Here is a 127,793-nt window from a genome sequence, read left to right on the forward strand (position 1 = left end):
GCATTCCGTGGAGTTGATTAAAACACTGCCGTGATGAGTTGTTCTCTTTTGTGATCTCGCGATCGTCTCAGCATTCGGAAAAGAAAGGAAGGCTTCCCAGGGAATCAAGCTACCTTTGATTTCGACCAGAAGAATGCTGCGGGAGGCGTAATCAATTCGATTGAATCACCTGCGGTTTGGATGTGTTAGTGTGGGCGCCCACAAAGTCAACCTGCGATCGCACGTAGTAGCGTTCGGCGGTGCGCTGGTGTATGTGGCGTCACGACAAACCTTACGCGTGCGGACCCGAGAGGTGTGGGGGATTGGGAAATACAACAAGATAATTGTAAATCCACTTGTTACTCATGTGCTGTGGGTGCGTTATATTCATAAATTCGGGAAGCGAGTTCTGTGCAGGCAAACGATAAAATTCCGAATGCAAGAGGCAGGCGTCCAAGCAGTGATCTGCACTTGTGTTGGTGTAAGTCGCGAAGAATGACGGGCTCTCGCGAGGCGCAGATAAAAAAACGCAACCAACTAACAACTGGCACCAGAGCAGAGCCAATGTAACATACGAATACCTGTGCACCTGTGTGACGTCACGGTCCTATGGGCACTGGTGGTAACCTGAAGCAGCAACCCACCAACCCTTAAGCACAGGCGATGAAAGTGAGAAGGTGCTTCAAACCACGAACAAAAGGCAACATAAGGAAGGGGAAGAAATAAAAAAAAAATGCGTCACACAAAGCCCAAGCGCGTGCGATGAGAGAAGAAAACAAGTGTGCGTTGTAGCGTTTGCTTCGGTTGATCGATTTATTTGCCGACCGTTTGGTTGATCGACAAATTTAAACGCGCGTACGATGTGAAACGTGTTATTTAAAATGTATATTTTTTAAATGGGTGTTTCGTTTAGTTTTTATTTATCATTTAAAGCATTTTGCGTTATTTTTTTCTATAATACTAAATACAGGTTTTGCTCATAATTTCAGTGCTTGCGTGTGTAAAAATGTTTAATTGATGCAGAACATCACTAAGTGAATAGTGTATTATCGATTTTCCCACCAACAACACAGTGAAAACAAGTGTGAAAGATTGTAAAAATCCCTTCGTTGGGGTGTTTCGCTGGGTGATCGTGTGCACAGTCGTCGACGATCGTGATCACGCAAGATCGCGCTATACAGAAAGGCTTCTTCCTGACGCGTCGAAAAAGGAAACAAGATGGCAGCTCAATATGGTCGTAGCAGCAGCTCAGCGGCCGTGATGATGCTGCTCGTTTGGATTACGCTTACAGGTAAGAAATACAACAGCAAAAACAAAAATTAACTCCTCCATTAAATTATTGCCCCTTAAAAGATTGGTGCCAAGGATGTGGTACGCAATTGTGGTGCCAATTTATTATATTTTACCCCCACAGTATGTTCCATTTCGGTATTGGAATTTTGCGATGATGGTTAATAAAACAACCATCGAAACTCATTCGAATTCTTTGGTGTTAGAACCCACCTGAAGGGGTAGTTGTTTGGGCAAACATTGCCCAACCACACAGGTGGTCATCGAGCGTGGGGAACCATTCTGTGGTACGAAGAAGACGCACTCGCATCGAATGTCTAGGTAATTCTACCGGTTGCAGCCGTTTTTTTGCATCGTTCCATGCGGGAACCCGCTTTTGACAGTAAATAAACAACGAGCACAAAACCACCCTGCCGCGTTCGCTCGCTGTGTCCGTGTGATGATGGTGGAAGGTGTTTTGCATGCGATCAGACCTTTCGTCGACGGTCGAAAAAAGCGATACGAAATTTGAACCATCTGCACGAGCGTATAACGACGGCAACAACACAACACTCCGGCCGTCCTCTGTGTGCGCTTCGTTTGGTTTGGGTCTGGGGTAATTAAGTGAACAATTTGTAATCTTACTTTGCACCCCGCACCAGGGTAATAATAGGGAATACATAAATGCGATCGGAAGGGGCACAGTGTGAAGAAAATGCTCGTTTCCTTTCGCAGTTTTACAGCGTCATACGCCTCGCGGTTTGTTGTCTAGACGGGCAGAGGATGTGTTATTGTAGCGTGTGGGGATATTGCTCCAAATATTGGCCCACGAAAAGCAGAGTGAGAGAGTGACATATCAATTGATTTTAACGACCCTTTGGCGAATGCTTTGCCAAAAAAAGGGGTTTAAAACACTTTGGCGAAATTGTCTGAGCGAAAGACGCTGTGATGATGCAGAGTTCTAATGGGAAATTGGGAATCTTCTTAATGAGATGAACCGGCATCCAATTATAACTTTTGTTGATGGAAATGGAATGTCTGCCACACGGCAGTAGACATCAAATTGAAGACATTTGTACTGGAAACTCTTAAGGCTTTAGACAAAAATGTATAGACAAAGTGTGTCGTTGATTATCTATGAATTCTTCATTATTGTTAATCGTGAAATGTTATTTGTTTGCATACTTTGGGGTGACAACAAACACCTTATTGTTTTCGCCATTTTTATTACTTTGATTTAAACATTAACATTTGACTGATCGTTGATCGTCATTTTGAAAAAATGGTGTCCTAATCATATTCCCCATGACACCGATCAAGAGAAATACAGCAAACATTTATTCGTCTCGATTGTCCTTTAACGAAGACATGAGACTGTAATACTGTTCGAAGGTAAAATAACTTCCTCCCAAGGTTAGCTCATCCCACATCCAACTCGCGATTCTACTGTTTCGCTTACGTCCCTGGACTAAACCAATCGATTTAATGTCGCAATGCCGTCCCTCGCACAAGCACGGGTCGCATAACATGGTGGAAAAGTCCCCGCATATTTTCAGGGACATTTCTCGCAGCTGGTCTGGATACTGTTTGCTGGTCGGACGACAAAATGAATAAACGTTTACTACACCAATAGAAGTGCTGTTGGGAAAATACACGCCACGCACATACACTGTCCTCTCGCTAACCACTTGCATCTGTAACTCCTGCACCATATAACCGTTTTTTTTTTGGTAAAAATTGTAGTGCACGACGGTCCGGTTACGGTTTAGACAAGAAGGCAAAAACCACAAAATGGCATTTCAACAGAGGAAGCGAGGGTTTTCTTTTTTTTTTTTGGATGGTGGAAAAGGCACCAGAAAACACACGAGGACAGGAATCATAAGGCGAAGGAAATTGCGTCGAGAAAACGACGGTCGTTTGTATGACACCGCGACGAGAAACGCACACCTCCCCGGATCCGTGCCGGGGGGCCCGGGGTTGTACGCCGCATGACAGAAATAGAAAATTCCATCAGGTCACCTCACCGAGTTTCGTCGCGAATACCAAAAGCACTAACGGAGAGCAGCTAGTTACACACAGCCGAATGGGAAACGGGGGAAGTGCCATTCCATTTCCAACCACGGGTTTAAGGCAGGGTTAGGACACACACGAAAAAAATCATCCATCGCAAACGCTTCAACTTGACCGCCTGCCAAAACATTAGCCAATGACCGGGAACGAGTGTGTGTGTTTGTATGTGGGTGGAAGATTGTGTGGCGTAAAATTGGAACGAAAGTGTTAGAAAAGTGTTCAAACACGGCGAGAACCGAACGGCGAGCTGTAAGACGTGTGAAAGATGGCAAACGTTTTCTGCTTTGAAACTGGTAACTCCATCGGTTCGATCAATGTATCCAATCTCGATGACCGTTCTGTGTGGCCCGATCGGAGATGTTTCCAAACACCCGCCGACACAGGGCAACACTGGGTAAAGCACACTGCACCTTACGTAAATTCTTCCGCTTGTCCACTCAACGTCCGTGGAGGAACGGTCAGTGGATTAGTCGAAGACACTGCTATTCTCCACATCGCGGACAGCGGAACGAAACCACGAAACGAGCGAAAAAATAGTTGGCAGTTGGCTGACACCAACCAAAAAAAAAACTCCCATATCGATTCGATAATGTCGGATCGACATCCGATCGATGGGCCTTTGGGCTTGTGATGAACTCGAACTTTCTGGTGCAAGCAACTGTATCGACACTCGCATAACGTACCGGTCTCATTGGCTATGGGACTATTTTTAGGTGTTATATGTTCGTTATGTTCGCTGCCCTTTTAGTCGTCGGCAGCGGCGGATTGACTGACGACGGGGTCGGACTGACCTGACATTTCATGGAAAATTCGATCCGCACGCTATTGTTTTGCCGAAAGGGACCAGTATTATTAATCAACCAGAACAACAACACCAGTCCAGGTTCTTTATCATCATCATACGGTACCGATACGGGAAACCAAATTTAATTGGGTTGTGATGGACAGCCTTCGTCTGCACCGCGAAACGTCCGACACATGGTTTTGACGTAGGATGTCATGAATATTGCAATGAAGCACGGCTTCAAATCACACAAGTGCGCTGTTTCGTACGAGAGGAATTACAGTTTTCCATTAAACCTTGTAGAATTGTTAACAAATAAACCTGAATATTTGTAGAATGACGAGTAAATTTGTGCTAAGCATGTCTTGTTGTAAAAGATTGGTACATTCCGTTGGTCTAAGTTTATTACACCGAAGACCGTGGATCAAATCTCACAAGTATCATCGGCGCTAAGAAAAGCAATGGGCTCTGCGATAGAAATAAGGTGTGTAAATCATAATGCGGCAGACGAAAGAACGTAATGTCTTCAATATTGTTATAACTACATCACATAAAAAATCATTACATTCTTATCATTACATCATTATTTCTTTCGATCCTTATTTTCGTCGAGCTCTTTCCAATAATTCCCCAAGACATATACGTAATTCTATCTCGTGGGTTTTTTTATGACTCCTTAGCGTGGAGGGCTCTTTCCTCCAGCTGGTCTATATTTGTTCCAAGAATAAAAAAAGCAGTTCTCCCTGTAGAATCAGCTTTTGCAATACGTAAGTCAGTCACGTCGCCATCGCTTCTTTCACTTATTACCTCCCTTAATGCGTGACAGACCGATGACATTTGATCCTCCAACACATGGTGGCTTTACTATTTGCCGCATTTTAAACAGACACCTTGACAGGAAACTACGTAATACAAGAGGTGCACCTGATTAGTGCACCTATTGGACAAAACTGAGGCAAGCAGTTGCGATGCAACTGTCCCTTACTGTCTCTCACCCGTGTCCAGTCTTTCCGGGGCCAGTTTTATGTGGGTTTGTAGACGACAACGAAAATCAATAACCACGCTGACTTCCGATAACAAGCTCGGGCATATCCACATCAATAATGTTAGCGCCCATCGTTCGTATCTAGTTACCAAAGCCACACACAAAAAAAAACTCCACCAAACAGCTGAAGGTCATCCCCAAAGGGAGCGCTGTCTTGGTTCCACCAGCCCGGATGGGATTCCTGGATAGGGCTCTGGAGGATTCAGCTTAACGCTTAGCTTTTATGACCGCAGTGTGCCTCGGAACGACCGGTGGCTTATTTTTTTCTCATTAGTTCTTAATGTGAGAAGCCTTTCCGCTTCGGCTTGAAGCCGTGGCTCATGAAACTCACACTGCCAATACGTCGGTTAGACACGATCATGCCCCCGGTTCCGGTGTGTATGCTTATGCTGCCTTCTTATGCGCCGACCATATGCGTCGTGCTTATGTCACCGGTTAATGATGGCGATGGGGAATGGTGATGACATCGGTCGCATATCGATTAGCTAAAAATTCTGTTAGCGACTTCCGGCAGAAAACGTCTGGTTTATTGCCTCTTACCTGGTTGGTTTCGTTTAGGAACGCAACGTCAAGCAGTGTTATCTTAATGGTTTGAATATAATGAGCACTAATTGAAAGAATGTTATCATTGCGAATGACCAATGTAGCATTATGAAACTCGTTAGCAGTATAATGGCTTTGCTAGAAGCCTTGTTAAGCTGTCCAATAGTTAAGCAGTCTCCGCACAACAGAACCGCTACCAAAACACTTCTTCGGAGACTGCTCGCGGTATTGACTCTCTTCTATTGGAAGTCAGAATATATTCCCAGGATAATGTAAATGTGTTTTTCGTGACTCAATAATTACATCAACGTAATGCTCTTGCCGCAATAACCAAGCAGCATCACACAGTACACGCTCCTTCCATTCACAATATTTACCCGCTCATGATACGCATGGAATTAAGCTAACGATCCTCATCGCGATTAGCGCACAGATCCTCCGACACAAATTTGCACATGCGGATGATATTTTTCCAGCGTTAAAAATACACCCATTGCAATGTGCTCTCCTCAGCAGCGGTAGCAGTTCTCGTAAGTGATGCTATCGTACGGTGCATACGGTGCATCTCACGCCCTGCACGCCCGACCCTGAAGTGTGAGAACCGTACAGCAAGCAAGCGGGTTCTATTTTTGTGGCCTTGACTTGTGTTGTGATGCATCGCTTCCCAACCGGAGTCCGCAAGTCACGGTACCGAAATAAACCTGCAAGAACATTGCGGTGTGTGCGTTGTGAGGTTTGCAATGATGCGGTGCAGAATAATTCACCCAAGGCATTGGGTTGGGCCTCCCAACGTCGAAGAGGGGGTAGGTTCGAAACATAAATAAACTCATCTGTACTTCCATTTCCCTGTTTAATGAAGGAAGGAACTTGGCTGGGGGTAAAATATTTGCAGCAAGGCATTTCTCTAAGTGGTGCATTTTGGGTGTATTTTATGTCCATAACACGAGATCCTCGTTTTAAATGCAGGTAATCTGAGATCTGCGAGAGATATAGTATTAAAATGGAGATTCACGGAGATGTCTAATTTCCGCGAATGTCAAATGAGGATGTTTATAGTTGAAAGTCATAGAGTCGACTTCTTTATACGAGTCTGTATAATACCAAGGTCTGTATAGAGGTCGAGTAATATAGAGCAAATTGACAAGTATCCAAAAGTTCGTTACACGTGATTTGACGTTTGGACGCCTTTTTTCCATTCAAATGTTTTGTTGTGTTGTGTTGATTAATCGGGCCGGTCATAGCAACAAGATTTTTATTGTTTTAGATTTGGTTATAAATTTGTGTCGCTGTTTTTCGATTTTAGTCCGGAATATGATCTGCAGATCTTATTGGCGATTGGTGTTAGGGTCACTGATAGGTGATGACCGCACACCACTTTATAAAATCATCAACAGTTTGCTGTTTTAAATAAAGGTATTCAAAACAAAGGAAACATTTAACGACCAAGCTAATTGTGAAACTTTGCGATATAGTAAACAAGTAGGCTAGACGCAAGGAATCTTACACGGGCGATCAAACGTCAAATGAAATCCAAAATGGCGAACCTCTATCTTGGCTATTACTCGACCTCTATCCTACACAGACCTTGGTATAACACCAATCGTTTGAATTGGTTAATTGGTTTGTTGGTTAAGTTAATGCATAACTTTGATCAACCTATTCTATAATACCAACTCAAAAACAATAAAAAATGTTACCCAGCTCTTAGAATTGCGTTTATAAACAGAGTCGAGTTTTAAAATTTCCTTAAACATTGCCATCGATATGTTCCAACAAAATCAGATCAGATTCAGCGAGTACACGTCAGATTTCTATTTGCAGTTCACATTTTCATATGTTCCAATTTTTTGCCACCGTTCCATCCGCTGTTGGTCTCATTTAAAACGGCAAGCATAATTCGTTTTGCGGTAAATAGCAACGGATCGGTAACAGTGCTTCGGAATGCAAAGCAGAACCGTTCCATACGACTCAGGTGACGTGCAGGAAGTAGCGGATGTGGCCAGTGAAATGGTATGTTGCAACCACGATGGAAAACCCGGTACAGAGGGGTGTTAGGTGATGGTGACTGCGAAAGGTGCAACGCGTTGCATCGGACCAAACTGTTCAACCAAATCGTAACCGTCGCTGGTTGGTGTGCCATCATTGTCACTTTGCTCGCGCGCACACCCCCTGTGGTCGTGTACCGTCGGACACGACGGATCAAACGTCTCATTCATCGCCATTGACACACGGGATGCGAGAATCGCTCATCCTATGCTTCAGCGACTCTTTTGTGTGGTATGTTTTCTACTGTCTGAGCGTTCGGTTGCTTTTGCATACACCCGCCGCCGGAAGTAGTCACTTCTTGCGGGCGACATTTCGATGAGGGGGCGAGGAAAAACGCGTTTCCCATGTGAGAAGAAACAGAACGGTGCACAATGCAGAAGAATGTGATAGCCCACCATCTTCAAACACACATCCGTTGCACTCCGTTTTGATCCAACGTGTAACTTGTGATCTTTTCCTTGCAGCATAAGCGGAAATTTTTCCGTATGTTCCGTTCGATCCCATAGTCCTCCCTCTGTGCCGGAGAAACATTTATTCAGCGGTGTAACAATCAACATCATTGCCGCATTTCAAGTTTGTGCGGAAAAATATGCCATCGATTTCTCGCTTTAGCAAAAAGGCGAACCACAACCGGTGGGGGGGGGGGGGGGGGGGGAGTTGGAAAATCGCGAATTGTTCGCGGCACGAACGTGCAAACACGTTGGAATGACATTCTCACGGTGGAAATCTCATTCGCCACGCCATGGTTCGTCTGTGTTCGTCCTCTTTTGCTTGCTCTTTCTCTTTCCAAGCGGGCATATTTTCAAACGTTGGTGGTGTGTTTTACGATTGCAGCATTATTATTATTTGCAGTCGGAAATACCTTGATGTGAAGGAAACGTGACGTGCACTCCTTCAAATCCCTCCGTGCTGGGCACTCACAGAGAGGAGGCCTGTCAAAAGAGTTGGAATTGCTTTCATGCCTGAAAACCACATACACACACACACAAGAGGCCATGTTCGGGCATTTGGGCACACAAGCGAGAGCATAATGAGGTGCAAACCGACCCACCATCAGCAAACTGCACCCATCCATGACGAGATCAGCTCCAATCGCCCCACAGCACAAGCGCCACCGTCGTCGTGGCTGGGATTGTTTCTGTCCTTTCACCTGAGAAAATGGGAATGGATGGAACATATAATGGAAGTTCACGATTTGTTTTTTTTTCTTAACGTATAACCGTCAAGTGTATGGCACAATCTTCTTGACATTTTGGTTAGATGAATGTCGAACTCAATGCGTTGGAGAGCTGAAGAATATTGTAGTATTGAAGAATCCAACCATAGTACCAACGACAGCCAACTGTCAAACTGTGAGCAAAATGCAAGTATCAATTTAATTTATGTTTCCAAAAAAAAGGGTTTCCCATGAACAGCTTTTTTTTCGCATGTATTCCCGAAATTAGGATATCCGTTAAATTGATTACAGACTTGTTACTTTGTCCCAAAATTCAAACAATACCGATAACCGCCAACGGTGCAACTGCTAATTCAGGTTTACTCAAAATTGGCACTCCACCATGTGGACTGTTGCTCGTTTTTTGTTAACGTTGTCAATTGCATCTAGCAACCGTTGGCTGGAATGTTGCGCGCATCCTACGAAAACCGCAGTCTCGATGCACACAGCAGGCGTGTGTTACAGCATTTCGGTAACACACCTGACCTTTCGTACATGCAAACCGCTTGCAATGCGATGCTGCGATGCATTCGGTGCATCACGGGTGGTTTTGTGCAATCCCTTATCCTTCCCGTCCTGTCCCATCTCGAAACACACCTCAGAACATTTGTACTGTTACAAGCGTTAGCGAACGTCCAACAGTCGAAACATGCATCCGATTCCGATATACTTCCACTGGCTCGGCAGAGAATTACGTTTTGCATCCGGTTTCATATCCAGAATGCATTCCGAGCGTGTAGTGTAGGCTCTATTCATCGTTCGCTGTAAAGGAAACATGTGTTCCAGGCTCAATTCGAGCCAGAGTGGTCTTGATGTTCGCTATGATCCTAACAAATTTCATTAGCTTGTTTGAACAGTGCTCAATCCGGGGAATCGACAGAAAAGTTTAAATTAATTAAATTGCATCGTGTTCTGTGCGCTAACGCAATGACTTAATTTTAGATATAGGAAAGTTGTAATTTAAGCTCTAATTTTATGGTTAATTATTTTATAAGCTCTCTATAAGTGTGGTGTAGTAAAACAAAAGTACATAAATTAGTACAAACAGCTCTAACTAACGAGACACCATTCTGGAGCAGGTGAAAGTCGAGGTGAATATTTCACAATCTACCACTCTTTATGACCGGGCTCTGACCCTCGGTGACACATGGGTCCAACAAACCGTTAGAGAAAGGAAAGGAAGACGGACACGGCATGTAATGTGTCCCGTACAAACAAATATCGGTACGCTACATCTGGAACAGCCGCCGTGTTCAGCGTACGGAACAAGAAAAGCTTTATGGAAACGTGAGAACTTTCCATTTGTACAACCCCAAACGGTGTGGGGTAATTAAAAAGCATGAAGCAATTAAAAACACGACAAAACGAACACTCCGTGTGGGTACCGATAGTGGGTACTGCCGTGGTCACTCTTCTAACCCCCCCATTGAGGGTCAAACAGATCATCAAAGAGAGGGGGGTCCAAAAGACGGCTGTGAGTGTTCGTGCTTTTTTTTAATGTAATACAATCGATTTACTTTTCATTTTTCCCAACCTCAGCTCGATTTACCCCCTCACGGAAAGGCGGTGCACCGGGCCAGTGCTGGAAAAGTTTTGTGCCGGTTTTTGGTAAAAAAAAAAACACAACTATGCTGTTACTGTTCTACTTTCACACGAACTATAGCACCAGCGCAGCCGAACTGCAAAACAATAAAACCATCATGGGGCTCGGCCTGTGGAACAAATTGCCACCCATTCGGAAGGGAACGACCCGAAATGAGCCTAAATTTTCCAAAGCTGCGGTTTTGATTTGTTACTAACGCGCGGCAGCTTTGGGATGAAGCTATAAAACAGTCTCTACTCCACAACCATATTCACTCACACCGGAAGCCGAATTCCTTTTGACAGCGTGGAGTTTTGGGGGTGAAAAATTGTTCGTACCGCTGGCCAACCCGGAAAATTCAACTGGATAGGCTTTCTTCAGTAAAACATAAAAACGATTGCAAATTTTTAGCCGATACGAATTACCGACGAGAGTTTACAAAAATACTTAAATGATGAACAAATTCTTTTAGCATAACGTTGTTTAGCTTCAGTAAAAGTATGTGTACCGAAGCAACTAGCACCCTATCTATTGTGGCGGTATTTGTTTCACGATAGCAAAGTGGAGCCATAAGAGAAGAGTAACTATAATTTTCGCACGATAGTTTAGAAGTTGTAGTGTGGAATGTTAGGTGCAGTATGTTGGCAAAATTGAAGCCAGCCAGCACCGCCACCCGCTGATAGGTATTTCGTTTCAATTTTCCTCTTGGGTTTTGTTGGGATGAGCTTAGAGTTGGTAGAATTTGCCACAAATTCTCCCCACGAAATAATCCATCCATGCACGATGTGTAGCACATAAGCAACTATACAGGCTAGAATATTTTAGCCTCATGATAAGGACAGCGCATGTTCTGCAGAACAGTAGTTGTTTTAGATAAAATTTTTGGAATTAATATGGTTGCTCGACCATACTCGAACTGGCTGGCGTCCTATTTCTTGATTAATATTCAACTTTTCAATTGATTAGAATTTGTAGGTAGTAAAAGGAACACAATAGAATTGATTATCCGCATGATTTACTAAACTTTTGCAATAAATATATTGTGAAGGCTGTAGCGTTTAAACTCCAGCAACCAAACATAGCATCTAAACGTAAACGTAACATAACTGTCAGTCAAGCTAAAATTTGACAGTTCAGTGACAGACGGAAATAAATCAGAGTGTGGACACACAGCGACATCAACGACAGGCAAAATCACGTGTTCTTTTATTTAATGCGCAAGAAATTAGAGAGTATCGCATTAAGGCATTTATTAGCCACTTATGTTGAAGGTGAACCAATGCCGTCGTGCTTTAGCTTTTAGTTTATTGCAACGAAATTTTTAGATTTAACTCAACATAGACTTTCCGTAGCCGAGAATTGTTTCTCTCTCCTCAATAATTAGTGTGTCTAGCAGTTAGGTTACATAGTCCCCAAGGCACAGGAGATCTCTGATATGCTTGAACACAGACATATCACAGCTCAGTTAGTTCCGTGTACAATATTCATTGAAATAAGGCTTAAAGTATCTAATTTCATCGTATAAATATGCGTTCAACAAACTATCCCTGGAGCTACGATGATATTGTTTTTTGCAATCCTGGCTAGCGCTTTGGTATATTTTAATCAAAAAATAGCTTATTGACATTCAATACAACGCAACAACAAAACAGCATCATCTTCAGAATCTTTCCTAGCTACCGCGTAATAAAACACGCTATCAATTTGCGTAAAAAGTGCGTTCTCGGTCTACTGAGATTTGCCATTGTGTAAGCTCACTCCTTTAGGCTGTACTCCACCTTCCCCGGCACTTTGTGCGCTACTCGACTCACGTTCATCATCGTTCGGGATGGATGAAATCGCGAGCTTCCTTGTCTGTAGCTTTCATACGTACATTATGATGTGGTTTCAGTAATTTCCGGCCCCGTTCGCGTTGCAGAGAGGCCGAAAGTCGGTAAACAAAACCACCGTCAGGATATGGCGTACTAATTGAAAGCCCAACCTCAGCAGATGGCTGGAACGCTCTGCTGTCTATTATGAAGAATATAGTCACACAGGGGCAAGCGAATGAATATAGGCAGCAGCAGGATGGATGGAGCTGTGTCCTTTCCAGGTGCGCCATGGCTTTGGGGATCATATTGAAAGTATGGCCTTGCTCCTCCCCCATTCCCGCGTTGCTCGAGGTTGAACACTAATTAAAACACGAATAGATGACGCTTGTCCTCACCGGCAAAACACGAGCCGCGCCGTTTCCCTGCGGATCGGTCGTGTTTTGTGTCGGCCGCTTTTTTCTGCTGACATAGTTTCCTGTTTTAACTCACCCGCGGTGGTCCGAATGTTTTCCATTTTCTCATGGAACAACAGTGCGTGCTGCGTGCGTTGCTTGCGTTTCGGCACCATCATCATCAACATCATCATCATCATGGTCGTTGATGAAAGGGATCCACATTCTGTGGCGACCTTCAAGCGGACGGAAACGGAAATCTGTGGCTTTTGAATGACACACACACACACAGGAAGTTTGGTTGTTTCCGTTTTGTTAGAATTGTTGCCGAGCGTTGTTCTGGGTGACGTGTTGGGTGTACTCATACCCGAGGACAGGATAGGCATTTTTGGATTTAGCGCAGTGTGGAGGTAGGGAGAATAATGTCAGCCGAAGTACAAGAAAGGGTTCTCTTAATTCGTCATGTTGGCCGTTGTTCATCGGTCAAAGTCAAAGGGTAAAGTTAAGCTGTCAGCAGTCACAAAATGTTTGTTTTTTTTTATACTTTACTTCATGATGTTATGCCGTTTACATAATTCATAGTTTCATTAACGAAAGATATTGATTTTTTTTAATTCCTGACACTTTTACTTTACGATGTCTTAAAAGTTGTTAAAACATTAATTATCTTCAGTTGGTACGAGTCTTTATCTAGATTGCGAGATTATATTTGTATAAAACTTGCTCTCCAAATCATTCTTCTACTTCTAAGCCTCCACATGAGAGCGCATCATTACGATGAAACACAAATAATTACGAGCGTCAGATTTCCACCTAGAGATTGCTTCCCCCCTTCCCAACTGTTCAATTTTGGACCGTGAAACAATCTCAAGTGCGTTATGTGGGTTGCTTTACAAACTTAAGTTCCATTTTCCACGATCCGCTCCACCTCTCAAGTGTTGCATTTAAATGACGCACCAAAAGAGGGAGAGATCCGTATTCTTTTCGGTCTAATTTCAAGTTGCTCAATAGCATTAACTCTAGCGGGTAATGATTTAGTTAAGGAGTAGTTCATAATCCCACTTTTAATGATCTCTTTTTCGCATTTTTTTTTCTATTTCTATTCACAGGTAAAGCATGGATAAAGTCATTGACGGAGACAGATGGTCCTACTAGAAAGCTCTTACCAACCCCCCCACCACGTAGAAGGCCGAGCGAACCTAAAGTCGGTCGAGGTTACGTACCCACTTCGGGATGGTTTCTATTGCGAATTTCTTTAACATCTAAGAAGAACACAGGAACGGCCACACTTAACGCCGCTGTAAAGCAGCACACGTTTGATGCACTAGTTAGCGAGCTCTCAGGGGAGGGCATCTTAATCGTGCGACGACGACGGCACGATAGCAGAAAGCTGAAGGGATAATTTCAGTCTTTGACAGTCGAAGCGCGCGCGGGGGCTGATGCCCCAATTTGCCAGATGCCTTTAATTCGTGCGCCATTCAGCATAACACCATGGCCGCCGGCTCGTACTGGTGGAAATTTTGATGCGCAAACATGCCAGATGCTCGCTTTAATCACATTATGTGCAGTAGGCCGCGGTAGTAGGCCGCGTGTCGTCGTCTAGCGTGATATGATGGCTGCAATGAAGAGGCGGCTGTTGATTCGCATTTGCCAACGATCATCAAATTATATGACGCCTGTGCTGCAATCATTTGCCCACAGCGTCGAGTGAGTCTCTCCACTTTTGCTGGCGATGCAAAACCCGTGAACCTATCAAGCTTGTTGATATGCTGTGCGATCGTTTGCGATATGGCCGAAAACCCGGATTGCTGAACGGAAGTCTAGTGGAGACTTGACGCAATTTGTAATGGCAATCTCTGGCACAAAATAGTCATACTTCCAGGAATATAATATTTCTCCTGGATGGAAAATTTCAAATAGCTGTAAAACGCATTGCAAAACTTCAACGATGTTTTTTTTTTTGAGGGTCTTTATGCGCTATCAAACAAACGACCACAGCCTCCGGGAATGTGTAATTGGCGGTATTGAAATACTTCCACCCACCGAGCATTAAAATACCGCTTGTTGTGTCATCAACTTTACTACAATAATGCGCTCATCAATAAAACAGAAATGTACAATTCGTTCCCTTTTGACGTGCCGCGATAAACATTGGCTCTCAAAAGGCGAGGTGGACGCAAAGCCACACACACATCCGTGCGGCGGGTCCCCTTTTTGATGCTTCTGTCCCATACCATTCGACGTGGCATTCGACCGCGAACAGGGCCGGGAGTGTTATTTTATTAATGCCAGTTCGACTATTCATACATGCATTTTCTTCCTGGCTCTCACACGCTTAACATTACTTTCGCACGAAACTGACACTTGGGCCTCCCACCCGGGTGGGTGGTTCGGTAGGAAGCTGCGAATGTGCCGACGCGTACTCAATTAAAACAAATGATAGCCTCACATTCATTCATTCATAAACGATGATGATGCAGTCGCGGTCACACAATGAAGTAGCGCTACTCCAGCGTTTTTTGTCCCCCCCTTCCCCCATTCCCTTGCTCCGGTGACCGGCCGGACGCACTCGATCGTGCCAGAGATAAAAGTCCGTTGATCGTTTAAATTTTTCCAGTGCATCAACTTCCATTTTATATCGCGCTTTGGACGTTCGGTGAACCACACACACACCGCGCGGGTGGGAGCGCGCGGGTGGAAAAAGATTAAATTCTTCCTATCATCTTTCAACCCGCCCGGGGGCTTATGGTGGCCCGTATTGACACGTTGCTGTCAGCATCACCATAACCGACCAACACCACCATTTGGCTCATTAATAAACACGCCATGATGTGATCGTGCATACATCGGCCCCAGGACTGGGGTTGGTCAGTCAGCAAAAAAACGTAAAACCTTAACGCTTCTTCGTGTACTGTATCGATGTGATTAGACAGTGTGCACATCATCTGTCCACGTGCAGAAACAGTCACAACACATTTCCGAACTCAATTCGATACACCTCCAGTCTGCGCGAAGATTCGCGCTGTCACGAGACTCGCTGCTGCTTGAATGACAGCCTGTAACCGTTTATAATTGACGTAAGGGAAAGGAAAAATTAGTGAAAAGCGAAATCCACATGCTGTTTAATGGGACGATGAAAGCGCACGAAACGACGATGACATTTCCTGTTTCCGGTACCGTTAGCATGTTATGCTGCCGCGGTGAGCGATAGTGTGTGTGGCCAAACGCCAAATATTGGAACGTATTCCAATCGTGTCACATTCGTCCCGTTCTGGTGGACTCTGACTTGTAGCTGACTTGTCATTTGTAACCGTTTTTGGCGTGAGATAAGTTAAGCTGTGTGTGTGTGTTTTTTTTGTCTATGTCTCTTGGCAGGATAAAATATGATGATTGATTTCACCAATCCACGATCACGCGGCGGCGTTTTAGTGAGGAGAAACTTCCACTCGTGTGTGAGAGGCTTTCTGAGTGGTTGATTATTAGCAATCAGCACCACCCAAGCCCCGCGCCTGATGACACAAATAAACCGATCATAGTTGAAACAGTTTATTTTCCCACCCTCTGGTAAGCCTGGATGGATATACTGCCCAAAGCTGTTGACAAATAGTTAACCGTTCCAAATAGTCTTCGGGGCCCGATGGTGGCGAATCGTTCAATCATTTGAAACTGACAGCCTGGTTCTAGCCACACTTTCCACTCCGAGACCTAATTCCCTGTTTTTTTTTTGGATTTGAACACCCTGGGATGTGTTGGACAAAGCAGCTCGATGTCTACATTTTTTCCCCCACTAACTTTCCATTTTCTCGGTGTTCTGTGTGGTTCAGTTTATTCTCGCTCATCTTAGCAGGCATCGACGTAAGAAACTGCAAAGTAATTGAAACATTTCCCTAGCATCATCTTAATCACGTCCCTGAAACGTGCCATTTTCACGATGACCTTGTCGAATCTTTCCTCTTTTTGTTTCGCTCTTTGATTTACTTGCCGCTTTAGTTTGTGGTGCTTTGGTGCTTTTATGATTAGCAGCTTGGAGACGAAGTTCTTCCTCTTAAAGCATTCTTAAAGATTTTCCCCCCAACCAAAGCGTTGAATGCAGATTTTTGCTGGAGATATAGGAGATTCTGATGATGGAAAAGTCATCAACAAACTATTGTTTTTAGTTGGATAACACATTAAAACATTTTCATTTGGTGTACAAACGGTTGCTCACTCTGGAAAATTATTTGAAAGTAACTTAATGTTGCTAAGCTCGAACGATATTTATTTTTGAAATTTTCATCAAACACGTCGTCACAGTTTCACATCAAATATCGATTATGTGCACCGATGAACAGCACGTTTAAAATAATCCTGCGATATAAACATGCAAATGAGCGTAAAATTTATGCGCCATTTATCTTGATGTTGCCTTTCAACTTTTCCAAAGATAAGCCGTGACGTATTTTTTTTTTGTTTTTCTTTGACTTTTCCACTGTTGGTGTATTTGTGTGTTTACGTTTGCTCTCCGAATACTTGAAAGCTAGCTGACTGCAGACAGCATGGTTCTAGCATAAAAAATAAACTATTCAAGCGTGAGATGCCTAGAAGACAAAGCAGTCAGTAATAATGAATGATTTCTTTTCGTGTGTTTTTGCTTTTTTTTGCTTCCCTCAAATACCAGAACATCTCTCAGCATCATCGTGCCGTGTCGTGCCCATAACTCATATATTTCATAACACACACACGCACCTACACTGGTAGAGCACCGCCCGGGACACAGAATTGGATCCCGGGCTCTTTGTTCTCGCGTTTGAAATTCTCAAAATCCACCCATTAACGAATGGAAGCTAATGCTAAAGGGCAAACATTCTTGAAAGACAAGAATAATGCATTTCATAATTGGATAGTTTGGCCAGCGATATTTTGGGGTCTTCTTCTGGCTGTGGTGGCTCGGTGAGGAACGAATAAAAAGGAAGCAAGATGCTGGAAAATACAAAACATAAATCACTTATCACAAGTGGTGGCGTCAGCCGCCTTCTGGTTAGGGTGCTGCAACATAGTCTCGTTTTTTTATTTATGTTGGATGTTGGATTAAGCATTCTTTTATCAAGTCATTTTTTATCAATAAGATAGAAATGTTTTTATTTTTGTTTTTAAAAAGCGCCATATTTTCACTTAATTAACTATTATCTTAAGGGGAAAAAACATTCCAGTGAGCTGTCGAAATTGTTTTGCATAAATGTGTCGATATTTACATTTGCTTCCAATTTCAAAAATCGGTAAAAAAAACCTCAACCCGAACACTAAAGCGATTTCCATTTCCATTTCTGTTGCGACGTTTCATTTGCGCTTTCCACGTTCCGATGCTCGGTTCGATAAGTCTTCCCACTGGCGAAGGAAATTCGAACCCAAACACCCTCTCTTGCACAAGCCGAAATACCAACGCCACCCCTACCTACCCTAGGGCAGCCGGCCCTCATTGCCTCGTTGCCATTGTGCACAAGGGAATAGCTACACAAATGGTATGATAATTAACTTTTTATTATTATGCTATGTTTATGTGTAGCGCGTTCTCTCTGCCGTTTGCTACACCACACACAGTCCTGTGGCCGTTCCCTGCTGTGCTGTGTGAACGAGATCGGAATCGAGGGATTGCGTACGTTTGATAATAATGTGCTGAAGGTGTTGAAAAGTGCGTAGTGTGTTTGCTGGACCTGCAGCATTACTGTGCGCCTCAGACGACAAGACGTCTACAGACACAAAGCGCACGGGAAGGGACTTTTGTTGCTGTTGCAGACCGCCGCCACGCCATCGTCATCATTGTCGCGGATCGTTTCGGCCTTGGAACGATCGCCTTGGGAGTCATTCTGAGAGTTTTCGTCGAAAGGCATAGATTCTCTGCTGACATGCTGACGTGTGTGGGGAAGGATATTTCCACGCTGGACGTTGTTGCGCTTGCCAAAGTTTTCCATGTTTATCGTTTATGGATGCGGGGCGTTTTTTTTCATCTTCCGGGAATTATGAAACGAGTAAGAGAGAGAGAGAGAGAGGTATGCTAGCGGGGGTGGTATGGTGAAATGTGTGGTGTTGATAGCAATAGAAATAAATACAGGGTTTACCAGTCCTGAAAACAACTGTCCACATGATTATAACAACCGTCTCTTTGATTAGTCACCACTGTCTACCACTTGTACACACGTCACACGGCGTAAGCTACTCTGTCCAAATGATTAACACAATTGTCAATTTCAATTGAACAACTGTCATTCTTGCTATTCAAGCTATATCTTTATGATGTACATGCACCTAGCATTTCTATATTACCTAAATTATTTTGTAGAGTTAAGTTAGGCAAAAAATAAAAAGAACGTCTTCATCTTTAGAAATAAAAAGGATAATTGGTATTTTAAGGACTAGAAAAAAGTGATTATCCTTTCGCAGATCTCATCTTTACACAATAATTTAAGCAATCTAGAAAAGCAGGTATACATGTGCATGTACATCATAAAGGTATAGCTTGAATAGCAAGAATGACAGTTGTTCAATTGAAATTGACAATTGTGTTAATCATTTGGACAGAGTAGCTTACGCCGTGTGACGTGTGTACAAGTGGTAGACAGTGGTGACTAATCAAAGAGACGGTTGTTATAATCAAGTGGACAGTTGTTTTCAGGACTGTTAAACCCTGTAAACCATTTATGATAGGCACCACCACCACCGACGGTAATGGTGTGGTTGCAAAATTTTGATTATTACGATATCGAAGTGCGAAAATAAATATTGCAGTAAGAAAAGAACACCCCAAGACCCTTGAAGTTATCGTATATTGAGCGATTTAAAAAAAGAATCATAAAGCATGAAGCATAAAGAGCATAAAACACATGAAAAATATCGTTTGTGTGACTTTAAATCTCCTTCTTTTGCCTCATACCCAACAATAGAGTGACATTAATATTAAAAAAAAATTAGAAAACCCTGCACACAGACTCGTTTGTGGTGCAGTCATTAGCCAAAGCTAAGCAAACGTAAACGAGACGACAAATTCATTTGCGGTGAAACCGCAAAGCAATTCCGCGCAACCGTCTGTGGGGCCCGGGTTTGGGTCGATGAATCATTTATGAACGACTTCAACCGCGAAACAATCATCCGATAAACACACGCCATCCGTCGCATGGTGCAACCACTCCACCATCACCACCCCCCACAGCATTTCATTCGTGAACCCTTTCCCCGAGCGGTCAGAGCCCTGACCACCCTCCCGGTTGGAATGCGGGATTTAAATTGTATCGCCGTGTGTTCTGTTCGTACGTTGCTGGAATGTTGTGTTTCATTTAAGCGAGTCAACGCGAACTCTGGGGGGGGGAATCTTGTTCTATGCGAGGTAAGAGCGAGCATAACGAAGGTGTACTTCGTTTATGGTACGACTGGCAACCACACATTCATAGCAACCATTGGGAGTATGTTGGTTGCTATGTACTGCATCTGCGAGAGCATCATTCACCAGGTGCACCAGGTGTGAGTCAGTCATAGAATAATTGCCTCTTTTAAAATTCTTACATTTGCTTGCTTTGCATCGTTGCTAGGGCTTTCGGGATTTTATTTTGGGGAGGTACTTAACAATTGTCTCAAATTTATTGGACTCTCCTGCCTAGAACGACACTAAACGAGACAGATTTTATGTTATGTTGTAAATTATGGCGAAGATTGTTCTGATGCCTGATAAAAACGATACTATAACGAGTGCTCCGTAGCACCCCTTTATGTTGGTTGCTTTCTTGGCTAATTCAGACACATTCAGAAATTTGCATTGCTAGTCACGTCACCATTGCTTTTTTTTCCAAATGTCACCGTCCTTTGACACCGCTTCGTGTACAAACGAATCGATCGTTGTGAAAAATATACGACCTCTTAATCGTCTACAATCTTAACGAAAACGGTCGGTCCGGGTGGCAGGACGCATTAAAAAAGCAAAATAGCACCGTTCGTCATGAATTTTCTTTACAAATTTTATCGTGTTCGCTAGCGGCACAAAAAAGAAGGAGAACTCCCAAACAAAACAACCAACACCACCCGCGCGCCAGAAGTCAATATGCTGATGGTATAAATATTTCATATTGACGACCGTCCGTCCGTCCGTCCGTCGCTGTTCATGAAATATTTATGAATAAGTGAATAAAAATCCGAATATACATTCACAATCTGCGTTCCCCGGGGGCACTAAAAGCTTGGGCACTGGAAATGGGATGCAAATGCAGCCGCCACGAATCGCGAGAACTTCGTTAAGTTTCTCGCGCCCGGGCAACGGTCTCGGCGTTTCGTGGCCTTTTGGCGCCCTTCCCGCTGCACGTGACGCGTGGCGTCACTGTTAAGAACATTCCGTGGATATGGTTGCTCGATTGTTTAACTGTTGTGTGGTGTGCCCTGCTAGCTCAAGATCAAGAAATGATTAAGAAAGTCATTGCTTTTCCTCTTGCTGTTGTGTGCGGATGTCCTGAGGTGCGCACATTATGAATGGGACACAATTTGCAATTCTAGCTAGGCCAACATTCATATTCATTATTTGGCTTTTTATGTTTAATTTGCTCTCAGCGTTGATTGCGGTTTATGGATTGCGAATGTGAAACTATGTAACCTTACGATAGTCACTCATTGATGGTGAGCTGCCAGATATTACTAACCCTGGCTAAGTAATTGTGTAGAGTAGATTGCAATTGCCGTACAGGTGAACTCTTCAGAACGTGTGCTCACCTGTGCTCGAACTTATTGGAAATGAATTCCAACAATATTCAGTTTCAATATGACCCCTTCCTACACTGCAAGCTCTATTCGACTCAATGTGCTCACTGCACATTTATGAAAATGTGCATTCAACCAGTGCAGTGCAGACGTTGCGGTATTATATCCCGGGGACTTAAATAAACTGAGCTCGTCGATCCTTATGCTGGTAGAATTTTTTTTTAAATCAAGAATCAAACACGCAACACATGTGCGCTCTATATGCTCGCCAATAGACTGGTTTTTGGGCGAGAAAACTGTAAAACCAAGCGGAAGGGAAAGAAAAGGCTAAAGAGAGCACAAAGTGAAAATATTATCCAGCATTCGCAAATGTGTGAAATAACTGTGGGGAATAAGAATGTGTATCTATACCATCCGCCGGTTTTTTTTTTGTTTGATGAAGAGAAGGCAAAGTTTTAGCTCTGCTCTCGGAAAAACGTTACGAGTTTCTTATTTGGTCGTTTGATTGGTTTTTATGCGACGAAAAATGTATGATCTCTACGATATGAATTACGAAAAAAAAAATTCGAAAGATCTGTGGATGGGAATGCAAAAAAATAGGAGAGAGCGAGAATTGAAACTCAAAAAAACAAACTGGAATATTTCCACGAAAAATTTCATCCAAACGGTATGTGGCACACTGTTGAAACTAGTTGCGGGGCACCATCGCACACCCGAGAGTGGACGTATTGATCGTAAGAGATTCTTTTTTTCTTCATACCATTCAAATTGGTCGTCCAATAAGAATCTTCGCCCCAGCTGGTGTTCTCATGTGTTCCCACGGGAATGGGGGGGTTTTCTGGAACATATGGATTCCATGATTTGATTATGCTCCTAATGCATATAGAGTTTTATTTTTTCCGTTCGATAAACGGAACCAAAACGGTTATTAAACTGACATAAACTTCTTGCTAAAATGAGTCGACTTTTGATAAGTGATTAGGCCAGGTTTTTCCGGTTTTCATTCTAATTGCAAAATGATTTGCCCAAAAGAAAGCGAGCAGCATCAAAATGCCTTTAATTAATTCATTCCAAAAAGATCGCTCGGAAGCAACCAACTTGCCTTTAAGTTATATTACAAACCAAACCCTTTTGCGTATGCGTTCCCCTCCCGTGAAGGTTCTACGGCATAATTCAGACGATCACAAAACAGCTCCCATCTCAATCTGCACTTTGTCTGGATTTGATGTATTTATGTATGGCTTACGATAACACGAACATGCTGCAACGGAGCTGTGCAACAGAAGCAATCCTACCCACAACAAGCCACCGATGTTAATCCACTTATCCGAGATAATTACTTTGATCCAGTGGTCTGGATATGTGTGTAAGTGGTCTCGGATGTGATGGAATGGAAAGCGGAACCGAATTCGACTGCAAAAGAAAGAGATCCTTTGTGGAACTCCCATCCCAAATCGGCTGGAATGTGCCCAAGTCGGGGGTGATGCCTCCGATACGCTACACATGGCAGTATCTGTCCATCTTAAGAGGCGCACTGCCGCCAGTGCTTTGACCCGGGAACGGTAGCCGAACCTTGTTTTCCCCCTCCTCGTTCGCCTATCGATAACATCACTCATGATGATGTTTGTTGTATTGGAAAAACTGGGGGGATGGGAACCTCATTGCTACCATCCCGAATTCGTCGGTTCCGAAAGCTCCAGCACAGCGAGCACACGGGAAGCGCAAGAAAATTGAACCCCGCGTATCATTACGGGTTTCATTTGCTCTGTAGTTTTTGGGGGCAAATGAACGAGCGTGCCCTTGAAAGTAACCCCGCCGGCAGCAGCCGGAGCGGCGCACGGTTTTAGGTTTTTAATTTTATCTAACAACGGTTTTAGAGCCCGACTATCATTCCAATTGTGAACGATTGATTTATTCTCGTTTGTTTTGTTATTCTCCAACGGAAGTGATGTTGTACATCGCGAGATAGATGATACACGGTGAGCGATATATTTTCATTAATGTTTTCTTAATATAGGCTCTACCATTCGTTTCGTTCGGCATCACCACCTTCCCTGCTGGGGCAAGGTCCCAAGACGATGAACCGTATTATTCCACCCTCGCGGATGCGCCCGGAGCGCTGGCAACAAAACCACAGGGCGTATTGTTCTGGTGTGTAGAGGCCTATGGAGCAATTCGGGAAAGGCTCGATTGCGCGTTAATACACACCGATCGCTGGAGGAGAAGGTGCTGAAAATCTATCAGCCAAGTGTGCTGGAAAACTTGAACCCAACACCCAACAAGGAAGAAAGAGGGGGAGACTCCCGTTGCGACGTCTTTGGGTGTCGTATTACGGGTGCTTTTATCCCGGCCAACCCGGCGATCGACCCAGCATCCATTCCGTCGTCTTGCTGTGGTGCACTCCCTTTTGGTAAGGGATGATACTGCTGCTGGTGGTGGTGGTGCATTTTAATGTGCACAGAATCGAGAAACGAGTGGCATCAACAACGGGGTTTCGTCGAGAGAGGCAATCTTGCAGTGAAATTGAGACTACATTAATTCGTGCCAAGTCTAACAAAACCACCCCCTCGACTAACCGTTATATGATGGAGAGAGAAGAAGCGGTATTTATTACACCATCCAATTGAAAATGCCTCGTTTCTATTTGTATTGTCGTTGCGTGGGCCCACTTCAGGAGTGTCTAATTAATATCGTTAATATCGTAGCGGGGAGTGTGCTGTTCAGTGTCTTTTTGTGTCTCATATGGCCTATATGGTATGAAGTGTTTTTATAGTAGTGTATATAGGAAGTCTTAACATGTAGAAAAGCTTAGCTGAAAGAGCTGGCAATTATTAAACATATTGTTTTTTTTTGTTTTTAAATTAAACATTCATATTCATATAAATTAAATTCATCTAATTTCAAACATTTCATCGTTTATTGCTCGTAAATAAACATTATCATCTGTAACTGTTTGCACAATAAGCCAGCTTCCGTAAAAAAAGCGATCAGCACGGTGCGCGGATTAGCATGTCGTGAGAGAATCCCACATTTTGAATATAGATAGGGCATGGCCTATCCATCACCTAAGTTGCCATTATGGGAACAACTAAGTGCAGTTTAGTTGTTAGCCTAAACGACTAGTTTACAGCATTGAAAAGAAAGCAGCTAGCATTCTGCACGCGAGCAGAATCTGCCAGCTTGCCACCAGAGCAAATGTTTACTAGCGGATTAAATTATTCGTTCCTAATTGACTGATCCACTTAAAGCATATTAAGATTTCTGTTTCACGGGTGGTTTCCGTTATATTATTTGCTGCACAGCATTCAATTCTGCTCCCATCACTGTGCTTTACGTGCTGTTAGCTTCATCTTCCATCTGTAATAGTCTTGTTTGCGAAAGTGTTTTTCCTACCAACGGTTTTCGCATTGTTGCCTCAATTGAACTACGTCCGTTCGTTCGGGTGGCTTTTCAAAAGCATCCAAGTAGCATGCACCCGAGCAAGGAAGCGCTCCGAGATAAATGACTTTTCTTATGGGCTATTGATTTTTTACCTATTTTTATGTGCCACTTCACGCTTCTTTGGAATTGTTCGTGTCCCCGACTTTGACCCCGACCCGTAGCGATGATGAGAGGCGATCATTATGGAAATGATTCCCTCGGCACCAGATGTGACCGGGGACAGTTCGTTCTTTACTTTTCATGACGGTGATTGCGAGCGAGAGAATGGAAAGTTCTATCACATAAACGCGATAGAACGGATAACGAGAGGAAAACATAAACAGAAGTGGCAGGAATGATGAAATGGTGAAGAGGAACAATAAAAAAAAACAATTTAGTTAAATTAATATAATACTAAAGATAGAAGGTCCACAAAAAGTAAAAAAAAAACAAAAACATAAGAAATAAACATGAACAAAGAAAATTAAAAACAGACATGTAAAAAAAGATGATGAAACAGTAAAATAAACTAGAGATCAAGTGAAAACAGTGTTGGTTAGCGAGAACATCAAAAGAATTAACTGAAAAAAATGAAAAAAAGAAGAAAAAGCAAGAATGAAAGAGAAAGACGACGCTTGATATTATCAAATCGATGAATTTATAATCTTTCATAATAACAGCATTAATACTATTATCATAAACGTTCTGATCCGTGTGCTATATAAAATCGAAGTAAGAATGCGAACTCATTGTGTGGATGCTCGTAACCTTTCTCAAGTTCGAGTGGCACTTCGAATTTATAACAACGGTCCGTCGGTCCGTAAGCGTCCTCCTGCAATGGACAAGAAAAATTCCATTGTGAAGCTTTCTTTAGTACAAAAAAAAATCAATCACGATTTTCTACTCTTTTGTACCGTTTTTATGTGTACGGCTCCACAGAGAGATGCTTTGTGTGCTTCTAAAACCATCCCGCTAGTGACGGTCATCTTTTCGTATTAATCCACCCCTGGGTGACAAGGGTTTGTTGACGTCATTCGGATGATGATTAAAATTTATCATGTTCACAATCAATAGGAAGTTTGTTTTTTGTGTGCGAAAGTTATCTTATCAAACAACAGCAAAGAATATTTTTAGAACATTTGTTTTTGGGGTTTTGTTAGAATGCTTTTGATGTGCGGTTCAAACCTGTGCCTTAAAGATGTGAAGCTGTAATGAATTCTTCTCAGCAATCTTTTGTCCCCATGGTAATCAACCTACATTTAAAGGCACATCTCTTCAACCTTTGGCAGATGCGTATCGCTACATTTTCTTTTTCCTGAGAAATGCTTTAAAACATTCCAAATTCCATGACAGCCATTTCGTGTGTTCCGTGACTTTCACTGGCTACCCCAAATTGATAACCATCGCCGTCAGCATCTGTTCCATAGGTACTCAATTGCTACACGGTCGTCACCACCCGCAATGGGTCGGGAATATTCTGTCACGGCGTTTCGTCTAAATTCTTCACCTCAAATATTCCACCGAGAAGGGCACGTTGACGACCACCACCACCGCTACCACCGAGATACCCTCATCTCACGCCTAGGTGTAAAGATCTGAAGCAGTTTGCACCGTACTTGGTGTGACCTCACGAGGGAAAGGCAACTATTATTCACCTTTTTCACTCTCTCTTTCTCTACTTCCGTAAGGCCAAAGAATTGCCACCAGAAATCTTGATGAAGCGCGGGAATCAGGCTTGGGAAAATTGTCTTTACCATCGTCCGCGCGCCCTATCCACCGTTTCGTTTTTACCCCGGTAATTCAGCATCATTTTCTTCTGGGGGTTTTGGTCGGCTTTCTTGGCTTCGGCTTGACAGACTGTGCTGTCCGTTGCAATGAAATTAACTTTCTCCATCTGCATCTCCATCTGCCGGCGGAGGAATTGAAGCAGGGAACCCCGAAATTCCCACTGGAACCGTCAATCTTTCAATCCCAGCCAGCACCGATACGGGAAAGGTTTCGTCCATCAATCGCTCCCATTTCTTCGGTGAACTCTGCCTGTGGCTCGTACTGAAGGTCCCTTTACGGCACGGACGCCCGATAAATGCCCGAACCCAAACGTTCAGCAAACGAACGAAACGACCATCAAATATGTCTTCCACTGGCAGATGATGGCAAATGAAGCACCGAAATAGAGCGAGCGCGGCCTATAGATAGATCTTCCTGTGGCAATACACATTTCCTCCAAAAAGGCAGAGCGAGAGAGGGAGAGAGGTTCCGGCAACCACTTCACCAATCCGACGCGTCACGTAAAATGACTTTGTCGGAAAATCGGAAAAACCAAAATCATTCCGTTTTTTTGTCGATTCTTGAAGATAAGGAAGACGACTTCAAACGCGGGCGAATGGTCACTTTCGGTAGTTCAAAACCACCGTCAGCAATTGAGTTATCATTAGTAGCGTTATCTTTGCCGTCACGCAGTTGATGTCCATTGGCCTTTGCGGAAAAGAATCTTTGGCTGTGCCGTGCGCGCTGGGCTTTTGGGGGGTTTTCCGTTTGGAAGGAAATTTACGATGTGGTCACTGATCGATTGTTCTGCTACTGGTTGTATTTATTTTCCCCATCATGTACCCCCTCGGTAAACTGGCCTGGCAAAATTCTTAAACCCATAAATTACTCACTCAAACTCGTGTTCTCGTATGGACATTGCACTTTACTACTGCCTCATGTTTGTGTGCGCTGTGATGGTTATTATTTTTATAGCTCTCTAATGAATGGAACTCATGCCAATCGCATATGCCTTCTGCAGGTGGAGTTATTCCAGCGTACGGAAAGCGTAATACCTGCCGGAAAGCATAAACGGTTGCTGATATGCGCTAATTCATTACACAATTCTTCGCATAATGCTTTAATCCTGAGAATAAATAGCCAACCCTGTGGAGCCTTGGTTCGCCCACACACAGCGTCGTGCCATCGTTGAGCGTATGCTCTACCCGATCACCACTAATGTGGCACGGGGTAAGAGGCATCCTCGGTCGATGAGATCGGATCGTTTGAAACGACCATCATGCTTATGCTTTGAGCACGTTCATTAGTCCGGAAGGATGCACAGCCACGGCGGTGCTGCTGCTGCTGCTCTGGGTACGGCTCGTTCTCGATAAAAAGATTTCCCGCATTATCGGTCGTTGAGCTGCGGTGAATCTCAGAAAATAACTCCGAAGAAAGCACTACGCACGTATCCATTCAATACACACGCACACCAGGAATGCCAAGCCCTTTGATGATGTGGCTGAATAGGGATCGATGGTGAGTAGAAGGTAGACCGTCGTGCAGGAAATTGAGTCAACGAAACACGAACAGCGTGTTACCGTGCCGACTACTGACTACTGGTGAATGGCCGATAGAACGACCATTTCCTAAGCACCTTCTTTATGACGATAAAAGCTCATTGCTCGCACATAGACGGACGGTGGCACAGTGGCACAAAAATAGTTCCTCCTAATCCTGCCTGATACCTCTACCGGGCGAGCGAATGAAAGAACTTAACCAGACAATTGGTGGCAATGTAGGTGTGCATCAGTGTGTTCTTGTACGTTTTAGGAAGGCATTTCTGAGCCATGTCGTGTGTGTATTTGCCACCGTCTCCTCTTACGCAATTCAATTTTCCACACCCCGCCGTGCTCGGAAAAGAAGCCACTGAAATGGTAAGCAATATTCGTACCGTGTGCTTGCGGATATGCACTTGCGGCGTTGCACATTGCAGAACAAAGCAAGCCATGGCAAGCCAAATAAAGTGTTTCAGTTCGACAGGTTGTGCCGAGAGCTGGTGGGTGATTGCAATCATTGTTCCGTTTCCACTTGATTTAACGACAAGTTGCAGCAGTACGCTACAGTGATGTTGCTGCAAGTGTGTACTGTAAGCCATCACCTCCACGATCTGTTTCCTTTCGGGATGGTTTCCACGGGCAACAACACAATTTCGAAGGATTTTACCACTTGCCAGCATTTGCTTACTGCATTCGAATTTATTCGCTGTTTATCTTCGGATCAGGCAAGATAATCGCTTCCAACTTCTTGGATAATTGATATTTTATTCACTTCCACAGTTCCGCAATGCAGGGCGCGCAATAAGAAGGTGGAAGCGAATGTGAACCGTCGCAAACACACATCACCATTAAGTCACTTTCTCGAAGAGAGTTTTCGGCACACACACACACACGCTGCCATTAATCATTTGTGCGTTTAATTGATTGCGTCATGATTGATTGTAGAAGGTGCAGTATTTGAGCAAGTGTTTCAAAATTAATTTTACCACCGGCATCGCTTTGGCGCTTGACGAAATTGATTTCGGGCAGGGGGGGCAAAGTTGTCTAGTTCTATAATTGATTTAGCATTTCAAACTGACAAAAGCACTTTCGATTGGCATAATTAACTTCTTGAGGAACGGCAACTATGGCTGATAAATATTGTTAAATTATCTGCATTCGTATATCTGTACAGGCAGTCCCCGAAATACGCGGTTCCTCTTGTATGCTGTTTTTGGAAATTTGACAGCTGAGCTAGTTTATAACACAAAATCTAAGCAAAAGAACGAACATTGGTCGAAAATACCTTTTTTTGTCACATAAATCATTTCTTTCTAACTTATTTTAATGTATTCTTTCTTAAAATCGTCTGATTCGGTGAAAAAATTAAGTCCAGAGAAGGAAGTCGACTCTGTGACTTTGAAGTATAAACGAAATTGCACCAGGATTCGACTTACGCGGATTTTTCTCGGGTCATCTCAGGGACTGCCTGTACACAACAATCGATCTAAAATTGAGTAACAGCTATAGACAAAGCGTGTTCACCTAATTAATCTCAGTTATCTTTAGAAGTACCAAAAATAAATCTAACATTCTCTCTCTACCGCTCTCTCTCCCAGAAAATATTCAAAATCTTCGAAATGAAACCATTCCCAACCATAAAGTTTAAGTTGCGTGATTTATGGCTGATTTACTAGAAAACTACTAGTGCAGCTTACGTTAGTGGGGAATAAATTGTACACCAAGACACACTAATGACTGATTTAGGGCAATTGATTGTTATGCCGTGATTTATTATGTGGTGAAATCTGGCGCCTAATAAAACTGCTTCAGCGCATCATTCGGACCACATGGGTTTGTGTTTAAACACTGCACTAAAGCCCCTTTCTGAATGGAGTTAGCAAAAGATTTTTTCTGCTCCACAAGAAAAAAAAATGGTGGCCGAAAGATTGCGCCATTCCCAATTCCACGTTCCCAGCGTTCACTTCATTTCGTTCTGTTTATCCCTTTTGTCTTGTGGCTGTCAGATTGTCTTCCCCCGCAACGAAGGTTTTGAACTGTCACTTGATATAAACTGCAACCTCGCTCAGGATTTACTGAAGTATGAAATAATGTCCCGCAATATGTCAGCACCATTAGAGGGGAGAAGCTTTCCGGTGTGTTTGTCTGTGCATTCGCTTCCTGGTGCTATCATTCTTTCTTTCCTTTTTTTTTGGTTTATTTTCCACCAATCAACCAACACATAATCCTGCATCCTCCTCTGTTGGTGCCGGGCAACAAATCGGTAGCAACAAATCCATCATTATTACCCGTCATCGATCAACATCAAAATTAATACACTTCCATTTTGTGCACTGTTTTCGTGGTGCTTGCTTTTCACGATGATGATGGTGTATTCTACGGTACGGCGCTATTCTTTTTGCTTGTAACATACTTACTGGCCCAGAATTCCAGCTTTATACAAACCAGATAATCCCCCTTCCCATCCATTTCGACGCTTTGTCAATGTCGACTGACCGGAAGCGTCCTTTCCTTATTGGAAACTTTCGAAAGCTTGATTGATCACACAAATCCACCATCACCTCCATTACCATTTGGCTAAAATTTAATTTTACACATGTCATTTCGATCCCTCCAGCATGTGATGTGCCAGCAAATGGACAAATGTCAATAAGATTCTTACATTCGCCTGAATGATTTACAATAAAACAATCCGGTGGTGTGCGGTGGAACGCAAGCGAGCGGCTTAACTGGTTCAGTGCGCTCAGCCACAATGTGCCGAAAGTTCACATCGATTCACTCACTCGTTGGTGCCATGTCCCGCACCGAAGCTCAGCATGATTTCTTTCCAACCCCCGTCCTCACGCTTCTACACATGATGTGAAGGATTTGGAAAGGAAGCTAGTACGAAGCTTTTGGATCGATGTTTGGATTTCTTTTCAATCGTTTCCCATTCGCTGCTCTCGTATGGGTATGCTTGCTGTTCAGACTAGAACACACGTTTCCTTCAAATAGCCAGAACGGAAGTTGGATAAAAAAGACACACAACTACTTGTTTCGACCATTCGACATTGACTGCTGTGGACGGACATTGCAGAACTAGGTACTCCGTCCGTGATAAAACAGAAGAGCCAGAAGGATAATTTGATGCACTTTTGCTCCTTTTTTGCGTCTGGCTCGTTACTAGCTTCGGACGCTCGGATATGAATTGTATGACAGAAGTACCGTGATGGCTGCTGCTGCTGCTGTTCACTGCAGGTTGCCCCAATTTCCTCGTCGCTGATTTTTGGCTATTTTTTGTCGTCCTGGTGGTGATGAGGAGAAGCAAGAGCGATGGTGTTTTGCCCTTCAACTCTACGCTAGAAATGTGATCTATAAATCAAGCACGACGCACACACACACACAGCGAAAGAGCACCGATGATCGGACCAACGGTGTACGTCACCGATGTCGCTCTAGCTATTTTCATTTTCGCAGAACATTTAGACGAACTCACCGAACGTCGTCGTCCCTCTGGCTGCTTCATGATAGTGATGACGCGTACCTTCTTTTTTTCTGTGTGCCAAAAACGGCTTGGACCTGCATTCGCGTTATAACGGGTGGCGTCCATAATGTTTAGCTATTCATAATCTGTGTACGGTTCAGTGGTCTCACATGACATTTGCGACATGGACCCTGCGGGATCAAAACCAGACCCCAGACACGCACGGTGTAGAAACGCAGTTGTGTAAACCAATCGGAAGATGAGCTGTGATGGGTATATGAATAGGGAACTATTTTTTATTTCGCAAAACTCCAATACGTCAGCTGCATCATCAGCGAAAATGGACTGTCGAGGAGAAAAAAAATCAATCACATACCAGAGAGCTACGGCAGACGATGGAAATTGCTATTTCCACTATTTCAACATTAAATTTGTTTTTTTTCTGTTTTGTTTTTTAGTTTACTTCCAACTTCCAACATTATTAATGTGCCAAATGTGTGATTGACGATCGTAAAAGTTTGTCACCTCAGACTCTATCCCTCGAATGATTCCTAACTCAACGTGGCAAAGAGTCATTGTTTATTGCACTTCAGGGTGGAATATAAAAATAATGCTCCCCCCGTCCCGATTTAATGTGTGTTCGGAAAATCTCCATTTAATTGTCACACTAAATACATCCCTCCGAGGGGCATCCGAGCGATCCAAATCCTCGTAAAATAAATCCTCCGTCGGGAAAATTGTCGATTAACGATTACAAAATGCCTCGTGGAGTCGGACGTTTTTTTGTCACCGGTCCGGTCTCGATGCGCCAGCAACAGCAAGATTTTATGTAAAACCATAAATTTCTCTACCATACCTCCTCTTACCTTTTGTTGTAAACTCGTCTAGTAATACAGCACAGCAGTCGAAACGTCGTGTACGGTTTAACACGATCGTTAGACATCTCGATCGTCGATACATATGTTACACTGTTCACTGTGTTGCTTCCCAGAACGTGACTTTACCACTGTGCGGAAAATGCATCTTACTCTGGTGCAAACCAAAAAGTGAAACAATGTTCTGCAACTTTACGATGTTCTTATGTGTTTCAAAATTGTTTTTGCCTGACTATCGTTTGTGCAACAACATTCACCATAAAAAGGCTGGCTGGCCCGAAGAAATGTCAACGCTGGGGGGAGAAAAAGCTTCATTAAAAAAGCAATATGTACCTATGCGGGGCAATGGGGGTTCCAATGCGCAACGTTATTGCTATTTTACAGGGTCCCCTCATTTTGGCGCATAGTAAATGGCAGTGTAAACAGTGCTACGAGTATTCCGGAGCACCGATGTGTCATCTATACACGGTTATGGCGCTTTGGTGGAATGTGCAATATGGTGCAGCCGTTTCGTAAGTGGAACCTTATCCCGAAAATACATCAAAGCCGTAATTAATTGACGCGGAAAGTTGTAACGATTTTTGGGGCTGTAATGATGGTTCTGCCAAATGTTGCACTTGGTCGTAATCGCTTAACTGCTCCAAGGGTAGTAAAACAACACGATGTTGCTAGTAGCGTGGTACTACTACTTTGCGCAAGCTTTTCTACATTCTACATTTTTTTTGTGGATTTTCAATGTTATTATTTTTTTTAAATAATCGGCTCTTAGTTAGACAAATAAAAAATAATTTATTCAAACATTAAATGAAATTAAAAAAAAAAATCTTAAATTGCTATTTGAGTTTTAGCTACAAAACATAACATAACAGCAGTGTACTCTCATTCTCATATGATGCATAAGATGTAAGCCAGATACCATGAACCAAATGCTTCTGAACATGCCAGGAATTTGCATCGGTTTGTAGTGCAGCTCTCGTTCGTTTGCTGAGAGAGGATTAGTTCGGTGTCCTCGTTACCAACAGACCTACACCTCGTCACGCTCGTCTTCGGCAAAGACATGCTATACGCTGGGCAAAAATAGGAAGCAACAGCAAACAAAGCCACCGTGCATTAAACAAATGGGAGGTACCATGACCCACGCCCTCCGACGCTGAATGCATTTCACATTCCAAAGACACATGCGAGTGTCATAAACCGAACACCGCATAAAACCATCAGATCATATTGTGCTGTTGAAGAACGGTTCCACCGGTACCACCTAGACAGCAGCATCATTATTTGAGGCTTTACGGGCAAAGCCTTCTCCGTACCGAGGTGAATTAGAGTTGAGTTTGGTTTGCTTGCTGTTGTAAGCTTTGTCTGAGGGAGCGGGACACACGCAAAACACTTTAACTACGCCAATCTGCCAATAAAGTAGGTGCCACGGATCAGCACTACTACTACTACTACTACTACTACAACTACAACTGCTGCAAGGTGTTGTAATGGAGTAGTAGTAGCCATGGCGATATGTTGCAGCTGATGTTGTTGAATCATAATTTCGCCTTTCGGTTGCGGTTTCCATGGGAATGGAGTTGGGAGGCGAAAAGTTGAAAAGCCCCTTTTTACCGTAGAACCCTGTAACACTTCGTTCTGCCCTCGCAGAGAAAAGTTTAACATGAGCACGATGAACCGTGTAGTGCAAATGAAGGAAGTGGTTGATGTTATCCTTTCGTGGAAGAAAGTTCCAATGCACAAGCACCACTCGTCAGAGCGTCAGACTAACTTAACGATTTGAACACGCATTCCAGCATTTCCTAGCGAGCTCGGCACACATGATGTGGAAATGTTAATTGAGTACAATCTGTGATAATAAACCTACGTATAAGTAAATAGTTTCGCTTATGAAAACCCCCGCCTCTTCGACGGATGGATAATTTATAACCGTTGTTTTTTATTTCGTTTCTCTTGTTGTTTCCCCAGGAGTGGCACATTCTCAGAACCAACCGAGACTGAAAATTTTGCCCGCATCGTCCATACAGCGGAAACCGGTTGGACACTCACTGCTGCTGACCTGTCGACCGGAAGTACCGGACACTAATCTGATCTCGGATCTCAGATGGAACGACAACCGCAACATGACCATCCTGCCGAAACCGTAAGTACCCGGGAGAAAACCAGGGTGGACTTAATATTTGCAGCTGGTTCCCTCTCTGGCTGGTTGTTGTAGGTGGTAAACGTTGTTGTAACAGCAGTAGGTAGTACGTCTTCGTCGTGAAGTGCAAAAATCCCTTTTGTTCTGGTTTATTATTTTTCTTTTCTTTTTTTGAGGGTTTACAGTGTCAAGCTTAATCTGGGTTTCAAAAGCGGATTACAGTTTATGTAGTGAGGAGAAGTAGTTTTTAGTGTTCGTAAAGATTCCGCGTGGATAAACTACTGCCAGAGTAATTTATAGTTTTCTAACATCACAACTAACGATTTTAATGTTTAACAAGGACGTGTTACGTTGCGTTACAGTGCGTTACGTTGCGTCATTGAAATTGTTACAGTGGCTTCTTTAGAACAGAGGTTAGGATTCTGATCGTGTAGATGAGTATTAATTTAATATTCCTTTCTTTCTGTAACGATGGTATAGTTGGTAATAGTTGATTTCTGCTCTATCTTTACTACTCCCGATCGCGCTGCCCCCGTCTCCATGTGCTTTTGGTTTAACTTTTGTTTTTTTTTCTTAATGATTTATTCCCGGTGTAGGATGAACTATTACTATCCTCTGTACGATTCGAAAGGTCGTAAGCTTCCAATGAAGTAAGTCCAAGTTTTGCCATAGCCTAGGAATGGTCGAACCCTCCTGTTGCTGTTTTCTTTCCATGCATTGTTTTTTTTTATTAGTTGGTTTGAGTTTATTTCCTCCCCGTTAACAAACAAAGCTCTTTTTCTCTTCTTCATCACTCAGTACATCTTACGTTTTGTGTATAATATGTTCCCATGCAAGTATATTTAGGACAAGCGTATTTAAATTTGCATCGTATACCCCACTAGTACCGATTCGTATTCGTATACCTTCTCACCAGACACTCACACATACCGAACATAGCGTTATTAATTTCGCCATTTAGTTGATCTCATCTCGTAATTAAATTGTGCTTTCTAACACTGTTTTGTGTTTTAACTGAAGTGTAGTTACGCTGTAGCAAACGCACTTTTCGCAATGCTGTACATTTGCCTTATCGTTTGTCACGTGGCGGTATCTCGCTCACCTTCCCGCGGACCCAGAACGGTCCAATGCGTACTCCTTCTGCTAGATGTGTGTGAGCGCTTCAGATTTTGCTGCATCCTTGTTTATAATGGCAACAAAGCAAAGCAGCTATCTGATGCAATATATGGGAAGTGTATGATCGCAACGTGCCCGTACGCTTGTGCGCCAAACTTAATTATAACTTTCCATTGTACAAAACGTGCGGCTTTGGAGCGGAATTATTCAACCACTCGAAAAGGAGAAGTACCCGAGCATCGAGAGTAAACCTAATTTACCCCCGAAATTCATCTCGCACCCAATTCCCTTCTCGGCAAACTAATTTTCGGTCCCCAGCCTAGGCATTGCGCGTCGTCCACTGGAGTGCTGTGGTGTGCTGTATATGACCACCGTCCGGTTATTCATTCACAAAAAGCTCAAATTCGATTGCATTTTATCGTAGCTGCAGCAACCATTTACGGAACACCCGTTGCACTCGTCGGTGCAATTGACCGTCTAAATGGCCAACGTTGTAGCTAAGTACAGCAACGACACCGAGCGGATGGGGGCCAGTGTTTCGCAACGAATGGGATTGCGCTTCGAAATGTTGTGTGATGCACATTTGTGGACAGTGGCTTCAGTCAGGGTAGGTGCGCGACTGTCCCGCCCAGACGCACATAATTTGACGCTGAAGGCAATTTCTAATAGATGCTGATGCTCAAGTTTACATTGCTATATACTACACCCTTAAGAAGTTAATCATCGACAGGCGTGGGGCCGGCTGGGCAAATATGCGTCTCCACGAGGTCACTCTCAACAACACAAGCATCTAAAGTTGTGTTCTCAAAATTACATTACGTTGTACATAGATCTCAGATTTTGCTTCAGGAAAACCAGCAATATGATGATGCATTAGCTTATCAATCAAGGATACTACTGAGTACTGGTCCGTACCCCAGTTACCCCGCAGTTGCAAAGTCCTCGGCAGACAGACGGCCCCAGTGCAGGATGTTCTAAATTTGTTCAAACAACGGTATGTCGTGTTCAAACAAGAATCTCGCGATGTCGTGTTGTTGCCCCTGAACTTACCGTTTTGTAATGGAATTGCTTTCCGGCCTTAGCGTCCTTAGCATACCGCCCTTGGTTTGCCGATTGGTGTTTATTGATTTTCTGGACATATTCAGGCCCTTCCCAAGGAAATTTGCATACTTTTGAAGCGATGGATATGTTTGCTTTATGCGGCTACTGGTTGTTTACTTGCCGTACTCGCGCTCCGCTCACTTAAAGAGATGTTCCCTGTACTACTACTACTTGCCTTAATCGTGAAGCTACGCATCGCCTGGAGATTGTAATCCACAAACTCCATTACAGCCACGGTCAGCTCATCAACTGAAGGCGTGTGTATGTGTGTGTCTGTGTGTTAGTGTGAATGAATGTTTGCTATATTATGTGTCCTGCCAGTTGCAGCCTCGAAAGCATTCTAACACCAATCGATAGTGGAAGAAGCATAAAGCTCACGGTACTGTACACTACTGAAGTCGAGCAAAACAACTATTTTCCCGTCATCGTTCTTCATTTTGGGACTCGCTCTCTCTCTCTCCCTCTCTTTCTCTCTCTCTGCACTACCAGTTACAATCTCCCACATCCACCTACTCACACACTTCATCTACTACGTTCAGATCTCATACGTGCTAACCGACGATGGCCAAACTTGACCGATGGACCGGACGAACTCTCTGCTATTTCAGGGGGGAGGAGGGAGGAGGAGGGTTGTTGATGTTGTGTGTTCTAATAACGCGTCCACCAAATTCAATTTCTCTCCGCACCATTTTCAGAGCGGGCCAGTCGTCGCCGATGATCTACACGGAATCGATAGCGGGCGGTACGGCGTTAGCGCTAATCTTTAACTCGCTGCAGGAGTCGATGGCCGGGACGTACTTCTGTGCCGCTTCGTACTCCGTCACGGAAAAGCTGAACGCGGCCGTCGTGGTGGAAACTTACGGTAAGTGGTTTTTGGCGTGCCTGCCTGTCGTCGGGTCGTCAAGCCGTGGGTGGGTCTTGCCGTCACTGTATGTAGCTTATTAGTGGATCAATGCGAATGGTTCTCCAACTTCTGCAGCAAGAAGTAAAGCAAGGAACATTTTACGAGGTGCTCGAAAACCACCAAGGGAAGAACTGTGGTTCAGCCTTGCTACACGCTTAGCTCTCAATCAACAACTTGTTCGTTTTGCTGTAAACTTTTGTACAAATAAATTAATTCCTTGCTTCATTTAGCTGTGGCACGACGCTTTAGGGGTGACTGGGGTGCAAGAATTTGGTCACAAGGGGACAAGGTCAAATCGATTACATTGTTGCCATTCTTAGCAACAGTTCCTTTTATCAGCTTTTATTTGTTCGAGAATAATTTCCATTCTTCTACCATTTTCTACCTAAAGTTGCCATCACCTGGAAGGATGCACCCACGGACCAGCGTCCACTGATGGGTACGGACTACATCGTACGCTGCGAAGTAACCGCCAATCCACCGGCAACTGTCGATTGGCTTCGCAACGGTGATCAGGTAAGCTGCGCGTATGAGAACCACTCCTTTCACGTCCCCGGTACAATGAGTCTCACCCAATGCCGTTGTCGTTCGTTCTATATCAAGATTAAGTCCAGCGGACGGTATGTGATCGAAAACCGGGGTTTGCTGATCAAAAACATTACCGAGGCGGATGATGGTGTTTACACGTGCCGGGCTGCCGTTATGTCGACGGGTGAGCTAAAGAACCGTGAGATAAGGGTCGAGGTGCAGATCATGCCGGAAGTGCGGGCCCTGCCACTGGTAATGGATGCCGTCGAGGGCCAATCGTTTTCGGTGATGTGTAATGCAACCGGCAAACCGGTACCCGAATTCCAGTGGGTTAAGACGGGAACCCAACAGAATGCGGCCGACTTGGATAGGTGGGTGTTGCGAAGTGTTCATTTCAAAATTATGCTGGAATTTGTGTTAAATATGATTACATTTAATCTCAATTTTAAAATTTTATCAATATTTCATCCCACAAAATGACAGATTTTCCGTCAACGCCATCACTGGACAGCTCGATATCAGCACCGTGGCACAGCAGGACCATGACAAGTACGCCTGTATCGCGCGCAATCCTGCCGGCCATTCTGAGTCGGTGATGCAGCTTAACGTGTTGATTCGACCGAAAATAATCGAGTTTATCAACATTACCGTGTCGGAAAACGAAGACGCAATCTTTGAGTGCCGAGCATTCGGTCGACCTGCGCCAGAAATCACGTTCCGTCGCTACGGTACGGTCGAAGAGTACACGCTAGGTTTGCAGGTTAACGACGATCGCATCATCTTGGAGCAGACGTCCGACAAGGACAAGAGCGAAACGATCGGCACGTTACGCATTTCGAAGCTCGCCACCACCGACGATGGGCTGTACGAATGTATTGCGCGAAACCGTGGCGATGTGGCATTCAAAGTTGGACACATTACCGTCGAGTATCGGCCAATCTTCGACCACATGAAGGCCCTGCCGCCAGTATACACCTGGGAGGAGCGTACGGCTAACCTGAGCTGCTTTGCACAAGCCATTCCCAACGCAACGATCGAGTGGCGTTTCAATGATCGGCGCGTGCAGGATCTGTACGATCAAAACCTGCGCATCGAAAACGAAGGTCTGCGCAGTGATCTGTTGGTAACGCCGCGCGATCGCCGCTACTACACCGCCTACAAGTGTGTCGCCCATAACCGGCTGGGCAGTGCGGAGCATCTGATGGAGCTGCGCGAAGCCCGCATACCGGAATCGGTTCCGCAATCGAAACCGCGCGTCGTCAGTGCGACCTCGATCACGTTCGACATTATGGCACCTCCGGTCGAGCCAGGTTTGCCGCTGACGGCGTTTTCCGTGCAGTGGAAGGAACAGATCCAGAACGATTGGAACTTTGCGTTCAACCGTACCTGGTCACCGGACAGCCCGTACATAGTGGAAGGGTTGCGACCACAGACGGCCTATTCGTTCCGCTTTGCCGCACGGAACGTCGTCGGGCTTAGCCAGTGGGGTGCGTACGTGCAGCAGTCGACACCGCGTCGTTCGGAGCCGGAAACGCCACGCATCCTGCACACACCGATCCAGGATGAGGAGGAAGACAGTGATCCGATCGTTACCTCACCGTACGCGGACCATTTCGACATGCGGTGGAGCATACCGGTGGACAACGGTGAGCCGATCGATATGTACCGCATCAAGTACTGTCCGGTAAGTCTCTGAACTAGAATAATGGAACGAATGAATGAACGATTGCTGTTAAACTGCGCTCTAACGCGACACTGTTCGACGCTCTTGCCAATCGCATTTAGGGCACCAAGGTGAACGGCTACTGGACCGAGATGGAGGAGCACTGCCTCGAGCAGGACATAGCGCGCATGACCAACTTCGAAATGCGCAACCTGCAGGCCGATACCTACTACCGGATAGAGCTGACCGCGCACAATGCGATCGGCTTCTCGAAGCCGGCCCACGTACTGATGAAGACGGCACGAGGTGAGTCCGACCATTCCCTAGGCACTACCTATGACGTGTATCCGGCCGGTTTCGGTGGCTTTTCGACGGCCAGCAGAGGTCCCTTCTCTGCCCGTGCTGGGTCGCCTCAGGACGTTACTTTGCTGTTGTTAACTGTTTACTTTGTGTGTAGATTTGTGTTCGTTTAATCGCTTCGATACTACTACTACTACCTTGGCTCGTTACGCAAACTTATCATTCTTTACGCCTGGTTTACGTCGCGCTACCCAGTGACGTCGGTTGAACGACAAACCGATCCAAACACTGCGCGACGTTCCACAATCATTGATATCAGCTGCATTGAAACGGAATGTCGCTTAAGGAAAAACCTTTTTTTAGAATGGAAGCGCAATGTTTTGTTTTAACCGTCTAAATTACTCAGTAATACGTTGTAAGAGTATTTTTTTTAATTTGTAGATTAAATGGTCATTTTAATTGAAACTTTTAACGAATTTTGTTTCGCAAACTTACGAATATTACAGCTGGTTTTTATTGTATCTGTGGTAGCGAGAGTGGATTTACGTTTTATCTTAACTTTAAGCCGTTTCAAACGCGAACTGACTTGCCGTCATTACTGCTTACAAGCCCGTAGTATTTAAGCGATTAGCAAACCGTTAGCATATTCTTACTTTTTTTACCAAATGTGTAATATATTTCGTACGGTGAGCGAACGACAACAACGACCATAACAACCAATTCGGTTACACATAAATTAAACACACGATTCAACGCTCGTCGTCTCTACTCTTGCTATTTTCATACTCATTATGTTGGTAGATTTGCTTTAGACCACTTTTACAAAAACTTTGTGAATGCGTGAATCTCTTTTATTTCTCTTTGTTTTTGTTTTTCTTTGAAGTTTAATACGCTTACTTCAGTTAGCGCTGAACTCAATACATGATTGTATGAACTTACCGGTTTTTTTACATTGCATTATCATTTGTTTGTTTGTCTTCTCTCTCTCACACTCGTCTGCGTTGCAAATGAACGTTTCTTTGTGTGAAATATTATTCGGAAATGAAACGAAACAAATTGTGCGAAAATGCTACTCACCAAATGACAAATTTGGCTACATTCTTATCGATCGGGTAGATCAAACGGAGTACGAATTTAGCATTAACAGTTGGCATTTTACGGATGCCGCTATACATAAGAGCTTAATAATATACAGGGCCCATCAATGGATCACAGTTGATAAAGGCAGAATCGTTTAAGTGTAAAATAAATAGGCAAACGCTTCCGAGACACGTTTGCTGCAATGAGCGCGAGATATATAGTAAGACCAAAATTGGATCATTTTCCCACAAATTCCATTACACATTATCGCTGTCGCTAGATTATCACACTCTCACACACACATAAACATTGGATTGTACTTTGTAAAAGCATAAACACTAGAAAAATGAAATGGAAAATGATTCTGTTCAAGTTTTAGACTCACTCAACTAGCAATTCTAGTATTGGCAAGTTTATGTAAAATGTAAGAAATGTAAAGAACTGTTCAAAATTCCAATTGGAAAACAAAACGAAAGGAATACACTTCTATGGACACACGAAGATGAAATACCACAAGCATAAATATGTGTTGTGTATGGATAGTGGCACACGTCCGACAGGGATGCCGCCAAACATTCAAAACCACGCGTCTCATGGCATACTCTGATGATGATGATGATGACTGTTTGTCGGTTTACATATGCTGTTATCTTTAAGGCGATCTATTCTCATTTTCCCTACACTCTCTTTGCTTGCTTTGCTCTTTGTTTTCACTTTGATTGTTTCCAAGGTTAGTTTCTCACTTCCTCTTTTTCGTTTTAATATTGTTTATAAAGATTTTCATTACCGTTCGCATATCTAACGCAGCATTTTGCTACGCCGGCGCTTCACTTGTATTGATGCTGCTGATGTTTTATTCTTTTTTTTCACAAGTTTTTCTTCTTGTGTTCTTTGCGTTGCATCTATGGTCTGAGCTTCATTGCAATAAATTTTATATTTGTTTTTTTTTTTTTGTTTTTCGTTCTCTCTTTCGCCATATTCTGCACCCCGGGCTTTGGCGAAACTTTTCCTATAACTGCAAAACTCTCGGTAGCGTGTTATTTTGATGATGAGTTCCTCATCGTACCAGTATGGCGCGCTTAGCTTTTCTTCGTTTTACAAAATGAAAAATTCCCATCCAGGATGCTTTCAGCATTTCCCATTCCGTGACCTTTTGCCCGAAAGCACCTAGCAATAAAACATTATTGCCGCGCGTATATATTACACACATTACTCGACGGACGGGCGCGCCCTTTTAATTTGTGCTCCACACTTTCAAACAGTCACGGAGCTTGGAACTACTGTAGCAAACAGGATAGGATCCGGTGGATCGAAACGAATGTGCGAGATCCACGGTACAAACATTCTCGTTTCGTGCTAGTTTTTAATTAGATTCGTTTTATCCTCTTAGAAGTTTTGTATTTAATTTCGTTTTAAAATTCCACATCAAGCTTCATCCGCTGTTTTGGAATGTGGACTTCCTGCTGTAGCGTGGGCCAGCGATCGTCTATAATGTGCAAGCTAGTTTAGGTGAAACTAAAGCGAAAAGCATAAGAGCAATCCTCAAACCCTTTTACCCGTTCTCAATTTGTGATCATTTAGTTGTGAAATCCTCCATCGTTAGTCTGTAGTTTTGTAGCGAGACAGAAAACATTCCGGCGCGATGGAAACCCAGAAAGGGATGGTAATAAATGTGAACGATATTAAAAAACGAAAAACAAATACGTAAACTTTATTCTCCTTTCTCCGCACAATTGGCTTAACCGTCGCATCATCTTCGCATCGCATCCAACTTACTGTTGGCACTTTTGATTCACTTGTGCGAAAATGGGGTTTGGCCCCCCACCGGATACCGGATACGCTAATCATCCATGTTGTTTGTCGATGTCGTCGCGTCAACAAGAAACGTTAGATTTTGCACTAATTAAACAAAGTTAAGCAAAGTTTGGCGGACAACATGGGAACTACCTTCTTTTAACGCTTCCTTCGCTCGCTTGCAACAACTAATTTGTTTCGCGTTTCCGGTACGCTTCGCACAACCAAATCCTTCGTTCGAATGTTCGTTTTATCTGCCGTTTTGGTTGCTGTTCTAAACTGTCCACGTCTGCAGTTCGCACCACCAGCATTTGTGTTTGTTTCGGAATTTCAATTTAACCGGACAAGTCAAAAAAGAAATGTCAAGACAAGAACGCCCGATCCCTTTTCGTGCTATGTGCACCCTATTTTGCATCCACTTTTCATTTCACTCCGGCGGGCTCCTCTTTGCCGTTTATTTTGCCATTTTATTTATTTTTTTTCACTCCGAGTTAACATACCAAAACAACACCCGCGCTGAACTGCAGTTTTGTATTTGTGTTCCCACTTTGGCGAAATTAATTTCCGGCCACTAATATCCGTTCTGGTGCCGGCATCGAGGGCATATCATTTTAATGCTCATCAGCGCAAGACCACCCGCCAGTGTTGCGTGCCTAAATGATTCGCACCATTCCTGGGTTCTGTCGTCTTTCGTTTGCTCCATCACATTCCTACGGATACGATCTCGATCGTGTCCCCGGACGCGGTTCTCTTCTAGGAATGGTCCTATCGAACCTCAACTGCATGGGTGGGTTTGAGTTTATTTGTTGCGATATTGTTTATTTATTTTATCGCCTCTGGGTCGCAGTTCCTCTCTCTGGTGTGTGCTCGATCGTTTGCGCTGACATTGGCGAATGGTGGGAGAACTTTTTTGCGTAAATAGCACGCATAATGTCCCGCGCCATGGACATTAATATCAGTAACATCAACCGATACTGTGAAATACTTTGTCGACTGCCTTTTTTATTTTAACGGTCATTTGCGTTGGCCTTAACCATTCTCACTACATTGTATGCTAACCAGATACCCCATCGAGAGCAGTGGACAAAATTCTATTACCAAAAGCGCACAAGAAATTAACGTTCCTTTTGTTACTTTCATTGATTCCTATACTCCTCTTGTAATCAGTATTCTTGTAGTAGTTGTTTTCGTTCTGTTGGTACATGTGATGTTATTAGCAGTAGTGTAGTTGCTTGTACGATGTACAGAGAGAATATTACTTCTGTTTTGTATTTGAAATTTGAATTAACATGATGTGATACACGTGGATCGATTGGTTACAACTATATCTATTTATGTGACTCTGTGGCTCTTTCGATACGTTTGGTTGGTAAATTCGAAATTATTTATCGACCAATGGAATCAAACTTTTTTGTTGATATGACAAATATTCAAAATTAATACCCCTATCGTTGTTCCGTATAGTATTGTTGTAGTGTCTTGCGCTGTGGAAGTGTGCATCTTTCATATTCTAATATTACATGTTTCTCCTTCAAATGCGCAAATAGCACCAAATTTATAATAAGCCTACCGAAAGGTATTTAATTTTCAAGTTGTCAATTTTCAAGTCAATTTTAAAGTTGAGAGAGTTATGAGAAAATTATAAATACATTGAAGGAGAACTGAACTATGCATGTAGAGTCTAGCCTCCTTTCTATAAGTAGTACGTTACGTCTTCCTAAATCACTGTACTGTAATTTGTACTACGATCACAGTTTTATAAAAAAAACGACCCAAAACCCCGACACGATGTACTATATGACAAGAAATATAATTCAACACTTAGTAGCAAAAGTAGAGAATTGGAACCAATACAGAGATGATCACTGATTCAAGGATATACGATCCTTTTTTCTTTTCTCTTATTGTTCCTCTTTCTCTCTTTCTTTTTCTCTCTCTCTCTCTCTCCATAACGAAACTGCCTACTCTGGCACACGTACTAATCGGCCGGGGAATCATTTCCCGCCATCTACTAACCTCATCAAAACCATACTCCCACATACCACCGGCCCCGCGCACCGTTATCCTCGTCACCTTCTTACCCCCGGTCGTGTCACGGATCGTGTCAACGTGTGTATCTTTCTGTGTGTGTGTGCGTGTGTGTGTATGCTTGCCTGTGTCGTTCCATATACATATGTACCAACCACACCCCCGTTCTCAACGTGCCTCGACGCGGCTACGATCGCTACGGATTTGCTCTCTAGATAATTATTACACTGGTAGTGCGAGCGTATGCAAAGGAAGCAACGTGCGTTGGTGGTGGTGGTTATGTTGGTCCTTCGTCCTTTCAGCACTGCCATCGGTAGCGGCGATCAGTGCCAGTGTGGAGTGTGCATCGAATGGTTGTGGTAGTAGTAGCGTCAGTACTAACAGCGAACCGATCGCCAATGACGTGCAGCGAGTGGAACGTCGTTCGCACAGTAGGAAGGCGGTGGTACCCTCGTTCAAGTGGTCCGCCGTACTGGACGGTAGTGGAGCGTAAGATTATCGTAATTTAGCAAAAGGTGACTTGCAGTGCAGTCAATGAACTACCAAAAAAAAAAAGATAAACAGGGTGCTCAAAACCAACCCAATCACCCAGTGTTCTCTTCTCCTTGTGCGAAACACAGGATAAACAAAATGGGGGAAAAATAAAAATAAATGTCGGAACTGAACAATAGTTAGGCAGAGCATAATATACAAAACATTATCAACCCCATAAACTATGAAGAACCAGCGAATCAAACGAATATTAATAGAGTATCACAGTGTCACGTTTTGTAACAGCTTTAAAGGGGATATCGATCAGGTTGCATTACCACCACCCACGTATAGGGGAATTTTTTGTCAATTTTGATTTTTGTTTCGATCGAACACGCACGATGATTGTCACTGTCACACAACATCATCACACATGCAACAAGCTGTACCGGTGAGATGAGGAAGAGTATACAAAGTGACCATCAGACTAGTTCACAATCAAATCACCCCATGAACGAGTAACCCACCTTTCTGAAGCTGTCATCCATTTTGTTTGATCTAAAATGGTGTTGTTTTTTTATTTATATGCTTAGAAATATGGTATAGCACAAGGGGGTGAGACTTCTATTCCAAGTCTCCATATAAACCATATGAATTCTAACAACATAAAGGGACACAAATGTTAAATCGTTTAGTCTTAGTATACGTTATTATAAATGTTTTTTTATGTTGATAATTTTGCATCGTTAATTGTGTCAAAAGTTTTTCAAAAACAGTCACTTAAAATTATCCCAGTCAACGTCAAATTGACTTGCAAGCGAAGCACTTTGCCGTTTATAAGAAACACTGCCGATACGCTGGCGAGGGCCGTAAGGTGAGTTACAACTCGTTTAAAATATTTCGCTTTGTAACGGGTGATATTTGTTGGCGTCGGTGAAGGTTAGAGAAAAAAGAATCCGTTAAGGAAAAGCATTCGTTTAACTTCTACCTGTTCTGTTGACTAACTTTCTTTAAAAAAAAAACCAAAACTGTTTTAACATTGCTGTCTAATTTTTTTCATATAGATGCAAAAATTAATATAACTAAAAGATGTAGAATTTTGTGAATTGCTGGCGCGTCCAAGCCAATATTGTACGCAGATAGTTTTGTTTTCTATTTTCGAAATGTTTGTACAGTGATGGAACACTATTAAGGGCGTGCGAGACGCGCAAAGCTGAAAGCTGGAAGAAGTTGATGGATGGAAGTGTGTGTGTGCTACACATACTGTTACTATTTCTCACAATCTGTAATAATGATGAGCTTAATTACGACTGTACTCTCTGTACGACACTCTGTCATTTTGATGCAGTATTTAAACTAAATTTTGAAAAACTAATCGGATCGCTTTAGTGAGAGTCGACTCATTTCCAACGCCTTGACCATAAATTGTGAACCTATGAATTTCGGCAACAGCCTTGCATTCTGTGTGATTTTTGAAATTTTGACCGCAAGAAGCTGGTGTAGGCATCTATTGTGTAGCGCGCATCTACCGGGTTACGTTCTGTACGGAATGAATCATATAGAAAGTCGTACAATTATTATACTAAAGAAGAATCACAGCAAACCGTACGTGGACTCGAGATTCGTGAATTATATTTCGAATGTGGTAGCAAAATGCAACAAACAGGTAGCAGAATGGATTATTATGTAAATGTTAGTTTTATCACAAATGTTTATCACAGTTAAGTTCGACATGTTGCAATCACTGCCACTAAGAGGCTAAGATAAAGGTGTATTAAGGTTTGATTAGGGCTAATCGTATATGTGGAAGAAACGTATACCCACCAGCTCACACATTACAACGTATCTAGTAGAATTTACATACACAAATATATTTGTGATAACGAACTAAAAAATGGATGAGAAACAGACAGCATCTCTTAGATTGCACGAATAATACGCGCCAGCATACGTGTGAAATGTCGTTCGATTCGGTGAACGTTTTGTTGGCAAGGAATAGTGAAATAACGTAAACAAAGCTTCAATGCGTACAGCTCTCGTCGTTACATTAAAACCCCACTTCGTAGTCAACTAGAGTCATTATGTACATAACACCAGTATCACGCGAATATAGCTGTAAATAATCACTGCCAATAGTGTTTCAAATCCCTTTGCTGCGTGGTAAATTATGACGATCCCGTATGCAATTAGATTGCATTGCCACATAATATTTTAAAAAGCTTTATTTTCCAAATCCTCTTTAATTTATCCCGTTTAAACTGACGTTAAGAAGGTAGTACTCTGTAGCTCCCGGAAAGAGGTTGGATATTTTTGTTTTAGGATAACAATAAGTGTGTTACAAAACAGGATTACAATACACAACCGTTTTTTGGTTCCAAACATAAATGTTTGGCCACATTGACCAATCGATCGCTACGCTTGGTGCAGTCTGACACCTCTGACGGCTGATATCCGCACCGTTAAACTTTCAACAAACTCAACATGTTTCTCTGACTTTACAGTCAATAATCTCTCATCGTTCAAGGGTTTCTTAAATTTTGTTGAAACATGAAAGATTGAATACATGTTGATACAACAAAATTTTGTTTTCGGACATTGAAAATTAGAGCCGCACCCGGAAAACATTGTGAAGGATTCAAAAATTGAAACTGTGTCCATATCGGACAGACCATTTTGGAAAAGTTATGATGAGTTAACGTTGAAAATGTGGTTTCGAGATAATCGCATTTAAAGTTTTCAATTTTCGTTCGGAGCGCCCCAAGACTGTTTCGCGGAACTTAGTATCCAATAAACTTTAAATAAAGTTTACGATACAGAAGCTACTCTGATGGAAGTTTTAAACCCGCCGAACGTACTAACTCTATCAAAATTCATTGGGAATAAAATATAGCTAGGCGAGCTGTCTGTCAGTACCGTTTTAAAATGTTATTGAAATTTAATATAACCAAACACTGTCGTGTTATCGTCGCACAGAACGTACACAAAGTTTTTCTTTTCCCGCTTTGGCGTTGGGTTTATCATTTCCGGTGGCAATTACTTTGACCTGCGGGGGTGTAACCAACGAACCTCCTGCTTCCCGATTTGTCCGCTCACGTGGGAGGTGAAACTTTCCATCGGCGCACGAATTGCATCGAAAGTTTCTCACGTGCACTTGGCGTAACTTGGCGACATCTGACTAATGTCTACTGCAGACACTATTTATGTATTTTTGCCGGGGGTACGAAGAGTCAAACGTTTTTGCTTCACATCCACCGGAAAACCCTGTCGTGAACCTTAGAAGGTTGTTTGAAGCGGAGTTTTGCTTTTGATTTTCTTACACGCTATGTTTTTAGAACAATATTTTTCACTCATAACTACACCATTCGAGCCTCTTTCACACCTCTTGCCATCATTTGTCCACCTAAAATTATGATTAGATGCAACAATTTTGTACATAAAACGCAAATGAAGCACAACGCCAGCAAACTGTGTGTAATGTGCAACGTTAATGACAATAAATCACTGTTGTTGTTTGGTTGTTTAACAAACCGCCAGCAAACTAGGGCCGGAAAGAGCGAAGTAGTTTATTTCGTTTCCCAGACGATTCCAGACGAACCGAATGGGAATGGAGGGGGTTTTTAGTTCCTATTCTTGTGTGTAATGTTCAAAAACCCGATGGTCAGGAAGAGAGTTGTATGGGTGCAGAAGAGAATAATAGTGTGTACGAATTTCATTACAACGAAAAAATCACCAATAATGTTCCACAAAAAAAAAATCACAAAAATTGTAACACAAAAAGAAAATAGATTCATAATGAACGATTAAAGCGATTGACGGGGGGGTGGTAAGATTAGGCAAGTTTTTGCGAGCTATTATTCGTGCGGTGTATGAAAATTACGATCGCTCCCATGATCCCACTTTCGATCACTAAAATGGTTCTTAAAAAAATTAAGGCTTATTGTAGGTGTATGTAAGCGTGTGTGTGCGTGTGTGTGTATGTGCGTTTTTTTTGGGTGGTAACTATTTGCGGAACTATTAGCGAACGGTTCGATAAGAAGACTAATTCACGAGCTCACCTGTAAAAGCTGTTTGAATCAAATAATTTGCAAACTAAAAACCAAAAAAAACTATATTGTAACAGACATAACGAAATGGGACTGTTTTGTGCTTGTACATAAACCGGATGAGCTGGTGGAGTATTGTAGTGGAACAGAGCAGTGGCTGGGATGGGGAAGCTAAGAAAATAAATCCAATTACATCATCAATACCGTCTAACACGTCAAGCAAAACCATAAAGAAGCTTTTCATTTTTTTCCCCCAACACTAATCTCATCATTGGTGACAAGTGTGTAATATTTGAGTTTAACATTAATAAATCCAAGCGCAACGGGTAAACTACTGCTGCCATATTTTGCAAAAAGCTGAACGCACCGAAACATGTTTTCTAAAACCAAACCAAAATATATGCTGCATCCTAACCAAGCTCAGTGGTACACCTACCACAGCCCGCCCCCCCCCCCCACCCGGGTGTGTTTGTGTGTGGTCAAAGCTTCCCTCCTTCTTACCATCGCTTAGGGTTCCGAAACGAAGGTAATTATGCAAACGAAAGTTTACTTACACACGTATCGTAAAACCGAACCAAAACTTGTTAGCGTTCTTGTAGCACCCAAACCAGTTCAGTTTCCATACTTTAGCTATTCACCAAGAAATATCTCTACCACTATTCTAACTAGTTTCAAAGCTGTTAACTTACTCACATTAAAAAAAAAAAAAAACATACACCAAAGTCACTGTTCTATCTTGTTTCTTCATCTGTTCTATGCATCTGTCTCTAGTGTTTTTTATATACATATAGCAAATAATTTAAATAATATGAAACCCCACACCGAATCAAACAAAAAATTACAAAATTTAAAGCAACAACATTTGTCCTTTTACATTACGGTTTGATGAATGGTTGTAAATACGTTATGTGTTTTAATTGTAGCGTAAACTGTTTGTTTTTCGAATGAATCATGGGGAAAAGTAACACCCAAAAACACTGCAAGCAAATTAAACTATTTAATCTAAAGAAAACCATTAAACAACCTCCATTTTACGATTCATTCGAACGAACCACCTCAGATCAACACTCAACAAACATAGCAACAAAAACAAAAACATTAACACACGTAATATTAACAGATATCGGAACATTAACATGGCACCACCCACCACCAAACTGACACCCCCTTCAGCTAACCACAGCCACAGGCAAATCGCAAAACAAAATACACTAAATACGCTTCTTTACAATAGAGTGTACACCACGACATAAAGCAAAACAGACACATTCTCATCATTCCGGTGTTTCGTATTGCATCATCACAACGCGAGTTATGATAACAGGAGCGATCTACGCAATCAACTCTCCACTCACACGCGCACTATTATACGTTCGATAGTAACACAACATAGTAACGCCGGGAAGAAACTTAACTAAAGCGCATGCACTGCTTGTGTTTCGTTTGCATGAACTTCATCCTTGCTGTGTTGCGTCAAAGCTTTTTCCTTCTCACTCCACATTCATTCACTCCGCAAAGCTTACGAAACAATGTTGCGTTGCGTCTCATCTCATCATAAACAGTCACACCGCTCATGGCCTCCTTTTTTGTTTCCTCAACAAAAATTCCACAACAAGGACACGCGAAGAACGTCTGACTTGTTCTGTAGCGATCCATTGCATATTGCACAGCAAATTCATTCACCACACGCACCCAATGTTTTTATCGATGTTGGTTTCTTTGAATGGTTCCGTGTGCACCCCTTTTCTCGTCGATGGCGGACAGCTGTCGCTAGCAAACGAATTTAGCAAAGCGCTGCTGTCCCCGTCCCTATTGTTATGTGCACTAATTGTGTCCGAATGCTGTAACTTTAGCTGTAGGTGAATATGTAGCAGCTGGCAGTTTAAATGTAGCCCTTCAATACACGCGGCGTATGAACAGATTGAAGCGTTTTAGTTAAGTGTACCTGTTTGCTTCCCAACATTTTGCTAATGTGTCTATTTGCCTGTGTCAATCAAAGTAATCGTGCTTTGCTCGTACTTTCCTTCTTCCTACCAACAATAGTCACGTGCAATCAATTTCCTTCTCTAGCAACCTATCTGTACAGCTGTTGCGTTGCGTTTTTCTTTTCAATAACATCACCCACCTTTATTGGGAGGGGTGGGGGTCTCTTTTAGTGTATAGTGTATACTACGGGGGCAAGCGGGACTCTTTACTAATCAACGATCACGTTCCATTCGCTTAACCATACGAAACTAATCTTACCTTTGTGTTCTTTCTTTAACCATTTCTTTTCTCTCGTGCGTCTTCTCGTCATCGTGACGCTATCGCTGTGCTTTCGACTGCTTGGAACCATCACCGCCACACAGGTATCGATGTGGTACTGCGCGTTGACAGTCCAACACTGTCATCGGCGGCTGTCATCGGGATCGTGATCGGATCGGTAGTGCTGCTGCTGATCATCGCCGATCTGCTGTGCTGCGCGTTCGGCAACCTGGGCATACTGGCCACGCTGTGTCGGAAAACGAAACGGTCTCCCTCGGATCTGGACGATGAAGCTAAACTTGGCAGGTAGGTCATAGTGAATGCCGGTTACGTGGGCACAGTCGCGTCCCCATTTTATTCGGTGTGGTCCCTTTTTATACTCACCATCAAACAAACACACCCTTCAGTACAGTTTGGTTGTATCAAAGACTTTTAAAGTTAGGATAATTCGTTTGCTAACACCTTCCATCGGCTGTGGTTCTATTGGAGGAAAAGGATCACCGCAGAGTACAATGTAACCTGCGGTGCTTGAATCTCTCTCTTCGAACCTTCTTCGCAGTGATGGTTGTATATTAACACTTATATATTAACAAAACAAAAAAAACATCAACTACTTCCCTTTCTTTATATCACATCATGCTATTGTGTTCTTTTTTTCTTCATCCTTTCTCCCTTATGTCCGTGCTCCACATTTGTAAATTTCCTCTTCACGCGCGTGTGTGTGTGTATATGACAATTAACATGATCCTCATTCAACCGACACATCTCGATTGTGATCATCCTTCACATGCGGTTTTTACACGCACTGCGTTGCGTTGCGCATACAATGCAACATGTCACGCCAACCTATATGTGCATCCCATCCCATGCGTTATATCAAACGTTAAACAACGTAACCCACCACTCTCACCATCACACCAACACCACACTCCGTGTCGTCCGCTTCGCTACAATACAAATAACCACAACCAAAGTCTCTACGGTTGGCGTTTTCCGCTACCCTATTGCAGTGGCAGTCTGATCAAGGAACGTCCACCGTCACCGTTACCGCTGCCGCCACCAATTGTGAAGCTGGGCGCCACTACGCCATTGTAAGCTCCACCATGCTACTACTACTACTTCTACTACCACTACTGCCGCATGCCCATGCAAGGATTGTGCTCGTGTGTCGCTGAGCAGTGCATGTGTCCCGTTTGGTCGTTGTCCCTTTTTCCCTTTTCCGTAGCATTTTTGGTTTAGTTGTCCCCGATTGGAATGTCCCTCACTGGTGTTCACGAGTTCGAGTGATAATATTTGAGATCACTTCGATTCGAACTGTAATATCTTGCGGTAGATCCTGTGGAATCCTTTCCACTTTCCGATTCTTTTTCTCGATTTCTCTTCGACTGACCATTCATTCATACTGGAATGCTTTGTAGCGAATAATTTGGAAAGCTCGAGAAATTCCACATATACTAAAAGCATATTGCGCTTCAACTTGAAAATGGAGTTTATCACTGTAACTCAAACACCTTATATAACGTTCTGTTTTTATTTATCAGTTATCAGCTTTCGTTGCTCTCCAAGCTTAAGGTTGCTACTTTCATCCTTATTTTACACCGGAAATAATTAGTTATTTGAATAGGAAATATTACTTTACATATGAGTTCATTGTTGATTTATATAATATATGACGACCATTCCAATGTTCTATACATATTCAGGGCGCAAAGTGAAATGCGGTGGTACCACTCCCTATATCAACCTGCAAGGACCTTTGAAAATCCCACGATCAAAATGCACATTTCTAAGTCGTTTTTTTTTTCGTTTGGTCCTATACGAGTTTTAATGCATATGAAATGCCACACTTCGCATTCCCTTTGCTTTGCTTTCTGCTTTTGCACCGTGTACAACTTCACATGCACTTAATTGAAACTAAAACAAAAAAAAAGGGCGAATCTCTTGTCGCACATAGACGTTTTAGTGCGCGTTTTTTTCTTCATATGCATTTCTTCTTTATTCTGATACCCCCGACCGTTGCCAAATGGAAGGGCAACAAAAAATTCATTTGCTTTTTAAATTCGTTCTCATTATAAAAATACTGCGGAAGTGGTCTTTTTTTTACCATTAATTTTAAACCACTTCCAACCGGGACAGCAGAGCCTCTATTTCGACATCTTCTCGTGCTCCCAGTTTCACCATTATTGCATTTCACTACTACCACTATTTCACCACATTCTACTTGAAAATGGTTTCCACTGCACGTGGTTCACATGTGATGCTTTTTCTGTTTTCTTTTTGCTCTTCGTCCAATATTATAAGGATGAGAATATTACTTAAAGTATGCTACATCATGTACTTCTACGATATTGTATTTTCTTTGCGTGAATTAAATTAGTATAAAATGGCGTTTAGTAAAATAGTGAAAAGTTGTTAGTCTTTTGAACAATTCAACAAACTCATGCACATTACATTCAGTAGTAGCTTTAAGTAACACATTCCACCGTTTTCTTTATGCACATTTCTTTTATTCAACTGCATGCATTTTTAGTATATTGCCTTTACCGCTTTAAGTACACCATTTCCTACACGCTTCATCTGTACGCAACAACCACCACCTGCCCTTGTGCAAAATGTTCAACAAAAATGCCAATTTTTTGTCTAACCACATTTTCCCGTACAATGTTGTATTTCTTCCGCCTAAACAATGCAGGGAAGACGAAAAGCAACCCCTCAACACGCAGCCGGCCGCTGCTGCCGCCTCACCGCTGAAGGTAAACTCTTCGGTAGAGTTCGATGGTCGCGTAGTACACTCGCGGAGTGGTGAAATTATTGGTAAAAATTCTGCCGTGTAAAAGCGTTGCTGTTTCACTTCCGACCGGAAAGAGGAAACACTCGTTGTTTTTAGTTTTTTGTTTTGGTGCACCATCGGACTGCGCTACGCTACGCGCGGACACCACGCAAGCAAAGCTGTGGACGACAAGCGACAATTATTGCTCTCGCAACCGGTGCATAGCTATTGCTATGCTCACGATCGCGGGCATGAATATATGTATATGGTAGATGGACAGCAAACAAAAGCATAACAACATACACAGAACGACAAACAAAAAAACCATCCGTGCCACACACGATTAGGCGGTCAGTTTTGTGGAGAGCAAACGGATGTGGAACTGTGCTGCGCATGTAGGAAAGTATAAAGGACACTCACAGTAACGAACACGGAAGCGGTACCAACATTCGACATTCTAATACCATTACACACACTCAGCTAGGGTTAGGTTCCGCTTCCTTCAACCCTCTTTTTTGTTTGTTTTTTGTTCCTCCGATTACCTTAAGGTGTAGTGCGAGAATGTAAACAAATCACAAAGCTCCATTTAAGCGAGGTAAAGCGAAAAGGAAAGTTAAAAATTCAAACGCAAACGAAGCAAAGTTTGTTGCGTAATGAGCATACAAACCGTGCAAATGCTCGCCTTCCGTACACCGCGAAAGTATTTCAACCAGAAGACGATGATTTTTGAGTGTGTAAAGATGATGCAGCTATTGCAAACTCCTGAAAGCTACTAGCGTATATTAGCGTGTGTATTCATTCACCGCGTCCCCAAGCGGACGAACATATAACAAGAAAACCGCATTCAGCATGAAGTTGGGGGTTTAGTGTGGTGGTTTGCGCGATTGTGTCGCGCAAAGCCGCTTCTTCCTCCAACCACTGTATAACCGTGTCACTCATATTGTGTGCAAAATAGGCGAGAAGAGATCGTGTGCGTGTTTTTATTATTTGGATTTCGCACTTTAATTTGTACAATGTTCCAATTTCGGTTCCGTATGTTCTCGCTGTACCCGTTTCGTGATGTGATATGTAATGAGTGGTAAGATGAGAAGCTATCTAAACAAGAGAAACGAGCTTTTTTACGCGATGTAGTTGTAGTGCGAAATTAGCAAACAACAAATGAAACTAAACAAAGGAACAAACACACACATACGAGCGGCACGTACATAAAACTTACTCTCAATGTTGTTTGCGCGTTCGTTCGTTTTTTTCGTTAAGCGAAGAAGAAAAACATTTCAGTTATTAGTCTGATCAATGGTGCCTATCGGAATGCTCACGAAACCTTCTTTAGTTGTTGTAGGGACCTTTCGTTTTCTTGACGAAGGATTCTGCTAGACATCCGGGTCTTTCTGAGTTGCAGCATCGCTTTTGCGCGCGCGGAGTTTATGGTAATGTGCTTAACTGTCCGGCTCGACGCCACACTGATACCAAAACCGTACTTAGCTACTAATTTCGTGTAATTCAATACAATACAATGGCTGAACGCTTGTTTGTGCATCGAGCAGCCGGGCCAGCAGCTAATGTGAATGTGAACAAATCAAAGATAGGTTTAAAGTTGTAATGGCGCGAACCAAGAGCAGCAGCACAGCGCATACACAGGGTCGAAACAGTGCGTTTACTTTAACTAGGGTTTTGATTTCGTCTAAATTTTGAACAGTCACTCCGATCGCGCTTTTACTGTAGCGAAGCGTTGATCGATCATCCTGTGCATGTTTGTGGCAGTGCACACTAGAACGTCTAAAGAATGGAACCCACTCCCATCGCGCTACAGCAAGTATAAACGCCAACCGAAACAATCCAAGTAAACACCGCCAAATATTAACTTAACTCAGTACAGAGATTACATGTGCCACCGGTTGTGTGATGGTGGTCCTTAGCGAGTAGAAGAGAATATTTTTACCATCACCCTTTAACACGAACAAATAGAATATAGTTTTGTTTGGTTTTTCGTTTCAAACAATAGAAGATTTCTTGTGCGATGGTGAAGTGAAATTTGTTGGACGCTTTAATTTATCGATCCATCTACAAAACAAGAGCCTCTTCAGGGAAAGTGGGTTATTTTAGAACCATATTTTACACACACACACACAGGAATATACATTTTTTTTATAAACATTGGCTAGATGTTTCACTCAAGCAGTGGAACGATTGCAACAACCCCGGCTCATCATTGTGTATGTCCCCTAGGATCTCGCTTTTCCGTAAAGAATTGTATAGTAATTATGCTTATATAAGTCACTTAATCCCATGATGTGCTTCTCATTAAAAAAAAAACAATCACGAACGGAAATATAAACGGTCAACACGATCGCTCATATATAAATGACAAAAACAAACCCCTCCTCCTCCCTCTTAACCAGCGATACTTTAAGCGATTACGCACTAGTGGTTAATGATCATCTTTTGTTTCTTGAGGATAGGTTTCGTTTCGTTTTTCCTAGTGCGATAAACAAACAAAACGAAACAAAACATTACGTTATATTTATATTGCAATCACTATTATGATAACTATTATCGGTAATGTACGGAACGGAAGGAAGCGAAAAATAAAACAAAACCTTTTTTTTATTTAAACCTTTTAATGGGTCCTGTTTGTCACTGATAATGGTGCGGTATATCGTTCGAAGGCAGTAATCATGATGACGGCTAATGGGGCCTTCAGGGGCGTCCATTAATAAACTGTAAATCCTTTAACAAAATATTTCTTCTAGCGCTACGAAACAATGCGTTGATACAGCTCTGCATGTTTGGCGTGAATAAGGTTAAATTACTAAACTTTTCAATACACTATCCAATGGGGGGGGGTGGCTTGGCTGGCACCTGTCGTGTGCTTGTTACAGTTTTTTTTACTGCAGTCCCTCTACCTTTCACTCACATTAAAATCCGTTTTATGGTTATGGTTTGTTGAGCAGATTAAGCTTTTTTTTCGGTCCCATGCAAAAGCTTCGTGTCAGGCTTCGTAATAAATCATAAAATAAAACTTGAAACCGTAATGGGATATGTATTTTTTTCTTTCTGTAAACTCAAGCTCGGATACTCCTTCATTAGAGCGATTAGAGCACACATTTCAAGAGCGTGCTTCATTTCGCATGAGGAGTGCTTATGAAGCACTCTCAAGAGGTGGCAAAGCGAGCAGTGAAAGTAACTATGTTTGGTTCCTTTTTTTAAAACTGGAGTAGTATATCCGGGTTTGCGTTAAACACCGACTCGTCCAAGTCCACCGATATCGACCAAACGGAACACGGACGGCACTACGGCATTACGTTCAGCCAGATATAAACTTCAGACGGAATAGTAGTGCAGCAGTGCCTCGCCGGTGCGAAGCTAGATAGAATTACATCTCACCTACCAATGCACCTGGTTTTTGGTTGGTAAGAATCCCTAGACGGGGCGTCTTCTTCAGCTATTCAAACAACTTGACGGCTATTTTATTTCGTAGCATGCAAGACGCTTTTGCTGCAGACAGCCACAACAATGGTGTGGCATATTAAAGCATCTTCTACCATCTTGGCACATTCGCTTTGCTCAATGATTATCCCTTGGCAACGGAGATGCTTTTTAGCAGCGGCCCAGGAGTTCTAGTAGTTCCCAACGAATGAACATTGCCGGCATTGCAGTGCGATATATTCCTCTCCACACCCACCAAGGGAATAATAGTAATGAGGCTTACAAATTGAATTCAAACACATCCACACAAGGCGCCCAAAACCTTTCTGCCCAAGAAAGACCCGTTCTGTGCTGCTCTTAGGCAGCTAGGAACGTCTTGTGGTTCAAAGATTACTACACACCCGGTGGGGGGGATGTAACGACGCCAACATCATCCCTTATGGAACCAATGAGTAAAAATCCCTGCGATTCACAACCCAGCGGCGGCCATCGCTGTACGAGCAATTCGTTTCGAATACACCCGGAATAAGAGACCGAGAGCACGAGAGCCCGGTGGGATTTTCACATTTCAGTCTGCTCCATAAATTCCTACCGGAATGGTAGAACGGCCATAGGCCAAAGGGGGGAGAAGGGCCAAAGGCGAGTTTCCAACGCACGGAGGTGCAAATTAAATTGGGAACATTCTCAAACGGATTTCTCCGGGCATCATATATGTTTTTTCCACACAAGTGGTTGTTTTGTAGCCGGTGCCCCTCCCCGGCCCCCGGCCACAAACAGGAAGAAACCATTCGACGAAGGCCGTAAAAAGCCGCATAAAACCTAAACGTTCTCGACGTCCAACTGCCAGACTCGGACAGACGCTTCACACAGCACACCGCAGTACCCCGGCCTTCCGTCCTGTGGTTAGCGGCTGTGTTTCTCATCGGTTCGTTTTTTGTGTTCGATTGCGTTAAAATGTTTTCTTTGGGTCCGATGAGTTTTAACATTCGACCGGCAGACAACAACGCCAGTCGGCAACACATCCTGAAAGCATCGACGATAACTACAGATGCAACGCTTTTATACCTTGTGAGAGTCTTACCAAAAAAAAACCCTTTGCTCCTTCCCACCGGAAAAGGGATCCGAAAACTGTTAAAGTTTATGCGTGCGTGTTTGTTCCGATTTAACCAACTTTAAATAGCAAATCGCAATTTGAAAGGAACAGTAACACATCGAAACCATAAAACTATTCAACCGCTTATCTAAAGCGAACCCTCAGGGGAACCAACTGCGGGCTGTAACGATGAAGTCCCCATTCTGTACATTAGATGAACATAATCAACTTTGGCTTGGTGTAGAAGTGAATGAAAGAACAGTCAGCGGTAGAGACAATTAAGGAAAAAGGATTCTTACCTGCAACCCCGGACGTACTGCTGTTGGCAGTTGGGTTTATCTGGAATGTGTGAAGTTTGATTTTTATTTCCATTATAAAACCATATTCGTTGGCACTTGGTACTACCGCCTCTCGGTGAAACAACCCTTGTCATATACAGTCCTTAAAAAAATAGCTACTCCGTATTTTGATCTGATCACACCGGTAATCGGTTTAATAGTTTTAATCTCGAACTTGCCTCCGGAAGCCATGGATGGAAACCGTACGCATATTATCTGATAGCCTTTGGTCAATTTTGCTTTTCACTATCGAATAATTCGAGCAACAATCCTTTAAAGGACGAAAAAGCAACTGCCACGCAAGTGCGCATTTCGACCGGATGTATGATGTGTGTATCCAATTTGCATGCGGTGGAAGATCTTGTGATGAACCATGCCTGTTATTCTTATCTGCATCGAACAAAGGTGTTTTAGTTGAAAATTCATTTGATCAAAAATCCAAAAAATTGCCTTATATAGGTGCTCCAGTGCTGATCCATCAGTAGCTATAGTAACTTGATTGCTCCAAAATTTTCTCGATTTAACACCTTGTAAGTCACTCCACACAGGAGTTAACGTGTAGCTCAAAAGCAATATTTTGATGTTATTTAAGGTCCCTTTTTATCTCAATAAGCATGGATAGTCCTCGCTCGATATATTTGATTCAGAAGGAGTGGCTTTCTTCTATCTCTCATAAATTTCGCAGCTGAATTTGATTTTTCTGTTACTATTGGCGACACTTAAGTCACAGAATGTTGTGTCAACTTCCGTTTTATTTAAGTTTGTTAGAAAATTAAATAACCGATAAGATCCTGTTTTTCTATAATGTTTTTATTTATTTAATTTCATGTATTGCGGTCTATGTCGTATTGTCGAGCCAAAGTCACTATAGAAAGGCTTGTTAAATATCTTGCGAATCTCGTCTTTGCAGATTAGCGCTTTAAAGTAAACCAAACCATACGAAATGTGCAACAAAACATAAAGAACTTCAAGGGTAATTTTATTTTCAATACCACCTCCATGCTTCCCAATGGGTACTTCCATGTTGAATTTTATTACTTTTCCTGATTGCAAATTAATGGAGGTTTTCAACGTAAAGTAGCTTCCATCCGTGGCCATGGCATTGATCGATGGTACCCCGCAACCCTTCCCGCAACTCATGTACCGCGCCTATCGATTGTGATGGCGATAAAATGCGTCCATGGTATACCTATTTATCATCGAATGCTATAAAGCATCAGCCATGCTTGCAAAGCATGTATTGAATCGGTCGTCGTGTGGAACCACATGAAACTCCTTCCCACCCGATGCTGGCTTTGGGTGGTTTTATACTATCGATAAAAGTGCACCCGTACGCCTATCTCCGTGCTTACACCCGTACCACTTGTGGTCGAATCCGTGGCACTTTCGTCGCGTTCGTTCTCCACAGCATGCCATCAACAACAGCAGACGAAGGAGAAGCACATCATAAAAAACGGAATACGTAATGTGTGACACGTTTCCCAGTCCTTTCTATTATGGCCCATTCCGGGCCGCGTTTGAAACTCCGTGGGTCCACCAGTGTTCCGGATAAAATGTGACTGGGGAGTAATCATTATTTGATCTGCATTTCTCGCAAGAAAAAAAAAACCTTGATCATGATGGCTAATCTTGGTTGTTTAAGGACATCATTACAGGATGGGAGATTTGTGCACGGCTTTCAATGGATTTACGTCAAGCTTTCACCGTTACTTGATGGGGAAAGGTGGGGAAAAGGAAGCGATAATATTGTAATATATTTGCTACGATCACGGTCGCTACGTAATATACTTGTATCGCCATGTAGTATATTTGCTGACGCGTTATATAGATGCGTATTGATCACTATGCGATTGTTCTTTCGGACGGACTACGGGACAGAGTCCCCCATAACAGAAATAACACTAGACTTCTTTAGTTGAGCATAACGATCAACTACGACAGTAACCGCGTGTGCAAGTGGCTGCGAGTGACTTCGAGTGACTGCCTAGTCAATTGTCAATCTTTATTTTATATCATAATTTTCGGGTATACATCGTGAGAACAAATTTGATGGAAATTTCCATTCGTCCACATACCGGACTCTCGGATATCTGATGCTTTTGTTTGTCTGAATTTTGATTGGTTGGTTTAACGTTTTCTTGCATTCAGTTCTTACTTGTTAGATGGAGTAGTTCTGTTTCCTATAAGCTACATACGGTTGGGTCGTCTCCTGTTGCAAACTTGAACCAAGTCAAGCGCACGGGTGTGTGGTGTATTGCTCAACTGCAATGGTTGATACGCACCTGTACTGTCTTGTAATAAGAGCGTTATGGTTTTTACTTTTGGCATTGCGCAGATTCTTTGCGTGATCGTGGGAATCGGATTGATGGTTACTTTCCACGCGCTCGGTGCATTTATGGTGTATGTTTTTTATGTTTTGCATATTGGATTTGTACCTGCAACTTGTGTGCATTAAATGTGTGCTTGCAACTTGTGGGTGATTAATAATTGTTTTAATTGCGCCTGAGGTCTATGCTATTTGCGTTACTTGTTTATTGCAGATCTTGTTCTAATATCTCGATAGAGGTGCATGGGGTGAAACATAAATAGATTTTGGAATGTTTTAAGACTGTATAGCAGATATGCTACAATATGATGAGCGTGTGTAACGTCCGTTTGATGATGAAAAATGGAGCGGATGGTGCGGATGGTTCTGGGAAAACAAACTACTGAAACGTGATGCGTTCGGTAACAAATGTTTAAATAGTCTGTTTTTGATGTCAGCTAAATGATTGGAATTTACGTCCAAAGGGTCGCCAAAAACCGGCTTTTCCGGCTTTGATCGATATTGTTGCATATATTTCATAATTAAAATTAATAACATGAAGTATTCCGGAACGATGAACGTACATACATTTCGACAATCGTTTTTCGTTCGATATCAATTACTTATGTCCGTGCTGTTTTGTGTGTTTTTTTTTGTTTTGGTTGTTGTGCCTGTTTCATAAAGCTATGACACATCAACGAAAGCCCTTCACAATTGCATGCGGAGGAATTTCATTTTCTATTTAACTGTGCGGTTGTAAATTCCTCTCGTGTCAAGCACGGTGAGTTGAAATGAAGCCTGCTTTTTTTAATTCTACCAACATACATCGGTTATGTCGGCGGTACAGCATTCCAGCGATTGCTCCCCGGTGATAGATATTTGTTTCACGTGTGCCCAGGCCATTGTTTTGGGGGAATGTTTGGTTTTTTTTTCTCGATCTCTCTCTCTCTCTCTCTCTCTCTCTCGTTGTATTCACTTCGCAACAACACGGTAACATTAGCAACCGAATCTCCGGCAAACGATGGAACACCAGAACTGCAAACAAATGGACCACCGACACCAGGCGTGTGTTGTGTACGGCAATTGTCATCCAATCGATCGGCGAGAAAGAATTGTTGGTCGTTGGACCCAACTCCAGCTCATTTAGGTGTATGATACGGCCTAATGTTAGCTTCCAGTGAGTTGTTATGGGGACTGGGTTTTTGATTCCACCACCGCAACATCATCCGACATTCCTGCATGCGCTCCTGCAACTCGAAAACAACCCGTTGGAATGATATCGTTAGGATGTGTTTTTGACCACTCTGGGGTGCAATGGAATGGCGTTGCGGGAGCATGGGAGCAATGCAGCAGTAGTAACGAAATGAATTGGTCCGGCTCAGGAGCTGTCAGGAATCCAGCCGTACCAATCTATCCAACGTTCAATCTATCCCGCACAGGACTGCTGACACATCGGACACAGACGGTTAAAGCCGATGGCGTAGGCACGGCGACGGGCGGGCTGGTGCCATTTTTCTGCAAACCACGCTCGGCAGGATGGGGCAAATAGATTGATGTTTCGCAACAATGCCCATATACACGGCTAAGCGATCGTTTTACATTTCTAGCAATAGGGCGATAGATTGTCCGGTTACGGTTCGTCGCTTGCTTCCGGCGTTCTGGGACAGTTACCGAGAGGAACGTTAGGAATTATTTACTGTTTTTTTTTTTTACCGTATGCATATTTGTAAAAGTGTCGTTTATAGGAATGTAACTGTTGGAATACCTGCTGGTAATGTGAGTTCTGTACCTTAATTTGTGTGTGTGTTTTTTCACTCCTTTAAGGGATCATTTAACTATCACAATTACTGGACTGTCAGTTTTTTAGCTGGAGTATAATAACTAGAATATAACGGATACTAAAATCTAACACTTACCAGGCGGACTTTGACATTTTCAGATATATAATAATTTAAACAAAAATAAATCACTTTAAATATAAAAAATTATGATTAGAAACCAGTAAATTCAGTATCAGAAACTAGTGGAATATTTTATAAATGTGCAGAACTTTGAGAAATTCGTACTGTTTTTCTTTTCTTAAAAACCCATTTGTAGATCAAAAAGGATGTGATTTTCCTAGGTGTTGTATTAACTCTTTGCCCTGTAATTTCTGTTGTTAAAATAATGACAAATTTTAATATGAAATTTTGACTAGCTATTTCAAACAAATGCGATTAACGAATGTGAGAAAAACATTTCACAAATAACTCCTAAAATTTGGGAGCAAATACAGAACTCGATACTTAATTTAAAAAAAAATTAAATTACAACAACAAAAAAGTCCTATCTCCATGGGATCGTGTGATTCACACAGTGCAACATACTATTCAAATTTGTCAACGAGATTACGAAGTAGGCGATTTGTATTAAGCACGCATCGATCATCTCACACAGAACAATAACCTTTCCAACATCTTTTTATGCAAAATTGCTATTGTTTGTTTTTTTTTTCTATATCTCCAGCAAGCTATACATTCCATCTCCCTTAACACACCATAACGCAAACGGTTTCCATTTCATTTGGCCACGCTTCACACAACGGTTCCTAACGGCTAATCGACGAAGATCCGCCTTTCGTGTCAAAATGTCACGTCCGTATAGCAGAACGAACTGTGTGAGTGAAGCAAAGCACAAAATGAGAAGAAAAGAATCCACACAATCCTTATACTTAATTATACATGGCTACATTCTAATGCCAGAACGGCAACTGGGCGCACTGTAGCCGGCAACCAGCGGCATGGCAAACCGTTGTCGATCCAACCGATCAATCATGTGTCTGCAGCAAACGTACCGGGTCGGGTTTTGGGAAAATTCAGGATTGTGAAAGAGCAAAAATTAAAAGCGTAAAGCGTGTGTGAATATTTTGTCCCTTATCGGATTAGAAGATAGAAAAAAAAACCTTCACCACACCCCGAACATGGCGGCGACGGTCTATTAAAGTTGATGTTGATCGATCGGTCGATTGCTGGCTGCAGTGGGTGGTGTGAAAGCATTTAGCATTCCCGCTCGTCGGGATCTTTCCCCTAAACTGGCCGTTCGCAAAAATAGAGAACGTTAGAAAAATAAAGGCGGAAAAACATTTTTAAAAAAGGTTACAAAAAAAGCTAAAACATTCACCTCTCACCTTTTGCCATCGGATAAGTTGATCATGCCCCTTTGTTTGCCACGAACAACACCGGGGTAATAAATAAAACAAAACTGTTCCACACATTTACTAATCTTGCCCCAAACTCACACATACACACACGATACGACGGGAATGAAACACCGGATCGGGCCAATCGTTTGATCTGGCCAGCCATCGTGGAAAACTGTTTGGGAAAACCTCCCTGGAAAAAGAAATCTCCCATTCACGGTTCGACGCCCAACAACCGGTTCGGTTGTGTTTGATTATTTTTGCGTCCTATTTGTTTTACTTTGTTTCTCTCTCCTTTGTTTTAGTGTTCCCCGTTTTGAGTTCCTGATGTTTGCACATTTTCATTGTGTGCGTCAGTGCAATCTGCCTTTTTTTTTTGTAAAAATACTTTGTTTTCATTCTTCTGCGTAACACGCTCGCTGCCCATCATTCTGCTTGACCGGATTCGCGCCAGACCGGATCCTGTCGGTGGTCACAACTCTCTCTCTCACACATACACACATACACAGCATAATTCCCTCAAGGGATCCGATGTGCTGTCACTTGCATATTTGGATCTATTCATTTGTGCTAAAATTTATGGCTTTTATGTGAAATCAACTGCATCATTTTTGTTGCAGCGCAGGCCAAGGTTTGGGTTGTTGCCTCACGTGCAATCCGTTTCCGGCATCCGTGGAAATGAATACAAAAAAACGCGACACTACGGAAAATTGTACCGAAAATTTAAGCTAGGACAAACACACACACACATATAAAAAAAAATGTTTCACCCCCGTCCGTCCGTATGCGTATTACCCTTACGTCAAGTTCTCGAGGACAAAGTGAAGGTTAATTTCACCGGATGTGTGTACACGTTTCGGTGTGTGGGGTTTATTTTCCGACCAACACGTGGAGCCAATGGGGGAGTCAGGAGAAGCATTGCTCTCCACCTTATACCACACCAGCACAGTGTTTACCCCGTCGCACAGTGCTGTTTGATGGCAGTTTTGTTTTATAAAACAGCCAGCGTCAGGGTCATCGGCTGGGTTCAGTATCAAATAGAACGACATTCAGATTAAAAGTTAGGAACGGGTGACCTTATCCCACAGGATTACACGACAGCGACACGACAAACAGGGGTTTCCAGGGGACTTTTTTTTCTCTTTTGTGTAAGTGGTGTTGCGCCCCACAAAGGTCAATGCTGTGAAGGTCTCATAATCCGTACCGGAAGGATTCCATTTGCACTTCACTGTATGCTGCTGTCGTACGCGTCTTACCAGAACGTGGTCTCGGTCGCGCTACCATTCGCTCATGTAATAAAGCATTCAATTTAAACCGAGTACGGGTAGAATGTAATAAACGAATTCGCTTCACCGCATGTTATAACGTTGGATCCAGCGGGTTGTAGAAATGTCAGCCCCGGGGTAACATTAACCGTTGGGAGGCGCTGTGAGGAAATGTTTTTTTTTTTTTTCGCTATGCAACCTTTCTCTCGCATCGCTCCATTCTGTGCAAAATAATCCGTTTTCATAAGTCGCATTCGTCGCATGGGTCAGACGCCCACAAAGGAATGGACAGTGCCGGATTTACTATTCATATGGGTGTAAAACCTCGAGATGTGTCCCCACCTAGCATGTCACAACGCGCAGAAGGAACGAATTTAAATTCTTAGTAATCTTTTCTCTAATTTCAATTCCATTCCCCGGATGTTCCTACCGGAGCTGATGACAGCGACACAGTGGGTATCATGTTTCACAGCCGAACAAGCACGGCTTTCATTTGCGTTTGTGTGCAAGGAACGAAATTAACACTGATTAAGGCGTGTAAGTGTGTGGACCGCAACGAATGACACCCGCATGCCCAACATCATGCATGCAAGATTGCTGATAGAAGAGGGATTAGAACGGAATGGGGAGCGAGTTTGTTTGGTGCGAACAATGTTTTTACAACAAACATCCTTTACAGATTCGACTTATCGGTCAGTCTCATCAACGGTGAACCGTGAGAAGCGTTACCATAAACCATAAAGTTTACGGGGGACTTATGGATTATTCGTCGAAATGAGTTAATTTAGGACCTCAGGAGTAGTTCATATGTTTTATTTACCCCTCTAGCTTAATAATCAGTATCGAGTGGAGTTCTCCAATTAGGAAAAATAAAGAAACTAATTAAAAATTATTTCGATTTTATACTCAACCTTCAAACATGATAAAACGGTAAAGCATGATTAAACGGTTACATCAAAAACTAATTAAAAGTATGTTATAACAATGTTTTTCCATTTGAGATATATAAAAAGAAATTTATTACATTTCTTATGTTGTTATTTTTGTAATATTCAATGAGATACAATTTATATTTTAAAAGTTCATCACATAATTCATCACATAAAAGTTCATCATACAAACATGCTGAAGTCGGTTTGAAAATCAATAAAATGTTACCGCCACGCGAGTTTTCCGCTCCTGTTACTTTTTCGATTTTCAGAATAAAATTTCCGTTCGATCGAAGTGTCCAATCACGACTGATAAACATGCTGAAGTCGCACTGGATTGGATGCTTTCCTGGCATCAGGAGCTTGAAAAACTGGTCATTTTTGGCGCGTTTCCTGGCTCGATCGACACGGAAAAGGCATCCTCCTGCGTTGCATGCTCTCCTGGCATCAGGAGCTTGAAAAACTGGACATTGTTTTCGCGTTTTCTGGCTCGATGGACACGGAAACAGCATCCTCCTGCATTGGATGCTCTCCTGGTATCAGGAGCTTGAAAAACTGGTAATTTTTGGCGCGATTTCTGGCTCGATTGACACGGAATAAGCATCCTCCTACGTTGGATGCTCTCCTGGTATCAGGAGCATGAAAAACTGGTCATTTTTGGCGCGTTTTCTGGCTCGATGGACACGGAAAAAGCATCCTCCTGCATTGGATGCTCTCCTGGTATCAGGAGCTTGAAAAACTGGTCATTTTTGGCGCGTTTCCTGGCTCGATTGAAACGGAAAAGCATCCTCCTGCGTTGGCAGTGGAGAATGAAACCCCTTGGAGGCCCAGGGCGGAATTATAGTTGGGGCCTCTAATTTTAAAAACGATGCAGGAGGGAAGAGGGACATTGAGGGACTTGAAATGAGACAAACAGCGGCGGATCAAGCGGTAGGCAGTTGCCTAGGACCTCGCCGTATTGGCGGCCCCAAACAATTTGTGCCGATTGATTTGTGCAGTATTCGTCAGCTATTGCCATTGCGATACTGGTGGTGTGGTATTGTTTTCTCTCACCGATTGAACCGTGAAAATGTCCTGCCTGCGTGTTTCTGAACAGTATTGTGGTGGAGTATTGTGTTTAGTATTTTTATTGTCACAATTTCTGCAAGTTTAAAAGCCGGTAATGATGTTATATCCGACACAATCTGTCAGTGTACTACGACATAGCTAGCATTGTCATAGAATATGAATAAAATCATATTGCAATCATTAGAACTCTCTTTTCCGTTTGATTATTCATTTCTCATGGTTCTTGGAATACCATTTCTTTTCTTTTACCCATCCCAAACTGTCCAAACACTTGATCATATCCCCGTGTAGAATACTGTTCAAACTACAATGTTGTAATCGCGGTAAAATTTGCATCGTTGTTAGACTGGAATTGTTCTAAAATTTCCAATTCTAAATCCATATGGTTGAAGATCATCACCGCGAAATCGTTAATCTAAATAAAAAAAACACGAAAAAAGATACTTGAAGAAATCAAGTATGCATTGATATAAAAACAATGTATTCAGTGAAGAACCTATCATAGTAGTCTTGCTAAAACATTGTTGGCGATATCGTGCGTGCTGAAAGCGGTCTCGATTTTTTGCATTGAAAACTCAGATTGTTTGAGAAAAATTAGTGAGTGCTTTGTGGTGTTCTAAACCAATAATATGCTACTGACAATCAAATTGTGCATGAGGAGCACGTAGTGTATTTCAAACTGATGTAAATGTAACGAAATGAACGCAAGTGTCTTCACAATGACCGAAGGGATCGGCCAAGAAATTCTTGGATTTCTTGACGCACGGACAACCGATCTCCACTTGAAGCATCAAACTTAATACGCGAAAATCAAGCGAACGACCGAAATTCACATTAATATTGATTAATATTGAATTCACACCACAATGACCAGTTTGTCAAACTCTGATACCAGGAGAGTATCCAACGCAGGAGGATGCTTTTTCCGTGTCGATCGAGACAGAGAATTCACCAAAAATGACCAGTTTGTCAAGCTCTGATACCAGGAGAGCATCCAACGCAGGAGGATGCTTTTTCCGTGTCAATTGAGACAGAGAACTCACCAAAAATGACCAGTTTGTCAAGCTTTTTTACCAGGAGAGCATCCAACGCAGGAGGATGCTTTTTCCGCGTTGACCAAGACAGAGAACTCACCAAAATTGACCAGTTTGTCAAGCTCCTGATACCAGGAGAGCATCCAACGCAGGAGGATGCTTTTTCCGTGTCAATCGAGACAGAGAACTCGCCAAAAATGACCAGTTTGTCAAGCTCTGATACAAGGAGAGCAGCCAGCGCAGGAGGATGCTTTTTCCGTGACGATCGAGACAGAGAACTCACCACAAATGACCAGTTTGTCTAGCTCTGATACCAGGAGAGCTTCCAACGCAGGAGGATGCTTTTTCCGCGTTGACCGAGACAGAGAACTCACCAAAAATGACCAGTTTGTCAAGCTCTGATACCAGGAGAGCATCCAACGCAGGAGGATGCTTTTTCCGTGTCAATTGAGACAGAGAACTCACCAAAAATGACCAGTTTTTCAAGCTCCTGATACCAGGAGAGCATCCAACGCAGGAGGATGCTTTTTCCGTGTCAATTGAGACAGAGAACTCACCAAAAATGACCAGTTTGTCAAGCTCTGATACAAGGTGAGCATCCAACGCAGACGAATGCTTTTTCCGCGTTGACCGAGACAGAGAACTCACCAAAACTGACCAGTTTGTCAAGCTTTGTTACCAGGAGAGCATCCAACGCAGGAGGATGCTTTTTCCGTGCCGATCGAGACAGAGAACTCACCAAAAATGACCAGTTTGTCAAGCTCTGATACCAGGAGAGCATCCAACGCAGGAGGATGCTTTTTTCTATGTCAATTGAGACAGAGAACTCACCAAAAATGACCAGTTTGTCAAGCTCTGATACCAGGAGAACATCCAACGCAGGAGGATGCTTTTTCCGTGTTGATCGAGACAGAGAACTCACCAAAAATGACCAGTTTGTCAAGCTCTGATACCAGGAGAGCATCCAACACAGGAGGATGCTTTTTCCGTGTTGATCGAGACAGAGAACTCGCCAAAATTGACCAGTTTGTCAAGCTCTGATACCAGGAGAGGAGGTGTTGATCGAGACAGAGAACTCGCAAAAAATGACCAATTTGTCAAGCTTTTATACAAGGTAAGCATCCAACGCAGGAGGATGCTTTTTCCGTGTTGATCGAGACAGAGAACTCACCAAAAATGACCATTTTGTCAAGCTCTGATACCAGGAGAGCATCCAACGCAGGAGGATGCTTTTTCCGTGTTGATCGAGACAGAGAACTCGCCAAAAATGACCAGTTTGTCAAGCTCTGATACAAGGTGAGCATCCAACGCAGGAGGATGCTTTTTCCGCGTTGATCGAGACAGAGAACTCACCAAAAATGACCAGTTTGTCAAGCTCTGATACCAGGAGAGCATCCAACACAGGAGGATGCTTTTTCCGTGTTGATCGAGACAGAGAACTCGCCAAAAATGACCAGTTTGTCAAGCTCTGATACAAGGTGAGCATCCAACGCAGGAGGATGCTTTTTTCCGTGTTGATCAAGACAGAGAACTCACCAAAAATGACCAGTTTGTCAAGCTCTCATACCAGGAGAGCATCCAACGCAGGAGGATGCTTTTTCCGTGTTGATCGAGACAGAGAACTCACCAAAAATGACCAGTTTGTCAAGCTCTGATACCAGGAGAGCATCCAACGCAGGAGGATGCTCTTTCCGCGTTGATTGAGACAGAGAACTCACCAAAAATGACCAATTTGTCAAGCTCTTATACAAGGTAAGCATCCAACACAGGAGGGTGCTTTTTCCGCGTTGACCGAGACAGAGAACTCACCAAAAATGACCAGTTTGTCAAGCTCTGATACAAGGTGAGCATCCAACGCAGGAGGGTGCTTTTCCCGCGTTGATCGAGACAGAGAACTCACCAAAAATGACCAGTTTGTCAAGCTCTGATACCAGGAGAACTTCCAACGCAGGAGGGTGCTTTTTCCGTGTTGATCGAGACAGAGAACTCACCAAAAATGACCAGTTTGTCAAGCTCTTATACAAGGTAAGCATCCAACGCAGGAGGGTGCTTTTTCCGCGTTGACCGAGACAGAGAACTCACCAAAAATGACCAGTTTGTCAAGCTCTGATACCAGGAGAGCATCCAACGCAGGAGGATGCTTTTTCCGCGTTGATTGAGACAGAGAACTCACCAACAATGACCAGTTTGTCAAGCTCTCATACCAGGAGAACTTCCAACGCAGGAGGGTGCTTTTTCCGTGTTGATCGAGACAGAGAACTCACCAAAAATGACCAGTTTGTCAAGCTCTTATACAAGGTAAGCATCCAACGCAGGAGGGTGCTTTTTCCGCGTTGACCGAGACAGAGAACTCACCAAAAATGACCAGTTTGTCAAGCTCTGATACCAGGAGAGCATCCAACGCAGGAGGATGCTTTTTCCGCGTTGATTGAGACAGAGAACTCACCAACAATGACCAGTTTGTCAAGCTCTCATACCAGGAGAACTTCCAACGCAGGAGGGTGCTTTTCCCGCGTTGATCGAGACAGAGAACTCACCAAAAATGACCAGTTTGTCAAGCTCTGATACCAGGAGAGCATCCAACGCAGGAGGATGCTTTTTCCGTGTTGATCGAGACAGAGAACTCGCCAAAAATGACCAGTTTGTCAAGCTCTGATACAAGGTGAGCATCCAACGCAGGAGGATGCTTTTTCCGCGTTGATCGAGACAGAGAACTCACCAAAAATGACCAGTTTGTCAAGCTCTGATACCAGGAGAGCATCCAACGCAGGAGGATGCTTTTTCCGTGTTGATCGAGACAGAGAACTCGCCAAAAATGACCAGTTTGTCAAGCTCTGATACAAGGTGAGCATCCAACGCAGGAGGATGCTTTTTTCCGTGTTGATCAAGACAGAGAACTCACCAAAAATGACCAGTTTGTCAAGCTCTCATACCAGGAGAGCATCCAACGCAGGAGGATGCTTTTTCCGTGTTGATCGAGACAGAGAACTCACCAAAAATGACCAGTTTGTCAAGCTCTGATACCAGGAGAGCATCCAACGCAGGAGGATGCTTTTTCCGCGTTGATTGAGACAGAGAACTCACCAACAATGACCAGTTTTTCAAGCTCTCATACCAGGAGAGCATCCAACGCAGGAGGATGCTTTTTCCGTGTTGATCGAGACAGAGAACTCACCAAAAATGACCAGTTTGTCAAGCTCTGATACCAGGAGAACTTCCAACGCAGGAGGGTGCTTTTTCCGTGTTGATCGAGACAGAGAACTCACCAAAAATGACCAGTTTGTCAAGCTCTTATACAAGGTAAGCATCCAACGCAGGAGGGTGCTTTTTCCGCGTTGACCGAGACAGAGAACTCACCAAAAATGACCAGTTTGTCAAGCTCTGATACCAGGAGAACATCCAACGCAGGAGGATGCTTTTTCCGTGTTGATCGAGACAGAGAACTCACCAAAAATGACCAGTTTGTCAAGCTCTGATACAAGGTGAGCATCCAACGCAGGAGGGTGCTTTTCCCGCGTTGATCGAGACAGAGAACTCACCAAAAATGACCAGTTTGTCAAGCTCTGATACCAGGAGAGCATCCAACGCAGGAGGATGCTTTTTCCGCGTTGATTGAGACAGAGAACTCACCAACAATGACCAGTTTGTCAAGCTCTCATACCAGGAGAGCATCCAACGCAGGAGGATGCTTTTTCCGTGTTGATCGAGACAGAGAACTCACCAAAAATGACCAGTTTGTCAAGCTCTGATACCAGGAGAACTTCCAACGCAGGAGGGTGCTTTTTCCGTGTTGATCGAGACAGAGAACTCACCAAAAATGACCAGTTTGTCAAGCTCTTATACAAGGTAAGCATCCAACGCAGGAGGGTGCTTTTTCCGCGTTGACCGAGACAGAGAACTCACCAAAAATGACCAGTTTGTCAAGCTCTGATACCAGGAGAACATCCAACGCAGGAGGATGCTTTTTCCGTGTTGATCGAGACAGAGAACTCACCAAAAATGACCAGTTTGTCAAGCTCTGATACAAGGTGAGCATCCAACGCAGGAGGGTGCTTTTCCCGCGTTGATCGAGACAGAGAACTCACCAAAAATGACCAGTTTGTCAAGCTCTGATACCAGGAGAGCATCCAACGCAGGAGGATGCTTTTTCCGCGTTGATTGAGACAGAGAACTCACCAAAAATGACCAGTTTGTCAAGCTCTGATACCAGGAGAACATCCAACGCAGGAGGATGCTTTTTCCGTGTTGATCGAGACAGAGAACTCACCAAAAATGACCAGTTTGTCAAGCTCTGATACAAGGTGAGCATCCAACGCAGGAGGGTGCTTTTCCCGTGTTGATCAAGACAGACAACTCACCAAAAATGACCAGTTTGTCAAGCTCTGATACCAGGAGAGCATCCAACACAGGAGGATGCTTTTTCCGTGTTGATCGAGACAGAGAACTCGCCAAAAATGACCAGTTTGTCAAGCTCCTGATACCAGGAGAGCATGCAACGCAGGAGGATGCTTTTCCGTGTCAATCGAGCCAGAAAACTCGCCAAAAATGACCAGTTTGTCAAGCTCTGATACCAGGAGAGCATCCAACACAGGAGGATGCTTTTTCCGTGTTGATCGAGACAGAGAACTCACCAAAAATGACCAGTTTGTCAAGCTCTGATACAAGGAGAGCATCCAACGCAGGAGGATGCTTTTTTCCGTGTTGATCAAGACAGAGAACTCACCAAAAATGACCAGTTTGTCAAGCTCTCATACCAGGAGAGCATCCAACGCAGGAGGATGCTTTTTCCGTGTTGATTGAGACAGAGAACTCACCAAAAATGACCAGTTTGTCAAGCTCTGATACCAGGAGAGCATCCAACGCAGGAGGATGCTTTTTCCGCGTTGATTGAGACAGAGAACTCACCAAAAATGACCAATTTGTCAAGCTCTTATACAAGGTAAGCATCCAACGCAGGAGGGTGCTTTTTCCGCGTTGACCGAGACAGAGAACTCACCAAAAATGACCAGTTTGTCAAGCTCTGATACCAGGAGAACATCCAACGCAGGAGGATGCTTTTTCCGTGTTGATTGAGACAGAGAACTCACCAAAAATGACCAGTTTGTCAAGCTCTGATACCAGGAGAGCATCCAACGCAGGAGGATGCTTTTCCCGTGTTGATCGAGACAGAGAACTCACCAAAAATGACCAGTTTGTCAAGCTCTGATATCAGGAGAGCATCCAACACAGGAGGATGCTTTTTCCGTGTTGATCGAGACAGAGAACTCGCCAAAAATGACCAGTTTGTCAAGCTCCTGATACCAGGAGAGCATGCAACGCAGGAGGATGCTTTTCCGTGTCAATCGAGCCAGAAAACTCGCCAAAAATGACCAGTTTGTCAAGCTCTGATACCAGGAGAGCATCCAACACAGGAGGATGCTTTTTCCGTGTTGATCGAGACAGAGAACTCACCAAAAATGACCAGTTTGTCAAGCTCTGATACAAGGTGAGCATCCAACGCAGGAGGGTGCTTTTCCCGCGTTGATCGAGACAGAGAACTCACCAAAAATGACCAGTTTGTCAAGCTCTGATACCAGGAGAGCATCCAACGCAGGAGGATGCTTTTTCCGAGTTGATTGAGACAGAGAACTCACCAAAAATGACCAATTTGTCAAGCTCTGATACCAGGAGAGCATCCAATGCAGGAGGATGCTTTTTCCGTGTTGATCAAGACAGAGAACTCACCAAAAATGACCAGTTTGTCAAGCTCTCATACCAGGAGAGCATTCAACGCAGGAGGATGCTTTTTCCGTGTTGATCGAGACAGAGAACTCACCAAAAATGACCAGTTTGTCAAGCTCTGATACCAGGAGAGCATCCAACGCAGGAGGATGCTTTTTCCGCGTTGATTGAGACAGAGAACTCACCAAAAATGACCAATTTGTCAAGCTCTTATACAAGGTAAGCATCCAACGCAGGAGGGTGCTTTTTGCGCGTTGACTGAGACAGAGAACTCTCCAAAAATGACCAGTTTGTCAAGCTCTGATACCAGGAGAACATCCAACGCAGGAGGATGCTTTTTCCGTGTTGATTGAGACAGAGAACTCACCAAAACTGACCAGTTTGTCAAGCTCTGATACAAGGTGAGCATCCAACGCAGGAGGGTGCTTTTCCCGTGTTGATCGAGACAGAGAACTCACCAAAAATGACCAGTTTGTCAAGCTCTGATACCAGGAGAGCATCCAACACAGGAGGATGCTTTCCCGTGTCAATGGAGCCAGAAAACTCGCCAAAAATGACCAGTTTGTCAAGCTCTGATACCAGGAGAGCATCCAACGCAGGAGGATGCTTTTTCCGCGTTGATTGAGACAAAGAACTCACCAAAAATGACCAGTTTGTCAAGCTCTCATACCAGGAGAGCATCCAACGCAGGAGGATGCTTTTTCCGTGTTGATCGAGACAGAGAACTCACCAAAAATGACCAGTTTGTCAAGCTCTGATACCAGGAGAACATCCAACGCAGGAGGATGCTTTTTCCGTGTTGATCGAGACAGAGAACTCACCAAAAATGACCAGTTTGTCAAGCTCTGATACAAGGTGAGCATCCAACGCAGGAGGGTGCTTTTCCCGTGTTGATCAAGACAGACAACTCACCAAAAATGACCAGTTTGTCAAGCTCTGATACCAGGAGAGCATCCAACGCAGGAGGATGCTTTTTCCGTGTTGATCGAGACAGAGAACTCGCCAAAAATGACCAGTTTGTCAAGCTCCTGATACCAGGAGAGCATGCAACGCAGGAGGATGCTTTTCCGTGTCAATCGAGTCAGAAAACTCGCCAAAAATGACCAGTTTGTCAAGCTCTGATACCAGGAGAGCATCCAACACAGGAGGATGCTTTTTCCGTGTTGATCGAGACAGAGAACTCACCAAAAATGACCAGTTTGTCAAGCTCTGATACAAGGAGAGCATCCAACGCAGGAGGATGCTTTTTTCCGTGTTGATCAAGACAGAGAACTCACCAAAAATGACCAGTTTGTCAAGCTCTCATACCAGGAGAGCATCCAACGCAGGAGGATGCTTTTTCCGTGTTGATTGAGACAGAGAACTCACCAAAAATGACCAGTTTGTCAAGCTCTGATACCAGGAGAGCATCCAACGCAGGAGGATGCTTTTTCCGCGTTGATTGAGACAGAGAACTCACCAAAAATGACCAATTTGTCAAGCTCTTATACAAGGTAAGCATCCAACGCAGGAGGGTGCTTTTTGCGCGTTGACCGAGACAGAGAACTCACCAAAAATGACCAGTTTGTCAAGCTCTGATACCAGGAGAACATCCAACGCAGGAGGATGCTTTTTCCGTGTTGATTGAGACAGAGAACTCACCAAAAATGACCAGTTTGTCAAGTTCTGATACCAGGAGAGCATCCAACGCAGGAGGGTGCTTTTCCCGTGTTGATCGAGACAGAGAACTCACCAAAAATGACCAGTTTGTCAAGCTCTGATACCAGGAGAGCATCCAACACAGGAGGATGCTTTTTCCGTGTTGATCGAGACAGAGAACTCGCCAAAAATGACCAGTTTGTCAAGCTCCTGATACCAGGAGAGCATGCAACGCAGGAGGATGCTTTTCCGTGTCAATCGAGCCAGAAAACTCGCCAAAAATGACCAGTTTGTCAAGCTCTGATACCAGGAGAGCATCCAACACAGGAGGATGCTTTTTCCGTGTTGATCGAGACAGAGAACTCACCAAAAATGACCAGTTTGTCAAGCTCTGATACAAGGTGAGCATCCAACGCAGGAGGGTGCTTTTCCCGCGTTGATCGAGACAGAGAACTCACCAAAAATGACCAGTTTGTCAAGCTCTGATACCAGGAGAGCATCCAACACAGGAGGATGCTTTTTCCGAGTTGATTGAGACAGAGAACTCACCAAAAATACCAGTTTGTCAAGCTCTGATACCAGGAGAGCATCCAATGCAGGAGGATGCTTTTTCCTTGTTGATCGAGACAGAGAACTCACCAAAAATGTCCAGTTTGTCAAGCTCTGATACAAGGTGAGCATCCAACGCAGGAGGGTGCTTTTCCCGTGTTGATCGAGACAGAGAACTCACCAAAAATGACCAGTTTGTCAAGCTCTGATACCAGGAGAGCATCCAACGCAGGAGGATGCTTTTTCCGTGTCAATCGAGCCAGAAAACTCGCCAAAAATGACCAGTTTGTCAAGCTCTGATACCAGGAGAGCATCCAACACAGGAGGATGCTTTTTCCGTGTTGATCGAGACAGAGAACTCACCAAAAATGACCAGTTTGTCAAGCTCTGATACAAGGTGAGCATCCAACGCAGGAGGATGCTTTTTCCGCGTTGATTGAGACAGAGAACTCACCAAAAATGACCAATTTGTCAAGCTCTTATACAAGGTAAGCATCCAACGCAGGAGGGTGCTTTTTGCGCGTTGACTGAGACAGAGAACTCTCCAAAAATGACCAGTTTGTCAAGCTCTGATACCAGGAGAACATCCAACGCAGGAGGATGCTTTTTCCGTGTTGATTGAGACAGAGAACTCACCAAAACTGACCAGTTTGTCAAGCTCTGATACAAGGTGAGCATCCAACGCAGGAGGGTGCTTTTCCCGTGTTGATCGAGACAGAGAACTCACCAAAAATGACCAGTTTGTCAAGCTCTGATACCAGGAGAGCATCCAACACAGGAGGATGCTTTCCCGTGTCAATCGAGCCAGAAAACTCGCCAAAAATGACCAGTTTGTCAAGCTCTGATACCAGGAGAGCATCCAACACAGGAGGATGCTTTTTCCATGTTGATCGAGACAGAGAACTCACCAAAAATGACCAGTTTGTCAAGCTCTGATACAAGGTGAGCATCCAACGCAGGAGGGTGCTTTTCCCGCGTTGATCGAGACAGAGAACTCACCAAAAATGACCAGTTTGTCAAGCTCTGATACCAGGAGAGTATCCAACGCAGGAGGATGCTTTTTCCGCGTTGATTGAGACAGAGAACTCACCAAAAATACCAGTTTGTCAAGCTCTGATACCAGGAGAGCATCCAACGCAGGAGGATGCTTTTTCCGCGTTGATTGAGACAGAGAACTCACCAAAAATACCAGTTTGTCAAGCTCTCATACCAGGAGAGCATCCAACGCAGGAGGATGCTTTTTCCGTGTTGATCGAGACAGAGAACTCACCAAAAATGACCAGTTTGTCAAGCTCTGATACCAGGAGAACATCCAACGCAGGAGGATGCTTTTTCCGTGTTGATCGAGACAGAGAACTCACCAAAAATGACCAGTTTGTCAAGCTCTCATACCAGGAGAGCATCCAACGCAGGAGGATGCTTTTTCCGCGTTGATTGAGACAGAGAACTCACCAAAAATGACCAGTTTGTCAAGCTCTGATACCAGGAGAACATCCAACGCAGGAGGATGCTTTTCCCGTGTTGATCGAGACAGAGAACTCACCAAAAATGACCAGTTTGTCAAGCTCTGATACCAGGAGAGCATCCAACACAGGAGGATGCTTTTTCCGTGTTGATCGAGACAGAGAACTCACCAAAAATGACCAGTTTGTCAAGCTCCTGATACCAGGAGAGCATGCAACGCAGGAGGATGCTTTTCCGTGTCAATCGAGCCAGAAAACTCGCCAAAAATGACCAGTTTGTCAAGCTCTGATACCAGGAGAGCATCCAACACAGGAGGATGCTTTTTCCGTGTTGATCGAGACAGAGAACTCACCAAAAATGACCAGTTTGTCAAGCTCTGATACAAGGAGAGCATCCAACGCAGGAGGATGCTTTTTTCCGTGTTGATCAAGACAGAGAACTCACCAAAAATGACCAGTTTGTCAAGCTCTCATACCAGGAGAGCATCCAACGCAGGAGGATGCTTTTTCCGTGTTGATTGAGACAGAGAACTCACCAAAAATGACCAGTTTGTCAAGCTCTGATACCAGGAGAGCATCCAACGCAGGAGGATGCTTTTTCCGCGTTGATTGAGACAGAGAACTCACCAAAAATGACCAATTTGTCAAGCTCTTATACAAGGTAAGCATCCAACGCAGGAGGGTGCTTTTTGCGCGTTGACCGAGACAGAGAACTCACCAAAAATGACCAGTTTGTCAAGCTCTGATACCAGGAGAACATCCAACGCAGGAGGATGCTTTTTCCGTGTTGATTGAGACAGAGAACTCACCAAAAATGACCAGTTTGTCAAGTTCTGATACCAGGAGAGCATCCAACGCAGGAGGGTGCTTTTCCCGTGTTGATCGAGACAGAGAACTCACCAAAAATGACCAGTTTGTCAAGCTCTGATACCAGGAGAGCATCCAACACAGGAGGATGCTTTTTCCGTGTTGATCGAGACAGAGAACTCGCCAAAAATGACCAGTTTGTCAAGCTCCTGATACCAGGAGAGCATGCAACGCAGGAGGATGCTTTTCCGTGTCAATCGAGCCAGAAAACTCGCCAAAAATGACCAGTTTGTCAAGCTCTGATACCAGGAGAGCATCCAACACAGGAGGATGCTTTTTCCGTGTTGATCGAGACAGAGAACTCACCAAAAATGACCAGTTTGTCAAGCTCTGATACAAGGTGAGCATCCAACGCAGGAGGGTGCTTTTCCAGCGTTGATCGAGACAGAGAACTCACCAAAAATGACCAGTTTGTCAAGCTCTGATACCAGGAGAGCATCCAACACAGGAGGATGCTTTTTCCGAGTTGATTGAGACAGAGAACTCACCAAAAATACCAGTTTGTCAAGCTCTGATACCAGGAGAGCATCCAATGCAGGAGGATGCTTTTTCCTTGTTGATCGAGACAGAGAACTCACCAAAAATGTCCAGTTTGTCAAGCTCTGATACAAGGTGAGCATCCAACGCAGGAGGGTGCTTTTCCCGTGTTGATCGAGACAGAGAACTCACCAAAAATGACCAGTTTGTCAAGCTCTGATACCAGGAGAGCATCCAACGCAGGAGGATGCTTTTTCCGTGTCAATCGAGCCAGAAAACTCGCCAAAAATGACCAGTTTGTCAAGCTCTGATACCAGGAGAGCATCCAACACAGGAGGATGCTTTTTCCGTGTTGATCGAGACAGAGAACTCACCAAAAATGACCAGTTTGTCAAGCTCTGATACAAGGTGAGCATCCAACGCAGGAGGATGCTTTTTCCGCGTTGATTGAGACAGAGAACTCACCAAAAATGACCAATTTGTCAAGCTCTTATACAAGGTAAGCATCCAACGCAGGAGGGTGCTTTTTGCGCGTTGACTGAGACAGAGAACTCTCCAAAAATGACCAGTTTGTCAAGCTCTGATACCAGGAGAACATCCAACGCAGGAGGATGCTTTTTCCGTGTTGATTGAGACAGAGAACTCACCAAAACTGACCAGTTTGTCAAGCTCTGATACAAGGTGAGCATCCAACGCAGGAGGGTGCTTTTCCCGTGTTGATCGAGACAGAGAACTCACCAAAAATGACCAGTTTGTCAAGCTCTGATACCAGGAGAGCATCCAACACAGGAGGATGCTTTCCCGTGTCAATCGAGCCAGAAAACTCGCCAAAAATGACCAGTTTGTCAAGCTCTGATACCAGGAGAGCATCCAACACAGGAGGATGCTTTTTCCATGTTGATCGAGACAGAGAACTCACCAAAAATGACCAGTTTGTCAAGCTCTGATACAAGGTGAGCATCCAACGCAGGAGGGTGCTTTTCCCGCGTTGATCGAGACAGAGAACTCACCAAAAATGACCAGTTTGTCAAGCTCTGATACCAGGAGAGTATCCAACGCAGGAGGATGCTTTTTCCGCGTTGATTGAGACAGAGAACTCACCAAAAATACCAGTTTGTCAAGCTCTGATACCAGGAGAGCATCCAACGCAGGAGGATGCTTTTTCCGCGTTGATTGAGACAGAGAACTCACCAAAAATACCAGTTTGTCAAGCTCTCATACCAGGAGAGCATCCAACGCAGGAGGATGCTTTTTCCGTGTTGATCGAGACAGAGAACTCACCAAAAATGACCAGTTTGTCAAGCTCTGATACCAGGAGAACATCCAACGCAGGAGGATGCTTTTTCCGTGTTGATCGAGACAGAGAACTCACCAAAAATGACCAGTTTGTCAAGCTCTCATACCAGGAGAGCATCCAACGCAGGAGGATGCTTTTTCCGCGTTGATTGAGACAGAGAACTCACCAAAAATGACCAGTTTGTCAAGCTCTGATACCAGGAGAACATCCAACGCAGGAGGATGCTTTTCCCGTGTTGATCGAGACAGAGAACTCACCAAAAATGACCAGTTTGTCAAGCTCTGATACCAGGAGAGCATCCAACACAGGAGGATGCTTTTTCCGTGTTGATCGAGACAGAGAACTCACCAAAAATGACCAGTTTGTCAAGCTCCTGATACCAGGAGAGCATGCAACGCAGGAGGATGCTTTTCCGTGTCAATCGAGCCAGAAAACTCGCCAAAAATGACCAGTTTGTCAAGCTCTGATACCAGGAGAGCATCCAACACAGGAGGATGCTTTTTCCGTGTTGATCGAGACAGAGAACTCACCAAAAATGACCAGTTTGTCAAGCTCTGATACAAGGTGAGCATCCAACGCAGGAGGGTGCTTTTCCCGTGTTGATCGAGACAGAGAACTCACCAAAAATGACCAGTTTGTCAAGCTCTGATACCAGGAGAGCATCCAACACAGGAGGATGCTTTCCCGTGTCAATCGAGCCAGAAAACTCGCCAAAAATGACCAGTTTGTCAAACTCTGATACCAAGAGAGCATCCAACGCAGGAGGATGCTTTTTCCGCGTTGATTGAGACAGAGAACTCACCAAAAATGACCAGTTTGTCAAGCTCTCATACCAGGAGAGCATCCAACGCAGGAGGATGCTTTTTCCGTGTTGATCGAGACAGAGAACTCACCAAAAATGACCAGTTTGTCAAGCTCTGATACCAGGAGAACATCCAACGCAGGAGGATGCTTTTTCCGTGTTGATCGAGACAGAGAACTCACCAAAAATGACCAGTTTGTCAAGCTCTGATACAAGGTGAGCATCCAACGCAGGAGGGTGCTTTTCCCGTGTTGATCAAGACAGACAACTCACCAAAAATGACCAGTTTGTCAAGCTCTGATACCAGGAGAGCATCCAACGCAGGAGGATGCTTTTTCCGTGTTGATCGAGACAGAGAACTCGCCAGAAATGACCAGTTTGTCAAGCTCCTGATACCAGGAGAGCATGCAACGCAGGAGGATGCTTTTCCGTGTCAATCGAGCCAGAAAACTCGCCAAAAATGACCAGTTTGTCAAGCTCTGATACCAGGAGAGCATCCAACACAGGAGGATGCTTTTTCCGTGTTGATCGAGACAGAGAACTCACCAAAAATGACCAGTTTGTCAAGCTCTGATACAAGGAGAGCATCCAACGCAGGAGGATGCTTTTTTCCGTGTTGATCAAGACAGAGAACTCACCAAAAATGACCAGTTTGTCAAGCTCTCATACCAGGAGAGCATCCAACGCAGGAGGATGCTTTTTCCGTGTTGATTGAGACAGAGAACTCACCAAAAATGACCAGTTTGTCAAGCTCTGATACCAGGAGAGCATCCAACGCAGGAGGATGCTTTTTCCGCGTTGATTGAGACAGAGAACTCACCAAAAATGACCAATTTGTCAAGCTCTTATACAAGGTAAGCATCCAACGCAGGAGGGTGCTTTTTGCGCGTTGACCGAGACAGAGAACTCACCAAAAATGACCAGTTTGTCAAGCTCTGATACCAGGAGAACATCCAACGCAGAAGGATGCTTTTTCCGTGTTGATTGAGACAGAGAACTCACCAAAAATGACCAGTTTGTCAAGTTCTGATACCAGGAGAGCATCCAACGCAGGAGGGTGCTTTTCCCGTGTTGATCGAGACAGAGAACTCACCAAAAATGACCAGTTTGTCAAGCTCTGATACCAGGAGAGCATCCAACACAGGAGGATGCTTTTTCCGTGTTGATCGAGACAGAGAACTCGCCAAAAATGACCAGTTTGTCAAGCTCCTGATACCAGGAGAGCATGCAACGCAGGAGGATGCTTTTCCGTGTCAATCGAGCCAGAAAACTCGCCAAAAATGACCAGTTTGTCAAGCTCTGATACCAGGAGAGCATCCAACACAGGAGGATGCTTTTTCCGTGTTGATCGAGACAGAGAACTCACCAAAAATGACCAGTTTGTCAAGCTCTGATACAAGGTGAGCATCCAACGCAGGAGGGTGCTTTTCCCGCGTTGATCGAGACAGAGAACTCACCAAAAATGACCAGTTTGTCAAGCTCTGATACCAGGAGAGCATCCAACACAGGAGGATGCTTTTTCCGAGTTGATTGAGACAGAGAACTCACCAAAAATACCAGTTTGTCAAGCTCTGATACCAGGAGAGCATCCAATGCAGGAGGATGCTTTTTCCGTGTTGATCAAGACAGAGAACTCACCAAAAATGACCAGTTTGTCAAGCTCTCATACCAGGAGAGCATTCAACGCAGGAGGATGCTTTTTCCGTGTTGATCGAGACAGAGAACTCACCAAAAATGACCAGTTTGTCAAGCTCTCATACCAGGAGAGCATCCAACGCAGGAGGATGCTTTTTCCGCGTTGATTGAGACAGAGAACTCACCAAAAATGACCAATTTGTCAAGCTCTTATACAAGGTAAGCATCCAACGCAGGAGGGTGCTTTTTGCGCGTTGACTGAGACAGAGAACTCTCCAAAAATGACCAGTTTGTCAAGCTCTGATACCAGGAGAACATCCAACGCAGGAGGATGCTTTTTCCGTGTTGATTGAGACAGAGAACTCACCAAAACTGACCAGTTTGTCAAGCTCTGATACAAGGTGAGCATCCAACGCAGGAGGGTGCTTTTCCCGTGTTGATCGAGACAGAGAACTCACCAAAAATGACCAGTTTGTCAAGCTCTGATACCAGGAGAGCATCCAACACAGGAGGATGCTTTCCCGTGTCAATCGAGCCAGAAAACTCGCCAAAAATGACCAGTTTGTCAAGCTCTGATACCAGGAGAGCATCCAACACAGGAGGATGCTTTTTCCGTGTTGATCGAGACAGAGAACTCACCAAAAATGACCAGTTTGTCAAGCTCTGATACAAGGTGAGCATCCAACGCAGGAGGGTGCTTTTCCCGCGTTGATCGAGACAGAGAACTCACCAAAAATGACCAGTTTGTCAAGCTCTGATACCAGGAGAGTATCCAACGCAGGAGGATGCTTTTTCCGCGTTGATTGAGACAGAGAACTCACCAAAAATACCAGTTTGTCAAGCTCTGATACCAGGAGAGCATCCAACGCAGGAGGATGCTTTTTCCGCGTTGATTGAGACAGAGAACTCACCAAAAATACCAGTTTGTCAAGCTCTCATACCAGGAGAGCATCCAACGCAGGAGGATGCTTTTTCCGTGTTGATCGAGACAGAGAACTCACCAAAATTGACCAGTTTGTCAAGCTCCTGATACCAAGAGAGCATCCAACGTAGGAGGATGCTTTTTCCGTGTTGATCGAGACAGAGAACTCACCAAAAATGACCAATTTGTCAAGCTCTTATACAAGGTAAGCATCCAACACAGGAGGGTGCTTTGTCCGCGTTGACCGAGACAGAGAACTCACCAAAAATGACCAGTTTGTCAAGCTCTGATACCAGGAGAACATCCAACGCAGGAGGATGCTTTTTCCGTGTTGATCGAGACAGAGAACTCACCAAAAATGACCAGTTTGTCAAGCTCTCATACCAGGAGAGCATCCAACGCAGGAGGATGCTTTTTCCGCGTTGATTGAGACAGAGAACTCACCAAAAATGACCAGTTTGTCAAGCTCTCATACCAGGAGAGCATCCAACGCAGGAGGATGCTTTTTCCGCGTTGATTGAGACAGAGAACTCACCAAAAATGACCAGTTTGTCAAGCTCTGATACCAGGAGAACATCCAACGCAGGAGGATGCTTTTCCCGTGTTGATCGAGACAGAGAACTCACCAAAAATGACCAGTTTGTCAAGCTCTGATACCAGGAGAGCATCCAACACAGGAGGATGCTTTTTCCGTGTTGATCGAGACAGAGAACTCACCAAAAATGACCAGTTTGTCAAGCTCCTGATACCAGGAGAGCATGCAACGCAGGAGGATGCTTTTCCGTGTCAATCGAGCCAGAAAACTCGCCAAAAATGACCAGTTTGTCAAGCTCTGATACCAGGAGAGCATCCAACACAGGAGGATGCTTTTTCCGTGTTGATCGAGACAGAGAACTCACCAAAAATGACCAGTTTGTCAAGCTCTGATACAAGGTGAGCATCCAACGCAGGAGGGTGCTTTTCCCGTGTTGATCGAGACAGAGAACTCACCAAAAATGACCAGTTTGTCAAGCTCTGATACCAGGAGAGCATCCAACACAGGAGGATGCTTTCCCGTGTCAATCGAGCCAGAAAACTCGCCAAAAATGACCAGTTTGTCAAGCTCTGATACCAGGAGAGCATCCAACGCAGGAGGATGCTTTTTCCGCGTTGATTGAGACAGAGAACTCACCAAAAATGACCAGTTTGTCAAGCTCACATACCAGGAGAGCATCCAACGCAGGAGGATGCTTTTTCCGTGTTGATCGAGACAGAGAACTCACCAAAAATGACCAGTTTGTCAAGCTCTGATACCAGGAGAACATCCAACGCAGGAGGATGCTTTTTCCGTGTTGATCGAGACAGAGAACTCACCAAAAATGACCAGTTTGTCAAGCTCTGATACAAGGTGAGCATCCAACGCAGGAGGGTGCTTTTCCCGTGTTGATCAAGACAGACAACTCACCAAAAATGACCAGTTTGTCAAGCTCTGATACCAGGAGAGCATCCAACGCAGGAGGATGCTTTTTCCGTGTTGATCGAGACAGAGAACTCGCCAAAAATGACCAGTTTGTCAAGCTCCTGATACCAGGAGAGCATGCAACGCAGGAGGATGCTTTTCCGTGTCAATCGAGCCAGAAAACTCGCCAAAAATGACCAGTTTGTCAAGCTCTGATACCAGGAGAGCATCCAACACAGGAGGATGCTTTTTCCGTGTTGATCGAGACAGAGAACTCACCAAAAATGACCAGTTTGTCAAGCTCTGATACAAGGAGAGCATCCAACGCAGGAGGATGCTTTTTTCCGTGTTGATCAAGACAGAGAACTCACCAAAAATGACCAGTTTGTCAAGCTCTCATACCAGGAGAGCATCCAACGCAGGAGGATGCTTTTTCCGTGTTGATTGAGACAGAGAACTCACCAAAAATGACCAGTTTGTCAAGCTCTGATACCAGGAGAGCATCCAACGCAGGAGGATGCTTTTTCCGTGTTGATCGAGACAGAGAACTCACCAAAAATGACCAATTTGTCAAGCTCTTATACAAGGTAAGCATCCAACGCAGGAGGGTGCTTTTTGCGCGTTGACCGAGACAGAGAACTCACCAAAAATGACCAGTTTGTCAAGCTCTGATACCAGGAGAACATCCAACGCAGGAGGATGCTTTTTCCGTGTTGATTGAGACAGAGAACTCACCAAAAATGACCAGTTTGTCAAGTTCTGATACCAGGAGAGCATCCAACGCAGGAGGGTGCTTTTCCCGTGTTGATCGAGACAGAGAACTCACCAAAAATGACCAGTTTGTCAAGCTCTGATACCAGGAGAGCATCCAACACAGGAGGATGCTTTTTCCGTGTTGATCGAGACAGAGAACTCGCCAAAAATGACCAGTTTGTCAAGCTCCTGATACCAGGAGAGCATGCAACGCAGGAGGATGCTTTTCCGTGTCAATCGAGCCAGAAAACTCGCCAAAAATGACTAGTTTGTCAAGCTCTGATACCAGGAGAGCATCCAACACAGGAGGATGCTTTTTCCGTGTTGATCGAGACAGAGAACTCACCAAAAATGACCAGTTTGTCAAGCTCTGATACAAGGTGAGCATCCAACGCAGGAGGGTGCTTTTCCCGCGTTGATCGAGACAGAGAACTCACCAAAAATGACCAGTTTGTCAAGCTCTGATACCAGGAGAGCATCCAACACAGGAGGATGCTTTTTCCGAGTTGATTGAGACAGAGAACTCACCAAAAATACCAGTTTGTCAAGCTCTGATACCAGGAGAGCATCCAATGCAGGAGGATGCTTTTTCCGTGTTGATCAAGACAGAGAACTCACCAAAAATGACCAGTTTGTCAAGCTCTCATACCAGGAGAGCATTCAACGCAGGAGGATGCTTTTTCCGTGTTGATCGAGACAGAGAACTCACCAAAAATGACCAGTTTGTCAAGCTCTGATACCAGGAGAGCATCCAACGCAGGAGGATGCTTTTTCCGCGTTGATTGAGACAGAGAACTCACCAAAAATGACCAATTTGTCAAGCTCTTATACAAGGTAAGCATCCAACGCAGGAGGGTGCTTTTTGCGCGTTGACTGAGACAGAGAACTCTCCAAAAATGACCAGTTTGTCAAGCTCTGATACCAGGAGAACATCCAACGCAGGAGGATGCTTTTTCCGTGTTGATTGAGACAGAGAACTCACCAAAACTGACCAGTTTGTCAAGCTCTGATACAAGGTGAGCATCCAACGCAGGAGGGTGCTTTTCCCGTGTTGATCGAGACAGAGAACTCACCAAAAATGACCAGTTTGTCAAGCTCTGATACCAGGAGAGCATCCAACACAGGAGGATGCTTTCCCGTGTCAATCGAGCCAGAAAACTCGCCAAAAATGACCAGTTTGTCAAGCTCTGATACCAGGAGAACATCCAACACAGGAGGATGCTTTTTCCGTGTTGATCGAGACAGAGAACTCACCAAAAATGACCAGTTTGTCAAGCTCTGATACAAGGTGAGCATCCAACGCAGGAGGGTGCTTTTCCCGCGTTGATCGAGACAGAGAACTCACCAAAAATGACCAGTTTGTCAAGCTCTGATACCAGGAGAGTATCCAACGCAGGAGGATGCTTTTTCCGCGTTGATTGAGACAGAGAACTCACCAAAAATACCAGTTTGTCAAGCTCTGATACCAGGAGAACATCCAACGCAGGAGGATGCTTTTTCCGCGTTGATTGAGACAGAGAACTCACCAAAAATACCAGTTTGTCAAGCTCTCATACCAGGAGAGCATCCAACGCAGGAGGATGCTTTTTCCGTGTTGATCGAGACAGAGAACTCACCAAAATTGACCAGTTTGTCAAGCTCCTGATACCAAGAGAGCATCCAACGTAGGAGGATGCTTTTTCCGTGTTGATCGAGACAGAGAACTCACCAAAAATGACCAATTTGTCAAGCTCTGATACAAGGTAAGCATCCAACACAGGAGGGTGCTTTGTCCGCGTTGACCGAGACAGAGAACTCACCAAAAATGACCAGTTTGTCAAGCTCTGATACCAGGAGAACATCCAACGCAGGAGGATGCTTTTTCCGTGTTGATCGAGACAGAGAACTCACCAAAAATGACCAGTTTGTCAAGCTCTCATACCAGGAGAGCATCCAACGCAGGAGGATGCTTTTTCCGCGTTGATTGAGACAGAGAACTCACCAAAAATGACCAGTTTGTCAAGCTCTGATACCAGGAGAACATCCAACGCAGGAGGGTGCTTTTCCCGTGTTGATCGAGACAGAGAACTCACCAAAAATGACCAGTTTGTCAAGCTCTGATACCAGGAGAGCATCCAACACAGGAGGATGCTTTTTCCGTGTTGATCGAGACAGAGAACTCACCAAAAATGACCAGTTTGTCAAGCTCTCATACCAGGAGAGCATGCAACGCAGGAGGATGCTTTTTCCGTGTTGATCGAGACAGAGAACTCACCAAAAATGACCAGTTTGTCAAGCTCTGATACAAGGTGAGCATCCAACGCAGGAGGGTGCTTTTCCCGCGTTGATCGAGACAGAGAACTTACCAAAAATGACCAGTTTGTCAAGCTCTGATACCAGGAGAGCATCCAACGCAGGAGGATGCTTTTTCCGCGTTGATTGAGACAGAGAACTCACCAAAAATACCAGTTTGTCAAGCTCTGATACCAGGAGAGCATCCAATGCAGGAGGATGCTTTTTCCGTGTTGATCAAGACAGAGAACTCACCAAAAATGACCAGTTTGTCAAGCTCTCATACCAGGAGAGCATGCAACGCAGGAGGATGCTTTTTCCGTGTTGATCGAGACAGAGAACTCACCAAAAATGACCAGTTTGTCAAGCTCTGATACCAGGAGACCATCCAACGCAGGAGGATGCTTTTTCCGCGTTGATCGAGACAGAGAACTCACCAAAAATGACCAGTTTGTCAAGCTCCGTGTTGATCAAGACAGAGAACTCACCAAAAATGACCAGTTTGTCAAGCTCTCATACCAGGAGAGCATCCAACGCAGGAGGATGCTTTTTCCGTGTTGATCGAGACAGAGAACTCACCAAAAATGACCAGTTTGTCAAGCTCTGATACCAGGAGACCATCCAACGCAGGAGGATGCTTTTTCCGCGTTGATCGAGACAGAGAACTCACCAAAAATGACCAGTTTGTCAAGCTCTGATACCAGGAGAACATCCAACGCAGGAGGATGCTTTTTCCGTGTTGATCGAGACAGAGAACTCACCAAAAATGACCAGTTTGTCAAGCTCTGATACCAGGAGAGCATCCAACGCAGGAGGATGCTTTTTCCGTGTTGATCGAGACAGAGAACTCACCAAAAATGACCAGTTTGTCAAGCTCTGATACCAGGAGAGCATCCAACACAGGAGGATGCTTTTTCCGTGTTGATCGAGACAAAGAACTCACCAAAAATGACCAATTTGTCAAGCTCTTATACAAGGTAAGCATCCAACGCAGGAGGATGCTTTTTTCCGTGTTGATCAAGACAGAGAACTCACCAAAAATGACCAGTTTGTCAAGCTCTCATACCAGGAGAGCATCCAACGCAGGAGGATGCTTTTTCCGTGTTGATCGAGACAGAGAACTCACCAAAAATGACCAGTTTGTAAAGCTCTGATACCAGGAGAGCATCCAACACAGGAGGATGCTTTTTCCGTGTTGATCGAGACAGAGAACTCGCCAATAAAGACCAGTTTGTCAAGCTCTGATACCAGGAGAGCATCCAACGCAGGAGGGTGCTTTTCCCGTGTTGATCGAGACAGAGAACTCGCCAAAAATGACCAATTTGTCAAGCTCTTATACAAGGTAAGCATCCAACGCAGGAGGATGCTTTTTTCCGTGTTGATCAAGACAGAGAACTCACCAAAAATGACCAGTTTGTCAAGCTCTGATACCAGGAGAGCATCCAACGCAGGAGGATGCTTTTTCCGTGTTGATCGAGACAGAGAACTCACCAAAAATGACCAGTTTGTCAAGCTCTGATACCAGGAGAGCATCCAACGCAGGAGGATGCTTTTTCCGCGTTGATTGAGACAGAGAACTCACCAAAAATACCAGTTTGTCAAGCTCTGATACCAGGAGAACATCCAACGCAGGAGGATGCTTTTTCCGTGTTGATCGAGACAGAGAACTCACCAAAAATGACCAGTTTGTCAAGCTCTGATACCAGGAGAACATCCAACGCAGGAGGATGCTTTTTCCGTGTTGATCAAGACAGAGAACTCACCAAAAATGACCAGTTTGTCAAGCTCTCATACCAGGAGAGCATCCAACGCAGGAGGATGCTTTTTCCGTGTTGATCGAGACAGAGAACTCACCAAAAATGACCAGTTTGTCAAGCTCTCATACCAGGAGAGCATGCAACGCAGGAGGGTGCTTTTTCCGCGTTGACCGAGACAGAGAACTCACCAAAAATGACCAGTTTGTCAAGCTCTGATACCAGGAGAGCATCCAACGCAGGAGGATGCTTTTTCCGCGTTGATTGAGACAGAGAACTCACCAAAAATACCAGTTTGTCAAGCTCTGATACCAGGAGAGCATCCAACGTAGGAGGATGCTTTTTCCGTGTTGATCGAGACAGAGAACTCACCAAAAATGACCAGTTTGTCAAGCTCTGATACTAGGAGAGCATCCAACGCAGGAGGATGCTTTTTCCGCGTTGATTGAGACAGAGAACTCACCAAAAATACCAGTTTGTCAAGCTCCGATACCAGGAGAGCATCCAACGCAGGAGCATGCTTTTTCCGTGTTGATCGAGACAGAGAACTCACCAAAAATGACCAGTTTGTCAAGCTCTGATACCAGGAGAGCATCCAACGCAGGAGGATGCTTTTTCCGTGTTGATCGAGACAGAGAACTCACCAAAAATGACCAGTTTGTCAAGCTCTGATACCAGGAGAGCATCCAACGCAGGAGGATGCTTTTTCCGCGTTGATTGAGACAGAGAACTCACCAAAAATACCAGTTTGTCAAGCTCTGATACCAGGAGAGCATCCAACGCAGGAGGATGCTTTTTCCGTGTTGATCGAGACAGAGAACTCGCCATAAAAGACCAGTTTGTCAAGCTCTGATACCAGGAGAGCATCCAACGTAGGAGGATGCTTTTTCCGTGTTGATCGAGACAGAGAACTCACCAAAAATGACCAGTTTGTCAAGCTCTGATACTAGGAGAGCATCCAACGCAGGAGGATGCTTTTTCCGCGTTGATTGAGACAGAGAACTCACCAAAAATACCAGTTTGTCAAGCTCCGATACCAGGAGAGCATCCAACGCAGGAGCATGCTTTTTCCGTGTTGATCGAGACAGAGAACTCACCAAAAATGACCAGTTTGTCAAGCTCTGATACCAGGAGAGCATCCAACGCAGGAGGATGCTTTTTCCGCGTTGATTGAGACAGAGAACTCACCAAAAATACCAGTTTGTCAAGCTCTGATACCAGGAGAGCATCCAACGCAGGAGGATGCTTTTTCCGTGTTGATCGAGACAGAGAACTCGCCATAAAAGACCAGTTTGTCAAGCTCTGATACCAGGAGAGCATCCAACGTAGGAGGATGCTTTTTCCGTGTTGATCGAGACAGAGAACTCACCAAAAATGACCAGTTTGTCAAGCTCTGATACTAGGAGAGCATCCAACGCAGGAGGATGCTTTTTCCGCGTTGATTGAGACAGAGAACTCACCAAAAATACCAGTTTGTCAAGCTCCGATACCAGGAGAGCATCCAACGCAGGAGCATGCTTTTTCCGTGTTGATCGAGACAGAGAACTCACCAAAAATGACCAGTTTGTCAAGCTCTGATACCAGGAGAGCATCCAACGCAGGAGGATGCTTTTTCCGCGTTGATTGAGACAGAGAACTCACCAAAAATACCAGTTTGTCAAGCTCTGATACCAGGAGAGCATCCAACGTAGGAGGATGCTTTTTCCGTGTTGATCGAGACAGAGAACTCACCAAAAATGACCAGTTTTTCAAGCTCCTGATACCAGGAGAGCATCCAACGCAGGAGGATGCTTTTTCCGCGTTGATTGAGACAGAGAACTCACCAAAAATACCAGTTTGTCAAGCTCCGATACCAGGAGAGCATCCAACGCAGGAGCATGCTTTTTCCGTGTTGATCGAGACAGAGAACTCACCAAAAATGACCAGTTTGTCAAGCTCTGATACCAGGAGAGCATCCAACGCAGGAGGATGCTTTTTCCGTGTTGATCGAGACAGAGAACTCACCAAAAATGACCAGTTTGTCAAGCTCTGATACCAGGAGAGCATCCAACGCAGGAGGATCCTTTTTCCGCGTTGATTGAGACAGAGAACTCACCAAAAATACCAGTTTGTCAAGCTCTGATACCAGGAGAGCATCCAACGCAGGAGGATGCTTTTTCCGTGTTGATCGAGACAGAGAACTCGCCATAAAAGACCAGTTTGTCAAGCTCTGATACCAGGAGAGCATCCAACGTAGGAGGATGCTTTTTCCGTGTTGATCGAGACAGAGAACTTACCAAAAATGACCAGTTTGTCAAGCTCTGATACTAGGAGAGCATCCAACGCAGGAGGATGCTTTTTCCGCGTTGATTGAGACAGAGAACTCACCAAAAATACCAGTTTGTCAAGCTCCGATACCAGGAGAGCATCCAACGCAGGAGGATGCTTTTTCCGTGTTGATCGAGACAGAGAACTCACCAAAAATGACCAGTTTGTCAAGCTCTGATACCAGGAGAGCATCCAACGCAGGAGGATGCTTTTTCCGCGTTGATTGAGACAGAGAACTCACCAAAAATACCAGTTTGTCAAGCTCTGATACCAGGAGAGCATCCAACGCAGGAGGATGCTTTTTCCGTGTTGATCGAGACAGAGAACTCGCCAAAAAAGACCAGTTTGTCAAGCTCTGATACCAGGAGAGCATCCAACGCAGGAGGATGCTTTTTCCGCGTTGATTGAGACAGAGAACTCACCAAAAATGACCAGTTTTTCAAGCTCTGATACCAGGAGAACATCCAACGCAGGAGGATGCTTTTTTCGTGTTGATCGAGACAGAGAACTCACCAACAATGACCAGTTTGTCAAGCTCTGATACCAGGAGAGCATCCAACGTAGGAGGATGCTTTTTCCGTGTTGATCGAGACAGAGAACTCGCCAAAAATGACCAGTTTGTCAAGCTCCTGATACCAGGAGAGCATCCAACGCAGGAGGATGCTTTTTCCGCGTTGATTGAGACAGAGAACTCACCAAAAATACCAGTTTGTCAAGCTCTGATACCAGGAGAACATCCAACGCAGGAGGATGCTTTTTCCGTGTTGATCGAGACAGAGAACTCACCAAAAATGACCAGTTTGTCAAGCTCTTCTACAAGGTGAGAATCCAACGCAGGAGGATGCTTTTTCCGTGTTGATCGAGACAGAGAACTCGCCAAAAATGACCAATTTGTCAAGCTCTTATACAAGGTAAGCATCCAACGCAGGAGGATGCTTTTTCCACGTTGACCGAGACAGAGAACTCACCAAAAATGACCAGTTTGTCAAGCTCTGATACCAGGAGAACATCCAACGCAGGAGGATGCTTTTTCCGCGTTGATTGAGACAGAGAACTCACCAACAATGACCAGTTTGTCAAGCTCTGATACCAGAAGAGCATCCAACGCAGGAGGATGCTTTTTCCGCGTTGATTGAGACAGAGAACTCACCAAAAATGACCAGTTTTTCAAGCTCCTGATACCAGGAGAACATCCAACGCAGGAGGATGCTTTTTCCGTGTTGATCGAGACAGAGAACTCACCAAAAATTACCAGTTTGTCAAGCTCTGATACCAGGAGAGCATCCAACACAGGAGAATGCTTTTTCCGTGTTGATCGAGACAGAGAACTCGCCTAAAATGACCAATTTGTCAAGCTCCTGATACCAGGAGAGCATGCAACGCAGGAGGATGCTTTTTCCGTGTTGATCGAGACAGAGAACTCACCAAAAATGACCAGTTTGTCAAGCTTTGATACCAGGAGAGCATCCAACACCGGAGGATGCTTTTTCCGCGTTGATTGATACAGAGAACTCACCAAAAATTACCAATTTGTCAAGCTCTGATACAAGGTGAGCATCCAACGCAGGAGGGTGCTTTTCCCGCGTTGATCGAGACAGAGAACTCACCAAAAATGACCAGTTTGTCAAGCTCTCATACCAGGAGAGCATCCAACGCAGGAGGATGCTTTTTCCGTGTTGATCGAGACAGAGAACTCACCAAAAATGACCAGTTTGTCAAGCTCTGATACCAGGAGAGCATCCAACGCAGGAGGATGCTTTTTCCGCGTTGATTGAGACAGAGAACTCACCAAAAATGACCAGTTTGTCAAGCTCTGATACCAGGAGAACATCCAACGCAGGAGGATGCTTTTTCCGTGTTGATCGAGACAGAGATCTCACCAAAAATGACCAGTTTGTCAAGCTCTGATACCAGGAGAGCATCCAACGCAGGAGGATGCTTTTTTCCGTGTTGATCAAGACAGAGAACTCACCAAAAATGACCAGTTTGTCAAGCTCTGATACCAGGAGAGCATGCAACGCAGGAGGATGCTTTTTCCGTGTTGATCGAGACAGAGAACTCACCAAAAATGACCAGTTTGTCAAGCTTTGATACCAGGAGAACATCCAACGCAGGAGGATGCTTTTTCCGCGTTGATCGAGACAGAGAACTCACCAAAAATGACCAGTTTGTCAAGTTCTTATACAAGGTGAGCATTCAACGCAGGAGGGTGCTTTTCCCGCGTTGATTGATACAGAGAACTCACCAAAAATGACCAATTTGTCAAGCTCTGATACAAGGTGAGCATCCAACGCAGGAGGGTGCTTTTCCCGCGTTGATCGAGACAGAGAACTCACCAAAAATGACGAGTTTGTCAAGCTCTCATACCAGGAGAGCATCCAACGCAGGAGGATGCTTTTTCCGTGTTGATCGAGACAGAGAACTCACCAAAAATGACCAGTTTGTCAAGCTCTGATACCAGGAGAGCATCCAACGCAGGAGGATGCTTTTTCCGCGTTGATTGAGACAGAGAACTCACCAAAAATGACCAGTTTGTCAAGCTCTGATACCAGGAGAACATCCAACGCAGGAGGATGCTTTTTCCGCGTTGATTGAGACAGAGAACTCACCAAAAATGACCAGTTTGTCAAGTTCTTATACAAGGTGAGCATCCAACGCAGGAGGATGCCTTTTCCGTGTTGATCGAGACAGAGAACTCGCCAAAACTGAGCAGATGTTCAAGCTCTGATACCAGGAGAGCATCTAACGCAGGAGGATGCTTTTTTCTGTGTCAATCGAGACAGAGAACTCGCCAAAAATGACCAGTTTGTCAAGCTCTGATGCAAGGTGATGAAGATGGATGAAACGGAGAGCATCCTTCATTTCGCTCAATTTTTCCGTCGGCTGGTACGAAATTCCATACAAAACCAGCTGTTTTCAGATTTCCGATACCAGGAGAGCATCCACGGAAGAGGTAGCACCTAGTACAGCAATTTTGGTCGAAAACCGCCGTAAGGTATGCAATTTTTATACACTAACTTTCCCGTTTTTCGTGAAAAATTTCTTGGAAAACTACCAGTTTTCGAATGTATAGTACCAGGAGAGCATCCACGGAAGAGGTAGCACCTGGTAATTTTGCCCGCCTAAAGGTATGCAATGTTTAAACACTAACTTTCCATACAAACCAGCTGTTTTCAGATTTCCGATACCAGGAGAGCATGTACTTCAAGAGGTGGCCCTCAGCCACTCAGGCACTCATGAGTGACCGGCACTCATGAGTGACTGAGTGACCGGAACTCATGAGTGACCGGCACTCATGAGTGACCGGCACTCATGAGTTACCGGCACTCATGAGTGACCGGCACTCATGAGTGACCGGCACTCATGAGTGACCGGCACTCATGAGTGACTGGCACTCATGAGTGCCTGGGTGCCTGAGAGCTGTCAATTAGCCGTCAATTAGCCGTCGATTAGGCGTCGATTAGCCGTCAATTAGCCGTAGATTAGCCGTAGATTAGCCGTCAATTAGCCGTCAATTAGGCGTCAATTAACCGTCAATTAGCCGTCAATTAGGCGTCAATTAGCCGTCAATTAACCGTCTTTTAGCCGTCAATTAGGCGTCAAACTGACGGCTAATTGACGGCTAATTGACGGCTAATCAGCGGCTAATCGACGGATAATGGACGGCCAATCGACGGCTAATTGACAGCTAATCGACGGCTTATTGACGCCTAATTGACGGCTAATTGACGGCTAATTGACGGCTAATCAGCGGCTAATTGACGGTTAATCGACGGCTAATCGACGGCTAATTGACGGCTAATTGACGGCTAATTGACGGCTAATTGACGCCTAATCGACGGCTAATCGACGGCTAATTGACGGCTAATTGACGGCTAATCGACGGCTAATTGACGCCTAATCGACGGCTAATTGACGCCTAATCGACGGCTAATTGACGGTTAATTGACGCCTAATTAACGGCTAATGGACGCCTAATTGACGGCTAATTGACGGTTAACTGACGCCTACTTGACGGCTAATTAACGGCTAATTGACGCCTAATCGACGGCTAATCGACGCCTAATCGACGGCTAATCGAGGGCTAATTGACGGCTAATCGACGGCTAATTGACTTCTAATTGACGGCTAATCGGCGGCTAATCGACGGCTAATCGACGGCTAATCGACGGCTAATCGACGGCTAATTGACAGCTAATCGACGGCTAATTGACGCCTAATCGACGGCTAATTGACGGCTAATTGACGGCTAATTGACGGCTAATCGACGGCTAATTGACGCCTAATCGACGGCTAATCGACGCCTAATCGACGGCTAATTGACGGCTAATCGACGGCTAATTGACGGCTAATCGACGCCTAATCGACGGCTAATCGACGGCTAATTGACAGCTCTCAGGCACCCAGGCACTCATGAGTGCCAGTCACTCATGAGTGCCGGTCACTCATGAGTGCCGGTCACTCATGAGTGCCGGTCACTCATGAGTGACCGGCACTCATGAGTTCCGGTCACTCAGTCACTCATGAGTGCCGGTCACTCATGAGTGCCTGAGTGGCTGAGGGCCACCTCTTGAAGTACATGCTCTCCTGGTATCGGAAATCTGAAAACAGCTGGTTTGTATGGAAAGTTAGTGTTTAAACATTGCATACCTTTAGGCGGGCAAAATTACCAGGTGCTACCTCTTCCGTGGATGCTCTCCTGGTACTATACATTCGAAAACTGGTAGTTTTCCAAGAAATTTTTCACGAAAAACGGGAAAGTTAGTGTATAAAAATTGCATACCTTACGGCGGTTTTCGACCAAAATTGCTGTACTAGGTGCTACCTCTTCCGTGGATGCTCTCCTGATATCGGAAATCTGAAAACAGCTGGTTTTGTATGGAATTTCGTACCAGCCGACGGAAAGTTTGAGCGAAATGAAGGATGCTCTCCGTTTTATCCATCTTCCTTAAACTAGTGAACGCTCTCACGGGTTTGATAGTATGCAATGCAATAGTGATGGGCAAATTTATTCCACCTCTTGGAAAACATGCTCTCCTGGTATCGGAAATCTGAAAACAATTGTGTGCGCGGCTACCGTAAAGTGGTTTTCACAGTTGACCAGCACCATTTTGTTGCCAATTTTGACCAATTTGTCAGCATTTTATCAACTCTCGTGGCCCTGCACATATTAATGTGAATTTCGATCGTTCGCTTGATTTTCGCGTATTAAGTTAGATGCTCCAATTTAGGTCGGTTGTCCGTGTGTCAAGAAATCCAAGAATTACTGCGCCGATCTAATCGGTCATTATGAAGACACTTGCGATCATTTCATCACATATACACTTGCACATTTACATCAGTATGAAACAGACTATGTGCTCCTCAGGAAAATCCTCCTACGTTGAATGCTCTCCTGGTATCAGAGCTTGACAAACTGGTCATTTTTGGTGAGTTCTCTGTCTCGATCAACACGGAAAAAGCATCCTCCTGCGTTGGATGCTCTCCTAGTATCAGAGCTTGACAAACTGGTCATTTTTGGCGAGTTCTCTGTCTCGATCAACACGGAAAAAGCATCCTCCTTGACATCCAGAGCATCCAGAGCTTGACAAACTGGTCATTTTTGGTGAGTTCTCTGTCTCGATCAACGCGGAAAAAGCATCCTCCTGCGTTGGATGCTCACCTTGTATCAGAGCTTGACGAACTGGTCCTTTTTGGTGAGTTCTCTGTCTCGATCAACACGGAAAAAGCATCCTCCTGCGTTGAATGCTCTCCTGGTATCAGAGCTTGACAAACTGGTAATTTTTGGTGAGTTCTCTGTCTCGATCAACACGGAAAAACAGTTCTCTGCTCACCTTGTATAAGAGTTTGACAAACTGGTCATTTTTGGTGAGTTCTCTGTCTCGATCAACACGGAAAAAGCATCCTCCTGCGTTGGATGCTCACCTTGTATCAGAGCTTGACAAACTGGTCCTTTTTGGTGAGTTCTCTGTCTCGATCAACACGGAAAAAGCATCCTCCTGCGTTGGATGCTCTCCTGGTATCAAAGCTTGACAAACTGATCATTTTTGGTGAGTTCTCTGTCTCGATCAACGCGGAAAAAGCATCCTCCTGCGTTGGATGCTCACCTTGCATCAGAGCTTGACAAACTGGTCCTTTTTGGTGAGTTCTCTGTCTCGATCAACACGGAAAAAGCATCCTCCTGCGTTGGATGCTCTCCTGGTATCAGAGCTTGACAAACTGGTCATTTTTGGTGAGTTCTCTGTCTCGATCAACACGGAAAAACAGTTCTCTGCTCACCTTGTATAAGAGCTTGACAAACTGGTCAGTTTTGGTGAGTTCTCTGTCTCGATCAACACGGAAAAAGCATCCTCCTGTGTTGGATGCTCTCCTGGTATCAAAGCTTGACAATCTGGTCATTTTTGGTGAGTTCTCTGTCTCAATCAACACGGAAAAAGCATCCTCCTGCGTTGGATGCTCACCTTGCATTAGAGCTTGACAAACTGGTCCTTTTTGGTGAGTTCTCTGTCTCGATCAACACGGAAAAAGCATCCTCCTGCGTTGGATGCTCTCCTAGTATCAGAGCTTGACAAACTGGTCATTTTTGGTGAGTTCTCTGTCTCGATCAACACGGAAAAAGCATCCTCCTGTGTTGGATGCTCTCCTGATATCAGAGCTTGACAAACTGGTCATTTTTTGTGAGTTCTCTGTCTCGATCAACACGGAAAAAGCATCCTCCTGCGTTGGATGCTCACCTTGCATCAGAGCTTGACAAACTGGTCATTTTTGGTGAGTTCTCTGTCTCGATCAACACGGAAAAACAGTTCTCTGCTCACCTTGTATAAGAGCTTGACAAACTGGTCATTTTAGGTGAGTTTTCTGTCTCGATCCACACGGAAAAAGCATCCTCCTGTGTTGGAAGCTCTCCTGGTATCAGAGCTTGACAAACTGGTCATTTTTGGTGAGTTCTCTGTCTCGATCAACGCGGAAAAAGCATCCTCCTGCGTTGGATGCTCACCTTGTATCAGAGCTTGACAAACTGGTCCTTTTTGGTGAGTTCTCTGTCTCGATCAACACGGAAAAAGCATCCTCCTGCGTTGGATGCTCTCCTGGTATCAGAGCTTGACAAACTGATCATTTTTGGTGAGTTCTCTGTCTCGATCAACGCGGAAAAAGCATCCTCCTGCATTGGATGCTCTCCTGGTATCAGAGCTTGACAAACTGGTCTTTTTTGGTGAGTTCTCTGTCTCGATCAACGCGAAAAAAGCATCCTCCTGCGTTGGATGCTCACCTTGCATCAGAGCTTGACAAACTGGTCATTTTTGGTGAGTTCTCTGTCTCGATCAACGCGAAAAACAGTTCTCTGCTCACCTTGTATCAGAGCTTGACAAACTGGTCCTTTTTGGTGAGTTCTCTGTCTCGGTCAACGCGGAAAAAGCATCCTCCTGCGTTGAATGCTCTCCTGGTATCAAAGCTTGACAAACTGGTCATTTTTGGTGAGTTCTCTGTCTCGATCAACGCGAAAAACAGTACTCTGCTCACCTTGCATTAGAGCTTGACAAACTGGTCCTTTTTGGTGAGTTCTCTGTCTCGGTCAACGCGGAAAAAGCATCCTCCTGCATTGGATGCTCCCCTTGTATCAGAGCTTGAAAAACTGGTAATTTTTGGTGAGTTCTCTGTCTCGATCAACACGGAAAAAGCATCCTCCAACGTTGGATGCTCTCCTGGTATCAGAGCTTGACAAATTGGTCAGTTTTGGTGAGTTCTTTGTCTAGATCAACACGGAAAAAGCATCCTCCTGCGTTGGAAGCTCTCCTGGTATCAGAGCTTGACATACTGGTCATTTTTGGTAAGTTCTCTGTCTCGATCAACACGAAAAAAGCATCCTCCAACGTTGGATGCTCTCCTGGTATCAGAGCTTGACAAATTGGTCATTTTTGGTGAGTTCTCTGTCTCGATCAACACGGAAAAAGCATCCTCCTGCGTTGGATGCTCTCCTGGTATCAGAGCTTGACAAACTGATCATTTTTGGTGAGTTCTCTGTCTCGGTCAACGCGGAAAAAGCATCCTCCTGCATTGGATGCTTTCCTTGTATCAGAGCTTGAAAAACTGGTCATTTTTGGTGAGTTCTCTGTCTCGACCAACACGGAAAAGCATCCTCCTGCGTTGGATGCTCTCCTGGTATCAGAGCTTGACAAACTGGTCATTTTTGGTGAGTTCTCTGTCTCGATCGACACGGAAAAAGCATCCTCCTTCGCTGGATGCTCTCCTGGTATCAGAGCTTGACAAACTGGTCATTTTTGGTGAGTTTTCTGTCTCGGTCAACACGGAAAAAGCATCCTCGTGCGTTGCATGCTCACCTTGCATCAGAGCTTGACAAACTGGTCATTTTTGGTGAGTTCTCTGTCTCGATCAACACGAAAAAAGCATACTCCTGCGTTGGATGCTCACCTTGTATCAGGAGCTTGACAAACTGGTCATTTTTGGCGAGTTCTCTGTCTCGATCAACACGGAAAAAGCATCCTCCTGCGCTGGATGCTCTCCTGGTATCAGAGCTTGACAAACTGATCATTTTTGGTGAGTTCTCTGTCTCGATCAACACGAAAAAAGCATCCTCCAACGTTGGATGCTCTCCTGGTATCAGAGCTTGACAAATTGGTCAGTTTTGGTGAGTTCTTTGTCTAGATCAACACGGAAAAAGCATCCTCCTGCGTTGGAAGCTCTCCTGGTATCAGAGCTTGACAAACTGGTCATTTTTGGTGAGTTCTCTGTCTCGATCAACGCGAAAAACAGTACTCTGCTCACCTTGTATAAGAGCTTGACAAATTGGTCATTTTTGGTGAGTTCTCTGTCTCGATCAACACGGAAAAACAGTTCTCTGCTCACCTTGTATAAGAGCTTGACAAACTGGTCATTTTTGGTGAGTTTTCTGTCTCGATCCACACGGAAAAAGCATCCTCCTGTGTTGGAAGCTCTCCTGGTATCAGAGCTTGACAAACTGGTCATTTTTGGTGAGTTCTCTGTCTCGATCAACGCGGAAAAAGCATCCTCCTGCGTTGGATGCTCTCCTGGTATCAGAGCTTGACAAACTGATCATTTTTGGTGAGTTCTCTGTCTCGATCAACGCGGAAAAAGCATCCTCCTGTGTTGGAAGCTCTCCTGGTATCAGAGCTTGACAAACTGGTCATTTTTGGTGAGTTCTCTGTCTCGATCAACGCGCAAAAAAGCATCCTCCTGCGTTGGATGCTCTCCTGGTATCAGAGCTTGACAAACTGGTCATTTTTGGTGAGTTCTCTGTCTCGATCAACGCGGAAAAAGCATCCTCCTGCGTTGCATGCTCTCCTGGTATCAGAGCTTGACAAACTGATCATTTTTGGTGAGTTCTCTGTCTCGACCAACACGGAAAAGCATCCTACTGCGTTGGATGCTCTCCTGGTATCAGAGCTTGACAAACTGGTCATTTTTGGTGAGTCTCGATCAACACGGAAAAACAGTTCTCTGCTCACCTTGTATAAGAGCTTGACAAACTGGTCATTTTTGGTGAGTTTTCTGTCTCGATCCACACGGAAAAAGCATCCTCCTGTGTTGGAAGCTCTCCTGGTATCAGAGCTTGACAAACTGGTCATTTTTGGTGAGTTCTCTGTCTCGATCAACGCGGAAAAAGCATCCTCCTGCGTTGGATGCTCTCCTGGTATCAGAGCTTGACAAACTGATCATTTTTGGTGAGTTCTCTGTCTCGATCAACGCGGAAAAAGCATCCTCCTGTGTTGGAAGCTCTCCTGGTATCAGAGCTTGACAAACTGGTCATTTTTGGTGAGTTCTCTGTCTCGATCAACGCGGAAAAAGCATCCTCCTGCGTTGGATGCTCTCCTGGTATCAGAGCTTGACAAACTGGTCATTTTTGGTGAGTTCTCTGTCTCGATCAACGCGGAAAAAGCATCCTCCTGCGTTGGATGCTCTCCTGGTATCAGAGCTTGACAAACTGATCATTTTTGGTGAGTTCTCTGTCTCGACCAACACGGAAAAGCATCCTACTGCGTTGGATGCTCTCCTGGTATCAGAGCTTGACAAACTGGTCATTTTTGGTGAGTTCTCTGTCTCGATCAACACGGAAAAAGCATCCTCCTGCGTTGGATGCTCTCCTGGTATCAGAGCTTGACAAACTGGTCATTTTTGGTGAGTTCTCTGTCTCGGTCAACGCTGAAAAAGCATCCTCCTGCGTTGGATGCTCTCCTGGTATCAGGAGCTTGACAAACTGGTCATTTTTGGTGAGTTCTCTGTTTCAATTCACGCGGAAAAAGCATCCTCCTGCGTTGAATATTCTCCTGGTATCAGAGCTTGACATACTGGTCATTTTTGGTAAGTTCTCTGTCTCGATCAACACGAAAAAAGCATCCTCCAACGTTGGATGCTCTCCTGGTATCAGAGCTTGACAAATTGGTCAGTTTTGGTGAGTTCTTTGTCTCGATCAACACGGAAAAAGCATCCCTGCGTTGGATGCTCTCCTGGTGTCAGAGCTTAACAAACTGATCATTTTTGGTGAGTTCTCTGTCTCGATCAACACGGAAAAAGCATCCTCCTGCGTTGGATGTTCTCCTGGTATCAGAACTCGACAAACTGATCATTTTTGGTGAGTTCTCTGTCTCGGTCAACGCGGAAAAAGCATCCTCCTGCATTGAATGCTCTCCTGGTATCAGAGCTTGACGAACTGATCATTTTTGGTGAGTTCTCTGTCTCGGTCAACGCGGAAAAAGCATCCTCCTGCATTGGATGCTCCCCTTGTATCAGAGCTTGAAAAACTGGTCATTTTTGGTGAGTTCTCTGTCTCGACCAACACGGAAAAGCATCCTACTGCGTTGGATGCTCTCCTGGTATCAGAGCTTGACAAACTGGTCATTTTTGGTGAGTTCTCTGTCTCGATCGACACGGAAAAAGCATCCTCCTGCGTTGGATGCTCTCCTGGTATCAGAGCTTGACAAACTGGTCATTTTTGGTGAGTTCTCTGTCTCGGTCAACGCTGAAAAAGCATCCTCCTGCGTTGGATGCTCTCCTGGTATCAGGAGCTTGACAAACTGGTCATTTTTGGTGAGTTCTCTGTCTCGATCAACACGGAAAAAGCATCCTCCTGCGTTGGATGCTCTCCTGGTATCAGAGCTCGACATACTGGTCATTTTTGGTGAGTTCTCTGTCTCGATCAACGCGGAAAAAGCATCCTCCTGCGTTGGATGCTTTCCTGATATCAGAGCTTGACAAACTGATCATTTTTGGTGAGTTCTCTGTCTCGATCAACACGGAAAAAAGCATCCTCCTGCGTTGCATGCTCACCTTGCATCAGAGCTTGACAAACTGGTCATTTTTGGTGAGTTCTCTGTCTCGGTCAACACGGAAAAAGCATCCTCCTGCGCTGGATGCTCTCCTGGTATCAGAGCTTGACAAACTGGACATTTTTGGTGAGTTCTCTGTCTCGATCAACAAGGAAAAAGCATCCTCCTGCGTTGGATGCTCTCCTGGTATCAGAGCTTGACAAACTGGTCATTTTTGGTGAGTTCTCTGTCTCGATCAACACGGAAAAAGCATCCTCCTGCGTTGGATGTTCTCCTGGTATCAGAGCTTGACAAACTGGTCATTTTTGGTGAGTTCTCTGTCTCGATCAACACGGAAAAAGCATCCTCCTGCGCTGGATGCTCTCCTGGTATCAGAGCTTGACAAACTGGTCATTTTTGGTGAGTTCTCTGTCTCGGTCAACACGGAAAAAGCATCCTCGTGCGTTGCATGCTCACCTTGCATCAGAGCTTGACAAACTGGTCATTTTTGGTGAGTTCTCTGTCTCGATCAACACGAAAAAAGCATCCTCCTGCGTTGGATGCTCACCTTGTATCAGGAGCTTGACAAACTGGTCATTTTTGGCGAGTTCTCTGTCTCGATCAACACGGAAAAAGCATCCTCCTGCGTTGGATGCTCTCCTGGTATCAGAGCTTGACAAACTGGTCATTTTTGGTGAGTTCTCTGTCTCAATCAACGCGGAAAAAGCATCCTCCTGCGTTGCATGCTCTCCTGGTATCAGGAGCTCGAAAACTGGTAATTTTTGGCGAGTTTCCTGTCTCTATTGACACGGAAAAGCATCCTCCTGCGTTGCATGCTCTCCTGGTAACAGGAGCCTGAAAAACTGGTCATTTTTGGCGAGTTTTCTGTCTCGATTGACACGAAAAAGCATCCTCCTGCGTTGCATGCTCTCCTGGTAACAGGAGCTTGAAAAACTGGTCATTTTTGGCGCGTTTTCTGGCTCGATCGACACGGAAAAGGCATCCTCCTGCGTTGCATGCTCTCCTGGTATCAGGAGCTTGAAAAACTGGTCATTTTTGGCGAGTTTTCTGTCTCGATTGACACGAAAAAGCATCCTACTGCGTTGCATGCTTTCCTGGTAACAGGAGCTTGAAAAACTGGTCATTTTTGGCGCGTTTTCTGGCTCGATTGACACGGAGAAAGCATCCTCCTGCGTTGCATGCTCACCTTGCATCAGAAATTGAAAAACTGGTCATTTTTGGTGAGTTCTCTGTCTCAATCAATGCGGAAAAAGCATCCTCCTGCGTTGCATGCTCTCCTGGTATCAGGAGCTTGAAAAACTGGTCATTTTTTGCGAGTTTTCTGTCTCGATTGACACGAAAAAGCATCCTCCTGCGTTGCATGCTCTCCTGGTAACAGGAGCTTGACAAACTGGTCATTTTTGGCGCGTTTTCTGGCTCGATTGACACGGAAAAGCATCATCCGGCGTTGCATGCTCTACTGGTATCAGGAGCCTGAAAAACTGGTCATTTTTGGCGAGTTTTCTGTCTCGATTGACACGAAAAAGCATCCTCCTGCGTTGCATGCTCTCCTGGTAACAGGAGCTTGAAAAAGTGGTCATTTTTGGCGCGTTTTTTGGCTCGATCGACACGGAAAAGGCATCCTCCTGCGTTGCATGCTCTCCTGGTATCAGGAGCTTGAAAAACTGGTCATTTTTGGCGAGTTTTCTGTTTCGATCAACACGGGAAAAGCATCCTCCTGCGTTGCATGCTCTCCTGGTATCAGGAGCTTGAAAAACTGATCATTTTTGGCGAGTTTTCTGTCTCGATTGACACGAAAAAGCATCCTCCTGCGTTGCATGCTCTCCTGGTAACAGGAGCTTGAAAAACTGGTCATTTTTGGCGCGTTTCCTGGCTCGATTGACACGAAAAAGCATCCTTCTGCGTTGCATGCTCTCCTGGTATCAGAAGCTTGAAAAACTGGTCATTTTTGGCGAGTTTTCTGGCTCGATTGACACGGAAAAGCATCCTCCTGCGTTGGATGCTCTCCTGGTATCAGGAACTTGAAAAACTGGTCATTTTTGGCGAGTTTTCTGTTTCGATCAACACGGGAAAAGCATCCTCCTGCGTTGCATGCTCTCCTGGTATCAGGAGCTTGAAAAACTGATCATTTTTGGCGAGTTTTCGGTCTCGATTGACACGAAAAAGCATCCTCCTGCGTTGCATGCTCTCCTGGTAACAGGAGCTTGAAAAACTGGTCATTTTTGGCGAGTTTTCTGTCTCGATTGACACGAAAAAGCATCCTCCTGCGTTGCATGCTCTCCTGGTAACAGCAGCTTGAAAAAGTGGTCATTTTTGGCGCGTTTTCTTGCTCGATCGACGCGGAAAAGGCATCCTCCTGCGTTGCATGCTCTCCTGGTATCAGGAGGTTGAAAAACTGGTCATTTTTGGCGAGTTTTCTGTCTCGATTGACACGGAAAAGCATCCTCCTGCGTTGCATGCTCTCCTGGTATCAGGAGCTTGAAAAACTGGTCATTTTTGGCGAGTTTTCGGTCTCGATTGACGCGGAAAAAGCATCCTCCTGCGTTGCATGCTCTCCTGGTATCAGGAGCTTGAAAAACTGGTCATTTTTGGCGAGTTTTCTGGCTCGATTGACACGGAAAAGGCATCCTCCTGCGTTGCATGCTCTCCTGGTATCAGGAGCTTGAAAAACTGGTCATTTTTAACGAGTTTTCTGGCTCGATCGACACGGAAAAAGCATCTTCCTGCGTTGCATGCTCTTGAAAAACAGCATCCTCCTGCGTTGCATGCTCTCCTGGTATAAGGAGCTCGAAAAACTGGTCATTTTTGGCGCGTTTTCTGTCTCGATTGATACGGAAAAGCATCCTCCTGCGTTGCATGCTCTCCTGGTATCAGGAGCTCGAAAACTGGTCATTTTTGGCGCGTTTTCTGGCTCGATTGACACGGAAAAAGCATCCTCCTGCGTTGCATGCTCTCCTGGTATCAGGAGCTTGAAAAACTGGTCATTTTTGGCGAGTTTTCTGGCTAGATTGACACGGAAAAGGCATCCTCCTGCGTTGCATGCTCTCCTGGTATCAGGAGCTTGAAAAACTGGTCATTTTTGACGAATTTTCTGGCTCGATTGACACGGAAAATGCATCCTCCTGCGTTGGATGCTCTCCTGGTATCAGGAGCTTAAAAAACTGGTCATTTTTGGCGAGTTTTCTGTCTTAATTGACACGGAAAAGCATCCTCCTGCGTTGCATGCTCACCTGGTATCAGGAGCTTGAAAAACTGGTCATTTTTGGCGCGTTTTCTGGCTCGATTGACACGGAAAAGCATCCTCCTGCGTTGCATGCTCTCCTGGTATCAGGAGCTCGAAAACTGGTCATTTTTGGCGCGTTTTCTGGCTCGATTGACACGGAAAAAGCATCCTCCTGCGTTGCATGCTCTCCTGGTAACAGGAGCTTGAAAAACTGATCATTTTTGGCGCGTTTTCTGGCTCGATCGACACGGAAAAGGCATCCTCCTGCGTTGCATGCTCTCCTGGTATCAGGAGCTTGAAAACCTGGTCATTTTTGGCGAGTTTTCTGTTTCGATCAACACGGGAAAAGCATCCTCCTGCGTTGCATGCTCTCCTGGTATCAGGAGCTTGAAAAACTGGTCATTTTTGGCGAGTTTTCTGTCTCGATTGACACGAAAAAGCATCCTCCTGCGTTGCATGCTCTCCTGGTAACAGGAGCTTGAAAAACTGGTCATTTTTGGCGCGTTTTCTGGCTCGATTGACACGGAGAAAGCATCCTCCTGCGTTGCATGCTCACCTTGCATCAGAGCTTGACAAACTGGTCATTTTTGGTGAGTTCTCTGTCTCGATCAACACGAAAAAAGCATCCTCCTGCGTTGGATGCTCACCTTGTATCAGGAGCTTGACAAACTGGTCATTTTTGGTGAGTTCTCTGTCTCGATCAACACGGAAAAAGCATCCTCCTGCGCTGGATGCTCTGCTGGTATCAGAGCTTGACAAACTGGTCATTTTTGGTGAGTTCTCTGTCTCAATCAACGCGGAAAAAGCATCCTCCTGCGTTGCATGCTATCCTGGTATCAGGAGCTCGAAAACTGGTCATTTTTGGCGCGTTTTCTGGCTCGATTGACACGGAAAAGCATCATCCGGCGTTGCATGCTCTCCTGGTATCAGGAGCCTGAAAAACTGGTCATTTTTGGCGAGTTTTCTGTCTCGATTGACACGAAAAAGCATCCTCCTGCGTTGCATGCTCACCTTGCATCAGAGCTTGACAAACTGGTCATTTTTGGTGAGTTCTCTGTCTCGATCAACACGAAAAAAGCATCCTCCTGCGTTGGATGCTCACCTTGTATCAGGAGCTTGACAAACTGGTCATTTTTGGTGAGTTCTCTGTCTCGGAGCTTGAAAAACTGGTCATTTTTGGCGAGTTTTCTGTCTCGATTGACACGAAAAAGCATCCTCCTGCGTTGCATGCTCACCTTGCATCAGAGCTTGACAAACTGGTCATTTTTGGTGAGTTCTCTGTCTCGATCAACACGAAAAAAGCATCCTCCTGCGTTGGATGCTCACCTTGTATCAGAGCTTGACAAACTGGTCATTTTTGGTGAGTTCTCTGTCTCAATCAACGCGGAAAAAGCATCCTCCTGCGTTGCATGCTATCCTGGTATCAGGAGCTCGAAAAACTGGTCATTTTTGGCGCGTTTTCTGGCTCGATTGACACGGAAAAGCATCATCCTGCGTTGCATGCTCTCCTGGTATCAGGAGCCTGAAAAACTGGTCATTTTTGGCGAGTTTTCTGTCTCGATTGACACGAAAAAGCATCATCCTGCGTTGCATGCTCTCCTGGTAACAGGAGCTTGAAAAAGTGGTCATTTTTGGCGCGTTTTCTGGCTCGAGTGACACGGAGAAAGCATCCTTCTGCGTTGCATGCTCTCCTGGTATCAGGAGCTTGAAAAACTGGTCATTTTTGGCGAGTTTTGTGGCTCGATTGACACGGAAAAGCATCCTCCTGCGTTGGATGCTTTCCTGGTATCAGGAGCTTGAAAAACTGGTCATTTTTGGCGAATTTTCTGGCTCGATTGACACGGAAAATGCATCCTCCTGCGTTGGATGCTCTCCTGGTATCAGGAGCTTGAAAAACTGGTCATTTTTGGCGAGTTTTCTGTCTCGATTGACACGGAAAAGCATCCTCCTGCGTTGCATGCTCTCCTGGTATCAGGAGGTTGAAAAACTGGTCATTTTTGGCGAGTTTTCGGTCTCGATTGACGCGGAAAAGCATCCTCCTGCGTTGCATGCTCTCCTGGTATCAGGAGCTGGAAAAACTGGTCTTTTTTGGCGCGTTTTCTGTCTCGATTGACACGGAAAAGCATCCTCCTGCGTTGGATGCTCTCCTGGTATCAGGAGCTCGAAAACTGGTCATTTTTGGCGAGTTTTTTGTCTCGATCAACACGGGAAAAGCATCCTCCTGCGTTGGATGCTCTCCTGGTATCAGGAGCTTGACAAACTGGTCATTTTTGGTGAGTTCTCTGTCTCGATCAACACGGAAAAAGCATCCTCCTGCGTTGGATGCTCTCCTGGTATCAGAGCTCGACAAACTGGTCATTTTTGGTGAGTTCTCTGTCTCGATCAACGCGGAAAAAGCATCCTCCTGCGTTGGATGCTTTCCTGATATCAGAGCTTGACAAACTGATCATTTTTGGTGAGTTATCTGTCTCGATCAACACGGAAAAAAGCATCCTCCTGCGTTGCATGCTCACCTTGCATCAGAGCTTGACAAACTGGTCATTTTTGGTGAGTTCTCTGTCTCGGTCAACGCGGAAAAAGCATCCTCCTGCGTTGGATGCTCTCCTGGTATCAGAGCTTGACAAACTGGACATTTTTGGTGAGTTCTCTGTCTCGATCAACAAGGAAAAAGCATCCTCCTGCGTTGGATGCTCTCCTGGTATCAGAGCTTGACAAACTGGTCATTTTTGGTGAGTTCTCTGTCTCGATCAACACGGAAAAAGCATCCTCCTACGTTGGATGTTCTCCTGGTATCAGAGCTTGACAAACTGGTCATTTTTGGTGAGTTCTCTGTCTCGATCAACACGGAAAAAGCATCCTCCTGCGCTGGATGCTCTCCTGGTATCAGAGCTTGACAAACTGGTCATTTTTGGTGAGTTCTCTGTCTCGGTCAACACGGAAAAAGCATCCTCGTGCGTTGCATGCTCACCTTGCATCAGAGCTTCACAAACTGGTCATTTTTGGTGAGTTCTCTGTCTCGATCAACGCGAAAAAAGCATCCTCCTGCGTTGGATGCTCACCTTGTATCAGGAGCTTGACAAACTGGTCATTTTTGGCGAGTTCTCTGTCTCGATCAACACGGAAAAAGCATCCTCCTGCGTTGGATGCTCTCCTGGTATCAGAGCTTGACAAACTGGTCATTTTTGGTGAGTTCTCTGTCTCAATCAACGCGGAAAAAGCATCCTCCTGCGTTGCATGCTCTCCTGGTATCAGGAGCTCGAAAACTGGTAATTTTTGGCGAGTTTCCTGTCTCGATTGACACGGAAAAGCATCCTCCTGCGTTGCATGCTCTCCTGGTAACAGGAGCCTGAAAAACTGGTCATTTTTGGCGAGTTTTCTGTCTCGATTGACACGAAAAAGCATCCTCCTGCGTTGCATGCTCTCCTGGTAACAGGAGCTTGAAAAACTGGTCATTTTTGGCGCGTTTTCTGGCTCGATCGACACGGAAAAGGCATCCTCCTGCGTTGCATGCTCTCCTGGTATCAGGAGCTTGAAAAACTGGTCATTTTTGGCGAGTTTTCTGTCTCGATTGACACGAAAAAGCATCCTACTGCGTTGCATGCTCTCCTGGTAACAGGAGCTTGAAAAAGTGGTCATTTTTGGCGCGTTTTCTGGCTCGATTGACACGGAGAAAGCATCCTCCTGCGTTGCATGCTCACCTTGCATCAGAGCTTGACAAACTGGTCATTTTTGGTGAGTTCTCTGTCTCAATCAATGCGGAAAAAGCATCCTCCTGCGTTGCATGCTCTCCTGGTAACAGGAGCTCGAAAACTGGTCATTTTTGGCGAGTTTTCTGTCTCGATTGACGCGGAAAAAGCATCCTCCTGCGTTGCATGCTCTACTGGTATCAGGAGCCTGAAAAACTGGTCATTTTTGGCGAGTTTTCTGTCTCGATTGACACGAAAAAGCATCCTCCTGCGTTGCATGCTCTCCTGGTAACAGTAGCTTGAAAAAGTGGTCATTTTTGGCGCGTTTTCTGGCTCGATCGACACGGAAAAGGCACCCTCTTGCGTTGCATGCTCTCCTGGTATCAGGAGCTTGAAAAACTGGTCATTTTTGGCGAGTTTTCTGTTTCGATCAACACGGGAAAAGCATCCTCCTGCGTTGCATGCTCTCCTGGTATCAGGAGCTTGAAAAACTGATCATTTTTGGCGAGTTTTCTGTCTCGATTGACACGAAAAAGCATCCTCCTGCGTTGCATGCTCTCCTGGTAACAGGAGCTTGAAAAACTGGTCATTTTTGGCGCGTTTCCTGGCTCGATTGACACGGAGAAAGCATCCTTCTGCGTTGCATGCTCTCCTGGTATCAGGAGCTTGAAAAACTGGTCATTTTTGGCGAGTTTTCTGGCTCGATTGACACGGAAAAGCATCCTCCTGCGTTGCATGCTCTCCTGGTATCAGGAACTTGAAAAACTGGTCATTTTTGGCGAATTTTTTGGCTCGATTGACACGGAAAAGCATCCTCCTGCGTTGCATGCTCTCCTGGTATCAGGAGCCTGAAAAACTGGTCATTTTTGGCGAGTTTTCTGTCTCGATTGACACGAAAAAGCATCCTCCTGCGTTGCATGCTCTCCTGGTAACAGCAGCTTGAAAAAGTTGTCATTTTTGGCGCGTTTTCTTGCTCGATCGACGCGGAAAAGGCATCCTTCTGCGTTGCATGCTCTCCTGGTATCAGGAGGTTGAAAAACTGGTCATTTTTGGCGAGTTTTCTGTCTCGATTGACACGGAAAAGCATCCTCCTGCGTTGCATGCTCTCCTGGTATCAGGAGCTTGAAAAACTGGTCATTTTTGGCGAGTTTTCGGTCTCGATTGACGCGGAAAAAGCATCCTCCTGCGTTGCATGCTCTCCTGGTATCAGGAGTTCGAAAAACTGGTCATTTTTGACGAGTTTTCTGGCTCGATCGACACGGAAAAAGCATCTTCCTGCGTTGCATGCTCTTGAAAAACAGCATCCTCCTGCGTTGCATGCTCGCCTGGTATAAGGAGCTCGAAAAACTGGTCATTTTTGGCGCGTTTTCTGTCTCGATTGATACGGAAAAGCATCCTCCTGCGTTGCATGCTCTCCTGGTATCAGGAGCTCGAAAACTGGTCATTTTTGGCGCGTTTTCTGGCTCGATTGACACGGAAAAAGCATCCTCCTGCGTTGCATGCTCTCCTGGTATCAGGAGCTTGAAAAACTGGTCATTTTTGGCGAGTTTTCTGGCTCGATTGACACGGAAAAGGCATCCTCCTGCGTTGCATGCTCTCCTGGTATCAGGAGCTTGAAAAACTGGTCATTTTTGGCGAATTTTCTGGCTCGATTGACACGGAAAATGCATCCTCCTGCGTTGGATGCTCTCCTGGTATCAGGAGCTTAAAAAACTGGTCATTTTTGGCGAGTTTTCTGTCTTAATTGACACGGAAAAGCATCCTCCTGCGTTGCATGCTCACCTGGTATCAGGAGCTTGAAAAACTGGTCATTTTTGGCGCGTTTTCTGTCTCGATTGACACGGAGAAAGCATCCTCCTGCGTTGCATGCTCTCCTGGTAACAGTAGCTTGAAAAAGTGGTCATTTTTGGCGCGTTTTCTGGCTCGATTGACACGGAAAAAGCATCCTCCTGCGTTGCATGCTCTCCTGGTAACAGGAGCTTGACAAACTGGTCATTTTTGGCGCGTTTTCTGGCTCGATCGACACGGAAAAGGCATCCTCCTGCGTTGCATGCTCTCCTGGTATCAGGAGCTTGAAAACCTGGTCTTTTTTGGCGAGTTTTCTGTTTCGATCAACACGGGAAAAGCATCCTCCTGCGTTGCATGCTCTCCTGGTATCAGGAGCTTGAAAAACTGGTCATTTTTGGCGAGTTTTCTGTCTCGATTGACACGAAAAAGCATCCTCCTGCGTTGCATGCTCTCCTGGTAACAGGAGCTTGAAAAACTGGTCATTTTTGGCGCGTTTTCTGGCTCGATTGACACGGAGAAAGCATCCTCCTGCGTTGCATGCTCACCTTGCATCAGAGCTTGACAAACTGGTCATTTTTGGTGAGTTCTCTGTCTCGATCAACACGAAAAAAGCATCCTCCTGCGTTGGATGCTCACCTTGTATCAGGAGCTTGACAAACTGGTCATTTTTGGCGAGTTCTCTGTCTCGATCAACACGGAAAAAGCATCCTCCTGCGCTGGATCCTCTGCTGGTATCAGAGCTTGACAAACTGGTCATTTTTGGTGAGTTCTCTGTCTCAATCAACGCGCAAAAGGCATCCTCCTGCGTTGCATGCTCTCCTGGTATCAGGAGCTCGAAAACTGGTCATTTTTGGCGCGTTTTCTGGCTCGATTGACACGGAAAAGCATCATCCGGCGTTGCATGCTCTCCTGGTATCAGGAGCCTGAAAAACTGGTCATTTTTGGCGAGTTTTCTGTCTCGATTGACACGAAAAAGCATCCTCCTGCGTTGCATGCTCTCCTGGTAACAGGAGCTTGAAAAAGTGGTCAGTTTGCGCGTTTTCTGGCTCGATTGACACGGAGAAAGCATCCTTCTGCGTTGCATGCTCTCCTGGTATCAGGAGCTTGAAAAACTGGTCATTTTTGGCGAGTTTTCTGGCTCGATTGACATGGAAAAGCATCCTCCTGCGTTGCATGCTCTCCTGGTATCAGGAGCTTGAAAAACTGGTAATTTTTGACGAATTTTCTGGCTCGATTGACACGGAAAATGCATCCTCCTGCGTTGGATGCTCTCCTGGTATCAGGAGCTTGAAAAACTGGTCATTTTTGGCGAGTTTTCTGTCTCGATTGACACGGAAAAGCATCCTCCTGCGTTGCATGCTCTCCTGGTATCAGGAGGTTGAAAAACTGGTCATTTTTGGCGAGTTTTCGGTCTCGATTGACGCGAAAAAGCATCCTCCTGCGTTGCATGCTCTCCTGGTATCAGGAGTTCGAAAAACTGGTCATTTTTGACGAGTTTTCTGGCTCGATCGACACGGAAAAAGCATCTTCCTGCGTTGCATGCTCTTGAAAAGCAGCATCCTCCTGCGTTGCATGCTCTCCTGGTATCAGGAGCTCGAAAAACTGGTCGTTTTTGGCGCGTTTTCTGGCTCGATTGATACGGAAAATGCATCCTCCTGCGTTGCATGCACTCCTGGTATCAGGAGCTTGAAAAACTGGTCATTTTTGGCGAGTTTTCTGGCTCGATTGACACGGAAAAGGCATCCTCCTGCGTTGCATGCTCTCCTGGTATCAGGAGCTTGAAAAACTGGTCATTTTTGGTGAATTTTCGGGCTCGATTGACACGGAAAATGCATCCTCCTGCGTTGGATGCTCTCCTGGTATCAGGAGCTTGAAAAACTGGTCATTTTTGGCGAGTTTTCTGTCTTAATTGACACGGAAAAGCATCATCCGGCGTTGCATGCTCTCCTGGTATCAGGAGCTTGAAAAACTGGTCATTTTTGGCGAGTTTTCTGTCTCGATTGACACGAAAAAGCATCCTCCTGCGTTGCATGCTCTCCTGGTAACAGGAGCTTGAAAAACTGGTCATTTTTGGTGAATTTTCTGGCTCGATTGACACGGAAAATGCATCCTCCTGCGTTGGATGCTCTCCTGGTATCAGGAGCTTGAAAAACTGGTCATTTTTGGCGAGTTTTCTGTCTTAATTGACACGGAAAAGCATCATCCGGCGTTGCATGCTCTCCTGGTATCAGGAGCTTGAAAAACTGGTCATTTTTGGCGAGTTTTCTGTCTCGATTGACACGGAAAAGGCATCCTCCTGCGTTGCATGCTCTCCTGGTATCAGGAGCTTGAAAAACTGGTCATTTTTGGCGCGTTTTCTGGCTCGATTGACACGGAAAAAGCATTCTCCTGCGTTGGATGCTCTCCTGGTATCAGGAGCTTGAAAAACTGGTCATTTTTGGCGAGTTTTCTGTCTTAATTGACACGGAAAAGCATCATCCGGCGTTGCATGCTCTCCTGGTATCAGGAGCCTGAAAAACTGGTCATTTTTGGCGAGTTTTCTGTCTCGATTGACACGAAAAAGCATCCTCCTGCGTTGCATGCTCTCCTGGTAACAGAAGCTTGAAAAACTGGTCATTTTTGGCGCGTTTTCTGGCTCGATCGACACGGAAAAGGCATCCTCCTGCGTTGCATGCTCTCCTGGTATCAGGAGCTTGAAAAACTGGTCATTTTTGGCGAGTTTTCTGTTTCGATTGACACGGGAAAAGCATCCTCCTGCGTTGCATGCTCTCCTGGTATAAAAGCTAGACAAACTGGTCATTTTTGGTGAGTTCTCTGTCTCGATCGACACGGAAAAGCATCCTCCTGCGTTGCATGCTCTCCTGGTATCAGGAGCCTGAAAAACTGGTCATTTTTGGCGAGTTTTCTGGCTCGATTGACGCGGAAAAAGCATCCTCCTGCGTTGCATGCTCTCCTGGTATCAGGAGCTTGAAAAACTGGTCATTTTTGGCGCGTTTTCTGGCTCTATTGACACGGAAAAAGCATCCTCCTGCGTTGCATGCTCTCCTGGTATCAGGAGCTTGAAAAACTGGTCATTTTTGGCGAGTTTTCTGTCTCGATTGACACGGAAAATACATCCTCCTGCGTTGCATGCTCTCCTGGTATCAGGAGCTTGAAAAAACTGGTCATTTTTGGCACGTTTTCTGTCTCGATTGGCACGGAAAAGCATCCTCCTGCGTTGCATGCTCTCCTGGTATCAGGAGCTTGAAAAACTGGTCATTTTTGGAGCGTTTTCATACTCGAAAAGCACCCTACTGCGTTGCATGCTCTCCTGGTATCAGGAGCTTGAAAAACTGGTCATTTTTGGCACGTTTTCTGTCTCGATTGACACGGAAAAGCATCCTCCTACGTTGCATGCTCTCCTGGCATCAGAAGCTTGAAAAACTAGTCATTTTTGGCGCGTTTTCTGGCTCGATTGACGCGGAAAAGCATCCTCCTGCGTTGCATGCTCTCCTGGTATCAGGAGCTTGAAAAACTGGTCATTTTTGGCGCGTTTTCTAGCTCGATTGACACGGAAAAAGCATCCTCCTGCGTTGCATGCTCTCCTGGTATCGGAAGCTTGAAAAACTTGTCAATTTTGGCGCGTTTTCTGTCTCGATTGGCACGGAAAAGCATCCTCCTGCGTTGCATGCTCTCCTGGTATCAGGAGCTTGAAAAACTGGTCATTTTTGGCGCGCTTTCTTACTCGAAAAGCACCCTACTGCGTTGCATGCTCTCCTGGTATCAGGAGCTTGAAAAACTGGTCATTTTTGGCGCGTTTTCTGGCTCGATTGACACGGAAAAGCATCCTCCTGCGTTGCATGCTCTCCTGGTATCAGGTGCTTGAAAAACTGGTCATTTTTGGCGAGTTTTCTGTCTCGATTGACACGGAAAATACATCCTCCTGCGTTGCATGCTCTCCTGGTATCAGGAGCTTGAAAAACTGGTCATTTTTGGCGAGTTTTCTGTCTCGATTGGCACGGAAAAGCATCCTCCTGCGTTGCATGCTCTCCTGGTATCAGGAGCTTGAAAAACTGGTCATTTTTGGCGAGTTTTCTGACTCGAAAAGCACCCTCCTGCGTTGCATGCTCTCCTGGTATCAGGAGCTTGAAAAACTGGTCATTTTTGGCGCGTTTTCTGGCTCGATTGACACGGAAAAGCATCCTCCTACGTTGCATGCTCTCCTGGCATCAGAAGCTTGAAAAACTAGTCATTTTTGGCGCGTTTTCTGGCTCGATTGACACGGAAAAGCATCCTCCTGCGTTGCATGCTCTCCTGGTATCATGAGCTTGAAAAAACTGGTCATTTTTGGCGCGTTTTCTGGCTCGATTGACACGGAAAAAGCATCCTCCTGCGTTGCATGCTCTCCTGGTATCGGAAGCTTGAAAAACTTGTCAATTTTGGCGCGTTTTCTGGCTCGATTGACACGGAAAATACATCCTCCTGCGTTGCATGCTCTCCTGGTATCAGGAGCTTGAAAAACTGGTCATTTTTGGCGAGTTTTCTGTCTCGATTGACACGGAAAATACATCCTCCTGCGTTGCATGCTCTCCTGGTATCAGGAGCTTGAAAAAACTGGTCATTTTTGGCACGTTTTCTGTCTCGATTGGCACGGAAAAGCATCCTCCTGCGTTGCATGCTCTCCTGGTATCAGGAGCTTGAAAAACTGGTCATTTTTGGCGCGTTTTCTTACTCGAAAAGCACCCTACTGCGTTGCATGTTCTCCTGGTATCAGGAGCTTGAAAAACTGGTCATTTTTGGCGCGTTTTCTGTCTCGATTGACACGGAAAAGCATCCTCCTACGTTGCATGCTCTCCTGGCATCAGAAGCTTGAAAAACTAGTCATTTTTGGCGCGTTTTCTGGCTCGATTGACGCGGAAAAGCATCCTCCTGCGTTGCATGCTCTCCTGGTATCAGGAGCTTGAAAAACTGGTCATTTTTGGCGCGTTTTCTGGCTCGATTGACACGGAAAAAGCATCCTCCTGCGTTGCATGCTCTCCTGGTATCGGAAGCTTGAAAAACTTGTCAATTTTGGCGCGTTTTCTGTCTCGATTGGCACGGAAAAGCATCCTCCTGCGTTGCATGCTCTCCTGGTATCAGGAGCTTGAAAAACTGGTCATTTTTGGCGCGTTTTCTTACTCGAAAAGCACCCTACTGCGTTGCATGCTCTCCTGGTATCAGGAGCTTGAAAAACTGGTCATTTTTGGCGCGTTTTCTGGCTCGATTGACACGGAAAAAGCATCCTCCTGCGTTGCATGCTCTCCTGGTATCAGGTGCTTGAAAAACTGGTCATTTTTGGCGAGTTTTCTGTCTCGATTGACACGGAAAATACATCCTCCTGCGTTGCATGCTCTCCTGGTATCAGGAGCTTGAAAATCTGGTCATTTTTGGCGAGTTTTCTGTCTCGATTGGCACGGAAAAGCATCCTCCTACGTTGCATGCTCTCCTGGTATCAGGAGCTTGAAAAACTGGTCATTTTTTGGCGAGTTTTCTGACTCGAAAAGCACCCTCCTGCGTTGCAATGCTCTCCTGGTATCAGGAGCCTGAAAAACTGGTCATTTTTGGCGCGTTTTCTGTCTCGATTGACACGGAAAAGCATCCTCCTACGTTGCATGCTCTCCTGGCATCAGAGCTTGAAAAACTAGTCATTTTTGGCGCGTTTTCTGGCTCGATTGACACGGAAAAGCATCCTCCTGCGTTGCATGCTCTCCTGGTATCAGGAGCTTGAAAAACTGGTCATTTTTGGCGAGTTTTCTGTTTCGATTGACACGGGAAAAGCATCCTCCTGCGTTGCATGCTCTCCTGGTATAAAAGCTAGACAAACTGGTCATTTTGGCGAGTTTTCTGGCTCGATTGACACGGCAAAGCATCCTCCTACGTTGCATGCTCTCCTGGTATCAGGAGCTTGAAAAACTGGTCATTTTTGGCGAGTTTTCTGTTTTCGATTGACACGGAAAATACATCCTCCTGCGTTGCATGCTCTCCTGGTATCAGGAGCTTGAAAAAACTGGTCATTTTTGGCACGTTTTCTGTCTCGATTGGCACGGAAAAGCATCCTCCTGCGTTGCATGCTCTCCTGGTATCAGGAGCTTGAAAAACTGGTCATTTTTGGCGAGTTTTCTGACTCGAAAAGCACCCTACTGCGTTGCATGCTCTCCTGGTATCAGGAGCTTGAAAAACTGGTCATTTTTGGCGCGTTTTCTGTCTCGATTGACACGGAAAATACATCCTCCTACGTTGCATGCTCTCCTGGCATCAGAAGCTTGAAAAACTAGTCATTTTTGGCGAGTTTTCTGGCTCGATTGACGCGGAAAAGCATCCTCCTGCGTTGCATGCTCTCCTGGTATCAGGAGCTTGAAAAACTGGTCATTTTTGGCGAGTTTTCTGGCTCGATTGACACGGAAAAGGCATCCTCCTGCGTTGCATGCTCTCCTGGTATCAGGAGCTTGAAAAACTGGTCATTTCTGACGAATTTTCTGGCTCGATTGACACGGAAAAGCATCCTCCTACGTTGCATGCTCTCCTGGCATCAGAAGCTTGAAAAACTAGTCATTTTTGGCGCGTTTTCTGGCTCGATTGACGCGGAAAAAGCATCCTCCTGCGTTGCATGCTCTCCTGGTATCAGGGGCTTGAAAAGCTGGTCATTTTTATCGAGTTTTCTGGCTCGATTGACACGGAAAAGCATCCTATTTTGTTGCATGCTCTCCTGGAATCAGGAGCTTGAAAAACTGGTAATTTTTTGGCGCGTTTTCTGTCTCGATTGACACGGAAAAGCATCCTCCTGCGTTGCCTGCTCTCCTGGTATCAGGTGCTTGAAAAACTGGTCATTTTTGGCGCGTTTTCTGGCTCGATCGACACGGAAAAAGCATCCTCCTGCGTTGCATGCTCTCTTGGTATCGGAAGCTTGAAAAACTGGACAATTTTGGCGCGTTTTCTGGCTCGATTGACACGGAAAAAGCATCCTCCTGCGTTGCATGCTCTCCTGGTATCAGGAGCTTGAAAAACTGGTCATTTTTGGCGAGTTTTCTGTCTCGATTGACACGGAAAATACATCCTCCTGCGTTGCATGCTCTCCTGGTATCAGGAGCTTGAAAAAACTGGTCATTTTTGGCACGTTTTCTGTCTCGATTGGCACGGAAAAGCATCCTCCTGCGTTGCATGCTCTCCTGGTATCAGGAGCTTGAAAAACTGGTCATTTTTGGCGAGTTTTCTTACTCGAAAAGCACCCTACTGCGTTGCATGCTCTCCTGGTATCAGGAGCTTGAAAAACTGGTCATTTTTGGCGCGTTTTCTGTCTCGATTGACACGGAAAAGCATCCTCCTACGTTGCATGCTCTCCTGGCATCAGAAGCTTGAAAAACTGGTCATTTTTGGCGCGTTTTCTGGCTCGATTGACACGGAAAATACATCCTCCTGCGTTGCATGCTCTCCTGGTATCAGGAGCTTAAAAAACTGGTCATTTTTGGCGAGTTTTCTGTCTCGATTGACACGGAAAGCATCCTCCTGCGTTGCATGCTCTCCTGGTATCGGAAGCTTGAAAAACTGGACAATTTTGGCGCGTTTTCTGGCTCGATTGACACGGAAAAAGCATCCTCCTGCGTTGCATGCTCTCCTGTATCAGGAGCTTAAAAAACTGGTCATTTTTGGCGAGTTTTCTGTCTCGATTGGCACGGAAAAGCATCCTCCTGCGTTGCATGCTCTCCTGGTATCAGGAGCTTGAAAAACTGGTCATTTTTGGCGAGTTTTCTGACTCGAAAAGCACCCTCCTGCGTTGCATGCTCTCCTGGTATCAGGAGCCTGAAAAACTGGTCATTTTTGGCGCGTTTTCTGGCTCGATTGACACGGAAAAGCATCCTCCTGCGTTGCATGCTCTCCTGGTATCAGGAGCTTGAAAAACTGGTCATTTTTGGCGCGTTTTCTGGCTCGATTGACACGGAAAAAGCATCCTCCTGCGTTGCATGCTCTCCTGGTATCAGGGGCTTGAAAAGCTGGTCATTTTTATCGAGTTTTCTGGCTCGATTGACACGGAAAAGCATCCTATTTTGTTGCATGCTCTCCTGGAATCAGGAGCTTGAAAAACTGTCATTTTTGGCGCGTTTTCTGTCTCGATTGACACGGAAAAGCATCCTCCTGCGTTGCCTGCTCTCCTGGTATCAGGTGCTTGAAAAACTGGTCATTTTTGGCGCGTTTTCTGGCTCGATCGACACGGAAAAAGCATCTTCCTGCGTTGCATGCTCTCCTGGTATCGGAAGCTTGAAAAACTGGTCATTTTTGACGAATTTTCTGGCTCGATTGACACGGAAAAGCATCCTTCTACGTTGCATGCTCTCCTGGTATCAGGAGCTTGAAAAACTGGTCATTTTTGGCGAGTTTTCTGTCTCGATTGACACGGAAAATACATCCTCCTGCGTTGCATGCTCTCCTGGTATCAGGAGCTTGAAAAAACTGGTCATTTTTGGCACGTTTTCTGTCTCGATTGGCACGGAAAAGCATCCTCCTGCGTTGCATGCTCTCCTGGTATCAGGAGCTTGAAAAACTGGTCATTTTTGGCGAGTTTTCTGACTCGATTGACACGGAAAAGGTATCCTCCTGCGTTGCATGCTCTCCTGCTATCAGGAGCTTGAAAAACTGGTCATTTTTGACGAATTTTCTGGCTCGATTGACACGGAAAAGCATCCTCCTGCGTTGCATGCTCTCCTGGTATCAGGAGCTTGAAAACTGGTCATTTTTGGCGCGTTTTCTGGCTCGATTGACACGGAAAAAGCATCCTCCTGCGTTGCATGCTCTCCTGGTATCAGGGGCTTGAAAAGCTGGTCATTTTAATCGAGTTTTCTGGCTCGATTGACACGGAAAAGCATCCTATTTTGTTGCATGCTCTCCTGGAATCAGGAGCTTGAAAAACTGGTCATTTTTGGCGCGTTTTCTGTCTCGATTGACACGGAAAAGCATCCTCCTGCGTTGCCTGCTCTCCTGGTATCAGGTGCTTGAAAAACTGGTCATTTTTGGCGCGTTTTCTGGCTCGATCGACACGGAAAAAGCATCCTCCTGCGTTGCATGCTCTCCTGGTATCGGAAGCTTGAAAAACTGGACAATTTTGGCGCGTTTTCTGGCTCGATTGACACGGAAAAAGCATCCTCCTGGGTTGCATGCTCTCCTGGTATCAGGAGCTTGAAAAACTGGTCATTTTTGGCGAGTTTTCTGTCTCGATTGACACGGAAAATACATCCTCCTGCGTTGCATGCTCTCCTGGTATCAGGTGCTTGAAAAAACTGGTCATTTTTGGCACGTTTTCTGTCTCGATTGGCACGGAAAAGCATCCTCCTGCGTTGCATGCTCTCCTGGTATCAGGAGCTTGAAAAACTGGTCATTTTTGGCGAGTTTTCTGACTCGAAAAGCACCCTACTGCGTTGCATGCTCTCCTGGTATCAGGAGCTTGAAAAACTGGTCTTTTTTGGCGCGTTTTCTGTCTCGATTGACACGGAAAAGCATCCTCCTACGTTGCAATGCTCTCCTGGCATCAGAAGCTTGAAAAACTAGTCATTTTTGGCGCGTTTTCTGGCTCGATTGACGCGGAAAAAGCATCCTCCTGCGTTGCATGCTCTCCTGGTATCAGGAGCTTGCAAAACTGGTCATTTTTGGCGAGTTTTCTGGCTCGATTGACACGGAAAAGGCATCCTCCTGCGTTGCATGCTCTCCTGGTATCAGGAGCTTGAAAAACTGGTCATTTTTGACGAATTTTCTGGCTCGATTGACACGGAAAAAGCATCCTCCTGCGTTGCATGCTCTCCTGTATCAGGAGCTTGAAAAACTGGTCATTTTTGGCGCGTTTTCTGGCTCGATTGACACGGAAAAAGCATCCTTCCTGCGTTGCATGCTCTCCTGGCATCAGAAGCTTGAAAAACTAGTCATTTTTGGCGCGTTTTCTGTCTCGATTGACACGGAAAAGCATCCTTCTGCGTTGCATGCTCTCCTGGTATCAGGAGTTCGAAAAACTGGTCATTTTTGACGAGTTTTCTGGCTCGATCGACACGGAAAAAGCATCTTCCTGCGTTGCATGCTCTTGAAAAACAGCATCCTCCTGCGTTGCATGCTCTCCTGAAATAAGGAGCTCGAAAAACTGGTCGTTTTTGGCGCGTTTTCTGTCTCGATTGATACGGAAAATGCATCCTCCTGCGTTGCATGCACTCCTGGTATCAGGAGCTCGAAAACTGGTCATTTTTGGCGAGTTTTCTGGCTCGATTGACACGGAAAAAGCATCCTCCTGCGTTGCATGCTCTCCTGGTATCAGGAGCTTGAAAAAGCTGGTCATTTTTGGCGAGTTTTCTGTCTCGATTGACACGGAAAATACATCCTCCTGCGTTGCATGCTCTCCTGGTATCAGGAGCTTGAAAAAACTGGTCATTTTTGGCACGTTTTCTGTCTCGATTGGCACGGAAAAGCATCCTCCTGCGTTGCATGCTCTCCTGGTATCAGGAGCTTGAAAAACTGGTCATTTTTGGCGCGTTTTCTGTCTCGATTGACACGGAAAAGCATCCTCCTGCGTTGCATGCTCTCCTGGCATCAGAAGCTTGAAAAACTAGTCATTTTTGGCGCGTTTTTCTGGCTCGATTGACGCGGAAAAAGCATCCTCCTGCGTTGCATGCTCTCCTGGTATCAGGAGCTTGAAAAACTGGTCATTTTTGGCGAGTTTTCTGGCTCGATTGACACGGAAAAGGCATCCTCCTGCGTTGCATGCTCTCCTGGTATCAGGAGCTTGAAAAACTGGTCATTTTTGACGAATTTTCTGGCTCGATTGACACGGAAAAGCATCCTCCTACGTTGCATGCTCTCCTGGCATCAGAAGCTTGAAAAAACTGGTCATTTTTGGCGCGTTTTCCTGGCTCGATTGACGCGGAAAAAGCATCCTCCTGCGTTGCATGCTCTCCTGGTATCAGGAGCTTGAAAAACTGGTCATTTTTGGCGCGTTTTCTGGCTCGATTGACACGGAAAAAGCATCCTCCTGCGTTGCATGCTCTCCTGGTATCAGGGGCTTGAAAAGCTGGTCATTTTTATCGAGTTTTCTGGCTCGATTGACACGGAAAAGCATCCTATTTTGTTGCATGCTCTCCTGGAATCAGGAGCTTGAAACACTGGTCATTTTGGCGCGTTTTCTGTCTCGATTGACACGGAAAAAGCATCCTCCTGCGTTGCCTGCTCTCCTGGTATCAGGTGCTTGAAAAACTGGTCATTTTTGGCGCGTTTTTCTGGCTCGATCGACACGGAAAAAGCATCTTCCTGCGTTGCATGCTCTCCTGGTATCGGAAGCTTGAAAAACTGGTCATTTTTGACGAGTTTTCTGGCTCGATTGACACGGAAAAGCATCCTCCTACGTTGCATGCTCTCCTGGTATCAGGAGCTTGAAAAACTGGTAATTTTTGGCGAGTTTTCTGTCTCGATTGACACGGAAATAACATCCTCCTGCGTTGCATGCTCTCCTGGTATCAGGAGCTTGAAAAAACTGGTCATTTTTGGCACGTTTTCTGTCTCGATTGGCACGGAAAAGCATCCTCCTGCGTTGCATGCTCTCCTGGTATCAGAAGCTTGAAAAACTGGTCATTTTTGGCGAGTTTTCTGTTTCGATTGACACGGGAAAAGCATCCTCCTGCGTTGCATGCTCTCCTGGTATCAGGAGCTTGAAAAACTGGTCATTTTTGGCGCGTTTTTCTGGCTCGATTGACACGGAAAAAGCATCCTCCTGCGTTGCATGCTCTCCTGGTATCAGGGGCTTGAAAAGCTGGTCATTTTTATCGAGTTTTTCTGGCTCGATTGACACGGAAAAGCATCCTATTTTGTTGCATGCTCTCCTGGAATCAGGAGCTTGAAAAACTGGTCATTTTTGGCGCGTTTTCTGTCTCGATTGACACGGAAAAGCATCCTCCTGCGTTGCCTGCTCTCCTGGTATCAGGTGCTTGAAAAACTGGTCATTTTTGGCGCGTTTTCTGGCTCGATCGACACGGAAAAAAGCATCCTCCTGCGTTGCATGCTCTCCTGGTATCGGAAGCTTGAAAAACTGGTCATTTTTGCGCGTTTTCTGGCTCGATTGACACGGAAAAAGCATCCTCCTGCGTTGCATGCTCTGCTGGTATCAGAGCTTGACAAACTGGTCATTTTTGGCGCGTTTTCTGTCTCGATTGACACGGAAAAGCATCCTCCTGCGTTGCATGCTCTCCTGGTATCAGGAGCTTGAAAAACACTGGTCATTTTTGGCACGTTTTCTGTCTCGATTGGCACGGAAAAGCACCCTACTGCGTTGCATGCTCTCCTGGTATCAGGAGCTTGAAAACTGGTCATTTTTGGCGCGTTTTCTGTCTCGATTGACACGGAAAAGCATCCTCCTACGTTGCATGCTCTCCTGGTATCAGGAGCTTGAAAAACTGGTCATTTTTGACGAATTTTCTGGCTCGATTGACACGGCAAAGCATCCTCCTACGTTGCATGCTCTCCTGGAATCAGAAGCTTGAAAAACTAGTCATTTTTGGCGCGTTTTCTGGCTCGATTGACGCGGAGAAAAGCATCCTCCTGCGTTGCTGCTCTCCTGGTATCAGGAGCTTGAAAAACTGGTCATTTTTGGCGCGGTTTCTGGCTCGATTGACACGGAAAAAGCATCCTCCTGCGTTGCATGCTCTCCTGGCATCAGAAGCTTGAAAAACTAGTCATTTTTGGCGCGTTTTCTGTCTCGATTGACACGGAAAAGCATCCTTCTGCGTTGCATGCTCTCCTGGTATCAGGAGTTCGAAAAACTGGTCATTTTTGACGAGTTTTCTGGCTCGATCGACACGGAAAAAGCATCTTCCTGCGTTGCATGCTCTTGAAAAACAGCATCCTCCTGCGTTGCATGCTCTCCTGAAATAAGGAGCTCGAAAAAACTGGTCGTTTTTGGCGCGTTTTCTGTCTCGATTGACACGGAAAATGCATCCTCCTGCGTTGCATGCTCTCCTGGTATCAGGAGCTCGAAAACTGGTCATTTTTGGCGAGTTTTCTGTCTTAATTGACACGGAAAAGCATCCTCCTGCGTTGCCTGCTCTCCTGGTATCAGGTGCTTGAAAAACTGGTCATTTTTGGCGCGTTTTCTGGCTCGATCGACACGGAAAAAGCATCCTCCTGCGTTGCATGCTCTCCTGGTATCGGAAGCTTGAAAAACTGGACAATTTTGGCGCGTTTTCTGGCTCGATTGACACGGAAAAAGCATCCTCCTGCGTTGCATGCTCTCCTGGTATCAGGAGCTTAAAAAACCTGGTCATTTTTGGCGAGTTTTTCTGTCTCGATTGGCACAGAAAAAGCATCCTCCCTGCGTTGCATGCTCTCCTGGTATCAGGAGCTTGCAAAACTGGTCATTTTTGGCGAGATTTCTGACCTCGAAAAGCACCCTCCTGCGTTGCATGCTCTCCTGGTATCAGAGGCCTGAAAAACTGGTCATTTTTGGCGCGTTTTCTGTCTCGATTGACACGGAAAAGCATCCTCCTACGTTGCATGCTCTCCTGGCATCAGAAGCTTGAAAAAACTGGTCATTTTTGGCGCGTTTTCTGGCTCGATTGACACGGAAAAGCATCCTCCTGCGTTGCATGCTCTCCTGGTATCAGGAGCTTGAAAAACTGGTCATTTTTGACGAATTTTCTTGCTCGATTGACACGGAAAAGCATCCTCCTGCGTTGCATGCTCTCCTGGTATCAGGAGCTTGAAAAACTGGTCATTTTTGGCGCGTTTTCTGGCTCGATTGACACGGAAAAAGCATCCTCCTGCGTTGCATGCTCTCCTGGTATCAGGGGCTTGAAAAGCTGGTCATTTTATCGAGTTTTCTGGCTCGATTGACACGGAAAAGCATCCTATTTTGTTGCATGCTCTCCTGGAATCAGGAGCTTGAAAAACTGGTCATTTTTGGCGAGTTTTCTGTTTCGATTGACACGAGAAAAGCATCCTCCTGCGTTGCATGCTCTCCTGGTATCAGGAGCTTGAAAAACTGGTCATTTTTGGCGCGTTTTCTGGCTCGATTGACACGGAAAAAAGCATCCTCCTGCGTTGCATGCTCTCCTGGTATCAGGGGCGTGAAAAGCTGGTCATTTTTATCGAGGTTTTCTGGCTCGATCGACACGGAAAAGCATTTTATTTTGTTGCATGCTCTCCTGGAATCAGGAGCTTGAAAAACTGGTCATTTTTGGCGCGTTTTCTGTCTCGATTGACACGGAAAAGCATCCTCCTGCGTTGCCTGCTCTCCTGGTATCAGGTGCTTGAAAAACTGGTCATTTTTGGCGCGTTTTCTGGCTCGATCGACACGGAAAAAGCATCCTCCTGCGTTGCATGCTCTCCTGGTATCGGAAGCTTGAAAAACTGGACAATTTTTGGCGCGTTTCTGGCTCGATTGACACGGAAAAAAGCATCCTCCTGCGGTTTGCATGCTCTCCTGGTATCAGGAGCTTGAAAAAACTGGTCATTTTTGACGAGTTTTCTGGCTCGATCGCCACGAAAATGGCATCCTCCTGCGTTGCATGCTCTCCTGGTATCAGGAGCTTGAAAACTGGTC

The 127,793-nt window shown here is 44.7% G+C and overlaps 1 protein-coding gene across 1 annotated transcript; it reads left to right on the forward strand.

Moving 5' to 3' along the window:
• The first annotated feature begins 993 nt into the window (after positions 1 to 993).
• LOC128299930 (fasciclin-2) lies at positions 994 to 56,306 on the forward strand. Its single transcript, XM_053036085.1, has 9 exons — positions 994 to 1,270; positions 34,475 to 34,649; positions 37,559 to 37,725; positions 38,159 to 38,283; positions 38,371 to 38,666; positions 38,779 to 39,979; positions 40,081 to 40,264; positions 52,023 to 52,224; positions 54,611 to 56,306. The coding sequence occupies exons 1-9, from the start codon at positions 1,198 to 1,200 to the stop codon at positions 54,750 to 54,752; spliced, it is 2,565 nt and encodes an 854-aa protein (XP_052892045.1). The 5' UTR covers positions 994 to 1,197; the 3' UTR covers positions 54,753 to 56,306.
• The last annotated feature ends 71,487 nt before the right edge of the window (positions 56,307 to 127,793 follow it).

Source organism: Anopheles moucheti, chromosome 2 (genome assembly GCF_943734755.1).
Source record: "Anopheles moucheti chromosome 2, idAnoMoucSN_F20_07, whole genome shotgun sequence".
In the NCBI taxonomy this organism is placed as follows: domain Eukaryota; kingdom Metazoa; phylum Arthropoda; class Insecta; order Diptera; family Culicidae; genus Anopheles; species Anopheles moucheti.

What these genes read in the sequence shown, in the direction of transcription:
- LOC128299930 (XM_053036085.1), top strand. Translation starts at nt 1,198, where the DNA reads ATGGCAGCTCAATATGGTCGTAGCAGCAGCTCAGCGGCCGTGATGATG. An exon ending in CGTCGTGGTGGAAACTTACG is followed by an intron (nt 37,726 to 38,158) that starts GTAAGTGGTTTT and finishes TTCTACCTAAAG; the next exon opens with TTGCCATCACCTGGAAGGAT. An exon ending in ACTGATGAAGACGGCACGAG is followed by an intron (nt 40,265 to 52,022) that starts GTGAGTCCGACC and finishes ACCGCCACACAG; the next exon opens with GTATCGATGTGGTACTGCGC.